The sequence below is a fragment of the Eretmochelys imbricata genome, chromosome 4, assembly GCF_965152235.1.
Source record: "Eretmochelys imbricata isolate rEreImb1 chromosome 4, rEreImb1.hap1, whole genome shotgun sequence".
Classification (NCBI taxonomy): Eukaryota; Metazoa; Chordata; order Testudines; family Cheloniidae; genus Eretmochelys; species Eretmochelys imbricata.
The window spans coordinates 143388591-143510486 of NC_135575.1; the positions used below are offsets into that span (position 1 = coordinate 143388591).

The window sequence follows — 121896 nt, forward strand, 5'->3', positions numbered from 1 at the left end:
ACAAATCTTTCTGAATCAGGTCTGCAAGCCTTCAGGACCTGGATCCTAGGATCCATCCGGAGGGCTGGGTCCGAGCCCAGGACCTGGTGGGACCAAGTACCATCAAGACCTGGGTCCAAGCCCCGTCATTTTGCAGTGTGATTGCAGCTCAAGTCTGCTCGTGTGCAGAAATTCCTCCAATGTCCCACAGTCCTCTGGGCCTGTGTAACTGAGCCCTTCTACCCCCAAACTTGCCATCTGATTCCCAGGAACCAGTCCAGAAGCAAGCGTACTTGGTTCAAATACAGTTGCTGTGCATTTAACTCTTCCTTTCCATGCTGACCCCCTCACCTGAAAATCCACTGATCAGTTCCCTGTGTCCATTATAGCCACTGACAGACAGATGCCCTACCCAAATGCACTGGTACCTGGCCGTAGGAACACAGCCAAATTCTGGTAAATCTGAGCATGAGACAAGCAAGACATCTGACTCTGGTAAGAGTGCAAGAAATGATTGTGTGTACAAAGAAATCTTTCAGGAGCTTTAGGCGTTGGGAAGCCACTGGGCCGCCCATCAGTGCAGAGAATGAGTCACACAGCTTGAAATAGACTATGGCACAGCCAGAGAGAGTAACTGCACCTCTGGGAACTCCCCTTCCACCTGCCTCTTCTATGAGCAATTTGACCTGGTTCTGGGGGCTTCAGCAAGCACGGAGCCCACCGCGGTGCATGAGAATCGGCTCAGCAGGGACAGCACCTTTATAACAGGAACCGCCAAAGGAAAGCCATCAGCCACCGCATGAAACTGGGGACGTGACCCTGGGGAAGTGACATGTTGTTATCCTTATTTTATGAGTAAAGGGGAGCAGAACTGCCCTTAGCCTGTCCTGATTGAGGGGGCCGCCCTCAACTGAAATGAATTCGCTGAGTAGGGGGCTTGGATGCCAGACCCCTGTGACAGGTAAGAGGCGGTGGAGACAGGTGTCCCTACCAGGAGGTGTGGGCTCTACCGAAGATTCCCGGGCACCGTTGAACCTTCCCCTCCCCACTGCTCAAAGGTAGAGCTAATTAAAGCTCTATGTTTTGCTAAGTGCTCAGGAGAGCTGAAATCACCTGTTGTGGGACAGCCTTTCCTCCCAGCCTGCTTCAGCAAAGAAGTTCCCCCACTCAGAGCTGACAATCGCTGAGAGCTGTGGGGGGGACCCCCAAGAGACGGACCCACCGAAGTCACAGTAGTGACCGTGTGCAGCGCAGCTGCTGGCAGGACGCCCAGCGGAGCAGAGCAGCAGCTGGTCAGCAGGGCGCTGACAGCAGAGCAAGTGCTCAGATGGAGGAACAAGCAAGGGGCCTCCCTCTCTCCCTCCCCCGGGTGGGAGGGGAACTCCCCCAGCGGCACCTCTGAACCCGGGGTCCTCGCTGACCCAGGACACCCACTGCGACTGGGCTGTGGGAAGGGAGCGGAGGGGGCAGAAAAGGAACTGTGGTTGTAGAACTCAAGAGCAGGAGGCGGAAGGCTCTGTCCCACGCACTCTGGGGTGGGCGGCCCGCTCACAGCTTTATAAATCCTGCGTGCGGCATTTCCCCTAATTAATGTTGGCTGACTTCCCTCCTTTCATTAGAAGTTTCTTTTCTACACTCAGACTCTGTGCTTGCGAGAGGGGAAGTATTGCCTCTCAGGGGTGGTGTGTACATTTCCCAGGTTACTGGGTGGGGGCTTGAGCTGGTTCTGTGTTGTACTGTTGAAAAGGAACTCCGAGATATTGAACCCGGCCGCCGGATCCACGTGGCAAAGGGGTGTGAGCAAGTCACCCCTTAACCTTCTTTTTTGTTGAGCAAAATGGACTGAGCTCTTTGCGTCTATCACTAGAAGGGATGGTTTCTAATACTCTCTCCAATTTATCAATGTCCTTCTTGAATTGTGGGCACCAGAACTGCACGCAGGATTCCAGCAGTGGTCACCCCAGTGCCAACAGAGAGGGAAAGTACCTCTCTGCTCCTACTGAGGATTCCCGTTTCTCCATCCAGGGCAGCCATAGGGTCAGCTCATGTTCGGCTCATTATCTGCCATGGCCTCCAACGCTTTTTCAGTCCCTGTTCCCCAGGATAGAGCCCCCCATCCTGTAAGTGAGGCCGTCAGTCTTTGTTCCCAGATGTAGACATTTACATTTAGTTATATTAAAATGCGTGTTGTTTGCTTGTGCCAATTTACGAAGCGATCCAGTCTAAATCAGTGACCACTTCTCTTATTTATTTCCCACTTCCCCAGTTTTTGTGTCATCTGCAAACTCTGTCAGTGATGATTTTATGTATTTTTTCCAAGTCCTTGATAAAAATGTTAAATAGCAAAGGGCCAAGAACTGATCCCTGAGGGACTCCACTGGAAACACACCTGAGAAATGACGATTCCCCATTTACAGTTACATTTTGAGACCAGCTTTTCATCCATTTCATGTGGGCCATGTTAACTTTATATTGGTCTAGTTTTTTAATCAAAATGTCATGCGGTAACAAGTCAAACCCCTTACAGAACTCTAAGTATGTGATGTGAACACCATTTTAGCGGGTGCTTAGCACCCACCAGCAGCCAGTTTCCCCTGCTCCCCACCAGCACCTCCAGCCCACTGTGATCAGCTGTTCCATGGCCTGCAGTAGGCACTGGGAGGGAGGAGGAGGAGTGGAGACGGGGTGCATTTGCGGGAGGGGTTGGGGTGGGGCCTAGGGGGGAGCAGGGGCTTGAGGGAAGGGGTGGAGTGGGGCGTGGCCTGAGGCTGAGCGGGGGGTGAGCACCCTCGCAGAAAGGAGGAAGCTGGTGCATGTGGTGAACACTATTACCTTTATCAACCAAACATAATCACATCTAAAAAAATATCAAGTTAGTCTGACAGGAGCTATTTGCCATAAACCCATGTTGGCCTGCATTAATTCTCTTACCCTCATTTCATTCTTTACTGACCAACTCCTGTAGCAGTCACTCCATTATCCTGCCCAGGATTGACATCAGGCCATCAGGTCTATAATTACCTGAGTCATCTCTATATCACTGGTCTGGACTTTATTCCGCTTGCACATTAGAAATGGGATCAAGTCATGATCACTTGTACCTAAGCTACTGTTCATTTTTAGTTCTGTGATCAGCTCCTCTTTACCTGTCAAGATGAGGTCTGATAAAGATTTTCCCTGGGTTGGCCGCAACACCTCTTCCTGCCCCTTAACATTTGGAATTTAATATTCAGGCAAAAGATGGGAAAGTACAGGGAGGCACCAAAGACAAAGCTGGCACAAGCTGGCTACTTACGTTGAAAGTAACAAAAACAGTGCTTTATAAATACCAGGTGGCTAGTTTAAGGGGGCCTTTGGGAAGCACACCCGGGTCAGGTGAAGGAAAGACGTGGGGAGACTTCTCTGCCTGGGAAGGGTTGGCGATGTCGCGGATTGTGGTTATTTGATTCTCTTAAACGTTCTTAATATCGAACTGCAAGTATGGTCAGTTAGTTGGCTGTGCCGTTTAATCGCCAAGAGGATGCTCGTGCTCATGGCAACGAGACTGGAGGCTCTAGCTGCCCCCGGCCTGCGCTGCCATGTCCTGCAGCCCACGCACCTGTCAGGGGCCTCAGACTCCTAGCACCTCGAGGAGCGCAGCCTGAGAGAGGCTGTCTGGTTGACTGCACCGCCTGATGGGCTGAAGGAGTCAGTGGGTCGATACTTAAGCTCAGTAGCAGCCGTGGTTCAGTGGCTGCTCAATGCTCTCTAGCCTGCAGCTGGGCCTGCGCCTGTCCTTGCCTCCACCAGCTCTAGCCTTGCTCGTGCTCCATCCTGCATCAGCCTGCACCTGCTCCAGTCCCCAGCTCCTTCCTGACCTCTGTCCCCCAGCTCTGACCCTCTGCTGAGCCTTCTGACTGCAAGTCCGCTTAACCCTTCGACTTAGGCCTGACTCTTGCTCCAACCACTGGGCCAGACCGTTGCTGACAGCACCCGTTGGGCAATACGGGGTTGGGTGGTCTGTGTCACAAGGAAAGAACAGAGTTGGAATTGCTAGCAGGCTCGCCTGGGTGGCCTCCAGGGTACAGGAGCACCCGGTTCCTCTTCCTAGACCCCTCTGGTCATGTTCTAGAGGGGACTTTTCCATCAGCAAAGAGGAAGTTCTGGGGAAAGGGAAACTAGTGAATGTACATGACAGGGCGGAGCCTGCCAGACGTGGAGGACCACGCCCGCTGCACCACAATGGAGCGACCGGCAGCTGTGATTCAAAGAGGTGTGAATTCCATCAAGGGGCTAAATCCCAGGAGCAAAGCTCCCATTCGTCTTCGGCTGCTGGGCTGCAACCCAGGGGTTGGGTTTCCTGGTGCAGATCCTGCAAGCACAGCTCTGCATGGGGAGTAGAACTGGTGCCTTGAATGCCATGCTTGGATCTAGGAGGCCTGAGTGCTGGTCCTTCCTCTGCCACTGATTTGCTAAGTAGCCCTGGGTAACTCACTTTGCTTCCTCATGCGCCTGTTTCTCCATCTGTAAAATGAGGATAGCAGCATTGCTAACCCCAAGTGCTCAAAATCATTAGTCAGTTCCCCACCCCACAAATCAGAAGACCGGCTTAAAATCACGAGGTTTAAAAAATGAGAGTTTGGGGGTCTATTTACCTTCAGGTTTCTGAGCCTTCAGGTGCACTTGGATCATGTTTTCAACCTTTGCTTCACAACTGGCAGGGCTAGGAAATTACTTTTCCTTTTATGGGGGAATCTCAGCTTTCATTGGACTCTCCTGATTCCAGGACCTGGGGCTTTAAGGAAAAAAAATCCCAGCAAAATACTGCGAGACTCATGATAGATTCATGCAAGTAGGCAAAGCAGGCATTGCCAGACTGGATCACACCCATGGTCCATCTACTCCAGTAGCCCCACACACAATGCTGCAGAGGAAGATGTAACAGGGTAATTAGTTACACTGGGGTAAAGCACCTTCAATGCTTGGAAAATACCAGACACTGAGATGAAACCAACAAACAAACCGTGATGCCATTTCTAGCCCGGTCATTAAACATGTGTTACCGCGTCATGTTGCCCAGGAATATTTGTGCCGGATTTTTTTATGCGTTGCAGGCTCTCTGTTGTCCAGTGGGCTTTGGATTCTGGGTCTGAGCAACATCTGGTGGCAGGTCTTTAGAGATGTGCCAAGGAAAGGTGGGCAGGCTGTGGTGGTGGGGCAGTGGAGGGAGCTGGTAGCCCCGAGTTACAGCCCCCGGTTCTAGCACTGGCTTGGCTGAGGTCCCACAGGGAGTCCTGGAGCCTCAGGGACCGGAGGAGAAAGAGACGGGCTCCAGTGATGCCATAGGGGGAGGGCTGGGTCGAATTAGCTCCCGGCGGAGTCGGCGTGTCTGTGTTTCGTTGAAGACGGCCAGCAGCACGTTACCTGCACTGGAGCCTGGGAAGCTGGGGTTTGGGGAAGCCAGAGAGAAAGTGGCTCAGATGCCATGATAAGCAGGGGGCCAGTACAGCGAACAGACCGGAGGTGCCGTGACAGTTCATGCAGGAGGACTCATGCAGCCCTTTAGGAGAAGATGCCATGGCTAGTGGAGACTCCCAGTCTGTTGCTGCAATAAGAGCAGTGGGGAGATGCGGCAAGGTGGCTGGGCAAGGGCTGCTGTCTGCTCCTTCCTGGCGGGCTTTGGAATGGTTTGCATTCCGCGGCGATAAGGGGCCTGGGCTCTGCAGAGGGGAGCGTCTCAGGAATTCAGGGGAGGGGATCTGTGCTGGAGAAGAGCAAGAATCAGCCAGAGCTTCCATCCTGCATGGCAGAAATGCACCTGGTCCCCTCCTTCCGTGGGAATTCTCTTCTGAAGAGAGAATAACCCTTAGCTTAGAAACCTGGCTCCTCTCGGGCGGGACACAAAGCCTCAGGCCCTGATCACTTACAGCAAAGGAGAATAATAACAATGACACTGTTTGGAGGCCACTCAGATGCCTTCACCTGAGGTGCTGTGTCTCCTTCCAGCCACCCTGTCTCAAAGAGCCAGCAGAGAAATAAAGGCAGTTTCGCGACCAGGGCTGAAAACGATTAGAGACCATTATTATTTACTGGGTGCAAACCCAGGATAAAAAGACAGTTTCTGCCCCTAAGAGCTCACAGTCTAATCGGGAGAGACTGGGCCCAGTTTGCTCTGGCTGGTCGGGAATTTTTCGGCAGAAAGTCTTTTCACTGAAAAAGACGATTCGTCAAAACTGGGACTTTGTGTGGAAACCCAGCGGTTTGGATGAAACTTTTGTTTCTCAGGTCCAGGATGGAGTCTCTGGTCAAAGCCAGCGAGGGAGAACAGGTTACCGAAGAATGGCCAATAGCCTGGTGGCTAGGGCATGTTTAGGGACTGTGGGAACTCAGGTTCAAATCCCTGCTTGGTCTGATTCTCTTTGCCTTGCCCAATTAATAGGTAATTATTCATACAAGGTGCAGCAGCTCCAGCAAGTGAAAATGACTAATAGATCAGTGTAGGGATGGGGGAATCCCCAGAATTTTTGCTTCCTGGACAGCCCTGCTGTTTACATCTGGCCTTGTCTACACTGAAAAGATTTGCTGTTTTTGCTATCCTGCTCTAGTTAAAGCAGCCACCCACCCTCCCCATACAGATACAGTTCTACTGGCAGTGGAGAGAGCTATCCCATAAAGTGAAGCGAGAGAGGCTATACGGTATGAAGAGCTGTGCCAGGGTGTACAGACCCCGCACCAGTCAGGAAGGGGCTAAGGAGTTGCTGTGGTCTGGAGTCATCGTGCCCTACTACAGCTGCAAGGCATGTTGGGACTGGAGGAAGGGTTCAAAAGGGGGAAGCCCAGCTCAGCAGGAGGTGGCTCGGGGAGGACTGACCCTTGGTTCTCCAGCTCCAGGGGAGAAGCCCAACAGAGCCTGCACCCGTGGCTATGGACTGTCCGAACCCGCTGAGAGAAAGGCAGGCCAGGCTATCAATGATTACCAAGCTGCTTTCTGGTGGGGGCCAGAGGAGTGGGGCTGGCCTGTGGCTTGCCGAAGGAAGAGAGGCTGATGGCTTGTTTGGGGCTGGTTGTTCTCTCCCTTGTCCTCTTGTTTCCTTGGAATCCCAGAAGGGTGGAACCCCAGAGACGCTGGTGACAGTGCAAGGGGACGCTGGTGAGGTTTCATTTACTGCTGCGAACTGCCTTTACTGGTTGATTTGTTGACGTGCCCCCTACTGAGTCAACGTGGGTGTGACACTTCCATTGCTCTCATGTTTTTCCTACATTAAGTAAAGGTGTCTGAATGCTAATCGAAGAGGACATGGGCTGTATATTGGTTCTAAGTGGTACTTTTGATTTAGACCCATTGCACAGATCAGCTCAGGTTTATTCCTCCCAGTGCGCAGGGCCCAGCCAGGTGGAGGGACCGCAAAGGTTAATTTCCTTTATAAAAGTAAAAGGACTGCGGCAGAAGGGTGGCTAGAGGAGTCCCACCTATCCAACGTCACCACTTGGATACTCTGGATCTCCTTCCCTGCCAACAACATCAGGCGCCAGGGCACACAGGTGAGCATTGCCTGCTCCCCAGTAACCCAGGAAGGAGGGGAAAGCGGGGCAGCGGGGTACATTTAGGGAATAAATCAGTATAAATTCTGTGTTGTTGATCTGAATAATAAGAGATGGGGCTGCAGCTGCACACTAAGGTCCTTTGGTGCCTTTCTCTTTTCTTTTCCTTTCTTTTTTTTTTTTTTTTTTTGCAAATAGGAAAAAATATATTAAATGTTGAAATTAGAAAGCATCGTATTGCTGTAGACAACGGGGATGTTTATATCCTTTGGGCTCAGAAATAGCGTGTAAATAGACCTGACCTGACTTTCTCAGGCAGATACAGAAGAAACACATATTTCTAGAGAAAAAGCTCAGAAAATCAACATCCAAATAATGTAGTTAACAGAGCACAGTATTATGGACCAACAGTAAGTTCAGGTATATATCCAAACTTTGAGTGGCAACAACACCAGACTCTTCAACAGTGCTTTGTCATCATATATAGAGTAAGTGCCATAACTGCACTCAAAACTAGCCATCCTACATAACATAAGAACGGCCAGACTGGGTCAGACCAAAGGTCCATCCAGCCCAGTCTCCTGTCTTCCGACAGCGGCCAATGCCAGGTGCCCCAGAGGGAATGAACAGAACAGGGAATTACCGTGTGATCCATCCCCTGTCATCCAGTCCCAGTTTCTGGCAAAGGGAAGCTATGAACCAGTATAAATAACTGAAACCGTTACAAGTGTATTCTTGGAAATGCTGGCCTAGCTCAAGTTTTTCCTCCTTTTCTTCCTCTTTCTTTGCTCATTCGGAGAGAAAATAGTTCACAGACTAGTTTCTTTCCAATTTTTCCCCAAATTTCCAATTTTTCAGGGCAGACAGACAGATCTACATAAAAGGTTGTTACAAGGAGGAGGGTGAAAAATTGTTCTACTTAACCTCTGAGGATAAGACCAGCAGCAAGGGGCTTAAATTGTATTAAGGACAGTTTATGTTGGACATTAGGAAAAACTTCCTAACTGTCAGGGTGGTGAAGCACTGGAATAAATTGCCCAGGGAGGCTGTGCAATCTCCATCACTGGAGATTTTTAAGAACAGGTTGGACAAATACCTGTCAGGGATGGTCTAGATCAGGGGTGGGGAAACTTTTTGGCCCGAGGACCACATCGGGGTTGCGCAACTATATGGAGGGCTGGTTAGGGAAGGCCTTGCCTCCCCAGACATCCTGGACCCCGCCCTCTATCCACCCCCTCCCACTTCCCGTCCCCCATCAGAACCCCCGACCCATCCAACCCCTCCTGCTCCTTGATCCCTGACTGCCCCCGCCCCTAACCGCCCCCTGGGACCCCACTCCCTATCCAACTCCCCCTGCTCCCCATCCCCTGACTGCCCCCCTGAACCTCCGCCCTATCCAACCACCCGCTGCTTCCTGTCCCCTGACTGCCCCTCATCCAATCCCCCAGCTCCCCGCCCCCTCACCATGCCGGAGCCAGCCACGCCGCCATACTGCCCGACGGGAGCAGCGGGCCAGAGCGCTGCCCGCACAGCGGAGTGGCTGCGGGGCAGAGGGAACAGTGCGGGAGGGGCCGGGGGCTAGCCTCCCCAGCTGGGAGCTCAGGGGCCGGGCAGGACAGTCCCACGGGCTGGATGTGGCCCGCGGGCCGTAGTTTGCCCACCTCTGGTCTAGATAATCCTTAGTCCTGCCCTGAGGAGACTGGACTGGACTAGATCAGTGGTTCTCCACGAGAGTAACGCATACCCCTGGGGGCAGGCAGAGCTCTTCCAGTGGGTACATCAGCTCATCTAGATATTTGCCTAGTTTTACAACAGGCCACATAAACAGCACTAGTGAAGTCAGTACAAACTAAAATTTTATACAATGACTTGTTTATCCTGCTCTATATAGGATACACTGACCTGTAAGTACAAGATTTATATTCCAAGTGATGTATTTTATAATTATATGGTAAAAATGAGAAAGTCAGCAATTTTTCAGTCACGGTGGGCTGGGACGCTTTGGTATTTTTATGTCTTGTTTTGAAGTGAGGTGAAACTTGAGGCTACACAAGACAAATCAGCTTCCTGAAAGAGGTACAGTCATCTGGAAAGGTTGAGAGCCGCTGGACTAGATGACCTCTCAAGGTCCTTTCCATTCCTACGGTTCTCTGTTTTTTCCCCTAAAGTGCTCTGCTATTTAAAGCCGTGTCACTGCACATCTGCTTTATCCAGGGATTCCCAAGCTCACCTGGGTGAGGCACCGGTTCAACACAAAACCAGCTGGAACTTGGTGGCTCTGAATCTTTCCTTTTGAGCTTTTCAAAGCTGAAACTCACAATGAAGCTGTAGGAATGTGACCTCCCCTCCACGCACACACGCCCGCCCCCGCAGGGGCTGGGAAGGGTAGCTCAGCCTGGAGAGCTCTGATGGTGGGTAAATATTTTTCTTGGCAGCCAAATGGATGGGAGCCCTCCCATGCACTCAGCAGAGGAACCCTGGGAGGTTTGCACACAGTACAGCTTTGGAGAGAGCAGAGGGTGTGCTTAATTTGGGGGGGAGGGATAGCTCAGTGGTTTGAGCATTGGCCTGCTAAACCCAGGGTTGTGAGTTCAATCCTTGAGGGGGCCAGTTAGGGATCTGGGGCAAAAATTGGGGATTGGTCCTGCTTTGAGCAGGGGGTTGACTAGATCATAGAATCATAGAATATCAGGGTTGGAAGGGACCCCTGAAGGTCATCTAGTCCAACCCCCTGCTCGAAGCAGGACCAATTCCCAGTTAAATCATCCCAGCCAGGGCTTTGTCAAGCCTGACCTTAAAAACTTCCAAGGAAGGAGATTCCACCACCTCCCTAGGCAACGCATTCCAGTGTTTCACCACCCTCTTAGTGAAAAAGTTTTTCCTAGATGCCCTCCTGAGTCCCTTCCAACCCTAATATTCTATGATTAATCGCAACCCTATGGGAGAAGATTGTGCTGTGAAATCAGGGCCCCTGGTGCACTGAGCCCAAGCCCAGCACATAATTCCCTCCTTATTGCAAAAGGCTTTTCACCACCTGTGTGTCTCTGGAATGGACCTGTGTCTCTGAACCTGCAGCCGATAGGAGAGGCTCTAGCCTTCCATCAGTGCACAGACCCCATAGGCTTTAGGGGCCCTGCAGCACACCACAGCCTGGCCCTGCTGCCCACTGTGGGTGCTGAGGAGACAGGAAGTGGGTAGATCCCTAGACAAAACCTACCTGTCTCGACAGCCCAGAAAAAGTGGTTCTTGAGGCCTGGGCAGAAGTGATGGCAGCTCTCCAGGCTCCAGGACAGGCGCAGTCTTTGTAGCAGGAGGGTTGTGGGATGGATTGAGGGGCATATGCAGAGGTGGGGTGTGGGGAGCCCAGGACTGGGATAGTGTGGGGTGGGAAGAGAAAACCAAGCTTGCAATGCTTTGCCAGAGCTGCACATAGGCAGAGCTTGCCCATTGCCCGGGCCTGACATACTCAGCTGTGAGTAACCACTCTGCGGGTGGCAGGCAACTCTCGCTGTCAGCTGGGCAGATCCCTGTCTCTGGGAGGCTGCCGAGCTGACCAAGCGTCGCTCAAGCTCATTGGTTAATTAGCTGAAGGGACAGGTGGGGCCTGGCCCCTGAGCAATGTGTCCAACACCCCTCTCCCCACCAAAACTGGGCCACCATCTGTGCAATCTCCTTCAGAGAACCAGTGAGACGATAGCATGCAAATTAGCTGTGCAGTAAGGGTGGGGATTGGTTGAGTTACCACAGATACCATAATCGTAGAATCATAGAACTGGAAGGGCCCTCGAGAGGTCATCTAGTCCCGTCCCCTGCACTCATGGCAGGACTAAGTATTATCTAGACCGTCCCTGACAGGTGTTTGTCTAACTTGTTCTTAAAAACCTTCAATGATGGAGATTCCACAACTTGCCTGGGCAATTTATTCCAGTGCTTCACCACCCTGACAGTTAGGAAGTTTTTTCCTAATATCCAATCTAAATGGCCCTTGCTGCAGTTTAAGCCCACTGCTTCTTGTCCTGTCCTCAGAGGTTAACGAGAATAATTCATCACCCTCCTCTTTGTAACAACCTTTTACATATTTGAAGACTGTTATGTCCACACTCACGTCTTCTCTTGTCCAGACTAAATAAACCCAATTTTTTCCATCTTTCCTCATAAACCTTTCCTGAAATGTGGCACCCAGAACTGGACCCAGTACTCCAGCTGAGGCCTAATCAGCGCGGAGCAGAGCGGAAGAATTACTTCTCGTGTCTTGCTTACAACACTCCTGCTAATACAGCCCAGAAGGATGCTCACTTTTTTTTTTTTTTTTGCAACAGCATTACATTTTTGACTCACATTTTGTTTATGATCCACTATGACCCCCAGATCTCTTTCAGCAGTACTCCTTCCTAGGCAGTCCTTTCCCATTCTGTGTGTGTGCAACTGATGGTTCCTTCCCAAGTGGAGAACTTTCCATTTGTCCTTATGGAATTTCATCCTATTCATTTCAGACAGTTCTCCAGTTTGTCCAGATCATTCTGAATTCTAATCCTATCCTCCAAAGCACTTGCAACCCCTTCCAGCTTGGTATTGCCCACAGACTTTATAAGTGTGCTCGCTATGCCGTTGTCCAAATCAGGTATCGAGACAGTGAATAGAACCGGGTCCAGGACAGATCCCTGCGGGACCCTACTCGATACGCCCTGCCAGCTCCATTGTGAACCGTTGTGAGCCCATGTCTATACGTCTAGTGCTGCAGATATGTGGTGAAGACACTCTATGCTGACGGGCGAGCGCTTTCCCCTTGGCAGAAATAAACCACCTCCCCGAGCAGCATAAAGCAATGTCAGCAAACGACGCTGTGCACACAAATGCTTATGTCGGGGTCACTTAAATGACCCAGGGGGGTTGAATGTTCACACCCCTGAGCGACACAAGTTTTGCTGAAATAGGCTGCAGTGTAGACATTGCCTTCACTACTTTCTGAGAACGCTTTTCCAACCAGTTCTGCACCCACCTTACAGTAGCTCCATCTAGGCTGCGTTTCCCTGGTTTGTTTATGCAAAGGTTGTGGAAGACAGTATCCAAAGCCATACTCAGGGGTTCTCAACCTTTCTCTTTCTGAGGCCCCCCCACCTCACCATGCTATAAAAATTCCACCGCCTGCCTCTGCCACAACAACTGTTTCTGCATATCCAGTGGATTAAGAGCCAGGGCTAGCATTCGGGGGTATTAGGCAGGGCCATTGCCCGAGGCCCGATGCCACAGGGGCCTGCAAAGTTAAGTTGTTCAAGCTTCAGCTTCAGCTCAGGGCGGTTGGGCTCGGGCTTCAGCTTCAGCCCCGGGCCCCAGTGAGTCTAACACCAGCCCTACTCTCTATTTCCCCATGCTAATTTTCCCCCTACTGTTACTCACACCTTCTTGTCAACTGTTTGAAATGGACCATCCTAATTATCACTACAAAAGTTTTTTTTCTCCTGCTGATAATAGCCCATCTTAATCAATTGGTCTCGTTAGAGCTGGTATGGCAACCCCCATTGTTTCATGTTCTCTGTATATATATATATATACCCACATACACACACACACACTCACACCCCTTCCTACTGTATTTTCCACTACATGCATCTGATGAAGTGGGCTTTAGCCCATGAAAGCTTATGCTCAGATAAATTTGTTAGACTCTAAGGTTTCAGAGTAGCATCCGTGTTAGTCTGTATTCGCAAAAAGAAAAGGAGGACTTGTGGCACCTTAGAGACTAACCAATTTATTTGAGCATGGATCCAGCAGACCCAGGTTCAATGCCTCACTTTGCCACAGACTTTCTGTGGGACCTTGGACAAGTCACTTAAACTCCCTGCCTCCATTCCCCATCTGTAAAAGGGGGATGAGACTGTTTCCTTTGCCTCTCTTGTCTATTTCAATTGTAAGCTCTTTGGGGCAGTGACTTGCCCCCTTCTGTCTGCGCAGCACCAAGAACACCAAGAATCCAGTCTGGGTTGGGACCACTAGAGACTGCTGTAATAATTACTAATAATCTAAAGAGCTATCAATAACATAGGAAAGAAAACTGATTAAACTGTTATCATTTCTTGGGCCTCTGTCGTTAAGGGTCTATACAGATTTCTTGTCTCCGCTCTCTTATGGCCCCTCAGACATTCTCCTTTTGTGCTGGAATTTGCCTGTTTTGTCTCAGTCCAAAGGGCAATTACTGGGAGTGAAATCCGTCCAGCTGTTCTTGAGTTACATGGTTTTTATCTTGACAGGGTCCCTTTAAAAGAAATAACACCAGAAGCGAGCACACTGCAGTCGAAGAGGAAATCTGCGGTTGGTTGGGTCTAGAGCGGAGCTGAGGATGAGAGAGGCCCGAAGGCTGAGGAATCTCAGGGAGTATAACAGTTACAGTAAGAATTTGACGGCTAAACATTCTGCTTCGAAGGAGGCGTCTGACCCAGGCTGAAATCCATCTCTCCTCCTCCACTGGAAAAATAAACGCTCTTCCAGACACGTTTGCCTTCGTTGGTGTTTGCTGCGTGGGGAACAGGAGCAAGCAGAGGGGAAGGGGAATAACTTCTAGGGGTCACAGGGCTGGGAAAAAGACGCACATCGGGGGAGTCTGGAGTGAATTCAGGGCTTGTGATCAAGCCTGGCTCTGGGATACATGCTCCCTCATTGGTCACGTGTAGTTTCAGAGCCAGATTTCCTCTTACCACCCTGAAATCCTGACCCAGAGGGCCACCTCTAATGGGGAAGGGGAGGGTTCAGTTTTTGGCATCCCTGGTAGAGCATCCCACAAGAAAGGCCAGTACGGGGGGTGGGGTTTTGCCACATGATCACCTTTTCCCTAGAAGACCCCCAATGTCCTCTTATCCAGAGCACCCAAGACCCGTCTGTGACACACCAGGGCACAATCCAGATACATGAGCAGCTGTCCTGCAACCTGGGCTGCCTTACCATGCCTTGCTGAGGTGGCTCCCACCTGGGACACTCACAAACGACCAAGCAGCCTGCAAATCGCAACCTGAGTGTTGTGAGCCAGCCACACTGGGGTTACACTCTGGCTCTCACCAGCCTTGGTTATACTGCAGAGTGACCCCTACACCTTCCCAGTCCCAGATTTCCCCCCAGAAATGTGTGCCCTGTACTGCCCAGCCCTCTCCTGGACAGTACAGAATATTTTAAGTCCATCATAACTTAAAGGGAATAATATGCCAGCTCATTAGCTCAAATAGAAATTCAGACACTTCAGTTTAAACACACTGGATTAGATAGAACAGTAAAACAAGTTTCTTAACTACAACGAGATGGATTTTAAGTCAGTATACGTAACGAGGCATAAACATCAGACATGGTTACAAGACAAATAAAGATAAGACGATTACTAATACCAAACGATATCAGATTCAAGCAACGATTCCCCCCACATGCCCTCAGCAGCTGACCAAACCCTGTAGGTCAGGACCGATCTCCCAGAGTCCAGTGAGTTCCTGCTTTTTCACATCAGGTGCAGTGAATGCGATGGGGGCACCTTGGGGTGTTTGTCTCTCCTTTTTAAGTTTCAGTCCCTCTCTTGAAAGACTTTTCCAGCTGGGCACTAGGAGACAAAGTCTATGGGGAAGGATGTTCCCTGCTGGCTTTTCTCACCTGTTTGAGCTTTCATTGCTTCCCTTCCTGCTTGATGACTATGTTTGCTGCTTAAATGCAAATGAAGCAGAGCACACATTCCTCTGTGTAGGACAGACCTGTTTGCTGACCACTGTTTGGGCAGGGCAGAGGGGCTTGGAACATGTGTTAATAACACCATACAGGGACATCTTACTGATTTGCATACAGTGTTACCACACACATTTTATCAGCAAATTATGAGTTTGCCAGTGATCACTTACAAGACATGCCTGGTACAACAATTATTACAGTAGTGTGCAGGGTGTGAACAAGGGGTCCATTCTGTCCCACCATCCTATTGCAAGGTCTTAGTAGATGGAAAAGACTGACCATGGTACATAAGGGTTGGGAGATCTTGGGATGGGAGACTGCCTGTCCTGGTATTATTAGATATTTGTATCACAGTAGCTCCTAGAGGGCCCCAGCCAAGATGCGGGGCCCACTGGGCTGAAAGACGGGCCCTGTGCTGAAGAGCTCTCAAATTAAAAGACACAAGCAGTTCGTGCAATACTGAAGGGATGGAGGACAAGGATAACTATACTGGCCAAGACTCTAGCTAGGAAGAGCAAGGTAGCCCTTGGGAACAGGCCAAGGGCGTTGAGTCAGAAAGCATGTGGTCTTGTCCCGTCTCTGTCTGGCCGGCTTCGGCTAACTGTGTCTATGTGCAGCATGTGTCTGAATGGGGCCCTGCCCAGATGATGGATGTGGGACAAGGGGCAGCCAGTCTGTTGGGAGTTGTGTAGCCTCAGTTGCCCCCCAGGACAGAGCCCTCTGTCACTTTCTAAGCTGGCTTGCTCCTCACATCACAAGGAACCTTTCCTGTGCTCTGGGGCCAACTTTTTCTGTGGAAATAGCACGATCCTGCTGGACTGTCTCTCTCCCAGCTAGCTGTGGGATCAGCACCATTACAGAGACTGAGCAAAAGGTGGTTTATTAAGAGAATTCATACTTTCTCCGAACAGGAAAATCTCCCTCCTGTCCCTTGTTTAAAGCCCCCGAGACCTCCCCCCCTTGCCAAAGCGCTTGGATGGGGGTTAAAGCATTTTCCATGTAATAAAGGCTCACAACTGGGCAAGCGCTCGGCTTCTGAAATGCAAACAACCCAGCTGAAACCTAATCCGCCTCCAGGAGGCTGTCAGCCCGGCTAATGTGTCTGCAATGGAGATTTCCAGGGCTAAAAGCTTTCTTGTCCGTGGCAGATTGATTACACCTGCACCTTGTTATTGCTCAAGTCGCTGCACTCCTGAAGGCCTGTAACAGTGCCAGAGACAGACATGGCCTGCTGCTCAGCAGGAACAAAGGAATGGAGAGGCGAGAGAGAGAAAAAGGGAGGGGGAGACACAGAGCAAGAGAATCAGAGCAAGACAGAAAGAGAAAGGAGACACCTTAGCTTCATTCCTCTCAGGCTAGCCCTTTCCAGGAAGCACAGAGCTGTTCCTAGCCCTAGCCCACTGGCTTTATCAACCCTTTAAAAGCAAGGCACCCTGGCAAACTCTTTGGAGGGCAGGGGGAAGGTTCTCTGGGGCCTGACCAGGAATTGCAGCCATTTAAAGGTGGGAGGTTTTAAAACCAGTTTCATTGTTGTGCAAGCCCTGTGTGGCTGCTCTGATTTGGGGTTAAAAGCAGCTCTTTTAAGATTAACTTAAACCTGATTCCACTCACCTTAAATGAAACCCAAATCAGCCTGATGTAAATGGAAATCAGAGCAGCCACACAGGGGTTTGCCACTCTGAGTGTAGACAAGGATTTGGAATGGGCTTTTGGCAGCTGGAAGCAAGGGTTATATTTGGCAGATGCTAAGCAGGTGGGGCCCATCTGTCTAGGTATTTATATTGTTGCCCTTTCCACTGATACCAGTGTCCTGTTCTCATACTAGGGTTGCTATGCTGGTAAGCAGTAGCAGATGTCCAGGGCCTTCCAGCTCAGCTGCCCAGCAGAGAAGAAATCAGTGAGGTGGAGTCTGGGTATGTTTTTTGCTTTGTTTACACACACACGTACACGTACACGTATACGTCTTGGCACAGAGGCAATCAAACAGCATGCAGGGCAATCCCTTCTCCTGGGAATCTCAGCTCAACATCTATTTCTCCAGGAGCAGCTCTGCCTCAAGAACTTACTATAATCAGAGCCCACAGCAGGTAGCAAATGCTCCTTTTGCTCACACAGCTCCCTTTTTCTCCAAACTGCCAGAATGTAGATATTTATATACCCCAAACTAACAATCACACAGCCTGTCTTCCCAGGCGTCAAAACTTGCTTGCATGCTAAGAAAAATAATTTGGAAGTTTGTGTGTAACAGTTCCACCTGATGACACATGTCATAACAATACCCTGCTCATTGTTGGGGTTATCTGAGTGCCTGACAAACACATACATATAATAATTCCCACCAGAAGGGATTCCCCAGGATCTCTAACTCCAGCCTACCTCTTTCTATCACTTGAGCTAAGGGAGTAACTCCATTAGCTGCTGGCAATAGTAGGGTGTTATCTTGTGGTGAATGGCCCACTAGAGGGGGACTGGACACACCTAGCCAGGGTGCTCCTGGATATATAAATTACACACGGTCAAAAGATTTTTTTTTCCAATGAAAAATGGCTTTTTAACTAACATGAGTGTTTTTGTAAAAAAAAAATGTTCCTTTTGGTCAAAATGTTCTGGGGTTTTTTGTTTATTTTTTTTCATTTTAGTAAAAGAAAAAAATCAACTTCTGACAGTGGCCAATGCCAGGTGCTTCACGGGGAATGAACAGAACAGGACAATTGCAGAGTGATCCATCCCCTGATGTCCACTCACGGGCAGGGAGGGGCTTTGAACCGCAGAGTGTTTTGGGCCAGCTGCTACAGCATTTCCTTACGTAGCCTGTACAGCAGGCTCTAGGGTGAATTCCAGGAGAGAAGATCATGGGGACCTGGTGGAGAGAGAGGATCAGGGAGCGACAGCTGGGGACAGTGGGCACCTAAGGCCTGTCCTGGATGGATGTGAGGGGCAAGGTGGGACTCCTGGCCAGAGCAAGAGCAGCCCCATTTGTCCACTGCTTGAAACAGTTCTTCTTTAGAGAGGCTAGTTATTGAGACTCACTCTGCCGGGGAGCTGGGTGTCGGGAGCTCGCTCTGCCGGGCCGGCCGCCGGGGAGCAGAGTGGCGGGGGCTCGCTTTGCCGGGCCGGCCGCCGGGGAGCAGAGTGGCGGGGGCTCGCTTTGCCGGGCTGGCCGCCGGGGAGCAGGGTGGCGGGGGCTCACTCTGCCGGGCCGGCCGCCAGGGAGCTGGGTGGTGGGGGCTCGCTCTGCCAGGCCGGCCGCCGGGGAGCTGGCTGGCGGGGGCTCGCTCTGCTGGGCCGGCCGCCGGGGAGCTGTGCCTCTGGGTTTCCCGTTTTGTTTCACTCTCAGGGAACTGAATTTCTTGGGGGTTTTCCTCTGCGTTTCACTCTGATCTTTTCATACAGCCCCAGCATTCAAGGCAAACTGAGGACAAATGAAAAGTGCCCAGGCTTTGCACAGGCCCACTCTGTTAGAAAATCCTCCCTGCTCTCCCTCCCTCCCTCCCTCTATCTGACTGCCCCTCCTGCTCCGGCTGATAGCTCAGAGTAACACGAAGGCTGAAGCGGAGTAAGTGAGAGGCTGCATGAGCTTGAACGAAGACACGAGAAGCACTCAGTGTTCATGATATTGTCAAAGAGCCTTGGTACAACATGAGCTGCCTTAATAGCTACACCACGTCCATTCATGCAGCTGGCAGAGCCAAGACACAGCAAACCAGGGACTTGTATTTCCCCGGCTCTCCAAGCCCCGGAGCCTAAACCTCTGTGACAGCGACACAAGGAGCAATAATTTATCCCTGCTCAGCTCAGTCTCATGGCATTTAGCCACCTCCATTTCTCCTCACCCAGGAGTGGCACAACTTCCGCAGGAGCACAGGGGATAATGTTCTGCCTAAAAGGAGCATAGTGTTTGCAAGCGCCATTGGAGGGCAGCTGTCAAGGCGACGAGCCAATGTCTCAGACACAGTTCTCGCCTTCTTTGCCTTGCTAATAGCGCCCAAGATTGCTAAGAAACCAAACAAATTCTAATAAATGTCCCATTCGCTCGGCTCCTGCTACAGCCAGTTCTCCGGGTCACTTGGCCTTGCACTTGCCTTTTGTTTTCAAAAAGATAGTATGTCTCTAGCTCCCCAGGGCACAGGATGCAGAGGCTCTGTGGATGAGGGGAAAGCAGTGGACGTGTTATTCCTTGACTTTAGCAAAGCTTTTGATACGGTCTCCCACAGTATTCTTGCCAGCAAGTTAAAGAAGTATGGGCTGGATGAATGGACTATAAGGTGGATAGAAAGCTGGCTAGATCGTTGGGCTCAACGGGTAGTGATCAATGGCTCCATGTCTAATTGGCAGCCGACATCAAGCGGAGTGCCCTGAGGGTCGGTCCTGGGGCCGGTTTTGTTCAATATCTTCATAAATGATCTGGAGGATGGCGTGGATTGCACCCTCAGCAAGTTTGCAGAGGACACTAAACTGGGAGGAGTGGTAGACACCCTGGAAGGTAGGGGTACGATACAGAGGGACCTAGACAAATTAGAGGATTGGGCCAAAAGAAATCTGGTGAAGTTCAACAATGGGGGGAGCGATAGCTCAGGGGTTTGAGCATTGGCCTGCTAAACCCAGGGTTGCAAGTTCAATCCTTGAGGGGGCCAGTTAGGGATCTGAGGCAAAAAAAATTGGGGATTGGTCCTGCTTTGAGAAGGGGGTTGGACTAGATGACCTCCTGAGGTCCCTTCCAACCCTGATATTCTATGATTCTAAGTCCTGCACTTAGGACGGAAGAATCCCATGCACCGCTACAGACTAGGGACCAAATGGCTTGGCAGCAGTTCTGCAGAAAAGGACCTAGGGGTTACAGTGGATGAGAAGCTGGATATGAGTCAGCAGTGTGCCCTTGTTGCCAAGAGGTCAATGGCATTTTGGGCAGTATAAGTAGGGGCATTGCCAGCAGATTGAGGGACGTAATCGTTCCCCTTTATTCGACACTGGTGAGGCCTCATCTGGAGTACTGTGTCCAGTTTGGGGCCCCACACTACAAGAAGGATGTGGAAAAATTGGAAAGAGTCCAGTGGAGGGCAACAAAAATGATTAGGGAACTGGAGCACGTGACTTATGAGGAGAGGCTGAGGGAACTGGGATTGTTTAGTCTGCGGAAGAGAAGAATGAGGGGGGATTTGATAACTGCTTGCAACTACCTGAAAGGGGGTTCCAAAGAGGATGGATCTAGACTGTTCTCAGTGGTAGCAGATGACAGAACGAGGAGTAATGGTCTCAAATTGCAGTGGGGGAGGTTTAGGTTGGATACTAGGAAAAACGTTTTCACTAGGAGGGTGGTGAAGCACTGGACTGGGTTACCTAGGGAGGTGGTGGAATCTCCTTCCTTTGAGGTTTTTAAGGCCTGGCTTGACAAAGCCCTGGCTGGGATGATTTAGTTGGGGATTGGTCCTGCTTTGGGCAGGGGGTTGGACTAGATGACCTCCTGAGGTCCCTTCCAACCCTGATATTCCATGATTCTATGAAGAGCTTGGAAACATGAACCTCCAAGGCTCCAGCACCAGGGGGCAGAGAAAAAGACTCTCTCCCCACATTGATCATCTTCCAAATCTTATAATTTTTAAGCAAGTCTTATGATTTCCAAGGGCCTGACTCATAAAGGGAAGGGCAATAGGTCAGTTTCACTGTCTCTGTCTTGTTCGTTTCACTTCTCTGTTCCTGCCCTCCAGCTAAACTTCCTCTCTGCGGAATTCGATTTTTATTGTTGTATAATTTTGACAGATCATATTGAGGTTCGTTTTTCAGCCTTTTTTCGCTATTTAAATTTTCACAGTTGCAGGAACTTATGGGGGAAGGGGAGACAATAATTTAATGAGTGTCGAGGTTGAGATTCCAAAAGTTAAAGCTTTGTGAACTGTTCAAACACCCATTGTAAATGTCGTAGGAGCAGCAGTGATCTATATGCTCTGTGTGGCTATGCTCTGTATAACCTATATGTTCAAAAGGTCTGTTACACCTTCCCCCTCCCCCGCCCGTTTTGTCTCCTCTCCCCCTTTGAATACCTGTGAAATGGCTTTCCCCCTCCCCCTCCCTCCTGGAACGCTTCGGGGATGGATGGGCTGCTTGAGCAGCGGGAAGATCAGAAAAGCTCCCAGGTGGACAAGGTGTCTGGGACTCTGATTAGGCAGCGCTCACACGCCCAGTGCGTGGACACTGGCCGAGGTGGAGTGTGGCCAACCAGACAAGGCCAAGTCATCTCTAGTCGCAGGCCGTGAGGAGCAGGTCCTTAAAAGGGGAAGGGGCCACGTGCTCAGGAGTGCACTCACAAGCTTGTACCTCCTGTGAAGGCCCTTCGCCCGGACCGCCTGGCCAGTGGTTCGCCGCCTTGCACTCCATCATGCCTCGGGATGACTGACCTCCATCGCCCCGCCCATCGCTGCGCTGTGGGACACTTACCTGGAAGGATCCTGACATCTCCAGTGCCGGGCCTGTCCTGGGAGCGTAAGTATGCGAGTGTGAGTGTGACCCCCCTCCCCCTTCTTTTGAGCTTAGCCATCAGTATAATAAACGTGCTGCTTTCTGCCAAACTCTGGTGGGTCATTAGTCCACCCTAAGCTTACTAGCTGGCCCAATTTCAGGTAATAGTAAACGGCACATGTAAAAGTAGGCAAAGTAAATATCTTTAAATCAACAATGACTCTTCCTTTGCGCGTCCATATGTCACAAGCCGAGCTGAGAAGTTGTAAATCACTGCATTGTGAGTCTAGCAAGTTTTCAAGCAGCATGTTTCTTACTTTGCCTATCTGCACATTTTGATTTATTATCAGTGGAATTTTTTTTGTCAGTTTTTGCGTGTACCATGAAATTGACGGTTACCAATGCAATTCTCATGCTTCTTAACCTGACTAAACTCTTGGATGCAATTCTTGGGGTAGCTGAGTAGAGCTGGTCAGGGGAGGTGACTTTAAGCCACCTCTGTACTCCATCAGTTCTGGATTGGCTGGGGCCTGCCTGGTGTAATTTAGAGCAGCCTACAGGGTTTTAGGACATAACCAGCACAGTGGTCTATATGGGACTGCAGCAGTCTCATACAGATCACTGTGCTGGCCAAGGATTGTGCACTGTCCTGCCTCTTCCTGCATCCTCCACGCCCTGTAGCCGAAGTGTGAGAAGGAGGTGGCTACCCAAGGAGTCCTCTGGCGGGGGGAATCCTGGTTGCCTCTTTAGGGAAGTTCAGTGCTGCTGAGGCTGGGGCCAAGCAGTTGGATCCACAGATTGAGACCATGTGTCTGTGTTTCTGCTGCTGCAGGGGAAGGGTTAAACTGGGGCCTTAAAACAAAACGAATAGCTTATTTCCTGGCTATTAAAACGTGTCTGAAAAGCTACTCCTGAGCTTACTATCTGAGTTATTAGTAGTGTTCCTTATGACATAGGCCCGGATTGTGCAATTGGATCCACATAGACAGATCCTTGCTCCACACTGGGACCAGGCCCCCCCCAGACCTGTCAGTTAAGGGTTGGGTAGGGCTGAAATGATCTTTTTGCATTGGGGGGCAGCGGAAAAAGGGGAGTGTGGAACAGCTCGGATGACCTGCATGAGACCATGATCAGTGACAAGGCCACGTGGCAGGGCATGGGGCCGGAGTACAGGGAACAGGCTGTGGGTCAAGCAATATACAGAGGCTTTGAGTGCTCTCAGAGATTTTTTTTAGGCACCTTACTCCCTTTGAAATCAATTCCTTTGGGGATCTGAGCCTGAGAGACTTGCCCAACGATCTTTGGCAGAGCAGAGAATTGAACTTCAATCTCCAAGCCAGGGCTGGAACGACGGGTACCTCCTTCCTTAACAGATCGCCAGGTAAGGGTAGTTGGTACAAGCTCTCTGCAAGCATTTGTTCCTGAGCAAGCAGGCTTGCGGCGAGCCCTGTTAATTTAAACTGGCAATCAATGAGTTAAAAACCCTAGGGTGGCCCTTCCCAAACCTGTGTGGGTGCAGCTGCTCCTGGGCAGGTACAAGGGGGGGGTCACCTGCCTGCAGTCACAGAAAGATAAATAATGACCCTGCTTTTTCCATCCTAGGATCTGGCTGTCTAACCTGGCTGGCAAGCGCAGGATCATTGCTTATCTTTCTGTGCCCATCTCATGGCTACAAGCTACAGGAGGTCAGACTAGAGAATCATAGAATATCAGGGTTGGAAGGGACCTCAGGAGGTCATCTAGTCCAACCCCCTGCTCAAAGCAGGACCAATCCCCAATTAAATCATCCCAGCCAGGGCTTTGTCAAGCCTGACCTTAAAAACCTCAAAGGAAGGAGATTCCACCACCTCCCTAGGTAACACATTGCAGTGCTTCACCACCCTCCTAGTGAAAAAGTTTTTCCTAATATCCAACCTAAAACTCCCCCACTGCAACATTACTCCTTGTTCTGTCATCTGCTAACACTGAGAACAGTCTAGATCCATCCTCTTTGGAACCCCCTTTCAGGTAGTTGAAAGCAGCTATCAAATCCCCCCTCATTCTTCTCTTCTGCAGACTGAACAATCCCAGTTCCCTCAGCCTCTCCTCATAAGTCATGTGCTCCAGTCCCCTAATCATTTTTCTTGCCCTCCGCTGGACACTTTCCAATTTTTCCACATCCTCCTTGTAGTGTGGGGCCCCAAACTGGACACAGTACTCCAGATGAGGCCTCACCAATGTCGAATAGAGGGGAACGATCACGTCCCTCGATCTGCTGGCAATGCCCCTACTTATACATCCCCAAAATGCCCTTAGCCTTCCTGGCAACAAGGGCACACTGCTGACTCATATCCAGCTGCTCGTCCACTGTAACCCCCTAGGTCCTTTTCTGCAGAACTGCTGCCTAGCCATTTGGTCCCTAGTCTGTAGCGGTGCATTGGATTCTTCCGTCCTTAGTGCAGGATTCAGCACTTGTCCTTGTTGAATCTCATCAGATTTCTTTTGGCCCAATCCGCTAATTTGTCTAGGTCCCTCTGTATCCTATCCCTATCCTTCAGCGTATCTACCTCTCCTCCCAATTTAGTGTCATCTGTAAACTTGCTGAGGGTGCAATCCATGCCATCCTCCATATCATTTATGAAGATATTGAACAAAACCGGCCCCAGGACCAACCCTTGGGGCACTCTGCTTGATACCGGCTGCCAACTAGACATGGAGCCATTGATCACTACCCGTTGAGCCCAACGATCTAGCCAGCTTTCTATCCACCTTATAGTCCATTCATCTAGCCCATACTTCTTTAACTTGCTGGCAAGAATACTGTGGGAGACCGTGTCAAGAGCTTTGCTAAAGTCAAGGAACAACACGTCCACTGCTTTCCCTTCATCCACAGAGCCAGTTATCTCGTCATAGAAGGCAATTAGATTAGTCAGGCATGACTTGCCCTTGGTGAATTCATGCTTGGTGAACCACAATGGTCCCTTCTGACATTGTCTGTTGTAATGATCAGTGTAGACTGCACCTCTACCAATAGATGGTGCCGTAGCTTTGTCTTCGAGTTAAGTTGTCTTGTATGTTATGTTAATATATTAAGGGCAGTTATAAAGCAGACAGTGATCAATTATTCTCCAAGTCCTCTGAAGGTAGGACAAGAAGTAATAGGCTTAATCTGCAGCAAGGGACGTTTAGGACAAACTTTCTAGCTCTAAAAAAAAACAGGAGGACTTGTGGCACCTTAGAGACTAACAAATTTATTAGAGTATAAGCTTTTGTGGCCTACAGCTCACTTCATCGGATGCACAGAATGGAACATATAGTAAGAAGATATATATATACATACAGAGAACGAGGAAGAATCCTTCTTTTTGTAGTGTTGGTAGGAAGGATTCTGTGGGTTAGTATATTGTTCAGAGGTGTGTTGGAAATAGTCTGAGTCGAAGACGTCGAAAGTAGGATTCTAGGTCTGTGGCAATTTTGCAACAGAAAAGCTTCAAAAACAGACTCTAAGGAGAAACTACTGAGCTTGAATTAATCTGCAAACAAGATCCCATTAAGCTGGGTTTGAAGAGAGACTGGGAGTGGCTGGGTCATTCCACATATTGAATCTATTTCCCCATGTTAAGTATCTTCACACCTTCTTGTCAGCTGTCTGAATGGGCCATCTTGATTCTTGAATCTTGATTCTTGAATCTTGGTCAGTTTGGACGAGCTATTACCAGCAGGAGAGTGAGTCTGTGTGTGTGTATGGGGGTGGGTTTTTGGAGGGGGGTGAGGGAGTGAGAGAACCTGGATTTGTGCAGGAAATGGCCTAACTTCATTATCATGCACATTGTGTAAAGAGTTGTCACTTTGGATGGGCTATCACCAGCAGGAGAGTGAATTTGTGTGGGGGGGTGGAGGGTGAGAAAACCTGGATTTGTGCTGGAAATGGCCTAACCTGACGATTACTTTAGATAAGCTATTACCAGCAGGACAGTGGGGTGGGAGGAGGTATTGTTTCATATTCTCTGTGTATATATAAAGTCTGCTGCAGTTTCCACAGTATGCATCTGATGAAGTGAGCTGTAGCTCACGAAAGCTCATGCTCAAATAAATTGGTTAGTCTCTAAGGTGCCACAAGTACTCCTTTTCTTTTTGCGAATACAGACTAACACGGCTGTTACTCTGAAACCTGTCACTACAAAAGTGTTTTTTCTCCTGCTGATAATTAATCTTAATGATTAAATTAATGATAATTAATCATCTTAATTAATCAGCCTCTTACAGTTCGTATGACAACTTCCTTGTTCTCTGTATGTATATATATATATCTTCTTATTATACATTCTATTCTATGCATCCGATGAAGTAGGCCGTAGCCCACGAAAACTTATGCTCTAATAAATTGGTTAGTCTCTAAGGTGCCACAAGTACTCCTTTTCTTTTTGCGAATACAGACTAACACGGCTGTTACTCTGAAACCTGTCACTACAAAAGTGTTTTTTCTCCTGCTGATAATTAATCTTAATGATTAAATTAATGATAATTAATCATCTTAATTAATCAGCCTCTTACAGTTCGTATGACAACTTCCTTGTTCTCTGTATGTATATATATATCTTCTTATTATACATTCTATTCTATGCATCCGATGAAGTAGGCCGTAGCCCACGAAAACTTATGCTCTAATAAATTGGTTAGTCTCTAAGGTGCCACAAGTCCTCCTGTTCTTTTTGCGGATACAGACTAACACGGCTGCTACTCTGAAACCTTTCTAGCTCTAAGGGTTGTTAAGCTCTGGACAAGGCTTCCAAAGGAGGTTGTGGAGTGTCTCCATCATTGGAAGTGTTTAAAAACAAGTTGGACAAGCACCTGTCAGGGATGATCTAGGTTTACTTGGTCCTGCCACAGTGCAGGGGGCTGGACTTGATGACTTCTCAGGGTGACTTCCAGCCCGGTATTTCTATGATTATGTGATGTTGTTGGTTGACCCAGCTCCTGGAGGAACCATGCACCGTGCAAGATCTTGCCAGGGCTACAGACTGGGCCATATCATGTGTTCAACACTGGAAAACCATGATAGTGGGAAAAGACACAAGAAGAAAACTCCACTAAGAAAAAACTGAGTAACAGTGCCATCTACTGACACCTGCCACATCAGTATAATAAACCCATGGAACTCACCCCTGCAGGACATTAGGCAGATATTTTATTAAGATTCAGACAAGGATTTGACATGTAAATAAAGAACAGCAGCTGCAGTAACTGGCTAAGGGAAAATATTACAAGGGCCATTGGCCCATGTTTCAGGACATAAACTAAGAACCAGCTGGGGTCAGGAAGGAAATGTTCTCTTCCCCTGTGGGAGAAGTGTTGCACTATTGTCCAGCTGCCTTTTTGAGCAGGGACATAGAAAGTGGCTTTGTACTTCATTCTAGAATGGGAAAAAAAGCCCTCGCTGAAGTCAGAGATAGGACACCAAGTTAAATAACAACCCCCCTGCATTTCTATAGCAGCTTCCAACTGAGAGCTCCCTGCACACCTGTGAGGTAGGACGTGCTATTAGCTCCATGATACAGACAGGGAAAGCCAGATACAGTGAGGCTGAGTGATTTGGCTGAGGTCACATGCCAAGACAACGAATCCAGGAGTCCTGATTCCCAGTCCCACAATCGAAAGCATCAGGCTGTACGTGTCTCGGACGTGAGAGCCATTCTGATGTTCCTAACCCATCTCTCCAACACTGTTCCTCTCCCTGGGTTTATTTTTGTTTCCAGAGAGAACTCCGGATGAACCAGTTCAGCAAATATTTACCGACCTGTCACTCAAGCCGCGGAGAACGAGGAGGGAACCGAGGTAGGTTTTAATGCAAACCCGGTTCTGTTTTTGAAGTCTCCGTGCTGGAGGGCAGAGCTCACATGATCTCTTCATTAATGTCTAATGCATAATGCCATCCGGATAATGCTTTCCAGACACGCAGCCTGATCTGGCTTGGAAATATGACAGGCAGAGTGTGCATGTAATATACCGCCACACACAAAAATGAGAGCGCTGATGTTAACCTTCTGCGGCAAACAGACCTCAGCTGCTCCCCCCAGCCTTTGTCACTGCAAAACTACCTTCAGTCCCTTCATGCAAGGCCTTACCGCCATGCCCGGGGGGAGGAGGGACAGCGGAAGAGCTGCTGTTTGTTTCAGGGTGACCTGCTTTGAGTTTGGCAGCCGATTTCCCCCTCCCGCAGGTTTGGTGGGAATGGAGTTGTTCTTCAAATTGTTTCCATCAGCATCTCCTAGGCCAGAAGGACCTTTGGCCAGTTCCAGATGTCTGGTTGCTAATCTGAGAGACAAGGTGGGGGAGGTCATCTCTTTTCACAGGTGCCGACTTCCCAATGTACCGGGGGGGCGGGCTCAACTCCTGGCTCTGCCTCAGGCCCTGCCCCCACTCCACCCCTTCCCCCAAGGCCCCACCCACCTCTTCCCACCCCCGCTTCGCCCCCGTCTCTTCCTGCCTCTGCTCCACCCCCTCCCAACCTCTTCCCACCCTGTTCTGCCCCCTTCCGCAAGCGTGCCACGTCCTCTCTCCTCCGCCCTCCCTCCCAGCCTCCTGCATGCCGCAAAACAGCTGATTGTGGCGGGCGGGAGGCGCAGGGAGGGAGGGGGAGGTTCTGATGGGGGGCTGCTGGTGGGTGCTCAGCACGGAGTTGGCACCTATGTATCTTTTGTTGGACCAACTTCTGTTGCTGAGCGAATCAAGCTTTCAAGCCACACGGTGTTCTTTTTCAGGTCTAGGAAAGGTACTCGGAGTGTCCCAGCTAAATGCAAGATCAAACAGTTTAGCATAAATAGTTAGCCTATATCCTAGGTTTCAGAGTAGCAGCCGTGTCAGTCTGTATCCACAAAAAGAAAAGGAAGCTTATGCTCAAATAAATGTGTTAGTCTCTAAGGTGCCACAAGTCCTCCTGTTCTTTTTGCATATATTCTAAGGGATCATTCAAGGTGAAGTGGTCAGGTAATGCTCCTGTTGTCATAGGACAAAAAAAGGGGGGTAGTGAGTTACAGATTGTTGTAATGAGCCATAAATCCAGTGTCTCTGGTCAGTCCGTGATTTTTAGTGTCTAGCAGAGTTATGAATTTAGCTCCCAGGCTCGTCTTTTGAAAGTGTTGTGCAGGTTTCCTTTTGCAGATGAGGACCGAGAGGTCAGATGTGGAGCGATCGCTTTGTGAAAAGTGTTCGCCCACAGGTGATGGGGTGTTTTTGTCTTTTATCATTTCCCTGTGTGAGTTCATTCAAGAGCACAGTGATTCTCTGGTTTCACCCACATAGATTCTACTGGGGCATTTAGTGCACTGGATGAGGTACGCCACATGTTGTGATGGGCATCTGTAGGACAGTCCCACGGATCTCGAAAGGTGTGTTGTGGAGGGTGTTGATCACTATAGCAGTGGAGATATGGCTGCAGGTTTTGCATCTGTTGTTCTGGCAGGGTCTGGTGCTGCTTTGAGTTGGTGTGTCCTGATCTGTGGGGAGCTTGCTTCAGATGACGAGACTTAGAGAGATTGGGGAGTTGTTTGAGGGCCAGAAGAGGGGGTTCAAGAAATATTTCTTTTGGGACGGGGTCCCCATCGAGTATGGGTTGTAGTTGTTGATACCCCTCTATGGGTTCCAGTATTGGGGGGTAGGAGATGGCTAGGGGTGCGCGGTCCGAGGGGGTTTTATTTCTGTATTGAAGCAGGTTCTCTCAGGGTATTTAGGTTGCCTGTTCCAAGATGTGATCTGCCTCTTTGGTGGAGTGTCCTTGTTTGGTGAAGGCGGTTTTGATTGCTAATCAGTTTCTTACACCAAAGGTTTAAGACCAGCTGGTGGCGATAGTGGCATGAAATGAGTTGGTGGATTCTCAGAGCATGGCTCAGTAGGCATGCATCCGTGCCATGAGACCCACCGCTGCCAGCCACACTCTTGGCAGTCTCAGGAGAGAGGCCAAGGATTGAATGGGTCTTAGAGGCTCATCTGCCCTCTAGAAAGGGGTCCCTTCAGGACAGGATTAAGATACCATGGCAAGGGGGTTGGGTTGGGAGGAGCTTGCCCTGCCCCTGGCCATGGTGTTCCTGTTCTTTTGTTCAAGAGAGGTCTCCAGGGTAATCAGTGCAGAGCTGTTTGGGAAATGCCTTTTTTTTTCTTTTCCCCGCTAAAAGTTAGGGGGTTTCCTTGAAACCCTGGAAGCCACCAAGACTTTCAATCTTTGGCAACGGCAACGTTTCACTTTGGGGGCCAAGAACGGCACTGGTTTCATTGGCTTGGCACAAGCCCCAGACTCTTTGAGAAAAATGAGATTGTTGTCAAAAAAAATTTGTTTAATCCAAAAAGGCCATTTTAAAAACCGTGTTTTAAGGGGAGGGTTTCAGCCGGCTCTGCTGCCGTCCTTGAGCTCAGTCATTAAAAATAAACCCAATAAGACTAAGGTTGTTGTATAGCCTCAATCATCTTCCTCTAACGTAGTGTTCAGTGTGCATTCCATGTCTCCCACTCTGTCTGATCCCCAGAGGAGAGGGGGCTACTAAAACAGGAAGCTAAGGAACTTCATCCTTTAGGTTGAGCTATACGGACTTATGCTTTAGCTTTGGAGGTCTCCGGTTCGATCCCTGGTGTTGACTGAGATAACTGTCAGTTGTTACCTTTTGTCTGCAGCGTTCTTGTAGCTGTATTGGTCCCAGAATAGGAGAGACAAGGGAGGGGAGGTTGTGCTGGGTTGGAGGTAATATATTGTACCAACTTCTGTTGGTGAAAGAGACAAGCTTTCAAGCTACCCAGATCTCTACAATGCCAGCCAATAACAAGGACGCTACTCTACAATGAGAGCAATTAACCACTGGTACCACTTACCATGGTGGATATGCCATCAGTAGAAGTCTGTCACTGATTCTATTGTCCTTCTGGGCTATGCATTCCCCCTCTCTTTACCATTAAGTAACAAGCAGCAACCAACAAAAAGCACACTTGATTAACTAAAACTTAACGTGGAAAGCGTATTCCAGCTAATCCCTACCCCCAAATTGTTACTTTCTTTGCACCTTAATAACAATCCAGATGTTAGTGTCTGGAATTGAGCTCTGATGAGGTCCAGCTACCACCACTACAGACTCATTAATCACTGGCTGTCAGTGGAACTCCCTAACGCCACCCGCCCACGCTGTGCTCTGTCCCCACAGTGCAACATTGGATCCAGTACCGCTGCGATGTTCGGCGCTGGTTGAAAAACAGGGGCGTGGGTTTGGACGTTTGTTTGCAGTATTGTTGCCAGTTTTGGGTTTTTTTAATTGAAATTGTCGCGGACCTTTTTCACGTGGTGCAAAGCAGGGTTTTCGGCTCAAAACTAGCCTTTCTGCAAACGAACGTTTTTTAAAAACTATTTTGATAAAAAATGTCAATTAAAATGTCATGGAAAATTTTGTGCAAAACAGAAACTTTGAAAAAGCCAACAAAGCCTCCGTACCCTAGGTAGTAGCAACATCTGTCTCTCTGCCCTTTGAATACCGGTAATCGCTGTTTTCTGAGGATACAAAAGCACTTTATAAACATTAAGCCTGTCATTGTCCTTGTCATGTAGTTCAATGCAGGATAAGTCCATTAATTGACAGGTGGGTAAACTGAGGTGCAGAGACGTTAAGTGCCTTGACCAAGGTGACACAGCAAGTGAGAGGCGAAGTTGGGAATAGAACCCAGCAGTCCTGATGTCCATGCCCCTGAGCTAACCACTGGACAACACTGTCTCCTATTTTAGAACTGTGACCAGTTCGGCTGCTCTATTTACATGTCTGTTCAGCTCTTCACAGCCTTGGGGAACACGGCTGAAGACAGACAAGTGTCTGTTCAGAGCCCTCCCTCGCTTGGATAAATGCCCAGCAATCCGCACTCATTGTTGCAGTGTTGGCTCGAGAGGGGAAGAGGTGAGGCCAGGGGAAGGAAGATGGCATCATGCTGCTGGTGCTGGGGACAATAGCACGCTCAGGGTGGCCAGGAGAGATTAAAGGTCCTGTGACTGAAGAAGAAGGCAGGTTAGCGGCGATTTCCTGGGGAAGTCAGGAGTGTGTGTGTGTGTGTCTGTGTGAGAGGGACATGGCCTGAGACAAAATGTTCTATGGGCTCTGGGCCTATGCAGTACATGAGCTGAGTGTGTGAATGTAAAAGGGTGACGTTTATGGGGATGTCCAGGGCTTGAATTATGTGGGGGGAAGCCAGGGCCCCCTGAATGTCAAGTATCCTGCTTTAATTTAAACCATGGGGAGAAGGACAGAGGCCAGCAGACAGACATGAGGGAGCCCCTAAAAGAGACCCAGCCACCTCTGGCCCCTCCCTCGTCAGAGCCCTGGGGATGTCCCAGGCTGCAGTTGGGAGCATGTCTCCCAGCCCAGGGAACCAGACAGACTTGAGCCAGCGGCACTCAACTCCCGCGCTAAAACTAGCGGTGTGGACATGGCTCAGGAAAGCAGCCGGAGTCTAAACCCAGCTGAGCGCACGTGGCCAGCCCCTGCCGCAGTGTCCAGGCCATTATTTGTCGCGGGCTAGATCGAGTGAGGCTAAAGCACTTGTCTTTGCCTGGGCTGGGACACGGGCTTCTAGCGAGTGTGGGCGTACACCCCCCGCAGTGGACACAGAGGGGAGGGGGGGTGACACAGAGAGAGAAGGGTTAGGAATGCACAGGCCAAAGAGCAAGCTGTCTCTCTGCCGGGGTAGCGTGCAGTGCATGGAGGACAGGGAGTGTATTGCACATGGGTGGGACCAAGTGGACAGCGTATGGACGGGTGCACACAGGAGCTTCTGCCGTAGGCACGTGGCTGAGTGTGCCCCGGGGGCTGCTTGGGGGGTGTGGCCCTGTTTGCAATGAGCGGGAGGGTCTCAAACTCCATCCTGTGTCCACGGCATAAAAATTGCCCCCATAGCTGAGCCTCCTCCTTCCACAGCCACCGGGGGAGCTAAATCCTGGACGGGCCACCGATAAAGACTATTTGCCATGAGGAAGAGTCATGGGGGCAGGCGGGAAGGTTGTCTGGGAGGGACGTACTGTGTGGAGAGAAGGCTTCAGTCCAGCACCAAACTTCAGAGATGAAAGTGAGCCCAGGACCATCCAAGGAGAACATGCTGGAGACGTGTGACCTGCCTGCTTCTTCTGTATCTGCCAAGGCTTTCTTCACCTGCTCGAAGGGGCCGCGTAGTACCAAACGGCCTTGCTCCCTAGATCGGCCGTTCTGTTCATTGGAACCTGGCGTGGGGACCTGGGGCGGCTGTAGACCGATTTCCCTGCGGTTCATGCCAGGGGCTAAGTACAGGACGCGTCTCTTAAATTCACCCACCTCTCCCGTCCAGGAGATCACACCTCTCCATGCTGTGTGCGATCCCATCAGGCAGACAGAGGACGTGTTCCCTGCCCCTCCCTGCCACTCAGTGGGACAAAGGAGCCTTGAACTAAACCATGGAGTCAAAAATAAAGTGATAGCAAGGCAGGACGCCCCGCCACCTAAAAGCATTCCTGAGCCTTTCGGAACTGCAGCGAACTCTTTGTCTATTACCATGCTGAGGAGAGGGGATGGAGCGGATCTGCAAGGAGGGAGGGGAGAGGAATGAGAGAACTAGAGCTAGCAGAAGAAGGATGAGTGGTGGAGAGACAAAGAAGAAATGATAGAGAGAGAGGAGACAGAGAGGGATAAATGGGAGATAGTGTGAGAGAAAGTAAGTCCTGTTATTCAGGCCTTTACGCAGGGAGGTTGGGGAAATTCTATCTGCCTGGAGGATAATAAGTATTAATAAACAGCCCTTCCAGGGCGCTTTTCACCCACTTTACAAAAGAGGGCAGTATCATAATCCGCATTTTCCAGATCAGGAAACTGAGGCACGGATGACTTTGCTGAAAGGAGGGCACAGACAGCATTTTAAAAGTCTTGGGCTAATCTTGCTCCTGCGTAGTGCCCGTCAGCCCCAATGTCCTTCCAGCCAGGTGGCGCTGATATGCAAACCAATCTCCAGGAGTGCTTTGTCTGCCACAGAAATGCAGCCACCTCTGGAGCAGAGCTTGGCAGCTGTTTAGCTGAATGCAGCAACACGACACAGAGGGACGGATCTAAATGAGAGCCAGGGGACTATTAGGGAAGTCCCATTACGCTCTCATGGCACGGCATAGACGGGCTTTCGCAGGACAGATAATCAGCCCCCCAGACTATTTGTAAAAGCACAATATTTGTCCAGTGGGGAGCAAAGTTCTAACGTGGCTGTGCACGAAACCAGCGTGGCCGAGGAGTCCTTACAAACAAAGGGAAGCTTTAAAAATGTGGCTCTAAAACTGTCCCCACCCACCGTGGTGACGGCGACCTTCTTATGCAAATGTCTGGCCTTGGTTGTTTGTCCGAGTTCAGCAGAAGTCCATTCGATGTGGATTATAAACACTCGGCTCTATTGTGAGACAGGAAGAGAGACAGCCCTGCCCAGGCTGGGTGCGTTCCAGGCTGCACTCTGTGTGCTGGCTTTGAAAAAGGCGGGAGACTGGCAAACAAAAATATCCGCTGTTGGGTAGGGCACCAGGCTGTCGATAAGCAGGGGGTTCCGGCCCGCTCGCATCTGGGCTCCGGATTCACGTACGCTGGCAGCGTGAGGTCCAGCACCGGTGCTCAGGGGGTCAGCGGTTGGAATTTACGGCCCATGTGGGCACTACTCCCACAGTCACTGCAGCGCTTCCCAGAAGCAGAGCCTACGTGATCTTCCAGCAGGGACCTGCCAGCCAGGTCAAGCACACTCTGCAGCTGACTCCCACCAGTCCCCTGGTGCTTCCAGCCCATGCAAACCTCCCTGCTCCTCTTGGCCTTTTTTTAAGATTTACAACACACGGTTTTAGCAGGGCAAAGAAAGGCGACAGGAGAGCTGCGACCGAGCGTGGAGCCGACGAGCGATTGAGACGGGCATTCGAGGCTGGGGAAATAGTGGGAAAAGGAAACTCTGTGGCTAGCAAACGAAACAGTGAGCGAGTCCCGGCCTTACCTAGAGCAGAGCCGTCACTCTGCTATCACGCAATGCTACCCCCTAAAGCTGCTATGCACGACAATCCCGCTGCCCCCCCCCCCAGGCCACTCAGTGCCGTGCTCCTACCAACGGCCACCCCAAAATGCAGCACAGCTGACCAAAGACCCTGAGAACTGCCGCCCTGCTGATCCGAGATGCCCTGGCTGTGGGTGGATTACAGACAGCTGCCCAGCATGGCAGAGCATGGTGGGTGAGGGCTTTCTTTATTGATTATTTGGTAAGAATGTTCCCAGAAAGCGAAAGCTCATGAATCCCCGTGCAGCGCTCACATAAGGTTTGTGAGTCAGGTGACAAAGCCCCCAGCACCGGCTACAAATAGTCAGCGATGGCGTTGAAATGTTTGCCACCAATCCGTAGGCTGGACAGTGTTTGCATGTGGAGGGAGGATGGTCCAGTGGTTGGTTAAGGCACTGGCACTGGTGAATTTCCTGCTCTGCCATGGATTTCCTGTGTGCCCATGGGCAAGTCCCTTAGTCTCGCTCTCTGCCTCAGTTTCCCCATTTGTACAATGGGGATGATAGCACTGCCCTGCCTCCCAGGCGTGTGCAGAGATCAAGACATTTAAAACAGGTTGTAAAGTGCTTTAATGTTGTCAGATGAAAAGCACTGTATGAGAAACAGACATGGGTTTTATTTTATTATTTATTTACTATTCCATTCCCCCTCCCCCCATGCAATTGCTCCACTATCTATCTCTCCATCATGTTGTCAGGGAGGAGCAGTACCCTTCGCCCAGCCCATGTTCAATAATGCACAAGTGGGTAGGTGCATCGTGGAGGATTTTGCCTTCCTTGGAAGTATCAGCTATTGGCTGCTGCTAGAAGGAGGAGGCTATGGGTCAATGGTCTGACCCAGAGTAGCAGCCCCATGCTCCCAAGGATACCTGCATTCTATCCCACCCCGGCTGCACTGGGGGTATGCAGCGATCTGGTGACAAGCGCTTAACACATGGGACTGGGGCAGAGGGGGGGTCAGTGCAAGGCTGTAGCGTCCCCGTGAGTGTCTGTGTGACAATGTTTGATTGGTTTTTAACTTTGCATACTTTGATATGAGCCTTCCAGGATGGCAATCCATGTTCACTCTTCAATTCTTCATTCTCCTTGTGCATTTCCTCTCTCACCAACTCATTTCTACAGGGCTTTCATCATCTCCTGGAAGATGCTACATCACGTCTTGACAAGACACCAGGCCAGAAAACATAGGCGTAATCTCCAGATGGAGGCCTCCCTCCGGCTCGGGGTCAGTGATACAATCACAGAGGAGAAACCTGGGAGTGGATGTGAAATCTCCCTGTCCTTAATGACCCCTCAGCTGTCCTAGAGCCACAGGTCATCCAAGCACTGCCCAGGTAACGGGACCCCGGATGGTGACCACAATCCTGCAGGTAAATTGAATCTCTAAGATCACCCCTGAACTTGATCCATCAAAGCCACACACCCTTCTTGGCTATGGTGGGGGTGTTTTTTTGTTTTTTTGTTTTTTTAAGTTCTATGTTGCAGTCCTAAGTAATGGAGCATAATCAGTGTGTGCACAAAACAGGTCATTTCCTAATCACAGGCACGTTCTGGAATCCATCCGAAAGTCTGGTCAATGCCTTGTGAACTTGCCAGAGCCTGAATTCTTAGCAAATTCCCCCGGCAGTCACTGGAATGCAAACCCCATTCCTCTCTAGTCCTCTCTCCCATCTCACTTGCAGCAGTGTCCTTTGCTCTGGGCCTCCAATAATGTAACCTTGCTTCCCTTGTAGCCACTCAGCAGGCTGCTGCAAAGACCATTTTCCTAGCCCATCACTTTGGCCACATCACCCCTCTGAGTCCCACCACTGGCTCCCCCTTCTCTGTCACATCCAAGGTAAGCTGCCCGTCTTCACATTCAAGGGCCTCCACATTCTATCCCCAGCTGACCTCCCATCTCTCATTCGCTATCAAGATGTCCACTCCTGCCTCCCATCGGCCCTTGTCTGCAGCCTCCATCACCCACTTGTTACATTTGCAAACAAGCCCCTTCAGGGTTTCTCCCCTGCTCCCCACAAACATCCACAAAACCACCTCGTTATCCTACTTCAAATCCCTCCTTAAAGCCCTGCTTTGCAGTGAGGTCTCCAAACCCCTTCGTCACAGCTGATGTGCTGGTGTGAAGAGACCACCGCCCGTCATGTTGACCGATATCGTTCCATATTTTCCCTGTGCTCCCCCATTGGTCTGTATCTATTTGTTGTCTCTTGTCTTATGCTGAAATTTCAAGCTCTCTGGGACAGGGAGCAGCACTATGTTCTGCCCAGCACTATGGGGTTCCGGTCCAGGACTCGGACTGCTCGGCGCTATGGGAATACAAATAATAATAGTCAACCAGCAGTAATCTCCACTGGAAACAATGGGATTCTGTTCTTATTGGTTCCCCCTGGGAGTCAGTCCGAGGCAGTCTTCAGCAAAGACGTGGTTCTTGTCAATTTCAACCACGGACCTTAGGCAGGGGCGAAGATGCCAGCGAGGAGACATGCCCATGCTGGCACTGAACCAAGTACAGAAGCATAGCCATGGCACTGCAAGGAGCAGGAGGGGCTAGCCCCCAAGGCCATCCAAGCCCCTAGCGCATGCTCAGGGTGGCCAGCCCCTCCCGCCACTCGCACTGCCATGGCTGCATGCTATTCTTAGCATGCTAGCTCGCTCGGAGCAAGCCTGGGGTAGGTCTCCTCGAGCTGGAATTCACACCTCGGGCGGGATGGGTCATTAGGAACTGTTGCTGGCTGTTCCTCGGAAGGCCTGGCGGGAAACCTGGGTTTCCGGCACAAGTTCACAAGGTTAGACAGCTGAAAGGCATCAGAGTGGAGCAGGTGGTGGTGTGCTAATGAAGCCCACAGACCACAGCCTTCTTCTCTAATCAGGTCAGGACTAAATGTCCCTTGTCAAGAGATTCCAGCCAGGTCATTCAGGAGCCAACCCCACCCAGGAGCGGAGCATCCTCAGCTCCGTTCCCATTGACTTCTAGCATCAAGAGGTGCTCAGCACCTTCCTGGATTGGGCCCTTGGTGATCCAATCAGACCACCATGTAAAATGCCACCAAAGTTCCTAACTTTGCTCTGCTACTATCTCCTAAGGTGGGCATTATCTTGGACCAGCCCTGTCTCTAGATCCTCACATCCAGGCAATGGCTAAATCTTCCCGATTAGTTCCTGCCTACCACCTCTAAGATCCAGCCTTTCCTCTCCATCCACATGGCTAAAACGGTCATCCACATGTAACCCTTCTGCCAGGCCAAGTTGATAGCAGCAAGGGCCGGGTTCAGTGCACAGGGGCTCCCTCTCATCAAAGCAAATGCAAAACTGGCTCGAGCCCCCACCCAGTGACCTGGGAAAATCTTACACACCCCCTGGGCGCCTCAAAGCGGCAATACTTCCCCTCTGGCAAGCACAGAGTCTTGGTGTAGTAGAGAATCTTTAATAACATGAGGTAAACGACATCAGCATTAAATTGGGGAAACACCACAACTAGTGTTCATTAACCAAACCATGAGCAAAGACCCACCCCAGAAAATTGGGCCACATCCTTTCCCTCGGGTTCTTGAGTCCCAGAACCCAAACGTCTCTCGAGTCCAGCAATCCACAAATCACCCAAAGTCCAAAAACGTCCAGCCCCAGAGTTCAAAAGTTCATCTGCAGAGTGTTACTCCCCAGTCTGGCTAAAATGTGCCTGTGTGGGGGGGGAAAGAGGCAAGGGGGCACCTTACGTGTCCTGAAGCTGACTGCCCCACAGGGCTCTGCTCTGCTACTCTGTCTCACGAACGGCTCTGCTCCACCACGACCGGCTCCGCTCTGCACAGCTCGCCGTCTCACGAACAGCTCTGCTCAGCTCGCCATCTCATGAACACACCGCTGTCTCACAACCGGCTCCACTCTACCACGACCGGCTCCGCTCACCTAACCATCTCACCAACAGCTCTGCTCACCTCGCCGTCTCACGAACACTCCACCAGCCTATCCACGAACAGCACCGCTGCACTCTAGATCTTCCGGCTCCCCACTGCTTGACACAGTGCTCAGTGATTCCAGCTCATAGTAGTGGGAGCCTTAGTCCTGGTGCACTGTAAGGCCAAAGTGAATGCAGCACAGTACCTGTAGCAAGACTCTTAATAGACCCAAAATTAGCTCTGACATTCCACAGTGGAGAGAGACAGAGGTGCAATGGGTGCTTCAGGCCCTCACAGAGGGGCCCACACCACCAGGTACTAATACCTGTCTCAAGTCACAGAGTTTTGGAACCCATGTCCCTTGCCTAGCGAGTGCTACACAGTTGATGGTGAGTCCCTCCATCATAACAAAAGGCCAAGTACAGTTCCAAGCACAGTTCCCATAATCAGGGTAATAACAATTTATTCTTCCTGACCCAATAACAGAGACACTGGGGATCCCACAACAGCCAAAGTGACCACTTGGGCAGTTATGGCCTCATTCTAGGCGGGGTGGGTGTGCCTATGCAAATGAGATCAGCCCCTGAAGTTCTTTTCCACAACTTGCCACACCTCACCACCAGATGTCAGGGTGGAGCCCATCCTGACTCTGCTTACACACACCCTCATCGTCTTGTGTCTGGAATATCTGCTCCAGAGACCCAATCTCACCACCACCACAAGAATCGGGGAACTTATGCTCACCAATGTCTATAAGCCGCCATGTTGCAACCGGCCCATGCTGGCTCTACCAAGTCACAGCAACCCTTCCATATGGGCTGGAGACGTCTATAGCCGTCAGACATCCTGGGGTTATGACAACAACGATACCACGGGCGAACAGCTCCTTGAATGGGCCTCGAATTAAGACAGCTCCCTGCTCTTGGATCCTATGCAGCCAGGCACTTTCCATTCCACAAGAGTGTCCCCGGACTTGTGTTCTGGGAACACGACATGAAGCACATGGCCTCTGGTGGTGAAATAAACTCACGGTGATGCTTTTCCACATAGCAACCCCGGCCTGTCGTCACAGAGCGTGGTCTCCAAGCCTACCTAACTACATCGCTCCCAAAGCCACGCTAGAGCTTTCGGAGAATGGCTGCCTGGAAACAGCGGTTTGCTGAACATCTACAGACATAACCAACTACAACGGGGCATCAGCCTCCTCAAAGTGGCCATGAAAAGGAGCATCCCCCGCGACTGCAGGAAAGCCCCAGCGCCCCCTGCTGGTTGGCACACAGGGCAATGCTGCTACTGGACTCCCATGAATAAAAGCTGTGCAGGGCCTAGATTTCTCCCACTCGAGCCGGAAGGCCTGGAGGCTTCTCCACAATCTGGGCGATGCTAACCCTTCCCAAAGCTGTATCGCTCCCTGTCCGACCTCCCAGCAACATCGAACCTATCGAAGCTGTTCACTAGAGAAGGCTCAGACAAGGCCAAAGGGTGCACCAACCTTGGCCAGGCTACAGGTGCAGCTGGCATCTTCCCAAAATTTCTGGAAAACCTAGGTCAGTTTATTGGCTGACCTGCTTCCTTACCAGTGTGCATGCCTTTGTCCAAATGGCCAAGATATGGGGCAACAGTCAAAAAACATCACTGTCCTGAAACCAGGGAAAGCAGCCAAGAATCAGAAAGACTCCCGGCTGATATCATTACTATGTGTAACGTATGCCTCTTGGAAAGGATGCTGCTCCAGAGACTTACATCCACCTCTGAGGACTACATCCCGAAAGAACAAGTTGGGTTTGAACTGGGACAATGCACCTGTGATTAGGTAATCAGACCGATGATCTACATCAAATCCGGCTACTAACCCAGGCTCAAAACAGCCGCTGCTTTTGTGGACCTGTCCTCGGAATAAGACACGGTTTGGCAAGATGGCCCGCTTCTGAAAATGTCAAAAATCGCACGTTGCAGAACATTGCACAGACTGACCGTTTTGCTCACCAGCTGTAAGTGTTGCAGACGTATAACGGAAGAGACCAACAGATCTCATCTACTGAGCAATAGACTTCCACAGGGATCAGCCTTGGTACCATCACTCTTCAATACTTGTATCAGCAACACGTGATCAACCCAGTCATGGAAAATTGTCTACGCAGGTGATCTTGCACTTGCCATCCAGTGAGCTCTTCCCCCCAAGCGGAACGCATCCTCCTAGAAAATCTGAAACCCCTGGAGAAATACTACTGGCTCTGACGACGCCAACCAGAGCCTCAAAAAACAGCTCTCTCCGCATTCCACCATGAGGCAAAGACATGCCCGACCACATACTCAGGCACAAGATTTTCCAAAATATCTTGGAATGGTTCTGGGTTGGAACCCTACATACCACCAATGTTTGGTGAAGACTGTTGCCCAGATAAAGGCTAGGAACAATATAATCCACAAACTAGCCAGGACCGGTTGGAGAGTAGATGCTCAGACTTCGCAGACAGCTACCTTGGCCATCATCATCTTAGTAGCCGAATATTGCAGGCCAGTATGGGTAGGTAGCATGTATAGAACACTTGTCAATGTGCAACTGAACTCTGCTGTCAGAAATGTCACGGGAGAGCTGGAGTCAGCACCTACCGCCCAGCTTCCCATTCTCGTGCATATCTTACCACCATGCCGCCCAAGAGAAGCAGAGATAATGCAAGAGTATGACTTCACGATAATGAACCCAAACTCACCCCTCTATGAAGATCTCCAAGGCCCCCCAAAATCCCACCTTAAGTCCAGGAAGCCCTTCTGGTTAGCAGCCAAAGCTCTCAAAACCTGTGGACTATCACCAAAAGAGAAGTGGTGGAGGCTGTGGGGAAATAGTGGGGCCGAGAATCAATACCTGATTACAGTTCCCACAAAGCAACCACCTGGCTTCACCATGCCACGTAAGATGTGGATCACAACAAACTGCATCAGAACCTCACACAGGCATTGCAATTCCCTACTACACAAATGGACAGTGAAGGACAGCCCAATATGTGAATGTGGAGAAGACCTCCAAACCATGGAACATCTAGTGAACTGCTGCCCTCTAAGATCCTTCTTTGGAGGGACAGCTTTGATTAATTCCATGTCACTGGAAGCCGTAGAGTGGATGGCAACCATGGACATCACCCTTTAATGTTGCTTTTCAAGATGCCATATGAAAGAAGAAGATTAGATACATAGACCAAAGGGACCATTCTGATCATCTAGTCTGACCTCCTGAATTACACAAGCCCTGGAACTTCCCTAAATTATTTGTGTTGGAAAGAGAGCATAGATTTTAGAAAATCGTGCAATCTTGGTTTAAAATCGTCAGTGATGGAGAATATACCACAACCCTCGGTAACTTGTTCCAATGGTTACTTACCCTCACTTGTCCAAAATTTGGGCCTTATTTTTAATCTGAATTTCTCTAGTGTCAACTTCCCATCCTTTGGATCTTGTTCTGCCATTGTCTGCTAGATTGACGCACCCTGTAGTATCAAATATCTGTTCCCCATGTCGGGACGTCTGGACTGTATTCAAGTTACCCTGAACCTTCTCTGTTACCCTCAACAGATTGTCCTTGAGCCTCTCACTATCGGGCAAGTTTTCTAATGCTGTAATCATTCTAGTGGCTCTTCTCTGACTCCTCTCCAATTTATCAGCATCCTTGAATTGTGGGCACGAGAACCGGACACCTTGTTCAAATAGTAGTCGCACCAGTGCCACACACAGACTAGGAGCAGAGAGGTTATTTTACCTCTAGGAGTCCCCTTTTTATACATCCCCGGGTTGCATGAAACCTTTTTGGCCACAGCATCGTACTGGGAGGTCAGGTTCAGCTGAGTCTCCACCATATCCCCAAATCTTTTTCAGCGTCACTGCTTCCCAGGATAGAATCCCCCTTCTGTAGGTCTGGCCTGCATGCTTTGTCCCTAATACATTTAGCCGTATTAAAATATGTATTGCTTGCTTATGACCAGTTTACCATCCAGATTGCTCTGAGTCAGTGACATGTTGTCGTCGTTATTTATCATTCCCGTGATTTTTGTGTCCTCTGCAAACTTTACCTGGGATGATGAGTCTATGTTTTGTGTTCAGGAGTACCGTTTTTATAGCTTCCTAGATTCCAAGGCCAGAAGGAACCACTGTGATCATCTAGTCTGACCTCCTGTACCACACAGGCCAGAGAACTGCCCCACAAAAATTCCTAGAGCAGATCTTTTAGAAAAACATCCAAACTTGATTTTAAAATTGGCAGTGATGGAGAATCTACCATGATCCTTGGCAAGTTGTTCCAATGGTTATTCACGCTCACTGTTAAAAAATGAAAAGGAGTACTTGTGGCACCTTAGAGACTAACCAATTTATTTGAGCATGAGCTTTCGTGAGCTACAGCTCACTTCATCAGATGCATACCGTGGAAACTGCAGCAGACTTTATATATACACAGAGAATATGAAACAATACCTCCTCCCACCCCACTGTCCTGCTGGTAATAGCTTATCTAAAGTAATCTTCAGGTTAGGCCATTTCCAGCACAAATCCAGGTTTTCTCACCCTCCACCCCCCCACACAAATTCACTCTCCTGCTGGTGATAGCCCATCCAAAGTGACAACTCTTTACACAATGTGCATGATAATGAAGTTAGGCCATTTCCTGCACAAATCCAGGTTCTCTCACTCCCTCACCCCCCTCCAAAAACCCACCCCCATACACACACAGACTCACTCTCCTGCTGGTAATAGCTCATCCAAACTGACCACTCTCCAAGTTTAAATCCAAGTTAAACCAGAACATCTGGGGGGGGGGGTAGGAAAAAACAAGAGGAAATAGGCTACCTTGCATAATGACTTAGCCACTCCCAGTCTCTATTTAAGCCTAAATTAATAGTATCCAATTTGCAAATGAATTCCAATTCAGCAGTTTCTCGCTGGAGTCTGGATTTGAAGTTTTTTTGTTTTAAGATAGCGACCTTCATGTCTGTGATTGCGTGACCAGAGAGATTGAAGCGTTCTCCGACTGGTTTATGAATGTTATAATTCTTGACATCTGATTTGTGTCCATTTATTCTTTTACGTAGAGACTGTCCAGTTTGACCAATGTACATGGCAGAGGGGCATTGCTGGCACATGATGGCATATATCAGATTGGTGGATGTGCAGGTGAACGAGCCTCTGATAGTGTGGCTGATGTTATTAGGCCCTGTGATGGTGTCCCCTGAATAGATATGTGGGCACAATTGGCAATGGGCTTTGTTGCAAGGATAAGTTCCTGGGTTAGTGGTTCTGTTGTGTGGTATGTGGTTGTTGGTGAGTATTTGCTTCAGGTTGCGGGGCTGTCTGTAGGCAAGGACTGGCCTGTCTCCCAAGATTTGTGAGAGTGTTGGGTCATCCTTTAGGATAGGTTGTAGATCCTTAATAATGCGTTGGAGGGGTTTTAGTTGGGGGCTGAAGGTGACGGCTAGTGGCGTTCTGTTATTTTCTTTGTTAGGCCTGTCCTGTAGTAGGTAACTTCTGGGAACTCTTCTGGCTCTATCAATCTGTTTCTTCACTTCCGCAGGTGGGTATTGTAGTTGTAAGAAAGCTTGACAGAGATCTTGTAGGTGTTTGTCTCTGTCTGAGGGGTTGGAGCAAATGCGGTTGTATCGCAGAGCTTGGCTGTAGACGATGGATCGTGTGGTGTGGTCAGGGTGAAAGCTGGAGGCATGCAGGTAGGAATAACGGTCAGTAGGTTTCCGGTATAGGGTGGTGTTTATGTGACCATTGTTTATTAGCACTGTAGTGTCCAGGAAGTGGATCTCTTGTGTGGACTGGACCAGGCTGAGGTTGGTGGTGGGATGGAAATTGTTGAAATCATGGTGGAATTCCTCAAGGGCTTCTTTTCCATGGGTCCAGATGATGAAGATGTCATCAATATAGCGCAAGTAGAGTAGGGGCTTTAGGGGACGAGAGCTGAGGAAGCGTTGTTCTAAATCAGCCATAAAAATGTTGGCATACTGTGGGGCCATGCGGGTACCCATAGCAGTGCCGCTGACAGTGGGGTGGGAGGAGGTATTGTTTCATATTCTCTGTGTATATATAAAGTCTGCTGCAGTTTCCACGGTATGCATCTGATGAAGTGAGCTGTAGCTCACGAAAGCTCATGCTCAAATAAATTGGTTAGTCTCTAAGGTGCCACAAGTACTCCTTTTCTTTTTGCGAATACAGACTAACACGGCTGTTACTCTGAAACCTGTTAAAAAATGCACGCCTTATTTCCGGTCTGAATTTGTCTAGCTGCAACTTCCAGCCATTGGCTCATATTAGACCTTTCTCTGCTAGATTGAAGAGCCCATTGTTAAATATTTGTTCCCCGTGTAGATACTTGTAGACTGTGATCAAGCCACCACATAATCTTCTCTGTTTAAACCAAACAGATTGAGCTCCTTGAGTCTCTCGCTATAAGGCAGGTTTGCTAATCCTTTAATTGTTATCGTGGCTCTTCTTTGACCCCTCTCTAATTTATCAACATCCTTCTTGAACTGTGGACACCAGAACTGGACCCACTATTCCAACAACGGTCACACCAGTGCCAAATACAGAGGTAAAATCACCTCTCCACTCCTACTCGAGAGTCCCTTGTTTATGCAGCCCAGGATCACATTAGCTCTTTTGGCCACCGCATCACACTGAGACCTCATGTTCAGCTGAGTATGCTCCCATGGGCAGAGTGTGAACCCCCCCTTTGGAGGGGCTAGACCCCAGCCCCATCCCTTTAGCCTGAGGTCCTGCCCCCCTCCCTGCTGGAGCCCCAAGCCCCCCACCGTGGCCAAAGAAGTCCCGCTCCAGCCAGCCTGAATCCCAGGCCAACCCACTGGCCCGGCCAGCCTGCCCCAGCTGGCCCACCCCAGCCCCGGAGCACTGGGCAGCCCAAGCCCCAGAGCGCCGGGTGGCCCCAGCCCCAGCCAGTTGGCTTGAGCACCAGCCCCAGCTACCCCAAGTCCCAGCCCGCAGGCCAGCCTGCCCCAGCCCCAGCCCCTACCCGCTTCTAGAGGCTGAACAAGGGCGGGAAAAGGAACAGCCTGAGCTGGGGCCATGGGAGAAGAGCGGGAAGCAAGAGGGGCCTCGGGGCAGAGCGTGGGCAGGGCCTCGCCTAGCTGTTTGGGGAGGCTTCGCCTCCCCTGCCCTGCGATACCTGCCGCCCATGTATACTCCACAACCCGCAAGTCCTCTTCAGAATCCCTAATTCCCAGGAGAGAGTCCACCATCCTGTAAGTGTGGCCCACACCATTTGTTCCTAGGTGGGTGACTTTCCATCTGGCTGCGTTGACCTGCAGATTGTTTGCTTGCTCCCGGTTTACCGAGCGACCGGGATCGCTCTGGGTCAGTGACCCGTCCCCTTCATTATTTCCCACTCCCCCAGTTTTTGGGTCATCTGCAAACTTTATCAGTGATGATTTTGTGTTTTCTTCCAGGTCATGGATAAGTGTTAACTAGCACGGGGCCAAGAATCAATCTCGGCGGGACCCCACCAAAAACACACTCACTGAGTGCTGATTCCCCATTGACGATGACATTTTGAGACTGATGTTAGCTAGTTCTTCGTCCATTTCATGTGTGCCATGTTGACTTTCGTATCACTCTATTTTCCTACTCAAAATGTCATGGGCTACCAAGTTAAACACCTGACAGAAATCTAGGTCGGTTGCATCCACACCGTCACCTGTACCAACCAAACTTGTCATCGAATTTCTTTAAAAAGGTATCGATTTGACTACTCAGCGCCCTCTCCCCTGGCCCTGACCAATGCAGTCTTGCCACACACATTTCCATTGAAAACGATGCAGCAAAGGTCATTTTCCTGGCACGTCGCTTGGTTCATGTCACCCCTCTCTTTGCATCCCTCCACTGGCTCCCCCTTTTCCATCCCATCTAACTACTTGCCTTCGCTTTCAAGGCCCTTCATGGCCTATCACCTCTCAGACGCTGTGTTGACTCCCGTCTTTGCTTTGCCTGCAATGCCAGTCTGCATCACCCCCTCGGGTTCCATTTTCAGGCAAGCACCTTTGTGCTTGTTGTTCCATGTTTGTGCAGCACCCGGCACAGTGCGGCCCTGGGGCCTGAGAGCGACCTCTAGATGCTATTGCCATACGAGAACAAATCCTATCTCGGCCCAGGCGTGACAGCCCGGTATAAATGGAGCCTGGTTTATTGCTCCTGTTGTGTTAAGGACACACTGGGATTCTTTCTAGGCTCTTAGCCTGGTCTTGAATCCAGTATGTGATGATTAGCGGTAAATAGGCCCAATGGCCTGTGATGGGACACCAGATAGGGGGGGATCTGAGTTATGACAGAGAATTCTTCCTGGGTGTCTGGCTGGTGAGTCTTGCCCACATGCTCAGGGTTCAGCTGATCGTCATATTTGGGGTCGGGAAGGAATTTTTCTCCAGGGCAGATTGGAAGAGGCCCTGGAGGTTTTTTTGCCTTCCTCTGCAGCGTGGGGCACGAGTCACTTGCTGGACGATTCTCTGCACCTTGAAGTCTTTAAACCACGAGCTGAGGACTTCAGTAGCTCAGACATAGGTTAAGGGTTTGTTGCAGGAGCGGGTGGGTGGGTGAGATTCTGCGGCCTGCGTTGTGCAGGAGGTCAGACTAGATGATCATAATGGTCCCTTTTGACCTTAAAGTCTATGAGTCTATGATTACCCTCCCCCACACACACCTCCGGCCCCCAGCCAAGGATCTCCACACACTTTGCCAGCACTGATGAATTCCATCTCATGACCTCCCTGGGAGGGCGGTATCATAATCCCCATTGTACAGGGGGGCGGGCGGGACACGGAGCTTAATTGACATGCTGAAGGCCACTGAACGAGTTAGCAGGAGAGCTGGAAACAGGACCCAGAAATCCTGATTCCCAGTCCAATGCCTTAACCGCAAGGTCACCCTCCCCCTGGGAAAATGCTGAGCAGGTATGGGCAGGCCTGGAGTCTGGCTGTCTGAGAGGGCAGAGTGCAAATCTTTACCCTGACCCCACCACACAGCATGCAGGGGGCAGAGCAGGTGGTTGTGTTAGACAGGGCAAGCCACTGCCACAGTGAGGGCCACAGGATGGATGGATGGAGAGATGGATAGAGGTGCGTTGGGATGAAGGGATAGAGAGATGGATGGATGGAGGTACATGGGGATGGATGGATAGAGAGGCGGATGATGGATAGAAGTGATCTGTGGATAGGTGCATGGGGATGAAGGGATAGAGAGATGGATGGATAGAGGTACGTGGGGATGAAGGGACAGAGAGAAGGATGAATGGAGGTACATGGGGATGGATGCATAGAGGTGGATGGATGGATAGAGGTGATCTAAGGATAGAAGTGCATGGGGATGGATGGACAGATGGATAGAGGTACATGGGGATGGATGGATGGAGGGATGGATAGAGGTGCAGGGGATGGAGGGATGGATAGAGGGATAGAGGGATGGATAGAGAGATGGACAGATGGAGGTACATGGGGATGGATGGATAGAGAGGTGGACAGATGGATAGAAGTGCTCTATGGATAGAGGTGCATGGGGATGGATGGACAGAGGGATGGATGGATAGAAGTGCATGAGGATGAAGGGATGGATGGATGGATAGAGGTGCATGGGGATGGACGAATACTTTGGACCCTCAGCCTCTTTATCCCTCCCTCAATTTCTAGCATACCCATCTCCATACTGCCCAGGCCCCACTGGTTGTGTTGGGAGCCTCTTATCACTGGCCGATCTCTTCCCCCCGCCCCCGCAGTCTTAGCAGGGCACAGCGCCCAGCGGATCCTTCAACAGGGAAGGAAAAAGGCTGTAAAGGGATCTGTGAGCCCTCACCGCCCGCCGCTGGCCTCCTGCAAACAGGGGCTGCGGGGAGGCCCTGGCGCGAGCCAAACTGGGAGTTTAGGTTTCAGTCCCTGTGGACGGCTAGCCCTGCCTCCTCCCCTCTCACATCTGCAGCTGGGATTGCAATTTGAAACACTGCCTGGGCTGGGCCAGGGCTAGGGGGTGGGAGGAAAGTACTTTGGGAAGCGAGAGGAAACCATAAAGAAAGGCAGAAGTGCAGCCGGGGTGGGCTGTCGGAGGAGAAGCACCAAGGCCAGGATTAGCCCTTCTTGGCATGACCGTCTGCTGGGAGAAAGGGGGGATCAGGAGACCGAGAGGAAAATCCTTGGGTGGGGGCTGAAGGCAGCTCGGAGGGTCTGTGGGCTGACAGGGAACAAGCTGAGTATGGAGGAGCTGCCCAGCTGGATCTAACGGCATCATCGGCTCAGACAGGCGGGATCAAAGCTTCTCTGTGCCGCACCTCAGAGGTGAGCATTTGCTGGGCCCTTTGGGAGACCCTGGGCCGGGGCTGACGCTGCTGGGGCGACCTGGGACAAGGCAGCTGGCAGTCACCTGGGCTGGAGCTGGGAAGGGACTCCTTGCCTGCCAGCGTGAAATGTGCATTGAGGCGCAGAGGGCATTAGACACAGGGGAGCGCTGGAGAGGGGGCAGAGGGTGGTCTGCAATGTGGGGAGGGGAGCATGCTCGGATGGGCTGTAACTCAGGATTCCTGGCTTCTACTGCTAGCTCTGGGAGGGAGAGTGGCCTGCAAACAAGGAATCTGCATTTCTGGGGTTCAGCCCTGGCTCTGCTGACCTGGGCCTTGGTGAACGGTGCCGATTACCTGCCCCCACAAAGAGTATTGAGTTCTGCCGATGCCAAGCACCGTATGCAGCCAGCCCTAAGTATTGTGAATTGTTCGTGTCGGGAGACCCCGCAGTCTATTCCCACTACACCTCGGCGTGGACTGCCGTCCTGCTCGCTTGCCTCTGCTGGATAAAGTCATTGCCAGCAGGAAAGCGACATGTTTTCAAACAAGTGGCCGATGAAAACCTGATTCCCTGGTTAATTTCACACTGGGGATTTGAGGCTTTTCTGTCCCAGCAGGGCAAAGACATTCTTGCTGACTGGGACAGGAGATCAAACACTTTAGACGGGCAAACTCTACAGCTGGATCTGAACTTCCGTAGGCCTCAAGGAGCTTCTCCACAATGAATACTTGGTAATTCCATAGTATTGGATCTGAGAGCAACGATCACGCACTGATTAATTGTGCCTTACGATGCCTCTCCTGCCAGTGCGATGGCTTTCGTTAGTGCATGAGGTGGCTCCTAATTCCCTGATTTATTCGGGAGCTCAGCCCAGCTGCCTCACCCTTCTGCCCCACCCAGCTCTGACTTCCTTTTCCCTCTCTGGTTTCCATGGAAGCAGAAATACTATAAAGCTCTAAGAAACGTTGCTTCTTAACTATTTGCAACCTGATCCAAAGCAGCAAGTGCTGGGAGGAGTGGGGATGCTCTTCTGAGGAGCCCCTCTTTCTGAGATTTCCAGAGCCGAAGGGCTGGGCTCATTCAGGGAAGGGGATGTCTTCCCTGCAGAGTTATCACATCCCAGGTTAACGGCACGGCAAAGCCCAACCCGAGTGACCATGCCCTCCCAGATTCTGCGCACCCCCATGTCCCCCGGTGCTTCGTGCTGGGCGGAGCCGAGCCGCTGTGTGAGGCCTGTGGGCACACGTCTGTGTGTGCGCTGGGCCGGGCAGGTGCGTAGAGGAGCTGGCGTGACTTGGGGGGGGGGGCAGGTGGGTACAGCTGCAGGCTGCGTGGAAGTGATGGTGGGTGGGGGTGCAGATAGATGGTGGGTGCGCGGTGAGGACTGTGCGAGGAGGTGTCTGTGTGTAGCTGATTGTGCGGAGGGGACAGTGTGCTTGTGCACAGGTGCGGTGGGAGGTTTTGTGTGTGTATTCACAGATGCACGTTGTATGGCATACAAGGGAACCCTCCCCAGTAAGGAGCTCGGTAGAGGACGGAGAGAAAACCCTCATTTACCCTCTAGACAGACCTTGAAAGAACACCTCACTCTTCCCCCCGTGAGGCTCCTGCCACGGAACCACCTCCCCGTCGCTGGGCGCACGGGGAACGACTGTACTTAGGGGCAGGGCTAGTGCTAGTTATCTGGGCCCCGGAACGAGCCATGCTTGCATCCAAAGCTGCTGGCAAGTGGGAGCGACTCTTCGTTAGTTGCAGTCTCTCCCTCCCCCTCTGGTCCCCGATCCCACAGCCTCCGCAAGTCTCTGCTCCAATAAGCAAGTCAGCCTCTGCCAGAGACATAAAACCAACCCGGGTGGAGAGAGGGCAGCAGATCAAGGAGGGACCCTGCAGAGTCCAAAGACACCACGTAGTTCCCAGCCTAGGGACAGGACTCGGTGCTCCACCCTCCTGCGGGTATTGATGGAGCGGTAACAACCACAGTGGGTTACAGGCAGCAACCTCTACCTTGCAAGACTGGGGGTCCCAGTTTGCTTTTGCTCCCAGGGAACCTGAGTTTTCGGGTCTCATCCGAGTCTGTCAATAGCGAGAAGCTTGGCCACCGGGTCCTCTCTGCCCGAGAGGAATTCGATGGTGGGCGAGAGGGGAGGGCCACGGGACCAGGGAGATGTGTGGGAGCCCAGGACTGGAGTTGGCTCTGCACTGTCAATGCCGAGGTGCATTCGCTGAACTGTAGCAAAGGGGAGCAGGGTTGGGGTAGCAGGGGGTGCGGGAGGTCTGGATTGAGGTACCCCAGCAGAGCAGGGAGGGGCAGTCCATGAGATGGTTATGGACCTTGGTTTCAGATCTCATCTCCCAGGGCCTTGCGTCTGCTACTGCCTCAGAGGAAAGCACCCGCCCTGATGAGAACTCAGTGTTGCATCTTGCAGCACCCTCGCGGCCCAGTGCGAACTAGCCCTGACCCTGCGGGTGTATTTCATGAGATCCAAGAGGATCACAGCCCATGTGGTGTGTCTGTGGTTTAGGGCCCTTCCTTCGGATGGCCAGCCTGGCACGACCGCTGTCTAGCAGCACCCGCTCTCAGTTACGGAGCTCCTGGAGCGAGAACGGAAGGGGAAAGGGAAAAGGGGACTTTAAATCCCCTTAGAGTAGCCCTGTGGCAGGGGACACAATCTTATGCAGGTGAATCCTTATGGCCTAGGAAGCAGAAAATATGCAGCGTGCAGAGAACTATGACATGCCGTCGCTCGGGGGCTGGGAGCAGGGCCATTATGCCAGTTCTGCACTGGCCCGGGAGCTCTTCCCAGGGGCCGCTTTCTCTCCCTTTGAGGCTCCTGCCGGAGCCGTGCGAAGAGGCCTCGGGATACCTGACAGTCAGGCCCGCTGGAGCTAACTTATCACTTCCCTGCTTATGCTGGGCCTCTGCCCCAGCAGCGTGGGAGAGCTCCCCACCTTGCTAGCCCGTCCTGTCACGCTACAATGCACAGGAGTAAATACAAAGTGTTTCCCTATCATCCGAATGAAAAGCTTCACTTTCAGGGAGGGGAAGCACCAGGAGAAAAAAATCAGCAGGAGTTGGGAACCTTGTGGAAATAGCAACCTTAGCTCCCGGACTTGCACCTTGAGCGATCCCTGCTGGCCAACCCAGAAGCAGCCGCAGTGAGCTCCGGAAAGAACTGCTTCACGCTCGGCCAATGGGAGAATGTTAGTGGCCAGCAGTGGTGTGGGGAGGGTGGGCTCAGAGGACTTCTCCATGAACCCGCTAAGCTGTATCGCTGTCCTGATCTTCTCTTTGCTTGTCCCTTCTGTAAGGGGGGAGAGTGAGTGTGGCTAAAGCCACGAGGAGCTATCGTTTTGACACCTCCCAGCACGGTACGTGTTAGACTAGCTCGCTCCAGTCCGTCGCCGTGCACGCTCTCCGTGGATGTGTGACGCAGGGGTTGCCAGAACAAACATCCATCAATAATTCGTGATAAGCTGCAGCAAGAGTATTGCTATTTGCCAAGTCTGGACGAGCCGTATCTTCCCAGAGGAACCTCGCGCTGAGCTTTCAGGATGCGATTCGCAGGCAGGCCTGTTGGAAAGGAGCTACTCAACTCCTGAGAAACAATCTTTTCACCAGAGTGTCCTGCAGTTTGCAGACCAGCTTTCTCTAAGCAGCTTACTGTAAGCTTTCAACAGGCAGCCCCTCTTTTACTGCTCATGGTTTATTCCCGGTGGCAGATTTAGATCCCTGGGCCGCATGGGGCTCATTACTTCCCCTCCTGCTTCATCAACCGTTTTATTTACAAGGCAACAGGGGCTGCCAGAGTGGAAATGCAGCTGCTTAGGGAACGGCTTGGTACCTGCCATTTTTAGCACAAGGCTTTTCCTCATGGGGCTGCTGGGACTTGGAAACTGGCTGCCTGAGTATCAGAGTGTGGGTGGGTTTGGCTTCGGACAAGGCCTCTTCCTAGAATAGCTAATCCCGGTTCTCGTGCCCAGGGTCAGGGCTTCAGGAGCGGGCACACATGCCAATCTGCAGGCCCGGTAGCCCCTGAGCCATCCAGCATGATTTGTTCTAATCTTCTGCAGAGCCTCAAGCCTGGATGTTATCCAGGAAAACGAAAGAGTTCAGCTGATCAATATTTTTCATGCAAAATATTCTTTGCATGAAAAATAGCTTTTACCAAAACCTGAAAACCAACAGTTTTTGGCTGACAAATGTTTGATTTTTTTTCCCCGACAAAAACGTGAAAACTTTTAAAGAGAAAACATGCAAGTTTGTGCCAAAAACCTGACAATCAAAAACTTTTCAGCCCAAACACTTTTCAGTTTCCCTCTCAAGCTCCACTCAGGAGTCCAGTGTGCCTTGACCAGGGAGACTGGCCCCTTTAAGAGGTAATGGGTCCAGCCCCATCTGTGATTCCTTCAGCTTCCTTCCCCAGGTATCACAATCACATGATAGGCAGGTCATATGGCCAGATCAGGCCTGAAGCGTACATAAGAGGGATGCCTCTAAAGAGGCCAGGAGGGGAGAGAGCAGACTGCTTGGGGCCCCTGACCCAAGAGGCTCCGTGACTCAGGACTGGAACTGGCTATTGGGGGAAGCCGGCCTAAGCCCAGCTCTGGTGCTCCAGGACGGCCCCCCTGCTATGTTCCTCATCCTCATTCGTTCCTCCCGTGAATATCTCTTCTTTGTCCACGGCTGGCACTTTCAAACTGCTGGAGAGAGGTGGCCCGCAAGGAATCCAGCCCAGGCATCACGGGAGACCTAGTGCAGTTTGCTGGGACGGGGCTGGCATGTTAGACAGATTGCCAGCCAGTTGGGATGGTCTCGAAGCAAAATAGCTCGGGGCTGTCAGAAATCCTGACCCGGCTCCCCCAGAGCGAACGTTCACAGACGTCCCCTATGTGAGGGGGTGACAAACAGCAGCTGGAGGGAGGTGGTGGGAATAGCACAACTGCAGAGAGGGGTCCTGAGCAGCCGTGGGGCAGAGCTCTGACGGGGAATGGAGGGTGGAGGGCGAGAGGTTAGCAAGGCAGGAGAAGTGCCAGGCCAGGAGCCTAGGGAAGATCCACAGGGCTGCAGCAGGGCTGCCTGGCCAGGAGAGGCAATGCAGCAGAGCCAACTCATGCCACGCACCCCACCACAGCCAATCAGTCGAGCAAAAATGTTAATAATACTTTTTAAAGTGCCGCCAATCAGAGCGGGGGCGGGTGGGGGAACACAGTGATACGGCGCCCCCTGGTGGTTGGCACCCAGGGTGATTGCTCTCCTCATCAGCCCCTAGGCCATGGGTGGGGTGGGGAGCGGGGTCAGGGTCTGCAGAGCAGGTGGTAGCCAGGCAAGGGCACGGCATGCCTTTCTGGCTGAGAGTAGCTATAGCCTTCTCTCGACGAGGGGGGTTGCACCGGTGTTACCAAAGCGACCTAGTCAGACCTGTGCGAAGCCCCACCGCGGGCGCCCGTAAAGCAGTGTCGCCCTTAGATCACTCTCCCTAGTGCTCATCACGGTCTAGTCAAACCACTGCAACTTTTCTAGTATAGACGAGTCCTAAGTGTCTTTGCTTCAGAAACACATGCCCCAGCACGCCCCTAGCCTGGTCCAGATGCCGGGTCAAACCCAGAAGGTCCTGAGATTTCCCATCTGATCACTAGAGGTTCTCTGCCCCTGTGGTGACTGGTCCATCACTAGTCAGTGCAATTGTAACAACCCGCATCCTCAGGTAGGACTTGAACGCAGGACTTTCAGCACCAAACCACATCCAGCTGAGCTAAAGGAGGAACTCCATTAGGTAGCAGTGGTAGTCGTCTGTTGTCCTCTTTGTGGAACAGCCACTAGTGGGGGATGCAGTGAACACTTCTCAAGGGCATCTCAGGAGCATGATGCACACAGGACACAATGCTTACCCTTGCATTCTTCTGAATTTGCAGCCAGGAAGGTATGTGAAGATGTCGACCTTCCTAGATCCTGGGATGCACACTCTCCAGATAGGTAAGACTTATTTGTGGGTTGGATACTATGGTACTCAGATGGGCTGGCGGTCAGGGTCATGTAACTACCTAGACTGGGTACCATCTGTCTTGGAAGGTTTAGACACAACAAATCCTGCATCTTGGCAGGGAATTAGTCTAGATGACCCTGACGTTTAACATTTTGATTGTAGGTTTCCCGGTAGTTAGATATGGTAGAGACAAGCATTAGTGGATGATACCTGGCATGCTGTTAGTTAAAGGAATTATTGGATGTGGAAAGAAACCTGGGAGCAAAGGGACAAAATTAAGAAAAGGAAAATTTAGTCTTAACCTCAGGGAAACCCCCCTGACAGCGAGATGTTCTGCTGGGCTGTGGAATCGTCGCCCACAGGAAGGGGTGGAGGCTTGAGAGCTCAGGGCTCTTCCCACAAGCCCGGTCAGAGCACCAAAATGTGCTGTGATCTAGTAGTTCTTTTCCAGCGCCTCGTAGATTATACCACCAGCTGGGACCAATGTGATCATCTAGCGTGACCTACTCTGTGACACACTTCATAGAACTGCCCTCGGATAATTCATGTCTGAATTAGGGAAACACCCACTCTTGATTTGAAAATGACCATGATGGCGAATCCACCACAACTTGTTCCAGTGGTTAATTACCTTCACTGTTAAATCTTTGCATCTTATTTCCAGTCTGAGTTTGTCTAGCTTCAACTCCCAGCCATTGGATCTTGTGGTACCAATGTCTGCTAGCCTGAAATGCCCTCAGTTATCAAATTTCTGGTCCCCATGTAGTATTTACACTGTGTGATCAAGTCCACCCCAGAACCTTCTCTTGGTTAAACTAAACAGATTGAGTTTATGTCTAAGATTCTTTGACATCACTGATGCAAGGATGGAGAGCGGAGCTTTACACATTCACTTTATTACAGTGCCTCCCACACACAGCCTTCTTCCGTTACAAAGCCATTGCTCTCTGAGCGGGGTGTGGTTCGAAAGAGAAAGCCAGAGATTGAGAACTCTAAAGATGGGGCTGAGCCAAACCAACCCAATATCCTGCAATAGGGTTTTATATACACTCACATTTTGCAGTTAGACTCAATTTCTAGACCTGGCCAAACCCAAGCCTTGGCTGCTGACAACTCTACATTTCGGTGGGGTTCAAACTTTTCTGCCAAGTTTCGCAGTCCTGGCTTAGTCTCTAGTTAATAAACAGCCTGAAGACAAGCCGGAAGAGCCTGTAGCCACCATAAGAAATGTTACCATAGGAAATATTTTATAGCTGCACTTGGCTTGTGGATCACCATGCCCCGCAGAGTCCTGCCTGCATGGAATATTTTGAGAACCTGGCAGGGAGTATGTGAGTAGGGAGAGAGGGGGGAAGATATGCAGAGAAAATGGCCCAGGAGAGGGATCTGCAGAGTGAAAGAGCTTGACAGCTACTTGCCTTCTGTAATGTAGCACATACTTGGGATGGCATCACTACCGTCTTATGGGCCAGCGAATCATAGAAGATTAGGGTCGGAAGAGACCTCAGGAGGTCATCTAGTCGAACTCCCTGCTCAAAGCAGGACCAACACCAACTAAATCATCCCAGCCAGGGCTTTGTCAAGCTGGGCCTTAAAAACCTCTAAGGATGGAGATTCCACCACCTGCTTAGGTAACCCATTCCAGTGTTTCACCACCCTCCTAGTGAAATAGTTTTTCCTAATATCCAACCTAGACCTCCCCCACTGCAACTTGAGACCATTGTTCCTTGTTCTGTCATCTGGTACCACTGAGAATAGCCGAGCTCCATCCTCTTTCAAACCCCCCTTCAGGTAGTTGAAGGCTGCTATCAAATCCCCCCTCACGCTTCTCTTCTGCAGACTAAACAATCCCAGTTCCCCCAGCCTCTTCTCGTAAGACATGTTCCCCAGCCCCCTAATCATTTTTGTTGCCCTCCGCTGGACTCTCTCCAATTTGTCCACATGCTTTCTGTAGTGGGGGGCCCAAAACTGGATGCAGTACTCCAGATGTGGCCTCACCAGTGCCGAATAGAGGGGAATAATCACTTCCCTCGATCTGCTGGCAATGCTCCTACTAATGCAGCCCAATATGCCGTTAGCCTTCTTGGCAACAAGGGCACACTGCTGACTCATATCCAACTTCTCGTCCACTGTAATCCCCACCTCCTTCTCTGCAGAACTGCTGCTTAGCTAGTCAATCCCCAGCCTATAGCAGTGTATTGGATTCTTCTGTCCTAAGTCCAGGACTCTGCACTTGTCCTTGTTGAACCTCATCAGATTTCGTTTGGCCCAATCCTCTAATTTGTCTAGGTCACTCTGGACCCTATCCCTACCCTCCAGTGTATCTACCTCTCCCCCCAGTTTAGTGTCATCTGCAAACTTGCTGAGGGTGCAATCCACACCATCCTCCAGATCATTAATGAAGAAGTTGAACAAAATCGGCCCCAGGACCGACCCTTGGGGCACTCCGATTGATACTGGCTGCCAACTAGACATCGAGCTGTTGATCACTACCTGTTGAGCCTGACAATCTAGCCAGCTTTTTAGCCACCTTATAGTCCATTCATCCAAGCCATACTTCTTTAACTTGCTGGCAAGAATACTGTGGGAGCCCATATCATGCTCTGCTAAAGTCAAGGTATATCATGTCCACCACTTTCCCCATATCCACAGAGCCAGTTATATCATCATATAAGGCAATTAGATTAGTCAGGCATGACTTGCCCTTGGTGAATCCATGCTGACTGTTCCTGATCACTTTCCTCTCCTCCAAGTGCTTCAGAATGGTTTCCTAGAGGATCTGCTCCATGATTTTTCCAGGGACTGAGGTGAGGCTGACTGATCTGTCCATTTTCCTTTTCCCCGGATTCTCCTTCCTCCCTTTTTTAAAGATGGGCATTAGCCTTTTTCCAGTCGGCCGGGACCTCCCCCCTATCGCCACGAGTTTTCGAAGATAATGGCCAATGGCTCTGCAATCACATCCGCCAACTCCCTCAGCACTCTCGGATGCAGCACATCCGGCCCCATGGACTTGTGAACGTCCAGCTTTTTGAAATAGTCCGTAACCTGTTCTTTCACCACTGAGGGCTGCTCACCTCCTCCCCATGCTGTGCTGCCCAGTGCAGCAGTCTGGGAGCTGACCTTGTCTGTGAAGACAGAGGCAAAAAAAGCATTGAGTATTTCAGCTTTTTCCACATCATCTGTCACTAGGTTGCCTCCCCCATTCAGTAAGGGGCCCGCGCTTTCCCTGACCTTCTTCTTGTTGCTAACATACCTGTAGAAACCCTTCTTGTTACCCTTCACATCCCTTGCTAGCTGCAACTCCAATTATGCTTTGGCCTTCCTGATTACACCCCTGCATACTCAAGCAATATTTTTATACTCCTTCCTAGTCATCTGTCCAAGTTTCCACTTCTTGTAAGCTTCCTTTTTGTGTTTAAGCTCACCGAAGATTTCTCTGTTAAGCCAAGCTGGTCGCCTGCCATATTTACTATTCTTTCTACGCATTGGGATGGTTTGTCCCTGTAACCTCAATAAGGCTTCTTTAAAATACAGCCAGCTCTCCTGGACTCCTTTCTGATTCATAATAGCCTCCCAGGGGATCCTGCCCATCAGTTCCCTCAGGGAGTCAAAGTCTGCTTTTCTGAAGTCCAGGGTCTGTATTCTGCTGCTCTCCTTTCTTCCTTTTGTCAGGATCCTGAACTCGACCATCTCATGGTCACTGCTGCCCAGGTTGCCACCCACTTCTACTTCCCTGTTTGTGAGCAGCAGATCAAGAGGAGCACGGCCCCTAGTTGGTTCCTCCAGCACTTGCACCAGGAAGCTGTCCCCAACACTCTCCAAAAACTTCCTGGATTGTCTGTGCATTTCTGTATTGCTCTCCCAGCAGATATCGTGGTGATTGAAGTCCTCCATGAGAACCAGGGCCTGTGATCTGGACACTTCTGTTGGTTGTCTGAAGAAAGCCTCATCTACCTCCTCCTCCAGGTCTGGTGGTCTATAGCAGACACCCACCACAACATCACCCTTGTTGCTCTTGCCTCTAAACTTAACCCAAAGACTCTCAACAGGCTTTTCTGCAGTCTCATACTTGAGCTCTGAGCAGTCATACTGCTCCCTTACATACAGTGCAACTTCCCCACCTTTTCTGCCCTTCCTGTCCTTCTGGAACAGTTTATACCCATGACGGTACTCCAGTCATGTGAGTTATCCCACCAGGTCTCTGTTATTCCAATCACATAATAATTCCTTGACTGTGCCAGAACTTCCAATTCTTCCTGCTTGTTTCCCAGGCTTCTTGCGTTCGTGTACAGGCTCCTAAGATAACTAGCCGATCACCCTACTTTCTCAGTATGAATCAGGAGACCTCCCCTGTTGCACCCTCCTCCCTGTTGTTCCTCCCGGTATTCCACTTCCCCATTTGCCTCCGGGAGTAGGTCTCCATCCCCCAGTGAACCTAGTTTAAAGCCCTCCTCTCTAGGTTAGCAAGCCTACCTGCGAAGATGCTCTTCTCTTTCTTCGTTAGGTAGATCCCAACTCTTCCTAGCAATCCTTCTTCCTGGAACAACATCCCATGATCAAAGACTCCAAAGCCCTCTCTCCACCACCACCTGCGTAACCACGCTTTTACCTCCACAATTCGATGGTCCCTACCTGGGCCTTTTCCAGTGAAGGGTTTTTTCATTCGGTACCACATGCTTCCCCCCCACCACCATGTTACTTGGAGCTGGTCATGGGACCCTTGTCTTGTTATTCTGGGCTGTCTTTCCAAACGCGCAGGGTCCCCCGTCCAGGAGGACATCTGTGTTCCAGCCAGAAGGTTGAGAAATGAACCATTTCTGCCATTCAGAGACCCTTGCACTGCTCGTTGAGAATCTGCCCATCGTCCGGGGGACCTACCTGTGTCCTGCTTGACATCAACTGGTCTCCCTCTGAACAGACGGAGGATCAACCTTGGGGAGGAAGTGTCGGGGTCGGGTCGGTTCTGAAAATGACTCGACATTCGGATCAGGTTCAGGTTGACTGTGTTTGGCTGCGATCTGGGTCAGTCTGTAACATTAGGCTAGTTCCTCTCCCACTAGCCTGGGCCAAGAGCAGGGTTTGAAGCTGCGGCTGCTAGTTCTAAAAGCCACTGGAGCTACCGGAGCAGCTCCTTGAGCTGGCTCCTTTACTAGACTCCTATCTTCTCATGCCTTATGGCAGACACAAACACCAGCTAATGCGCCACTAGGAATTTAAAAAACATTTGCTACCATGGCCAAAACCCCAGCGAACAGGAATGACGAGAGCATGAGAGAGCAGATCTCATGCAATATTTAACCTTGTCCCTGCCAGCCCCCCAGGAGCCATGTTCCTTGCCCATTGCCCGCTGTCATGTCTTCCTCCAGCCTACCGTGGTGTTTGATTGTTGGCGTGTTGGGCTCTGAGCCCCCCAGCCTGCCACATCCACCAGAGCTTGTGGGAGCTGCAGGTACTTGGCTCTGTCCAGCCAGCAATAAAAGGAAAGGGAGTTTTGTGGTTGAAGCGCTAGTGTAGGACTCTGGAGAGTTGGGTTCCAATCCCGGCTCGGGCATAGATGCCCTGTGTAACCTTGGCCTTCCTCTTCCTGTGCCTTCCCCTCCACTTGTAAAATGGGGGAGATCTTTCCTTTGCCTCTTTAGATTGCAAGCTGCTTGGGGAAGAGACTGTCTCCCACACTGGGCCTGTGCAGAGCCCAGCATGGTGGGGCCATGATCTCAGTTGTGCCCTCTCTGTGCTACTGTGTTCCAAACAGTCAGACATTCTCCAGTGTCCAGCCCACCTCCTCCCATGCACAGAGAAGCAGAGCTCCAGACTCCTGTCCTTACCACCTTAGCGGGCTGCCTCCTCCTTTCAGAATCCAACAGGAAGCTGCCCACCTTTCCAAAAACCCACCTGCTCCATCCTGCTCCACCATCCTCTTTGTCCTCCCTTCCCTGCTCTCTCGGCCAGAACCAACCTCTTCTCCGTCCCCATCACACAATCTCACCCCCTCTTGGAGCAAGAATCTTCTTCTCTGCAGCTCCCCCAACCTCTGGACCCTTTACTGAGTCCCATCTCACTGCAGACACTCCACTCTCTCCCTTGACATGTCTCTCCACCCACCGGGATGACGTCTTATTTAGCTCTGCAATTGGGTTATTTACAATAACCCCGCACAGCGCTTTGCCACGCGGTTTGTTTGGAGAGACACCGCACCAGACAAAATTGTTTCATGGTGTCTCTAGCTCTCAAAGCAACGGTTCATCCCTGACCCCCTGCACAGTTCCCACCGGGCTGGTCTGTTTCCATTAAGTTAAAAAGTCCTGACTGACTTTCCTTTTTGTTTAAAATCAAATATTAATGCCCCGGACACTGGCAACAGTGAAACCCACTTAGAGAACAGGCACAAATGGAATGAAGCGGTGTCTGGTCAGGCAGTGATTCGAGGCCCAGCCGGTAGCGAGTGTCTGTAACGAATCCCAGAAGGAGTCGAGAGCAATGTTCAGAAAAGTACAAAATCTGCTTCTGCAGCTGCTCTGCTGATTAACCTGGGCGAGGCACGACACCTGTCAGCTCGCGGTACGAATACATGCAGTGAGCTCAGCTCTCAGCCCGCAGCCTTTACGGAGACTGAACCTTTACGGTCCAGCCAGCAGGGCACTACTGTAAAACTTGGCAAAGCTTGATTCAGTTCCGTGCTCTTTGGCGAGGCATTTATGCTCCCTGGGCCACAATTCCCCATGGATGAAAGAAGGGAACCAGCACCGCCCTGCCTTATAGAGGTGTTCTACGTCACAGAAGCACTCATTCTATGGCAATGTGTGGCCACAGAAGTACAGTAGATTCAACGCTCCCCCAAAATGCAACCGCTGTTTGTGTCTGACTGCGTCAGGCAGTTCCCAAAGGCTTGCCGTTTTCCTTGGCACTTTTATTTGTTGTTCGCTTATTTCTGCCCGGGGACACTTGAGTCAGATCTGGTTTCAGGTGCAGGGAAAGGGGTGTCAGCGTCTTCCCCAGGGACACGAGGCTCATGGGCAGTCTCTGACAACGCTTAAAGAACTTTTCCAAACTTGAATGTGTTGAGCCTCACCACAGAGGTTGTATTACAGGTGGGGAAACTGAGACACAGAGCAGGGGCATGACTTGCACAAACCGAATCAGTGTCACAAAGCTAGGATGACCGCGCAGGAGACCGCAGCCTGCAGTTCTACCCACTACGACGAACTGCCTCTCTATGGCCAGTGGAAGGAGGTGGAGCTAAGCTCATGTGATTCAGTGAGCAAAAAATAAATCTTTTCCTTCCTCGGAACCAAAACTTCTGCTGATCCCAAGCCGGCGTCACTGGTTGGATGGGTTCTAAGCTCCTGGAACTTGACGTTTTTGCCGTCCTGACTCCCAGATAAGCTTCCTACAGTCTGATCCGCAGCCAGGCCTAGCGGTGCTGAGATGGGCATAGCCCGAGCTGTTCCCTTCCCCCAGCAGGGTGAGAGCAGTTGGAGACGCATCCTAGGCTTGCCAGTTTTGGTTGGATGTATTCCTAGAGGTTTCCTGGAGGTTTCATCACATGACATAATCTTTAATTAAAGATTAGTCTTTAATTCCCGGAGAGTCCAGTACAATCCTGGAGGGTTGGCAACCCTAACACATCCAGACGTTGGTCTTGTTTTGTATACATCATGGTCTACAGATCTCTGAGGATCCCCCCATCGCTAGGTGGAGCTCGGGTTGCCAGGTGTCCGGTTTGCAACCAGAATGTCCCGTTGAAAAGGGACCCTGGCAGCTCTGGTTGGCACCACTGACCGGGCTGTTAGAAGTCCGGTCGGCGGCACAGTGGGGGTCACGCTCCCTGCCTGCCCTAGCTCCGCACAGCTCCTGGAAGCAGCCGCCAGGTCCCTGCGGCCCTTAGGCACTGGGTAGGCCAGGGACTGGGAGGCTCTGCATGCTGTCCCAGCCCCAGTACCTGCTCTGCAGCTTCCATTGGCTGGGAACTGTGACCAATGGGAGCTGTGGGGGGGCGGGCAGTGCCTGCAGGTGTGAAGTCACCACGCACCGTGCAGAGCCGCCTGGAAACCCATGCATCTAGAGGCTGCAGGGACCTGGCAGCCGCTTTCTCGGAGGCAGGGTAAGCGCCACCGGGACCCCACACCCCATCCCCCTGGCCCAGCCTGGAGTCCCCTCCCTCACCCCAAACCCCTCATCCCCAGTCCAACCCCCAGCTGGAACTCTCACCCTCCCACACACCCTAGTCCAGCCTGGAATCCCCTCTTGCACCCCAAACCCCTCATCCCAGGCCCCACCCCAGAGCCCATCCCCCAGCCAGAGCCCTCACCCCCCTGCACTCCAATCCCCTGCCCCAGCCCGCAGCCCCCTGCTCACCTCGAACCCCTCATCCCCACCCCCACCCCAGAGCTTGCAACCCCAGCCCAGAGCCCTCGTCCCCTCCCACACCTCAACCCTCTGCCCCAGCCCAGTGAAAGTGAGTGATGGTGGGGAAGAGTGAGCGGTGGAAGGAGGGGGATGGAGCAAGCAGGAGGCGGGGCCTCAGAGAAGGGACGGGGCATGGGCGGGGCCTCCGAGAAGGGGCGGGGCAGCGATGTTAGGTTTTGCGTGATTGGAAAGTTGGCAACCCTAGATGGAGCCAGGCAGCAACGGGACAGAACCCGAGATGCAAACACTCTCAGCCTAGTTGGATCAGGAGAGCCATAGGTCAGGATACTCTTCACCTTGCAGGGTGGGAATCAGACCGAGGCGCATCTCCTGGCTCCGATTTGCCATCACGCTTCAAGGTTGTAGATACCCAGGGTGCCAACCGCCCCGTTTTATAGCCATTCGGCTCCAAACTCTGTGGCTGCCTTTCCCCAGCCCAGCCGCTGCTGAGTCCGGATCCAGCTGTGTACTCTGCCGCCCGGGCCAGTGGCCAGACAAAGCCTGGGGCTGTTACGGCTCTTGGCTGAGTGCAGCCCCGGACCCCGTTGGCAGGGGCGGCTGCCAAGTGGCAAAGTGAAAGCCAGCCCCGCCCCCTCCCCTGGTCTCCCCGGGCTGACAGCTGGAGAATGTCAGTCAGCAAGTACTCTCCCAGGCAGGATGATTAACTCCCACTCCTAATTGGAACCATGCGCCCGGAGCAATGTAGAGGGGCAGGCAGGGGCAGGGCGTGGCTGGTCACTCTGCAGGGGCGAGGGCCAGCTTCCAGAATACAGAGCTTACGGGGGCTCCCACCATCCCTGGATCTCACTGTGTTGGAGGTTAGCCGTATCCTATGGGCAAAAGCAGCACATCACCTACCTCCGCACAAGGGACGGGCTGGGGGGGTCAGGGGTCAGAAATAGCAGCAAACCCCCTAGGGCTGGCATAGCCCATCTGCACGGACTCCGTGCTGAGACGGGTGGCTTGGAGTTGATGGCGGACAAACAAACCGGCCAGTTCTGCAGAGACCAGTCATTATTCTTTCTTTAACCATCAACTCCTGCGTTGAGGGAGACAAATATTAGCTACTAACGAGTAGCTGGTGAGCTAGATACCGGAGATGGAGGAATGGATAGAGCAGCCTGTACTTGCAAAGATGGGCATGTTTCCAGGCTTTTCCTTCCACCTTAGAGCATGAAAACGGGGTCATAATAACCAGAGATGGCCTCAAGCTGCCAAATCTCCATCGGGCTCCAAATACTTCCAAGTTTTGGGTATGTGTGTGGGGCGTTGCATCGATTTCAATTACAACAGAGCTCCTATTTTGCAAACCCGTTGGGGCTTGAGGAATTCACAACATCGGCAGCTCATAAAGCTGAACATCTCCAATCACGGTGGGCCGAGCGCATACCCTGCACACAGCATCACTCTCTTCTTGGTCCTCAACGCACGGCCAAGCCATATCAAGGCACCGACGGCATCGGGATGCGAAGGGATGTCAGCTTGTCCTGCATCGACGTCACTTTTGTTGCGTGGCTTTTTCTTTTCCGTCTGGAAACGTGACCGTCGAACTGGTCATCCGTAGGACGGGGGCTCCTAAAATTGCAGTTTTACTGTCACAGATTTTAAGACCAGAAGTCGCCATTCGATCATCTAATCTGACGGTCAGTATCGCACGGGCCAGAGAGGTTCCTCCAGGTACCCTGCATTGAGACTAAAAACTAAAGCTTCTTCAAGAAAGACATTCAGTCTGGATCTGAAGACTCCAAAAGATGGAGAACCCCCCACTTCCCTTAGTAGTTTGTTCCTAGGGGCAGCGGGGATTGTAGGCTGGGGCAGCTAAGCCTCTCCAAACAGGCAGGCGTGGCCTTGCCAACGCTCTGCCTCGAGGCCCTGCTTCTGTGGCCCACTCTTCCCCCGGGACCCTGCCCACGCTGCTCCTCTTCCCGCCCTCACTCAGTCTCTCCCACAAAGCCCGTGGGGACTGGGGCTGGGGCTAGGGCCAGTGGGTTGGCAGCCTGGGGCTAGGGCTGGCCAGAGCAGCTGGGGCAGGCCCGCCGGGGCAGGCTGGGGCAGCTGGCAGGCCGGGACTTGGGGCAGCTGGGGCGGGGGTCCTCCATCCACCGTGGGGAGCTCAGGGCTCTGGTGGGGGAAGGGGCAGGGTAGGGGTGTGGCTCAGTCAGAAGAGGCGGGGGCTAGCCTCCCCGAACGGGGGTTTCATGTGCCACCCATGTTTGTTCCAATGGTTAATCACCCGCACTGTTAAAAAACGATGCCTTATTTCTGATTTGAATCCGTCTGGCTTTACCGTCCAGCCATTGGTTCTTGTTCTGCTTTCCTCCGCGAGAGTCTAGAGCCCTTTAATACCTGGTCATTTCCCCCAAAGAAGGTCCTTATAGACTAGAATCAAGTCACCCCTCAGTCTTCTTTTTTATAAACTAAGCAGGTTGATCAATTGAAATCACCCACTCTAAGGCATTTTCTCCAGCGTTTGCATCGTTTCTCTGGCTCTTTTCTGCACCCTCTGCAACTTTCAACCCCCCTTTCCCAATGTGGACACCAGAACTGGAGGCAGTATTCCACTATCAGTCTCCACAACGACATGTGCGGAGGTAAAATCACCTCCCTGCTCCTACTGCCCACTCCCCCATGTATCCATCCAAGGATTGCATTAGCCCTTTGGGATTCAATATTCCCCTGGAAGCTCCCATTGATTTGTTTGTCCACTCTGACCCGGACTCCCTCTCAGAGTCACTGTGGTCCAGAATACAGTCCCCCATGCTGGAGGGGTAGCCTGCATCCTTTATTTCTAGATGTATGACCTTGCATTTGGCTATATTAAAACACATTTTGTTCGCACGAGTTTAGGTTACCAAATGATCCAGATCGCTGTGTACATCTGCCCTGTCCTCATCGTTAATTACCACTTCTCTGATCTTTGCGTCACCTGCAAATTTTATCAGCAGTGACTTTCTACTTACTTCCAGGTCATTGATAAAAATGTTGAACAACATTGGGCCTAGCACCAATCTCTGTGGAACCCTACAAGAAACACCCCCATTTGATGATGCTTCCTCATTGGACAATTACTTTTTGACATCTGTCAGTTAGCCGGATGTTAATCTATTTACACTTGTGCTTGCTGATGTTGTATAGTGCTCATTTTTTAATTAGAATGTTGTGTGGTACTAAGTGAAATACCTTACAAAAGCCTGGGTATATTACATCTGAACAAAAAGAACAGGAGGACTTGTGGCACCTTGGAGACTAACAAATGTATTAGAGCATAAGCTTTCGTGAGCGACAGCCCACTTCATCGGATACAGACTAACACGGCTGCTACTCTGAAACCTCTCAAAATACATCTGAGCAGTTATCTTTATCAACAAAACTTATCTTACCAAAAATGAGATCGCGTTTGTTTGACAGGACCTATGTTCCCGAAAGCCATTTTGACTGGCATTCATTGTATTGCCATCCTTTCATTTTTATTAATTGAATCCAGTATCAACTGTTCATTATTTTGTCTGGGATTGATGTCAGGCTAACTGGCCTATAATTGCCTGAGTCATCCCACTTGTCCTTTTTGAATATTGGCACCACATTTGCACTTTTCCGGGTGTGCGGAATTGCCCCAGTATTCCAAGATTTATTTAAAATGAACAGAAATGGGTCAGAGATCGCCTCCGCCCACTCTTATAGGACTCTTGGGTGCAAGTTAGCTGGGCCTGCTGATTTTTAAACATTCATCCATAGTAGATGCTCTTTAACATCCTCCTTAGTTACTAATGGACTGGAAAGTACTTCATCCTAATATAATAGTACACCATCCTGCTTCTTGCTAAATAGAGAATGGAAATATTTATTGAACACATCTGCCTCTTCTGTGTCAGTATTAACAATTTTACCATTCCCATCTAGCAATGAGGTTGTACCATTGCTAGAATTCATTTTTTGCCTGATATGCTTTAAAAAAAACTTTCTTATTGTCCTTAGCCCTGCCTCCCATGGATTTTTTCCTGTTGTCTTTAGCTTCCCTTATCAATTTTATACACTTTGTATCCTTTAATTTATATAATAATTACTATCTACTTCCCCTTTTTTCCATTTGTTATTATTTCTAATTGCTGTCTTAACTTCCCCTCTTAACCAAGTTTGGCTTTTACCCAAAGTTATGGAATCATGGCTTTTTGGCAATCTAGTAAACTCTTCTTAAATGATTCCTGGATTTCATCTGTCTGAATTTTTCCTCCCAGTCAATTTCACTGGTCCCATTTGTTAGGGGGCTTATTCCTTCACCCACTTACTTCCCTGGTCCTTCTCGCATGAACAGAGAGCAACAATACCCGAAGTCCAAAGGTGCAAACAATTCGATGTTTATTGGGGTGAACTTCCAGCAAGCATGATTCCAGTTTCCTTCCTTAGTATCCTCCTTCCCAGCTCTGACACCACAGAGCCTTACACCTGTGTCCCTGTTCCCATTCCTACCCTTAGCCAAACATGATTCCAACTTCCTTACTCCCATTCCCTGTTCCCATTTCCCCCTTTAGCAAAACATGATTCCAATTTTTTTACCCCCATTCCCTGTTCCCATCTCCCTCACCCACATGCCCATGCCCACCCCCACCCACACCCAGTCACTTCCTCATTGACTACAGATTATATAGTAAAACTTGAGTTCTGCTTAGCTATACCTTAACCAATCATTTTACTGAAATTTATCTAACCAATCCTAACGTATTGTAACATGATTATGTAACCAATTATATCCCACCACCTTAATTAGTTTACACCCAGTAAAATTAATTATACTGCAGACAGGAACAATCACAGAACCAGACAGAGATTATACAGACAAACAATAGCAAAGTGGGAACTACAATGACAAGACAACACAGAAGTGAGGATTTCACATCCCAGCTATTGATAAGTGAGTTCTTGCCAGACAGGATGCTATCAAACTAAGTTTCCTTTTACATTTTCTAGGCACTTCCCTTTCTCTGGAGGTGATACGAATTATCAGGACAGGATTGTATTCCTAACAGCCGAATAGCACCTTATTTCAGTGTGACTAGTTTGGAATGTGAGGATGTGACTGTTTGCTTCCCAGCTTATGGCTGCCTCTGCTGCTTAGCCAAAGGCCTTAGCCTAAGAACAGGGCCTCAGACTGTCACAGTAAGAGAAGGCCCTTACACCAGCAGACAGTGATTTTGATTCTTTCTTTTATACCTCTATCACTAGCCAAGTGATAAGAATACACCTAAATTCTTAGAGTATAGGCCTTTACAGACAGGCCTGAATATCTATATCCTAACACTCCACCCCTTTTTTTTTCTTTTTCTTTTGGGATCCTCCTGCCCAGGTATCCCTGGAAAAGCATAGGACATATGGCGACACATTTCCTGATAGGGCCAGGCATCAAGGTGGAAGGTGTCGATATTCCATTTGTCCCACTGCCCCTTGTGTAGTATAGTGCCCTGCACCTTCTCTCGTACGGGCATACCACACCTATTCCAATTAGTGTTCCAGACTTCCCATTAGAGTGGGCCTGAGAAGGTTGGGTCCGGGTTGTCTAGTACACTGTAGGGTTTGGAGGGCTTATTACATTACTTATAGGTTATCTCCCTATGCAACGTAACACAAGTACAGTTAACAATACAAAATCCACAGCAACACCAAGTCCTGACCACTGCAGTATGGTCCAACATCCACGACACCCCCAGAACACTTCCTCTCCTCCTTCGACGGGGTCACGATCTTGTGTCCAGTTGCTGGCAGTTGCAACAAGCTGCCCCTGCAGGTTTTGCTTGCTTTTGTCCATATCACAAGTCCATTGAATGTTCACAGAGAAATGGGATATTGTCCAAACCAGCTTGACCACTTGGTATGGAATCAGGCAGTAAGCCCTGGCTTATTCACAGCAATAAGATTCACAGATCCATTTGTGCACCAAAGTCCATATAGCAGCATGTAGATGGGTGTAGTTTGGTTATGGGCTGGTGTAATTGCGCCCCCAGTAATATGTACATTCCCAGCAAAACACCTTAGACACAGTACACCCAATTGTCCACCCCTTGCATAGGCCATTGATCCCGCTCCTCTATAGTCATAGGAGAGGGGCACATCCAAACATCTTCTATTAATTTACACTATTTTACACACACACCCATTGATTTCCAGTGAGCTCCTCCCCTTCTCATTATTTCCATAGGGCTTGTGGGGGTCACCTTAGTTGCCATTCCATTTCCAGGTACCACGGTAGCTATTACACAGGTGCTGGCCTCCTAGTTGAGAATTTGCATTCCCATACACATCTTCCCCCAGGGTCAGCCTTTTGAAGCCATCCCCCACCCATGTCATGAGGTTTTCTGTTTATTAAAACACAACAATGCTAGCAACAAGACAAACACCACAGACAAACAACACAAAACATAGATCCATGGTATTCTGAGTTATTCTTCCGCTGGCGCCAGCTTGCTTGTAGAGTGTCTGAAAAACAAAAGAAACAATTTCCACCCCCCTGGTGGGGACAGATTATTGCTTAATAATAATACCACTTTCTTTTACAAATGTCCTTGCTACTTGCAGGAAAAACAGAAGAATTACCTCCAGGCTGTCCTTATTTTGTTCTATAGTCAGGCTAGTGAATTACCTCACTCACTGGTCATTTATGAAATTCATGAGATGGTGTACCTCAGTTTCCCCTCTTGTACAACAGGCCAAGTTTGCAATAGTTTCTCTGCTGTACCAAGCTTTAAGTTTATTCTCAGGTAATAGCTGAGACACAGATTCAGATTTTAGCACTGTACACACACACACCCCTCTTAAGGTTAACCTGTCCCCATTATTTTCAGGCTTGAATTGTTTTTTCAGCTTCCTTTCCTGAAGGGCCATAATCTGAGTCTTCTAGTAGCTTGTTTGCTGACCGGATGTATTCATTATTTGCAGCTCCTTTGTGCCCATCAGCTAGGTAATTTGCATTTACACACAGAGGCTTACTAGCTTGCTTCTGGATCCAAAGCTGTTAGCAGCTCAGACACTGTCTTAAAAGGGAAACATTTTACTTCCACCAGAGTTCTGATTACTTTCCACTTTCATCTCCTGCTCCAAAACACACAGATCTGAAAAAGAAAGCACAACCTATTGTGGCTCCTTTTGGAGCCCTATTAGGATTTTAATGAAGTACCATGTTTTATTTGCATTTCTTTTACTCCTTCTCCAACATACACTGCACATGTCCTGGGAAAATGCAAATTCCTTCCGTATAGTTTAACCTCCATAACATCATATTAGCCAAATTAATTTTACACAAGGTATAACTGCCTTCCCCATGCCCACAGAGTTTTCATGCACACCCACTAAAGCAACAATCTGATCCCCCAGAGCCATCCCAAGGCTCAGTGTTCCCATCATTCCTCCCCTTTTCCTTTTCTTTTACTTGTGCACACACACACAAAATTCTGTTTTGCCTAACATCCCTTGCACTGTAATTACTCTTTTTACACAACTGTACCCCGATTACACTTCCATCTTGTACAACTAGACACAACCAGGGGCAGCCAAGTTAAGTTCCAAAAGAAACCCCTTCCATCCTTTAGTGATTTTGATTACATTACCCAAAAGTCAAATAATTTTGATCAGATTCTCTCTCTGCCTGCAGCAGTCCCTTATAGACCATTTCTGTGGGAAAAGGGCCCATTTTCCCTCAGAATAGCCGTAAAGGTTTCTGTGGACAGAAGCATAGTGGTGGTAGTAGCCTCTCTACCTGACCCCCTTGGATAATTTAATTACCAAGCTTCCATCCAATGTGACTGCACAGAGTTGCACATACAGTTACATGTATATAACTGTGTTTTATCATTAAACAAAAACTTCCTTCTTGACATCTCACATAAGTATCCAAAGTACCCTCCATTAAAACTTCAGAAAAACAAAAGAGTGTGGAAAGGCAGGTTGCACTTTGAAACTTTTTTTTTTCTCCACTCCCCCAGGACCAAGTCTCAGATCCAGTCTCTAAAGGTAGTCTGTTAACTCTGCTTTTGACTTTAAACCCTTTTGTGCCAAATCATCTTTCACTATCCCTAACTAATTTACAACCCTTCAGCAGCCCTTGCTGAAGCAGCACCAAACTTGAAAGATTACTGGCAGCTTCCCATAATGCTGCCCTTACTTCAAACCTCTCAAGCAGACTGAAGTGCCTCTTTTCCCTGAGAGGCATTCAGTCCCCATGGGCAGGGACCTTCTTCCCTTACCCATATACCAAGGAGGGTGGGCTCCTCAGCCACCCCCCATACCTCTGGGTCCCCTAACACTTCCTCCATTTCCTTTTTAATCTTATCCCAGGTTGACCCCTGTACCTGGTATGGGCCCTGGTCCTCCCTTATCCATTCATCCAAAAAATCCTTTACCCTGGCTTGCCAGAACCCGCAACTACCATCACGAGAGTTCGCGATACCCCCTCCAAGCAGCTGTGCGGACTGTTGGGGAGGGGGACTTACAGGCTGCCACTCACCTATCCAATGCGATGCATCCGAGTCACTGGCACCAAGATGTTAGGGGGCTTATTCCTTCACCCACTTACTTCCCTGGTCCTTCTCGCATGAACAGAGAGCAACAATACCCGAAGTCCAAAGGTGCAAACAATTCGATGTTTATTGGGGTGAACTTCCAGCAAGCATGATTCCAGTTTCCTTCCTTAGTATCCTCCTTCCCAGCTCTGACACCACAGAGCCTTACACCTGTGTCCCTGTTCCCATTCCTACCCTTAGCCAAACATGATTCCAACTTCCTTACTCCCATTCCCTGTTCCCATTTCCCCCTTTAGCAAAACATGATTCCAATTTTTTTACCCCCATTCCCTGTTCCCATCTCCCTCACCCACATGCCCATGCCCACCCCCACCCACACCCAGTCACTTCCTCATTGACTACAGATTATATAGTAAAACTTGAGTTCTGCTTTGCTATACCTTAACCAATCATTTTACTGAAATTTAACTAACCAATCCTAACGTATTGTAACATGATTATGTAACCAATTATATCCCACCACCTTAATTAGTTTACACCCAGCAAAATTAATTATACAGCAGACAGGAACAATCACAGAACCAGACAGAGATTATACAGACAAACAATAGCAAAGTGGGAACTATAATGACAAGACAACACAGAAGTGAGGATTTCACATCCCAGCTATTGATAAGTGAGTTCTTGCCAGACAGGATGCTATCAAACTAAGTTTCCTTTTACATTTTCTAGGCACTTCCCTTTCTCTGGAGGTGATACGAATTATCAGGACAGGATTGTATTCCTAACAGCCGAATAGCACCTTATTTCAATGTGACTAGTTTGGGATGTGAGGAGGTGACCAGTCGCTTCCCAGCTTATGGCTGCCTCTGCTGCTTAGCCAAAGGCCTTAGCCTAAGAACAGGGCCTCAGACTGTCACAGTAAGAGAAGGCCCTTACACCAGCAGACAGTGATTTTGATTCTTTCTTTTATACCTCTATCACTAGCCAAGTGATAAGAATACACCTAAATTCTTAGAGTATAGGCCTTTACAGACAGGCCTGAATATCTATATCCTAACACCATTGGCATTAGAACCCAGGCCCTGCTTTAATTCAGTCTGGAACCTGCCCGCTTTGCAGCACAAATGCAGGCAAAAATCACTGGAGTGCCGATAGTCCTCAATTGCCTTCCCACAGTTCCCCCCAAAGGAGAGACAAGTTCTTCTGGGAAAGAATCTTCGAGCGTCTGAGCACAAAGAATTGTGGGATATGCCCCCAAACACACACAGGCAAGCGCAGAAATGGTGAGGGCACAGTAACGTGGGTAGGATTTCGTAGCGACATGCGCGCGCCCAGGTGAGGTGCCCAGACCCGGTGCCAATCACCTGGGCTCACTGTGCCGTGAAGACTGCCCCGGAATGCGGTCGGGGCACTGACAGGGGATGGAGAGCCACGGTGAGCAAGCGCATTCCCAGGGCCATTGTTCTCCCCAGGGCGGGTGGGGAGGCGGGGAGACAGAGCAGTAAACGATGTCATGTCAGAGTCACTGGCAGCGCCTGATGCCTTCGCCGTGGTGCCGGCGGTTCACAGGATTGGATCCAGTGCTGTTCTAATCGTTATTCTGTTCGTTTGCCAGGTACAAACGGCGAGAGCTCTCAGACGCCATCCCCACCCCGTTCCCCAGGGATGCTCAATGAGAGCTGCAGCATTGCGCCACTCACGCCCTCCCAGTCCCCGGTAAGCCACAGAACCCGCCCCCCCCCCCCGCCGGGTCATCTGGGGTGCAGCTCCCTGAGAGCGGCCGTCGAATTGTTCTTTGCTCCACCCCTTCTCTGGCCCTGTTCTGCCACCATCCACGGCCTCCTTGAATTGGTCCAGCTCCCAAACTACTGGCTGTAGGGCATGGTCTGGTCAGCCCCACTGCACACTGCGGGCCAGTTCTGCGATGAAGTGGCCAGACAAGAAGTGGCGTATGCCGGCCCAGTGTCAGAGGATGGGCGGGAGGTCGTGACATCTCCTGAGCCTGGCAAAGATCCTGGAGGTGTGGGGCAGGGAGAGGGGTGCACAGCAAGGCCCTTTCAGTATCTCCCCATAGGTGCCTACCAGCAAACACTGACTGCTTTGACAGAGGAGATCAGACACCTGATACAAGGGCTACCAATCCTCATCCTCAGGGCATAACGTGGCCATTAGCTGGCGTCAGGAAGGACCTGTGCCTGCCCAGGGCAGTCTGGCACAGTCGCCTGCATTGGGGGTCTCTCATACCTTCCTCTGAAGACCTGGCAATGGCTCTTGTTGGAGACAGAATACTGTACAAGATGGTCTTTTTGTCGGGGTGCAGCAGTCAGGCAAATGCTAAATTGTTTATGAAGCTTCAATGGCAACATAAAGACATCAACAATATCTTCCGTTATTCAATGGGAGAAAGGGTCAGTTGCGGTAGGGTGTCCCGCAGGGGAGAGACGTCTTTACGTATCTGAGGTCACTGAAGATGAGTTTGACCAACAAAGTTCACATCTGGGTCCAAACTCTTCCAAAGTTTGGGAGGGTTCAGTTTTAGGGGGTTTGGTTCAGGCTCTCCTCTGATAATAAACACGACAGACCCTCTAGTCAGCTCCAACTGGAGGTACAGAGAGTTAGGGAGTGTAGACGGTTCCTCTTTCTCCAGCCCTATCCACAGTCCCCTGTTTACCTTTCAAAGTTAGCATGTGGAACTCATTGCCACAAGATCCTAGTGAAACCCAGATCTTAGTTACTTTTTTTTTTTTAGAAGGGGAGGGAGGTTGGACATTTGTATGGCTAATGAGAACATCCAGAGTTATATTTGTGAAGAGTGACAACCCCAAGGGTTTTGACAGAATATAAACCCCCATAGTTCAGGGCATAAACCAACCTGCAACTTTTGGGACTCAGTAGGAAACTTTCCCCATGAGCAGGTTACCCCGTAACTACGTACTGTGGGATTTCTTGCACTTTCCTCTGAAGCAGCTGGCACTGGCCAGTGCTCACAAGGTCCAGGATTAGATGGACCCTGTGCTGATCCAGTCTGGCTGCTCCTAATGATCCTTGTGGTGTTTCAGAGGAACGAAGCCCGGGCACAGCGACCCACTTCCTTCTCCGTGGTAGTGGCCATTGACTTTGGCACGACCTCCAGCGGCTATGCCTTCAGCTTCTCCAACGACCCCGAGGCCATTCACATGATGAGGTAACTTGTCCCTCTGCGGGATGATGGCTTGGGGGCTACAGTGGGCGGACATCCGGCCTTTCTCTGCATCCACTGTCTTTTAACAGGGGCACCAAAGCAGCTAGGGAACAGGACATGCTCTTAGTCTGTCCACCCTGTTAACCCTGTCCTGTTGGATGGTTTCCCCTTCTCCCTATCACTGAATCATCCCTCCCGCAGACCCAGTGCTGAGCATCCTCCCCCAGCATCCCGAGGACCGGAGAGAAGCTGGGACCAGGATGGGGATAACTGGGAATAATGGGACAATATTAAGCAAAGGAAAATACCTACTAGATGAGGTGTGTGTAAGGCTGGGATCAGTACCAGGGTGTGAGTCAGCGCCCTGCAGAATAAACTTTAGGGATCAATCCTGCACTGGCCATGGAGGATGGTCCCTTGTGTGCCTTTTTTCGTCTCGATGGGTGGAATCGTCTCTTGCTTTCTGCATATTTTATTGAGGAGCCAAGCACCATGGTTAGCTTGTCTTAGGCTGCAAGCGTCCTGCCAGGACAGATTCACGATCAGGGCTCTAACGTGGTGGTGCTTTCAGTCCCATCTTCATTCTATGTTAGACCCTTATCTGGCCCTCACCGCAGTATCTGGGCACCTCCAGCCCCACTGTGAGGCAGGGTAGTGCTGTCATCCCTGGCGTACGGCTGGAGTCTCGGAGACTTGTCCCAGGTCTCATAAGAAACCTATTGCAAAGCAGAGAGGTCTCCTGATCCCAGGTTAGGGCCCCAACCACCAGGCAAACCTTCCTCTGTCTGCTTCCAACCCCCTGCCAATATTAGAGACCGAAAGTCACTAGCTCTGAACTTCGCTGGAGTCCCAGAGGCTCTGGAAGCTGGACCCTAATTTAATAATGAGCCCTAATGGGCTAAACCCAACAACCCCTGACTCTGGGGTGTCCGACACCCAGATCCAAGGCCCCACGTTATGGCTTGGGCTTCTCTCTAGCCGATACGCCATTTCCTCCTCTCTCTGCTGGGTTTTGCCATCTTCTGAGCTCCAGGAGGGTGGAGGCCGAGGTCAGGAAGGTGCACGTTGGGCCTGAGGAGTTGGGGATGCTGTAAAATGAGAGTTCAAGGCTGCAGTATTGAGGGTGGGGGGATGCAGTCACTGCACGAGAACTCAGTACTTCTGTCTGTGAACTGAACCAGAGCAGGTTAGCCCCAGTGTAGCTAGTCACCAGGCCCTGCTATGACGGGCTCCCCCGCACAGAGTAATTTATTTACTCAGGACAACTCAATTAAGACCCGGCGTCTGGTTCACAATCAGGTTTCTTGTACTCCCCCACCCAGCCATCCCTGGATGTCCTCTGCCCATGTATTTATCAATACCTCCTTCAGCTAGTTGCCAAAAGCAATCAACAGGCCTTTGGCCAAGACAATGCTGCTACACAGAGACACCACTTTAACTATCCACTTGCATGGCCCTCACCACTGTAGGGTTGACTAGATGGGGAAACCGAGGCACAGAGACATTAAGTGACTTGTCCAAGTTCACGAAGAGGGTCTGTGACAGAACTGGGACCCAGATCTCTAAAGTCACGGTACAGTGCTTCAACCACAAGGCCATCCTTCCTTTGGGAGCTAGATCCTAGCTCAGGTTTCTAAGCAATTAGGACCTCTTGCTTTGAATGATCCAAGAAGTCCTGACAGCAGCAGCAGAAGCCCTTGACCCCCAGAGAGGCAGATGGTGTGTGAGGTCCCTTCAGTTGTGGAGTAGCGAGAGGGGTGGACAAACAGGGGACTTTTCCGCATCTCACCAGAGGTGCCTATCCCCAAACAGTGACTGCTTTGACAGAGCCGGTCAGGCCCCTGGTCTGAGGGCAGCCAACCTGCAGATATGCACAAGGGACATACTTTGACAATGAGCCAGGCTTGGAGGTTGGTCAGATAGATTCACCTGGGACCATGGGGCCACCCGTGGCAGAGGACAGGACCACCGGAAGCCAGAAGCGTCGGCTCCTTGTTTAGGAGGAGTTTTACAAGGCCTATTATCATTGTTAATTGAAGCCAGAGAGCAGATGAGCTTGGCTGGGGAGGGCGGCCCTGAGGGACACCCCCGGAGAGCGGGAGTGGCTGAGGGAGCCGTCTTGGAGGCAGGACAGGAGCCGCTCCACCACAAAACCCTGAGGGGAGGGAGTCCCGGAGACCGGCGTGGTGGAGGGAACTGAAGGCAATAGCCAGACGGAGACAAGGCCCTCGGGCTGGGACATTAGTGAGGACAAGCTGGGTGGCGTGAGTGGAAGCCAGAGGATTTGGAGGCGAGGAAGCAGAGGCATGAGGCTCTGGGGGCACGGAGGAGGGGAAGAGGGGTACGGTGGATGCAGACCCAGGGCAGGGAGACAGTTGGGTGCTGGAAGGCTGAGGGAAAGGAGCTGGAGGGGACGTCTACATTGCGACCCAGGCTCCAAGACTCGGTGCTGCGGGTTTTTTATTGTGGCGTAGACATACCCAGAGAGGTTGTAAGGCAGGAGATGGCTCGCGAACATGTGGGCAGGGCGGAAGAGGCTAACGGAGGGGCAGTCAGCCTGGCAGAGGCTGGAGGAGGGGGCTGGGGTGGGAGACGGCTCCCTCCAGCACTCTGCGTGGGTGGGAAGACAGCCACTTGGCCGGAGCGCCGGGCTGGTGCCCCAGGGACTAGCAAGTAATAAATAAACTGACTGGTGCATTTGAAGACTCGTACCCCTGCCCCTAACCCTTCCTGTCCATGGCTCGCGGCCCCGTTAGCTCCAGACAGGGAGGGGTCCGGGCTGCTATGGCTGCAGAGAGTCCATTCATTGAGGGCTGACCTCGGAGCATGGGGTTACTGCTCATTCCCTCCCTCCAGCCGGCTGGTAGTTCACCCAGCAGCTCCCCTCGTCAGGGGCCATGAGCAACCCAGCCATCTCCCACCCTGCCACCTTCTTCCCTCTGGCCACAAGCTGGACCCCGCTGGCTCTCTCGCTGGGTAATTACTAAGGAACTTTTTCAAATCAGTAGGGTTCTGACTGGGCTCGGTGGCACCCCAAATATGACAGAGAACTTTGCTCACAATTATTGAGCCGAGCAGTCGAAAAGTGCTAACGGAGGTCATTTAAGTAGGGCCTAGTAATTTGAGCAAAGGTGCCTGGGTTCTAATCCTGGTCCCGGCTGGTTGAAGACCCCGACTTGGCCAGACGGTGGCTTTTGTGTATCCATAGATAATACAGAATACTGTTGGTGAAGGAGGCCATGTTGATAGTCTCTATGTCCTCTTTCGATCCCCAGGACAGGCCGTGATAAGGCAAGATTCCCCCATGCTGCCCTGTCCTAACACATCCAGTTCATTCCGTCTTTGGCCTGTTCTGCTGAGACTACCAGCCAGGTGCCCAATTAGTGCCAGATTTGTGATGGGGGCATCTGTCCCGACCAAAACCCAAGGAGGAGTCTCTGACTGATTTGGGACATGGGCCACTGAACAGCTGTCAGGCAGCCCTGGCTTTTGGCCTTCTTCCAACCTGGGCCAGAATTGAACCATTCCCTGTTCCCAATTGTAACAAACATATGCTCCTTGTCATCACTGTCAGGGCCCTTTTTGACCTATCCCCACCCACCCGTCATCTCTCCTTCGCTCTCGAGCTGTCGAGGCTTGCCTCCGACCGGCCCATGGTGCCAGCCTCCATCACCTACTTGTTAAATTCTTAAACATGCCCCTTTCTGTGTTCTCCCTGGCTGCCCCTCATGCTTGGGAGGAACTCCCCATCAACTTCCACAAAGCTACCTCAAATCCCCCTTCCAAACTCTCCTTTGCCGTGAGGCCCACAAAACAGTTAAGCTGGCCAATATTGTCCCATAGTTTCCTCACACTCCCCTGTTGTCTCTTGTCATATATATAGATTGTAAGTTCTTTGGGGCAGGGACTAGAGGTCAAGTGTGGAGGTGACATGCAGGGTCACGTGCCCCCCCCCCATTTCTGCCAGGGTTTGCCAGCTGGGCTGTGCAGCAGCTCCTGGATCTGGCGAGGTGCAAGCCGCAGCCGTGGGAAGAGGCAGCAGCAAACAGCTGGGAGCTGCAGGAAAGGGCCACTGAGGGCAAGGGGGGGGGCCTGCTGGGGGGGGGGGGCATGACTCAAGATGTTCAGGGGAGGTGAATCTTTAAATTGTGCTTCCCCCTTCCCCCCCTGCCCCCCCACTATCAGCAGGTAGCAGTTGTCTTTGGCAGGGATTGTCTTTTGTTCCGTATTTGTACAGTGCCTAGCACAGTGGGATCCTGGTCCAAGCCTAGTAATACCGTGGTAATATGAATAACTAATCATAATAGAGAACCTCTGTACCCTATTACCAACCAATCCCACCTTGAGCCTCTGGCTGGGTTTTCTAGCCACTCCCACCAGGCGTTCAGAGGAAGTCTTAGCTATTATAAATGGTGCCTGTCACCTTTAAGAGGTGGGACATTAAATCTGATCTGGTTCCTCATTGCAGGAAATGGGAGGGAGGTGATCCTGGAGTGGCCAATCAGAAAACCCCCACCAGCCTCTTGCTGACCCCAGAGGGCGCCTTTCACAGTTTCGGATACACAGCAAGGGATTATTACCACGATCTCGATCCGGAGGAAGCCCGGGATTGGCTCTACTTTGAGAAGTTTAAGATGAAGATTCACAGCACGAGTGTAAGTTAACCCTTTCTGTCCAGTCACCCTGAACACAGGGGAGGGGCTGGGGGCCAATGAGATGGGGTGGGGTGGGCTAACTCACTTTCACTTTAAAAAATATTCCCGTATTAAAGTAAAAATGTATGTATTGCAGTAATATTGTCAATATTTTTCCTTTTTTCCCAGTGTGAAATTTCACAGATTTGTTTAAAATTAAATTTCACAAATTTGCTGTCCTTCTGGGGGGCTGTGAATTTGCAGAGTTGTTTAGCAAATTCTGTAACCAATTTATTATGCAAAGGGCAGGGAAGGGTGATTTAAATAACCCCCTAAGGCTAAGGTTGGTTGAAAAACAAGGGGGCGAGGAGAGGGAGTGTTTTCAAACTTCTCTGTTGGCTGTAATTTTTTTCATTAAAATTCAAAATGTCAAAATTCAGTAACAAATTCACCCAGCTCTCTAGATTGTATAATAATAATAATAATAAAAAATTATGGGGAAGTGGAGAATTCAACAAAATGTCATGATTTTTTGGTCCAACTTTTATAATTGAACAAATGTTGACTGATTCCAGTGGGGGCTGTTGACAGGAGTATGTGCCCCACTTCCCTCTACTGGGTGGGAGCAGAACCGATCAAGTCTATGTCATAGACCCTCTGTAGCTCTCGGATCCCCCTTTAGCTAAAGTACTAGGGACCTGTGGGTTTGGGAGCAGGAGGAGCTAGGTTCTAGCCCCCACAACTGTAGATTTATCACTCTGCAGGGGAGGGCAGATCTCAACCTGCTATTTCCCATGATGCCGAATTCGAACACTTCTGAGTGCAGTGATGTGGCATCACGGAATTTTTTTGCACCAACTCCCGTAGCACGTCCAATGGGTGGAGCTCCCTCCCTCCTCATTCCTGCCTGCACTCCCCAGCCTTTCCCCCCACCCTCACCTCCACATCGGGAGGTAACTCCATGTAGCTCTTCCCCCTCATCCTTGCAGAGGAAGGACCAGTGGGTTGGGCACCTCGGCACCTTCCAGGTAATGGCTGTTTGGTTTCCTCTCTGCTGATTGGGTGGGCTCGCCGTTCCACTTGCTCCAGCTCCGAGCGGACGAAGAAGGTAGCCGCATGGCCGAACACTGCGCTCGATCCTGCTCTTGCTGAGGTCAATTGGGAGGCCTAAGTGACTGCCCCCCCCAGAGGATGAGAACTTCTAGCAACAGCTCATGGGCTCACAGCACCCAGCTCCTTGTCAGCGCTCCAGGTGCTGGATTGGGCACAGTCCCTCTGTCACCGTTCAGGGCAACTGCACCTGCATTTCCCCTCTGTTGCCTCGATAAGGCGTCGGGCCCCCCAGCCATCACCTCTCTTGGGCGGAGACCCGCATCTCTCTCCCTCCTGCCCGGGGTATTTCCAGGCTGCACAGTTCCCTGCCTCCACTGTGCTGTTCTCACACGCCTAACCAGGCCAGCATCTGCACTTCGCTATCTCTCCACAGGCTACAGACCGTGACATTGCCCACAGCTAGATGTTACCACCCAGCTCTTCCTGAGCAAGCACATTGATTCTGACGGTAAAAGCGTCACGGAGAAACCATACGAAACACAATAAAAGCCCTGATGCACATGCGAATAAGCTTCCTACTGATCACCCCGCCTCCAGCAAGCACTGTCGCAGGAGTCAGCCCTTCAGGCCCCACCAAGGGGTTTTTCTGTGGGTACAAGTTCATAACAGCCTCCATCCACAACAAGCAGCCCCATGCATAGGTTAGTCTTTCCTTTATCCAGCCTGGGCCATTGTTCTTCAGAGTCAGGGAACAGATAATCCATAAACATTAGTCCCTTCCTCAGCTTCAAAAGGCTGGGGTTTGCATAACAGGGGCAGGGAGGAATTTGCATTCACACCGTGCCCCCCGATGTTTTCCAGGAAATGCGCTTCACATACATTGTCCCAGAAGACCATTCATGTCTGCCACATGGTTCCGTACAGTCCTTTGATCGCCCAGGCCCACAGTCACACAGATCCTTCACATTTAATGCAATGGCCTCCGAGGATACTTCACTTCATTCAGTAATGTTTTTCAAGGACATTGCTGGAAATTTCCACATCTGTCACACCCTCCACTGGAGAACCCAGTGCACTCCTCACTGCTCTGTGCCGGGCATGCTCCGAGGGGCAGGCCAGGGCTCAGGCCGTGACCATCTCGGGCTGTTTGTCTTGCTTTGCTAGGACCTCACCATGAAAACCGAATTAGAAGCCGTGAACGGGAAGAAGGTCCAGGCGCTGGAGGTGTTCGCACACGCCCTTCGCTTCTTCAAGCAGCACGCCGTGCAGGTAGTCCAGCTCCCCGGGGTGTGGCGGGGGAAGGCCTGGGAGTCAGCTGCAAATACTGGGGAATTTCCCAGTGGAATCCCTGCCAGTTGGGGATAAACCCCAGCAGAGCTGGCATGGGCCAGGGAAACCACCCTCCTGTGGATTTGGCTGCAAGCACTGAGGGGGTGGCAGGACTTTGTCCTGGGACTAGCTAGCTCAGAAGGGGGTCTGCTTTTCCCTCTTTTGTGTGAACTTAGTGTGGGTGAAAGGCGCCAGCTCACAGAGGAGATGCAACAGAGGCAATGTCAGGGCAAGCATCCCGCACCCAACACAGCCTTTACCCTGAGCTCCAGAACTCAGCAGGGAGTTCTTTCCATGACCCATTCATTCCATTAGCCTCCCTGTCTGACTAGGAATGCTGCTGTCCGGGGCCAATAACTCACCTGTCTCTCAATAATGCATCCATCCAGTGGCACAATGGCATCCGGGGGGTATCCTTCCTGACCCGCCCATAGGCCATTATTGTATGCCCTGAAGCATGGGGTTTGGCTATCAGTTTCTGCTTCTTTTACAACAGGAGCTCAAGGACCAGTGTCCCTCTTTGCAAGAGAAAGAGGCCATCCGCTGGGTGATTACAGTGCCTGCCATCTGGAAACAGCCAGCCAAGCAGTTCATGAGGGAAGCAGCATACAAGGTCAGGTGTCTCGTGTTGGTTCCCTTCTTGGCTTTGTGGGGTTTTCCAAGGATTTGTAGGATCATTGTAGCCAGAGATTTATTAGGTCCCATCTTTCCCGTCCCCCATTCCTGGGCCAGGGCAGGTGTTACTTTGCAATGTCCAATCTCCTCTAACCTGTCTGGGTATTTTTAAAGTTTATGTTCTCCAGAGTGCTGTTCGCGTTGGTTTTGAATGACCCAAGTGGCAGGGGACTAAAGCCATAAGTAGTGTACAGTCCATTCTCCAAGCCTTTGTCCAACCCAGCTCAAATTAATGGAGTTACTCCTTTACTTGAAGAAGGAGCGGCTGGTGCTTGTAGTGCTGAAGATTCCGGGGTCAAACCCTCCTGATGGCCCACGTGGGGGCAGGTTGCAAAAGTAGCACCTGGAGTGGAACTTGAACGCCTGCTCTCAGATGCTTGGGACGAGCTGCGTCTCATGCTAGCAGAGTAGAGTCTTTGATGCCTCTAGCATCTAGGGGATAACAGTCTACTATAGCTGCCAGCTAGGGGAGTTACTGCTTTACCTCAAGCAGTGGTGTTCATGCGTTTAGTGGTGTAGCCCCCAAGTTCAACAGTCGCTGTCGAGCCAGGCAGGATTGTTACCCTTGCCCTGTCCACACGCTTGTAGGCTATTATCATATTCCCCCCATTAGTCATCACTCAGCCCAGCGAGACAGTTACAATCTGTCCTTCTCCGCCAATCCTTGGTAGCGTTTGTCACTTCTTTCTGAACCCCCGTGTCTCTAGAGCTGCCCAGGACTGATGGCCGTAACCCAGCTGTGACTACATGCCCTCATACCGGCTGGGGGATGGACTGCATGCCCTAATTCAGTCTGTGTTCTCCATACCCCTGGAGTGCTGATCCTGGGCCAGCTGTAGGGACAGGCGGACAGGGTGATTGCCTTGGGCACCACTTGTCAGAGGTGCCACATGGCTCAGCTGGGTTGTTGGTTTTATTCTCATCTGCTTGGGGGCACCAAAAACATTTTCTGCCGTGGGCAGCAAAACACCTAGGGCTGGCCCTGGACTGATCCAGGAGTGCTTTTCAGGGACCCCGCCTGCTGGTGAACACATGGGCATTTCTGCTGGAACTGGGCGAAAACACCATGCCCTGGGCGTCCCTAACCTCTGCTTGCCAGAAGCTGGGAGTGGACGACAGGAGATGGATCACTCGATAATTGCGCTGTTCTGTTCATTCCCTCTTACGCTCTTGCCACTGACCATTGTCGGAAGACAGGATACTGGGCTAGATGGACCTTTGGTCTGACCCAGTGTAGCCGTTCTTATGTTATGTAAAACTAGAACAGGCATCCCATTAACCCAGTGGCTCTCAAACTTTGGTGCTGGTGACTCCTTTCACATAGCAAGCCTCTGAGTGCGACCCCCCCTTATAAATTAAAAACATATTTTAATATATTTAACACCATTATAAATGTTGGAGGCAAAGGCGGGTTTGGGGTGGAGGCTGACAGCTGGCGACCCCCCATGTAATAACCTTGCAACCCGCTGAGGGGTCCCGACCCCCAGTTTGAGAAACCTTGCATTAACCGCTCCCCTCCCAGCAATTGATCCCTCATTGAGAACCCGTCATTGAGTAAATCAGATCCGACAGTTTGGTTCTGCTGGCTCTTTGGTCACCTCGCAGGCTGATCTATAGGCTCTCCGCAGGGCTCATGCAGCCACTTCTGGGGTGGAACGTAGCAACGCACTGCAGTGCTGCACGACCGTTTAGTCCAGTGGATGAAGGACGCTGGTCGAAACTGTTGGAGTAATCTAGGGAGGCAGAATGGGCTAGGGCCAGGGACTAACAACCCTGTTTTGTTGGTCTCTTTAAGGACCTCCAGTGACCAAGACTTTGATTCCCCGGCTCTTCCGAAAGAGAGCCCAGGGTCCTCTAGCATGGTGCTGGAACATTCGTTTGGTACTGACCCGCAAAGCCAGGGGCTAGCACTTCCCAGGGCCATTCCAGCCCATCCTTGTGCGTTTCCTTCTCCCGCAGGAGATAATGTCCTTTCAGAGGCTTGTGGAGGATTTGATTCTGGGGCCCACCGAGCTGCTTGTGGTGTGCTCCAAGCTGCTGCTTCAGCTGACCACGTCTTGGCTCCTGGCGAGCAGATGAGAACATGGGTCTGTGCGGGGGCCAGAACAGTCCCCTCCCCGGCAGATCGGTTCTGCCCCCCGCCCCGCTGTATTGTTTCACAGCCACATCAACAGAGGACGTGAAGGGTGGAGGGGAGATCTGCTCGCAGAGAGAGCAAGGGCGGAAGGGGAGGGGAAAGGAGGGGGAGCTGCAGGAAGGAGAGGGCGACAGACCGCAGGTGATTAGGGGTTGGGCGTCTCTCGGGTTTATTAGCTGGCTCCAGCAGGGTATAATTGAGGCTGAATAAAGCAGCGTTGGACTCCGCCAGGCTGGCATCCAGGATGCAGCGGGGTCAGGAGGAACGACGCCTGCTCTCAGAGAGGAGCCGGGGCCACGGCAGTGGTTTGCCTGGCTTGGCAGCTCTGGGCTCCTCTTTGTCCCACACGGGGAAGGGCAGGAACACAAACCTGACTGCTGGGTACAGTGTCTGACAGGAGTCAGACCCCAGGATCTGCCCCACGGCACTGCCCCTGCTGCTCGTCATGGGATCCTCCCCACGACAATCCCTAGCAGCCCATCCCTGGGGCCTGCCCCACGGCTCTTCCCCCACCACTCGTCATGGGACCTGGCCCACAGCACCTCCCCAGCAACCCATCCGTGGGGCCAGCCCCACAGCACTCCTCCAGCGGCTGGTCATGGGACCTGCTCCATGGCACTGCCCCTGCTGCTCGTCATGGGACCTGCCCCATGGCAAAATCCTAGCAGCCCATCCCTGACCCACGGCTCTCGTCATGGGACCTGGTCCACAGCATCTCCCTAGCAGCCCATCCCTGGGACTTGCCCCATGGCACTCCTCCAGCGGCTGGTCATGGGGCCTGCCCCACGGCAATCCCTAGCAGCCCATCAAAGGGGCCTGCCCCATGGCACTCCCCCAGTGGCCGGTCATGGGACCTGTCCCACAGCCATCCCCACAGCACTCCCCTACCAGCCCATCCCTGGGGCCTGCCCCATGGCACTCCAGTGGCTGGTCATGGGGCCATCCCCACAGCACCCGCCCTAGCACCACATCCTTGGGGCCTGTCCCACAGCACTCCCCCAACAGCTGGTCATGGGACCTGCCCCACAGCAATCCCCCAGCAGTCCATCCAAGGGGCCTGCCCCACGGCAATCCCCCAGCAGTCCATCCAAGGGGCCTGCCCCACGGCAATCCCCCAGCAGTCCATCCAAGGGGCCTGCCCCACGGCAATCCCCCAGCAGTCCATCCAAGGGGCGTGCCTAACAGCACTTCCCAGCAGCTGGTCACAGGCCCACCCCCCTCTTCCCCCAGCAGCCTGTCCACAGGGCCGGTCGCGTGGCAACCCCCCCAGCCATTCCTGTAGCCCAGAATCCTATCTCCTCAAGCAGCCAGTGGCCGGGGCTTCAAAAGAGGGTGCAAAACCCCAGAGTGCAATGGGTGCTGTAGCCTCTGCACCCCGGGCCAGCCTGGGATGAGCCTGGGACCTTCAGCACTGAAGGGCTAGATAGGGCAAGAGGGGGTATAAAGCTTCCGGCTTCAGGGCTTCAGCCTGTGTCTAGGTATTAGGAGTTAGAATGAGACCCTCCTGGGGGCAGATTTCCCCACATCTCCCTGCTGTGGGGTTCTTGCTCCTTCCTCCGAAGCAGCTAGTGCTGCCCATAGGAGACAGGGAACTGGGCTAGATGGATCCTGGACTGATCTAGTCAAGTGATTTCCATGTTCTTTACAGCATGGGCCTCTACTGTTTGAGGTAAAGGGGTAACTCCATTAGCTGGTAGCAGCAGTGGGCTCTTATCCTCTTTGGCAGACCAGCTACTAGAGGGGAGCATTTAATACACACGCTTAAACGGTGGGCTACACAATACTGTCCCGTGGGGAAGGTAACTCCTGGCTGCAGCTGCATGCATGAGGACTGGTAGGCCTTGGTTTGTTGTATTCTGTATAGATGCAGATCTTATTCCTGTCAGTGGCTAATCCTTGTTTTTAGAAAATGTACCACCTTATTTGCTTTGCCCTCGAGCCTGTCCTGCAGCAGTGAGTTCCGCAGGTCAGTGATAGGATCTGAAACCCACAGTGAGGTGGGAGACATTAGCTGCCCTGGGGCCCACAGGGGCAGGGAGGGAAAGGGGCACAACCCTGGGAAAGCAGGAGGGTTCTTTGATTCACAGCCTGAGTCCAGAAGCCTTCAGATCGGCTCAGTGATTCACCACCTGAGAGCACATGCTGATGCCGCAAGGCGGGGCCCTGCAGGGAGCATACACCCATGGATCCCCAGTGGGTCAGATAACCAAGCCAATCATCTCTGCCATCACATTGAGCTGGCAGCGTGACCTCCTTATCAGCCTCTTTCCCTTTGCCTATCCTTGTAACCGCCTTTGTCCCTTGCCTTCCTACGCTCCACAGGCCGGCTTGGTTCCCCCCGCAAACCCGGAGCAGCTGTTGATCGCGCTGGAGCCGGAAGCAGCCTCCATCTATTGCAGGAAGCTCCGCCTCAATCAGCTGATTGACTTGAGCTGCAAACCTCTAGCCAATGGCCTCGCACCAGAGCTCTCCATCGACTCCAGCTTCAGGCAGGGTAAGCGACTGCTGTACTATGGACACCTTGTCTGGGGATCTGGGGACAGCTGAGCCGTGGGGTGGGCCACAAGCGGAATTAGCTCGCTGGCCCCAGCCCGATCCCGACAGACTGTGTGTCTGCGTTGTACAATTCAGCACAACTGGCCATCTCTGCTCAAGAAAGTCCCCCGGGGGGAGACTAGCAGGGTGCTGCCGGTCCCGGCAGAGGGTGATGGCCAAATTGTGGGGAACAGCAGGTGGGCCTGCAGCTCCGGGCTGTGATGTGGTAACAGAGTGGTGGAGAACCAGCTGCCACGTCCTGGGTTGTTTCCTCTGCACTGTTGCAGCAGGGCTAGGCCAGAGAGCTTTGTCCCAGGCCAGCCTGCTGGGGGCTGCTCAGCATTGGCAGGGGCTGGTTTGGGACTCCTGGGCAGAACCAGTCTCTCTTTCTCAGAAAACATCCCTAGGCTTTCCCAGCCTGCACCTCTCCACTTAATATAGCCCCCTCAGCACCACCAGCCGTGCCGCTCGGTTCATCTCTTCTCTCAGTCCCGGCTCCCTGCTGCTTCTACGCTAGGACCAGTTGCAGATTGCCAAAACAAAACCCTTTCCCCATTCAAATCCTTGCTGAAGATTTTCTTCTACCACCAGGGAAGCCCTGGGTTCCCGCCACCCTGGGCTTTCCCAAGGCACTCCTCTTCTCTGTGCTCATCTGTTAGACTGCCAGCTCTTTCCACTGTCTCATTCTGTGGCTTGTGCAATGCCAGATACATCATAAATGATCTGGGAAAAGGGGTAAACAGTGAGGTGGCAAAATTTGCAGATGATACAAAACTACTCAAGATCGTTACGTCCCAGGCAGACTGCGAAGAGCTACAAAAGGATCTCACAAAACTAGGTGACTGGGCAACAAAATGGCAGATGAAATTCAATGTTGATAAATGCAAAGTAATGCACATTGGAAAGCATAATCCCTACTGTACCTATAAAAAAATGGGGTCTAAATTAGCTGTTACTACTCAAGAAAGAAATCTTGGAGTCATTGACTTCAGTTCTCTGAAAAAATCCACTCAATGTGCAGCGGCAGTCAAAAAATAGAACACAATGTTGGGAATCATTAAGAAAGGGATCTATCTCTCTTAGATAATAGGACAGAAAATATCATCTTGCCTCTATATAAATCCATGGTACACCCACACCTTGAATACTGCGTGCAGATCTGGTCGTCCCATCTCAAAAAAGATATATTGGAATTGGAAAAGGTTCAGAAATCGGCAACAAAAATGATTAGGGATATGGAACGGCTTCCATATGAGGAGAGATTAATAAGACTGGGACTTTTCACCTTGGAAAAGAGACAACTAAGGGGAGATATGACTAAGGTCTATAAAGTCGTGAATGGTGTGGAGAAAGTAAATAAGGAAGTGTTATTTACTTCTTCTCATAACACAAGAACTAGGGATCACCAAATAAAATTAATAGGCATCAGGTTTAAAACAAACAAAAGGAAGTGTTTCTTCACACAACACACAGTCAACCTGTGGAACTCTTTGCCAGAGGATGTTGTGAAGGCCAAGTCTATAACAGGGTTAAAAAGAACTAGATAAGTTCATGGAGGATAGGTCCATCAACGGCTATTAACCAGGATGGGCAGGGATAGTGTCCCTCGCCTCTTGTTTGCCAGAAGCTGGGAATGAGCGACATGGAAAGGATCACTTGATGATTACCTGTTATGTTCATTCCCTCTGAGGCACCTGGCATTGGCCACTGTCGGAAGACAGGAGACTAGGCTAGATGGATGTTTGGTTTGAACAGCGGCTACTAAAGTTAGATATTTTTAAATCAGCTGGTCCAAATAACTTGCAACCAAGAATTTTAAAAGAGTTGGCCAAGGAGTTTGCTGGTCAGTTAATGCTGATTTTCAACAAGTCTTGAAACACTGGGGAATTTCCAAGGAACTGTAAGAAAGCTAATGTTGTGCCAGTATTTAAAAAGGGTGAACAGGACAACGCAGATATTTATAGGCCTGTCAGCCCGACATCAATGCCAGCCAAAAGGACAGAAGGGGTCATAAGGGACTTGATTAATAGAGTTAAAGGAGGGTAATGTAATTAATGTCAGTCAATATGGGTTTATGGAAAATAGATCCTGTCAGACTAACTTGATGTCTTTTTGATGAGATTACCAGTTTGGTTGATAAAGGTAACAGTGTTGGTGTAATAGACTTAGACCTTGTAAGATGTTTGACTTGGTACCACAGGACATTTTGATTAAGAGACTAGAATGATACAAAATCAACCTGCCATACATTATTTGGCTTAAAAACTGCCTAATTGATAGGTCTCAATGTGTAACTGTAAATAGGGAATCGTCATCGATTGGGTGTGTTTCTAGTGGGGTTGGTTCTTGTCCCTGCACTATTTAACAGTTTTATCAATGACCTGGAAGAAAACATAAAATCATCGCTGATAAAGTTTGCAGATGATATAATGTTGGGGATGTGGTAACTAATGAATAGGTCAGGTCAGTGATACAGAGAGATCTGGTTTAGGTTTGCAAATTGGGAGCAAGGAAACAGTATGCGTTTTAATATGGCCATGTGTAAAGTCATAGATGTAGGGAAACGAGAAGGAAGGCCATACTTACAGGATGGGGGATGTATCCTAGGAAGCTGTGACTCTGAAAAAAATGGGGGGGTCATGCTGAATAATCAGCTGAACATGAGCTCCCAGCATGATGCTCTGGCTGAAAGGGCTCCTGCAATCATTTGATGCATAAAGAGAGAATAGTGAGTAGGAGCAGAGAGGTTATTTGACCTCTGTATTTGCCACTGGTGTGACTGCGGCTGGAATCCTGGGTCCAGGTCTGGTGCCCACAATTCAGAAAGGCTGTTGATAACTTGGAAAGGGCTCAAAGAAGAGCCACGAGAGTGATTGACAGATTGGAAAACCTGCCTTACAGTGAGAAACAAACCGGTTACGTTTAGCAGAAAGAAGGTTAAGGGGTGATTTGATCACAGTCTATAGGTACCTATAGGGAAACAGAAATTTGATGTGGAGGGCTCTTCAAAATAGCAGCGAAAGGTCTAACAAGACCCAATGGCTAGAAGTTGGAGCTAGACCAATTCAGACTGGAAATAAGGTACATATTTTTAACAGTGCGGGTAATTAACCATTGGAACAGCTCACCGGGGGTTGTGACGGATTCTCTATCACTGACAATTTTAAAATCAACATTGGATGATTTTCTGAAAGATCTGTTGCAGTTCAAACAGGCATTAATTCAGGGCCTGTGTTAGACAGGAGAGCAGACGAGATGATCACAATGGACCCGTCTGGTTTTGTTCTCTATAATCTATGAACTGCCAGCTCCAGACAAATCAGAAGTGATGCTAATTCTGGATGTTACACCCGACAGTGCATGGGACCTGCTGGAGATAGAATCCCCACCCCCTCGACTGACTCTGAGCTCTGGTAATGGGAGATGTGTCATTATTTTCACTGGTTTTAGCACCCAGAGACTCCAACCGAGATCAAGACCCAGGTGTGCTAGGTGCTGTACAGACACAGAGGTAGGCTCACTCCCGACCCTGAAAAGTCAAAGGCCAGACACAGCAACAGAGTGTAACCAACACATGGGGGAAGGGGGATCATGGAGGTCCTGATAAGAAGGTTATGTGGAGCTCAACAGGCCAGACCTGGCCTCAGTTCAGTCAGATATTTTAGCACATGTGTAGCTATAAACATGTGTAGTCCCTGTGAAATCAAAGGGGCCGCTCGTGCTGAAGTACCATTCGGAATTGGGACCTGGGTAGGCAATGTGGTGGCTAGGAATCATTTGTGTGTGTGTGTGAGAGCGAGAGAGTGTGTGTGATATAAGAACATAAGAGCGGCCGTATTGGCTCAGACCAAAGGTCCATCCAGCCCAGTCTCCTGTGTTCCAACAGTGGCCACTGCCAGGTGCCCCAGGGGGAGCGAACAGAGCAGAGCAATGATTGAGTGATCCATTCCCTGTCGCCCATTCCCAGCGTCTGTCTACGTCTATACGGGTGGGGCATTCGTGTGTCTGCGTGTATGTAACACGTCCGAGTTGTACGTGGCCAGGTGTAGATATGGGGGCGGTGAGTGTATGCGTTATATTGGGTCCCCGCAACGTTCATGTCTGAACCCTCTCTCGCCGGTGGCCCCCCAGCCTCGCCCCCCGCCTGGCTGAGTCCTTACTGTGCCCCAGCGGATGGGGGCCGGAGGCGTTGGGTCACAGGGTCTGGGGAGGAGCAGGTGCTGGAGGTGGCCTAGTGACAGGGCAGGGACGATAAGAGCGGGTACGCCGGGCAGGGCAGAGCCATGAAGGGCCCTGAGGGGGCAGATGCGAAGCTCCAAAGGTGGGGGGTGGGGCAAGAAGAGGTTAGGAGCTCCCCTATTCCCATGGCATGATGGGCCTGATCCTGAATGGCGCTGAGCGCCCACACTGGCTGCGGCTGCTGAGGATCAGACCCGGGGTTCACAAACCACGTCCCCGTGTCTGTTTCCCGTCAAGCTCCATGTTGCTCTTAAGGCTTCTGCCCTTTCTCGTCTCCGTCCTGCTAGCCCCAGAGACCCTCCCTCCGTCATCAGGCCTCATGGCCCTGGCACCAGAGGGCCAGTCGCTGGCGAAACAATGAGGCCCGTGCGTGTGTGTGCGTCTGTGTGGGCGTGTGCGCATGTGTGTGTGAGTGCGTGCACAGGTGTGCACGTGCGGGTGTGAGTGCGTGCACGGGTGTGCACGTGTGGGTGTGTGTGAATGCACATGTGTGGGTGTGGGTGTGTGTGCACGTGCGGGTGTGAGTGTGCACGTGTGGGTGTGTGTGAATGCACATGTGTGGGTGTGTGCACGTGCGGGTGTGAGTGTGCACGGGTGTGCATGTGCAGGTGTGAGTGTGCACGTGTGGGTGTGTGTGAATGCACATGTGTGGGTGTGTGTGTGCACGTGCGGGTGTGAGTGTGCATGTGTGGGTGGGTGTGAATGCACATGTGTGGGTGTGGGTGTGTGTGCACGTGCGGGTGTGAGTGTGCACGGGTGTGCACGTGCGGGTGTGAGTGTGCACGTGTGGGTGTGTGTGAATGCACATGTGTGGGTGTGTGTGCACGTGCGGGTGTGAGTGTGCACGCGTGGGTGGGTGTGAATGCACATGTGTGGGTGTGTGTGTGCACGTGCGGGTGTGAGTGTGCACGTGTGGGTGGGTGTGAATGCACATGTGTGGGTGTGGGTGTGTATGCACGTGCGGGTGTGAGTGTGCACGAGTGTGCACGTGTGGGTGTGGGTGTGAGTGCACATGCGGGTGTGAGTGTGCACGGGTGTGCACGTGTGGGTGTGAGTGCACGTGCAGGTGTGAGTGTGCACAGGTGTGCACGTGTGGGTGTGGGTGTGAGTGCACGTGTGGGTGTGGGTGTGAGTGCATACTGGGGTGTGCGCGTGCATTTGTGTGTGTGTGTGTGAATGCACATGTGTGGGTGTGGGTGTGGGTGTGTTTGAAAGGCAAAAGCTTTCAGAGCCCCCTGTGGCTGCAGGGAAAGTGTCTCTCCAAAGCAGCAAGTGGCCCCTCTGGGAAATTAGCCACGGAACCAGCCCTGTTTCCTGAGCTCACTGAGGCCAGGTCAGAGGGTTCCCGTATCAAAACAAAAAATAATCCGAATAATGTCAGTGTGAGAGGGGGAAGGCAGCCCCATCTGGTCTGCATTATGGGTACTTGGCTGGCGCTCGGCTGCTCTGCTTACAGAAATCCCACAGCTCAGTTCCTTTCTGACTGTCTGGGCTGATTTCAGGGCTCTTATTTGGGAATGACCCCCTCCCACCCCTTCACTTGGGACTTCATTTAGGTTATGCTGTCTGGTTCGGATTCCTGGACGTCCTTTGCAGTTTCCTGGATGTTCAAAGTCAGATCCACTATCCTGAACTCCGAGCAAGCTGGAGTGCGCCTGGCCTTTCAGGTCCAGCTGGCCAGATCCAATCAGTGTAAATCCCCAGTCGCTCCATCACGTCGCTATCCTAGAGATGAGCCTGGGTCAGGTTTAGCATTAGAGAGACGCACACTGAAGTCAGCAGGGTGAGTCTGGATTTACACTAGAGTTACGGAGATCAGAATCTGGCTCCAACCCCGTGGCAGTCAGTACGTGATTCTGGATTTACCCCAAGATAACTGGAAACCGAATCCAGCCCTGGTTCCTCTGCAGTTCTGTGTAGCTGAGAACAGAATCTAGTCTGTCCTCAGGAACTGCGGTAGGGCCAGACACTGAGGTCGCCAATCACATGGAGCTCTGCAATTTGGGCCACCCCTTCCTTCCCCTAGTGCAGCTTACAGAAAAGCAGAGAACACCTGCCCCCGTCTGCCCTGCATCCTGCAGGGCCTCTCCCTCATCACCTGCCAAGAGATGCAAGCTGGATGTGTGCATCACGGCTACGGTAGAGCTCTGCTGTGGAACACGCACCAGCCTCAGCCCAGGGCCCGTAGGCCAAGCGTCTACAGTCCTAACTGGCCCCCTTGCTGGCCGTCCCAACAGAGAGGCATGGGCTTACGAGGCTCTTCCCACTCCCGGAGGCTGCCTCTCCAGGTCAGGCAGAAGGTGGCATGTGAGGAAGGGACCCTGCCCTGCCACTGGCCTGCTGTGTCTTCTCTGTGGGTAAACAGAGTCACCCAGGGCTGTCCTCTTTGCTCCGAGAAAGCAACGCTGTGGCCGTCTGCGACGGAGGCTGCGCTCCATTCCAGGCCTGTCTGGGGCCTGGGTTAGTCCAGCGCTGATGCCGTGCGAGCCACAGGGTCTGTCTGTGTCCTGGGTGCCATTTGTGGGCTTCAGTATAAACCAGCCAGACACAGGCCACTGGCCTGACCAGAAGGTGTCATCTGACACAGGGCACCAGGGTCCATCGCGTGATGGAGGAGTTTGTCCAGAGCTGTCCGGTCCGTCACGCCTTCTGTGACGCAACACGGAGCTACCCAGCAGCTCTGCCAGGCTCCTTCTCATCTGTAGCAGGAGTTCGTAGTAATGTCTCTCTCTCGCAGGTGAGCTCAGAGCACGTTAGAATATTGCTCTGCTTGTCTGCCCAGCCTCACTGGGGCGGGATGGTCACGTGGTGGAGGTACTGGCCTGCGACTTGGGAGACCTTGAGACTTGGGAGAGTTGAGTCTTGGCTCTGCCCCAAACTCCCTGTATGACCTTGGGCAAGTCACTTAATCTCTCTGGGCCTCAGGTTCCTTGTCTGTAAAATGGGGATCATGGTACCGCCCTCCTTTGAGATCTACCGATGAATAGCGCTAGATAAGAGCCGGGCTGTGGTGTTAGCTGTAAAATGGGAACAATAATTCTTACCTACTGTTGTAATGCCTGTGAGATGCTATAGTCATGGTGGCCAGCTAAACAGCTAGAATTGTCCTCCTTCTACCAATGGGGAAACAGAGGCACAGAACAGTGGTGCTACCTGCCCAAGGTCGCACAGCTGGCCGGTTTTGTGTCTTAACCACAAGATTTCCCCTCTTGTTGTACAATCTCCAGCTCATCTATTCGCCCAACTTCTGCCTTCCTTCTGTTTGGTTCATTTCCTCCGAAGAGCCTCTGACTGGCTGTTTGACAAACTGCATTACAGAAGCAAATATCCTGCCTTGCTTTAATATCTCCAGACACCTGGTCGGCTTTGGGCAGACAATAGATGTTTTCCTAGTCAAGATCTGAGTAATTAAAGTCTCCCATGGTCATAACCCTCTTTTCTTACAGGTCTCTCATCTGTAAAAACACCTCTTGCTCTCCTTCCAATCTGCCCCGGGCGTCCCCAAATCCCCCCCTTACTTTCCTGGCCTTAAATTTCCAGTTTAAACTGTCTCTGTCTCAGCTAAGCCTTTGGTTTCCCTGTGCTTGCTTGTGTTTGTCCCTCTCCCTCTTGTCCCTTGGCTTTCATTTTGCCCGTCCTCTTGTTAAACTCAGAGCCGCTGAGCTTTCAACCTGTTTTTCAGGCGCAGTCACACCACAAGACATTAGAGCAAATCCTGAACTGTCTAGGAGTGTCAGAGTAGACACCATGGCCACTGAGAACTTCCTCACAATACCAGGGGCAGAACCCAGGTTCCTTGCTTTAAAAGCCCTGGTTAAAGCTACTTGAGCTAAAGGAGAATCTCCACTAAGTATAGAAGATCTGACACACAGCTAAGCAGCTCTGGTTCTCTCCAGCAGAGGGCGGTGCTGCTTAAACACAGCTCATTGCCCTAGTTTCCACTGCAGGCTCTGTAATATTTACCTCCTGAGAAAGTACCCTAGCTTAGGGTGACCAGGTAGCGAGTGTGAAAAACCAGAACACTTTTTTTTTTCCCCGGGGGAGAGGGGGGCGTATAGTTGCATATATAAGACAACGCCCCTAATATCAGGATGTCTGGTATCCCTACCCTAGCTGTACCCCAGCGGTAGAATCATTGCCCAGGACATTGTGGACAAAGCAGGCGTAAATGGTGAATACAAGGCGAGAGCTTTAACAGGTGTAGATCCGTCTTGCACCACTGAAGCTGATTTACACTAGCTGAGCTTCTGGCCTCTAGACTGTACGATCTTGGAGGCAGGGACCTGTCTGTGCTCAGTGAACGGTGCTCAGCATGCTGCTGGGAGGCAATGGCATTCATACCGGAATAATAATAATGAATGAATAGCAGTAAATGTACCGCAGAGAGCTGTGGGCTCAGTCCGACCCCATAGGCCTGTTTCTTCCCCATGATCCGTGTCTGCGTTTTACAGAGCGAGAGGTTTTGTGGGGCGGGAGCATTTAGTGACATGCCTCTTGTTTGTTGTTACATCCTTGGGCAAAAGCTGATGAGCTAACAGGGAAAAGCACGTCCCAGTGAGCCGAAAATAGACCCCTGGACAGGCAGCCCCACCCTCTCCACACATCTCCCCGCCCTTCCTGGCTTCGCTGACCAAACACATCTTGGCCAGCCCTGCTTTTTATCTGGCATCTTTGTGTTTCCTCCCTGCCCCAGCGTAATGAGAGCTTCGGAGGCGGGGGGCGAAACTCCACCCCAAAGTTACAATCAACCCAGGAACAACATGGGAGCCACAGCGCCATCCTGTCCACTCCTCTCCCGGGGGGTGGGGAAGGAGGTGAGGTCAGCGCAAACCAGACGGGAGTTACAAGCCAGCAGTGGCTCAGCTGCTGGTCTTGTCAGATCTACAGCTGAGCAGCATGAAGCTAGTTATTGCTTGGCTGGGAGGAAATGCGGGGGGCTGGTAACTAGGGGGGCCATATCCCTCTGTCAGTTTTGAGCCAGTCAGTACCTCACCAAGAGGCTAGGGGGTGCTCCGCTCTCTGAGTGGATATTGAAGCAAGGCCCCAGTGTGGCGCGTGGGGCTCTGTGTTGCTCGGTCATTCAGAAGAGAAGCTCTGGTTGCCCTGTGTTCATCGATGGGGCAGTAACTCCCGTGTCCTGGCCAAACTCCAGCTCAGGGAGTTGCACTGTGAATCCCATCCCGCCCTGCCAGTATTCTCCTTCCTCGTATTGTTGCTGTGCGCTGCGGAACAGCAGCCGAGCCCCACCCCAGAGGTGACTGCATTGTGGGGGTTAAGTGATCCCTGGGCACCCTTTGGGTGCAATGGCTGCTAAGTGCTTTGGAACAATGGGGGCGGACGTATCACACTGTTACAAAGATGCTGCCCTGCATCTCCCAGCAGCTCGGCCCATGGTTCGCTAGCAGCCCGTTGCACGTCCAGACATCCGCACCAAGGCCAGCTGCTGCCAACCCACTGCGGGGTGGAGCCCTGCCCCGCCCAGCTGCGCTGCTCCTGGAGGGTTCTCCGGTGGGCTGGCTGAGCTGGCCGAGAGCCGTCTCCCACTCGTCTCCCACTCCAGCTTGACAGGCCAGGAACTCGGGCCCCTGATGCGTGGGCAGCAGCCTTGTCACCGCCGCCTGACAGATCACGCTGTAGCGTCTCCGAGTTCTGGGTGACGCCTGCACAGGGCAGCTTTGATTTCGCTCTCCCAAGAAAACACAATGGGTAATTTGGTGCAGGTTTTAATCTGGCAATTTCGGGGTGATTTTAAGGCCATAAAAATGAAAGATGATTAGCATCAATTGAGGCAGACACGATGCAGGCAAGATATAGGGAAACCTCCCCCGCACAGCTCTGCTGATGCCCCTCAATCCCAGCCCTCCAGCCCCCCGTTATTCCAGTCCTGGGCTTCCCACATACAGCAGAGCTGAGGCCCCCCTTTCTCAGCCCAGGCCCCCCATTATTCTAGTCTTAGGGTCCCCACACACAGCACCTTCAATGCTCCTCAATCCCAACCCACCGCTCCCCCATCAGTCCAGTCCTGAGGTTCCCCCCCGCAATCTCGACTCAGCCGTTCTGCTAGCCCAGCCCTGGGTTCGCCCCCAGTTCGGCCATGCCCTGCAGCACTGCTTGCTCTTCTGGTCTGACTCCCCGAACTCCACTGAGAGGTGGTTTGAATGACAGTCAAGGTCAGACCTCCACACAGCCTGTCCGGCTCACAGCCACCCCCCGTGGCCCCGTGGCCCTCTCACACCCGATCCCTTTGCTTTCTCCTTGCAGCCAGAGAGCAGCTCCGGCGTTCCCGGCACAGCAGGACCTTCCTGGTGGAGTCGGGGGTAGGCGAGCTGTGGTCCGAAATGCAGGCAGGTAGGAGGGGCCGTTTGTTCATGAACGGGAAGTGGGTGGGGCCCTCGTAATGAGGCGAAAGCAGAGCCCACCATCTCGGGGGACGGGATCCGCTTCCAGGACCCCCGTGAGCGCAGCCTCCACACCCTGGCCACAGGACCAAACACAGCCACAAATAACCCCCCTTAGGATTGAATGCCGCTGTTAACTGACTGCAACTCTCTGGCTAAGGCGTCCATGGCTTGCATCACCGTAGTATCTGGGCGCATCCCAATCTTTACTGGACTTACCCTCACACGCCTCTGTGAGGCAGGGCCGTGTGATTATCTCCACTGCACAGGTGGGGAAACTGAGGCACAGAGCCACTAAGTGACTGGCCCCAGGTCACACAGGGAGTCTGTGGTAGAGGAGGGAATTGAACTCAAATCTCCCACGTCCCAGGCCAGCCCCCTAGCAAACAGATCCACCCGCTCCCCCTCCCCCCCCCCACACACAGAGGAAGGTGTCAGCCTTGCGCCAAGGAAAGACCTTGAGAGGTGAGACAGACATACGGAGTGGCCCGGGCTCTTCCCAAGTGTCTCTGAAGCCAGTGGCCTGACACCGGCGGGGCTCGTCTACACAGGACGTCAGAGCGCAGCGAGCCGGGGTGTGACTCCCCAGTGCCCCCCCTGGCAGCGCAGGAATGTCTGCAGGGTGCTTTGCCGTACCCCGGGTGAGGGCGCTGCAGCTGGGGGGGTCTAGGTGCTGTACAGACGTCCCCTGCAGGAGGCGGTGATGGGACGACCTGCCCTGAGGGGAAGCTTCCCTGTTTCTCTAGACACAGCTGCTCTTCAGCTCCCCCATTGCCAGGGTGCAGAGGGACAAAGAAAGGCAGGTGGGAGCCACTTTCCCTTCCCAGGAGGGAGAGCCCTGCCAACGCCCACGAGACCTCTGGAGAGGGAAAATCCCTGGGCACTAATCAGCAACCTCCCCCGCTGGCCCTGGCTCTCTCCAGTCGCCCGCACAAAGCTGATCTTAAGCTGCAGCTAAATAAATCCAGCTGGTGCCTGCCCCAGGCCGGGAGCCAGCTTTGTGCTATACTTAGCAAGGGGAATATCCCTCTGCAGTCGGTCCAGAGGCCCTGGCCCCAACTCTGCTGCCACGCGGGCCCAGCCCACTGCAGAATCTGTGGCATGGGTGGCAATCAGCTGGGGGGCAGGGGAGCGGGCTGGGGTGATTTCATCTCACTGGCGCAGTCCGGCAGCCCCCAGACCCAGGCAGACGTGAAAGAGCCGGTACACGGCCCAACGTACCGGCTTCCCCAGACCGGCAATTTAGAGGGCCCGGGGCTCCTCTGCGGTAGAGGTGGCTGGGAGCCCCGGGCCCTTTAAATCATGGTTGGAGCTCCTGGGCTCCCGGACACCTCCGCAGCTGGTAGCTCCAGCGGTGATTTAAAGGGCCTGGGGCTCCCAGCCGCTGCTTCCGCAGCCAGAGCCCCAGGCCCTTTAAATCTGGCTTTAAAGGCCCCGCCTCTTCTGGTTGAGGCCACGCCCCCTGCTCAGGACTCCGGCATCCCGGTAAGTCCTTTATGTTACTTTCACCCCCAGGCCCAGGACACTGCACCGTCGCCTGGCACGGCCTGTAATGCGGTCAGCAGTGCCTTCCTGGACTACAGAGCCCAGGTCAGGGCTTAGGGGATACCCTGTGTGATGACACTAGGCTGGAGGAGAGAGAGCCACCAGGCCGGCAGCCTGAAGACAGAATCCCCTTGATATTAGCCCACTCCTGTCTCTTCTCTGCTGCAAACCAATGCTGCAGTTCACCAGAGCTCTTTCTACGCAGCCACGAGCTAGCGTCTGCGAGGGCGGCGGTGTTCTCCCCATTTTACAGCTGGGGAAACTGAGGCACGGAGTAGGGACGTGACTGGCCCAGGGTCACCTCATGGGCTCAGGGCGAGAGCCCTTTCCTAGGCCTGTGTTCTACCCACTGGGAACAGCTAGCCCAGAAGATGAGATGGACCGGAGCTGCTGGCAGCCACACGAAGCGACCCGAGCCGCAGCGCCTTCATCCCTAGCGGCTCAACCGTGCTCAGTAATTAACGATCCCTAACACTCCTCAGCCAGGGACCGTGGCGCGCTCGGCAGCGGAAGGTGCATGAGGTCCCGCCTGACGGCCGCGGAAGCAGGAGCAGGGCGGCGAGAAGCGTTGATATAGCAAACACTGCAGATGCGAACGCCCCCTGAATCGCCATTTTAAAACGCCAGGTTTAGGGGCCTAACTAAATGGCTTGATTTTCTGCTGCGAGCCCATCAGCTGCCGTGAGAGTCATTAGGACTGATGCGCTCAGCACCTGCCAGCCAGGTCCCTGCCTCCCAAAGGAACGGGCAGACGCTGGGACCCCCGTGCCAAGCAGAGCCGATGGGACGCCCTCGTCGCCGGGCTAGCTGGACTTTCCCCAGCAGCTGGGGTACAGCTAGATCCAGGGCAGTAAGCCTGGGCAGCACAGGGCAGGTGCTGGCAGGGGCTCAACCGTTCCTCCCAGCGTCACCCGTGTCTTAGCAGAGCAAGGGCGCAGCCAGCCAGCTCAGCCGCGCTTCGGTCTCTGAGCAGGGGATGATACGCACCTGCTGCTGGAACCTGGGGCCGCCTCGCTGAAACTCCCAGCCACCCCATATGTACAGCCAGCAGGAGGCTGGCCAGAGCACAGCCTCAGGGAACCCCCTGGGTGGGGGAGTCCTTGGGGCAGAGGGGCAGTGGCATGGGGAAGCAAGGAGCCAAGCCACTTGGGAGAGGCACCATCTCCCTCTGCTAGGGGGTGCCGGCAGGCCAGCGATGCCTCATGCTCAGCAGCAGCTGGCAGAGAACCATCTTCACACACCACCCGGCAGCGACGGTCAGGGCCCAGGGCGCTCTGCGTACCGTGGATAGGCCGGCTGGGGGGCGAGGGGGCAGGAAGACCCCCCCTGTTGCCTGAGCTGCTCCACCAGAATCTGACCCTCTTACAGGGACAGCTGGAGAGAGGGTGACAAGGGGCGAGATCTTTAGTCTGGAGCAGGAGAGAGGCACTTGCCCAGGAACCTAACGGAAGCCGGCATGCTCCTGTCCCGCTGGGCAGCGACAGCATGGACCGAACTTCCAGGGGTAGCCCCGTTTCTCAACTAGCACCCGGCGCTGGTTGAAAACCAAGCAGAGGATTCTGGCCCCAAACCGTTGTGGGGTGGAATCATAGAGTCATAGAATATCAGGGTTGGAAGGGACCCCTGAAGGTCATCTAGTCCAACCCCCTGCTCGAAGCAGGACCAATCCCCAATTAAATCATCCCAGCCAGGGCTTTGTCAAGCCTGATCTTAAAAACTTCTAAGGAAGGAGATTCTACCACCTCCCTAGGTAACGCATTCCAGTGTTTCACCACCCTCCTAGTGAAAAAGTTTTTCCTAATATCCAACCTAAACCTCGCCCACTGCAACCTGAGACCATTACTCCTTGTCCTGTCCTCTTCTACCACTGAGAATAGTCTAGAACCATCCTCTCTGGAACCACCTCTCAGGTAGTTGAAAGCAGCTATCAAATCCCCCCTCATTCTTCTCTTCCGCAGACTAAACAATCCCAGCTCCCTCAGCCTCTCCTCATAAGTCATGTGTTCCAGACCCCTAATCATTTTTGTTGCCCTTCGCTGGACTCTCTCCAATTTATCCACATCCTTCTTGTAGTGTGGGGCCCAAAACTGGACACAGTACTCCAGATGAGGCCTCACCAATGTCGAATAGAGGGGGACGATCACGTCCCTCGATCTGCTCGCTATGCCCCTACTTATACAGCCCAAAATGCCATTGGCCTTCTTGGCAACAAGGGCACACTGCTGACTCATATCCAGCTTCTCATCCACTGTCACCCCTAGATCCTTTTCCGCAGAACTGCTGCCTAGCCATTCGGCCCCTAGTCTGTAGCTGTGCATTGGGTTCTTCCGTCCTAAGTGCAGGACCCTGCACTTATCCTTATTGAACCTCATCAGATTTCTCTTGGCCCAATCCTCCAATTTGTCTAGGTCCCTCTGTATCCTATCCCTGCCCTCCAGCGTATCTACCACTCCTCCCAGTTTAGTATCATCCGCAAATTTGCTGAGAGTGCAATCCACACCATCCTCCAGATCATTTATGAAGATATTGAACAAAACCGGCACCAGGACCGACCCTTGGGGCACTCCACTTGAGACCGGCTGCCAACTAGACATGGAGCCATTGATCACTACCCGTTGAGCCCGACAATCTAGCCAGCTTTCTACCCACCTTATAGTGCATTCATCCAGCCCGTACTTCCTTAACTTGCTGACAAGAATACTGTGGGAGACCGTGTCAAAAGCTTTGCTAAAGTCAAGAAACAATACATCCACTGCTTTCCCTTCATCCACAGAACCAGTAATCTCATCATAGAAGGCGATTAGATTAGTCAGGCATGACCTTCCCTTGGTGAATCCATGCTGGCTGTTCCTGATCACTTTCCTCTCATGTAAGTGCTTCAGGATTGATTCTTTGAGGACCTGCTCCATGATTTTTCCGGGGACTGAAGTGAGGCTTACTGGCCTGTAGTTCCCAAGGTCCTCCTTCTTCCCTTTTTTAAAGATTGGCACTACATTAGCCTTTTTCCAGTCATCCGGGACTTCCCCGGTTCGCCATGAGTTTTCAAAGATAATGGCCAATGGCTCTGCAATCACAGCTGCCAATTCCTTCAGCACTCTCGGATGCAACTCATCCGGCCCCGTGGACTTGTGCATGTCCAGCTTTTCTAAATAGTCCCTAACCACCTCTATCTCCACAGAGGGCTGGCCATCTACTCCCCATTTTGTGATGCCCAGCGCAGCAGTCTGGGAGCTGACCTTGTTAGTGAAAACAGAGGCAAAAAAAGCATTGAGTACATTAGCTTTTTCCACATCCTCTGTCACTAGGTTGCCTCCCTCGTTCAGTAAGGGGCCCACACTTTCCTTGGCTTTCTTCTTGTTGCCAACATACCTGAAAAAACCCTTCTTGTTACTCTTAACATCTCTCGCTAGCTGCAGCTCCAGGTGCGATTTGGCCCTCCTGATTTCATTCCTACATGCCCGAGCAATATTTTTATACTCTTCCCTGGTCATATGTCCAACCTTCCACTTCTTGTAAGCTTCTTTTTTATGTTTAAGATCCGCTAGGATTTCACCATTAAGCCAAGCTGGTCGCCTGCCATATTTACTATTCTTTCGACTCATTGGGATGGTTTGTCTCTGTAACCTCAACAGGGATTCCTTGAAATACAGCCAGCTCTCCTGGACTCCTTTCCCCTTCATGTTAGTCCCCCAGGGGATCCTAACCATCCGTTCCCTGAGGGAGTCGAAGTCTGCTTTCCTGAAGTCCAGGGTCCGTATCCTGCTGCTTACCTTTCTTCCCTGTGTCAGGATCCTGGACTCAACCAACTCATGGTCACTGCCTCCCAGATTCCCATCCACTTTTGCTTCCCCCACTAATTCTTCCCGGTTTGTGAGCAGCAGGTCAAGAAAAGCTCCCCCCTAGTTGGCTCCTCCAGCACTTGCAGCAGGAAATTGTCCCCTGCGCTTTCCAAGGAGTTGGGAGCCTCCTTCGCTCCAGGCATACAGGAAACCGCAGGAAGATCTGAGACCCCACCAGGTGTCATGCTTGCAATTGCACCGCTCTGCTCTTCTGCAGCGCACTTTCCAAACCCCAGATTGCAACTGGGGAAACCGAGGCACAATGCAGGGTGGCAGCTTGCCCAGGGTCACAGAGAGAGGCAGAGCTGGGAACCCACACCTGCTAATATCCTATGCTCTGGTTTAGCCACCAGGCTCCTCGTCTCTCTCAGGGCGGGGAAGTCCCTGGACATGTGGCCTTGCGACCCACGGGCTTCTGAAAGGCTCTTACCGGCAGCACTGCCTGTTGGCTCCATTGTGAAGCTCCCTGCCTGAGCGGTGCCCACCAAGCCCATATTAGGCCTGTTCTGTGGGAAGCCTGGCGCCTTCAGTGGACTTTCCAGAGTCGGGACGGGAGTGTGGTCTAGTGGTCAGAACACGCGGCCGGTAATCAGACTAGCACTGCAGATGACTCAGTGTATGTCCTCTGTGAATCATTTCACTGCTCTTGGCCTCAGTTTCCCCATCTGTACAGTGCGGATAACAGCCCTGCCTTGCCTCCCATGGGGGTCGGGAGCTAAATCCATCAAAGGCTGTGAGGTGTTCAGCTATTACCGTACTGGGTGCCGTATAAAGACCTTGGATAGATTTGCCCTTGATCCCACAGTGGGTCCGCAGCAGAGCTGGGGTCAGAACCCAGTGTCCAGACTCGCATTCCAGTGCCCCGTCCGCATGCTTCTTTCCCTTCCGTGCCCCTAGGAAAGTGGGGGGGGGGGGGGCATATTCAGCATTCAGCTCGCGCTGGGCTGTCCCCGGCTTCCCGGGGCAATCGGTGGCAGCTGTGTGGTTGGCTTCAGTGAGAGCGGGACCGGGGCCGTCATGTTCTGTGTTGGAAGGTTTTAACCTGCGGCAGCTGCCACCGGTAGCATGGGGGGCTCCCAGGCATTGCACTCGACACCTGCTGTCCGCTACATCGCTGCGAGACCTACCACTGAGTCAGCGCCCCACCCCACCCTGAGCACCCAGGCAGGCCCAAGGAATGAGGACACGGCCCCAGGTGACCCCTTGGTGCCAGTTACCAACAGGAATGGACCAGATCCTCCCCGAAGCCTGCTCTCTTCAACAGCCTTCCTGCCTGGCAGATTGCAGGGGCTGCACCCTGGAGTGGACAAGCTGCTGTTCAGGGGCGTAGCGATTTCCCTTGCTCCGGAGGAATTCGGAAGGAAGGGCTGAGGTCAGCTCCCTGCTGGCAGGAAATCGCTCCTTACCGTGCATCTGGCTGGCTCACAGAACGCTGACATCGCTCAGGAGGGAGTGCTGGATTCAGTGAGGATTGACCATGGAGGGCCAGGGGGGGAGCAGTCACTGGATGGTGGGAAAAGTGCTCTGTGCTTCCACGGCCCCTTCCACGCTCCCTGCAAACACCAGTCCAGCCCCGCCTGGCCTGTGCGCAGGGAAGGGCCGCAGGGTCAGGCTGAGAAGCGGCCCACGGAGGGAGCATGGGGGGAAGCCCCTGGCTTGGAGGGAGCTGTCTCCAGAGGTGTCCATCCCGTCTGGGGCTCCGCAGCATAAGTTACAAGCAGCAGCCCGGTGGACGTAACTGACGAGCTCGGAGCCTCGCGCAGCCGGCGGGAAAGTCCTGTAGGCATGAGTCCTGTCCCCGTGTGACCTGCCCCATCTGCATTGGGGTCTCCCTACTGTCAGGGAGAATCAGGCCCATTGGCTGGGCAAGGTCCCCAGGATCAGGCTCTAATGCAGCAAACGGCTCAACCTGGAGGGAGCAAAGCAACTCTGGCAGTTGCTTAGACCACCCGGGGCAGGCGCTTTGCTCCGGGTCACAGGGTGGCTCTTAGCAGTAATTAGCAGGGCCGACAGTGGCCCCTACAGGCTCTGATCAAGGCCCCCTTGTTAGGGCCCTACCAAATTCACGGCCCATTTTGGTAAATTTCACAGTCAGAGGATTTTTAAAATCTTATATTTCATGGTTTCAGATATTTAAATCCCAAATGTCCCGGTGTTGTCCCCGTGGGGGTCCCGGCCTCCGGGGAGGAGGGGCTGCAAGGCGGTTGTGGAGGGGGGTGGGGGGGTCACGGTATTGCCACCCTTACCTCGCACGGCTGCTGGCGGCGACGCTGCCTTCAGAGCTGGGCGGCAGGGGAGTGGCGGCTGCTGGCCGGGAGCCCCGCTCCGAAGGCAGCGCAGAAGTAAGGGTGGCAATACCGTGACCCAGCTCTCATGGGGGAAGCCAGATTTCATGGCCCATGAGGCATTTTTCATGCTCATGAAGTTGGTAGGGCCCCACCCATTGTGCTAGGTGCTGCATAAACCGCAGAGACGTGCCCTGCTCCCAAAAGCTTAGGGTTTAAGGGCCTGATCCAGAGCCTATGGATATCAGTGGGAATCTAATCTTCCCACTAACCTCAGCTGGCTCATCGGCTGGGGTCAGTCAGTGGCTTGGACTCTGCAGGGCTGGAAAGGGAGGTCAAAGCCAGGCTCCAGGATGCCAGGGTTCTCGTCCGGCTCTGACACTTACTGGGGGGCAGATTGTGCTCCCCTGCTTGTGAGGGGAGGATCTGAGAAGCCCCCTCCTGCACTTGGCACCTCTCAGGTGTAGATGGGTATGGTGGCAATCTGGGATGCAAGGTGCCCCAAAGGGGATGGGACCATGGTGCACCAGTGCCAGGAAGAATAAGCTGGAGGGGTGTAGTAGTGGGTGGGCTCCCCTGGCATGCCTGGCAGCTCTCTGATGTGAGGCTGTGCTTGAACAGCATGAATGATAGAGCCCTGCTGGTCCTATGCAAGTGCCCGCCCTGCTCAGTGCCTCAATTTCCCCTCCTGTAAAATGGGGTTCATGGTAATGAGCCACCTTGGTAAAAATGCTTTGAGATCTTTGAACAAGTGGTGCTGTGGTGCCTCAAACTGGGTTTCAAGGGCCTGATTTGACATCCGTGGCAAAGCTCCCATTTGCTTCACTGGCCCAGAATTGGGCCCACCGGGGTGTATTGAGCCACGACGAGGGGCAGAGCTGTGGGTGGGCCACGCCCTTCCTTCTGGGACCAACAGGGGAGCCCGAGCCAGCTGCAACGTTCCCAGACCCTCTCAAACGCCTCTTGTACCACCCGGCAAAGCCACCACCCAACCCAGGGTGTCCTGTGTCTCAGGTCTCATAGACTTTCCCTCCCTCCTGCACTCCTGAGAATGGCGAGCTCGCCGCTCCAGGCAGCGGTTCCCTGGGCTCCCCTCTCGGCCCAGCGGCGGTGGCCCAGCCTGCTTAATGAAACGCCAAAGGATTATTGACTCAGCCAGCCGGCTGGGCCGCAGCCCGACTCCCCTCGTGCAGAGTTAAACACCTCTGGTGCAAAGGATGTGAAACACCCCCAGGCTCCAGGGTTAGAGCCTGTCAGCCAGTCAAGGAGCCAACGCCGCTTCACTGCAAATAGAAAAGCACCGAGTGTCTGCTCAGGCTGTTTGCTCCTCAGAAGCCCACTAGATGCTGGTGAAAAGATCTGTGCCTCCCCCAGACGTCCCACCTTTCAGCGTCACGACCTCCAGGCCCCAGCTCACCAAGAGGGATTGAACCGGGGTCGCAGCGCAGACTTGAGCTGAGAGTGCAGCACTAGTAGGTTGTTATTCTGTTTGCGAACTAGTTTTTAGCTGGAGACCCACCAAACCCTTTACACTTTACAAAAGTGATCCTCCCTCCTTCCCCCTGCATTTTGGCCAAAATTGGTTAGGTTTCTGTAGCAAACGGTTTGGATTGGGTTGGTTTTCAATGAACCACCCAAAAGGTGAAGCTGAAATTGGCATTTTTGGAAATGTTGCCATGCTGGTGGAAAAGGCCATTCCATTGGGGAAATCGGCTTTGTGAGAAATTTCGGGCCAGCTCCATCCTTTGGCGGAAAGGCCGGTCTTTGCTTTCAGTCATCCAATAAGGAGGGGAGAGAATGACATGTGACTTAGCCGAACAAGGCTCTTCCCGCTTCTGGCCAGGAGCTCCACCCTCCCTTCCTTCCCCTTTCTGCTCCCCCATCACTGGGGGACGCAGGTGTCTTAGGGCATCTCTGATGCGGAGTCTCCATGGTTAAGCAGTAACTGACCCCCACCCCAGAGGAAGTTTAAGGAGACAGGGAGTAATTGTCCCAGCTGGCCATAGGGATAAGAGCATCTGTTTGAGATCCCACGTGGCCAGGACCTCAGTTTAATGCCTGATCCCAAAGAAGGGTTCCTCTGGCAGCACAGCGCCCCCTACCATCGTGCTGGGGGACAGACTCATTCCTGACACACAGCGAAGAACTCCTGCCTCTAGTGACCCCCTGCGTTACGCTGGGTTCTCCTCCCGGCCGCATCCTGCCCTGCTCTGGCCCTCAGGCCCGAGCTTTGCAACGCGCGTTTCCAGCTATGGAGAGGCAGAGAGTGAGGGGCGTGGGCGAGGGACGGGGGACGAGCACGTGGCTGCATCAGGGCTGCCCCCCCCATGTCACATGGCAGAAAGGAGGAGGCAGGGTCTCAGGACTCAGTGTCTGTACGACCACAGTTCTCCTGCCTCACTGGTCTGCGACTCAGGGCACCTGAGTTCTGTGCCTGGCTCTCCTGCTGGGCTACTTGGTGACCTTGGGCGGGTCTCTTAGAATCATAGAATCATAGAATATCAGGGTTGGAAGGGACCCCTGAAGGTCATCTAGTCCAACCCCCTGCTCGAAGCAGGACCAATTCCCAGTTAAATCATCCCAGCCAGGGCTTTGTCAAGCCTGACCTTAAAAACTTCCAAGGAAGGAGATTCCACCACCTCCCTAGGTAACGCATTCCAGTGTTTCACCACCCTCTTAGTGAAAAAGTTTTTCCTAATATCCAACCTAAACCTCCCCCACTGCAACTTGAGACCATTACTCCTCGTTCTGTCATCTGCTACCATTGAGAACAGTCTAGAGCCATCCTCTTTGGAACCCCCTTTCAGGTAGTTGAAAGCAGCTATCAAATCCCCCCTCATTCTTCTCTTCTGCAGACTAAACAATCCCAGCTCCCTCAGCCTCTCCTCATAAGTCATGTGTTCTAGACCCCTAATCATTTTTGTTGCCCTTCGCTGGACTCTCTCCAATTTATCCACATCCTTCTTGTAGTGTGGGGCCCAAAACTGGACACAGTACTCCAGATGAGGCCTCACCAATGTCGAATAGAGGGGAACGATCACGTCCCTCGATCTGCTCGCTATGCCCCTACGTATACATCCCAAAATGCCATTGGCCTTCTTGGCAACAAGGGCACACTGCTGACTCATATCCAGCTTCTCGTCCACTGTCACCCCTAGGTCCTTTTCCGCAGAACTGCTGCCTAGCCATTCGGTCCCTAGTCTGTAGCGGTGCATTGGATTCTTCCGTCCTAAGTGCAGGACCCCGCACTTGTCCTTATTGAACCTCATCAGATTTCTTTTGGCCCAATCCTCCAATTTGTCTAGGTCCTTCTGTATCCTATCCCTCCCCTCCAGCGTATCTACCACTCCTCCCAGTTTAGTATCGTCTGCAAATTTGCTGAGAGTGCAATCCACACCATCCTCCAGATCTTCCACACTCTGTGCCTCAGTTTCCCCACCGGCAAAAAGGGGGGCCATGAGACCAGCCTGTGTTGAGAGCCATGGATGATGAGAGCTAGGGGAGGTTGTTGTTATTTTCTTCCAGGTGACCGTTACATCGTGGCTGACTGCGGCGGCGGGACAGTGGATCTGACCGTCCACCAGATCGAGCAGCCGCAAGGGACGCTCAAAGAGCTCTACAAAGCCTCAGGTGGGATGGCGACCCCCGGGAGCCATGTGCCAAGGGCCTGATCCAGTGCCTGTTGGAGCCAGTGGAAAGACTCCCATGGCCTTTGGATCAGACCCCCAAATGCTTCCCCCCTCCCTCCCCAGCTAGCGGCTGACCCTCTGTATTGGGTGGAAGGATTGGAGCATCCATCTGTCACTGCTCCTGAGGGAAAAGCCTGTGGAGCAAAGTGCCCCGGGGCTGCCTCTCATCGGCCAGCATGGTGCCATGGGCCTTGGGGCACGGGTGTGTCTGGAGAGGGGCTCGGAGGAGGGGATGGTGGTGGCTGTACGGATCGGGTCAGGGAGGGTGGCCCATGCGGGATGAAAGGTGGTGATGGCTGGGGCCTGGAGGGCCTAGCTTAGGAGAGGTGCCTGGAAGAGCTTGGCTAGCAAGCAGGTCGAGTGGGCATCTGACTGCGCTCTGTAAATACATTGGGGGTGTGGGGGGGGACACACCGGAGAGGGTGAAGAGCTTTTAAACTAAAGGACGATATGGTCACAAGAGCTAATGGGGATAAACTGGCCACGAACAAATTCAGGCTATGGCTGAGAAGGTGTCTCACCATCGGAAGGGCGAGGTGCTGGGTCAGTCCCCCCCCACACACACACACAGACTCACGTGCTGGGGGTTGTGAGGCAAAGAACGGGATTAGTTCGGAGAGCGAGCTGGACAAAGGCGAGTGTGATTGTATGCAGGTTGCTCGTGATGGCGGCATGCAGGGCTCAGCGGCCCTGGGGCTCACGTCCGGCTGACGTTCTATGTTCCCAAAACTCATGCGTCAGCACTTCAGCTGGCCACAGGCTGGGGTCAGGAAGGGATTTCTCTCCCTACCACCAAGTATATTCCGGGAGGGTTTTTTTTTTTTAATCTCCTTCCTCTGGAACATCAGGGATGGCCACGGCGGGAGATGGGACATGGGCTAGGCTGGGCCAAGGTGCCCAGTTGGCACCGAACATCTTGCTCGCTCAGCTGCTTGGCTGGCTGGTTCATACTCAAGTGCTCGGGGTCTTACTGATCACCACGTGTAGGGCTGGGAAGGAATTTCCCCCCAGGTCAGAGGGGGCAGTGGTTCGGGGGGGGGGGTCACCTTCCTCTGCTGCAGCTGGATGTGAGTCACTTGCCAGGCTCAGCTGGGCCTGTCTCGCCTAATCAGTTCGCTGCCATAGCGGGGCCCTCGGGCGCTGGTGCCGCTCGGTGCGTGGGCTCCTGCAGGCTGTCACACCTGGGGTAACTCCGGTTGCTGGGTCAGTGCGCGGGGGCTGGGTGGGGTCAGTGGCCCGGGCTATATAGCAGGGCAGACGGGATGCTCCGGTGGTCCCTTCTGGCCTTGCCCCCTCTGACGCTGTGGGTGATGGAGGCCGGTGTTGTGAGTAAAGGCGGCGGGGACGGGGGGGGGGGGGCGATGACCCGATGGGGTGTGATTAGCAGGGACGAGCTGGAGCAGAGCTGGAGCAGCAGTGGCCGTAGCTGGGTCTAAATTTCAGGCCTGGGGGAGGGGCTCGGGCGCAGCCTTGGACTGAGGTAGTGTGACATGTCCAAGGAGCCATCCCACTCCCGCCCCCTAGTAGCCAGTGCAGGACTGTTCCCGTGACTGTGTCCTGCCCGCTGGGCGTCCCCACTGACGGGAGCGTTCCCGAGCCGTAGAAGGAAAGGCGATTGTCCAGAATGAGTCTATGTCTACACGGCAAAGATAAGTCGACCTATGTTAGGTCGACTTACAGCCACTGCATACCGCATTAACTACTGTGGTGGCTGATGTCCAGATTACTCTCCTTCTGGTGGTGCACGTCCTCAGCAGGAGCACGTCCACCGACTGACGAGGGGCCGTGTGGGGCGCTGAGAGCCAGGGCTCGCTGATCCATGCAGATCCCTCCGGGAGCCCATCTGCCCCTGCTCCCCTGGTCTTCTCTCCTCCCCACTCCCAGCCAGGAGCAGCGGGGCAGCTGCCCAGGGCTTCTCACCTCTGCACTCCCAGCCAGGAGCAGAGGGAGCCACCTGGGGCTTCTCGCCTCCTGCGGGGAGATCCGCACCAGGAGTCCGGTCGGCTGCCATGCTCCCAGGGGGGAGCAGGGAGCTGGGGCCCTGGACCCCAGGAGGCAGCAGGGCTCCCTGTGGGGAGCCCGGGCGGCAACCCGGCTTGGAGTGGAGGCCCAGCTCCAGAGTGGGAGCTGGCTTTCTTGTCAAGTTCAGGGCTCCAGAGGAGCCATGAAATAGACAAGAATGAGAGCCAACAGCTGATGTAAGGAAAACGGTGTCTACACAGACATGGCGTGGCCCTAACTCCAGTGACATAAGCCCTACGCTGCTCGGGGGGGCAGTGGGGGGGGTGTTATTATGTCAGAGTAAAACTGTGTAGTGTAGACAAGGCCTAAAACCCTGCGTCCCACTGTCAGGAGCTACCGGTTCAGCTGGAGAGACAGCTTCTCCCAGGGACAGTTCCCCAGTGCCCCCCAGCATGCAGCTCCAGTCCCGCTCCCAGGCCCAGCTGCTCAGTGAAGTGAGGGGTTGTGGCACCATCTGGTGTCCAGAGGGAAACTAGCTATAGACTTCCGACTGGAGGATTGCTGGGGGCCTGCAGAGGTCCCCTCCATGGGCAGCGATGCTGAGGAAGTGCAATGGCCTGGAGTCACGTTAAGCCACTTAAGAGAAGGGTGAGAGACAGCGCTGGGTTTCTATGGTAAAGTTTCCCAGTCACATGGCAGAAGGGTTCTGTGCAGTGAGGTTATTGAGAGGGGAGGGCCCGGGAGCATAGAAAAGACCCCCCCCCCCCGCCAGAATACAGGCCAAGCCTGGGGTGTCACACACCTGATCATGCTGAGGGGAAGGAGGTCATCAGTAGCAGCTTTGCGTTCTGAGGGTTTTGCAAGCCCCTGCAAAAGCAGCGACCGAGTGATGCCAGAAAGCGCCAGACGAGCCCCAGGTGACCAGGGTTTATTGCGCCTACCGCGGCCCGATACGATGCAACCTAGGTTTGCATCCGATGAAGTGAGCTGTAGCTCACGAAAGCTCACGCTCAAATAAATTGGTTAGTCTCTAAGGTGCCGTCCTCCTTTGCTTTTTGCGGATACAGACTAACACGGCTGTTACTCTGCAACCTAGGTTTGAGCACCATCTGCTGGCGCTTTGGCTAGTGGCTATTTCCAGCCTTGGCCATGAGGCCGGGCTGATCCCTGCTGTCTAGTCCCAGGTCTAGCTCATTGCCATCGCCTCGAGCAAGAAGGCTGTGGCAAGGACAGGGCCCCAGCACTGCTTTCACTGCAAATGAAGCCCTGGCTGCCGCACCTCCCGAGAGGCAGGGTCCAGCAGGCTGCATGTGTGGACTGTGAGCTGGGGAGTGCCTGGATCTAGCCGCAGCCCTGTTTTCTGTCTGCAGTGGATAGGCGCCACTGTGTGCCTCAGTTTCCCCCTGTGTGTGATGGGGAGTGATAATACTGACCCGTCTCCGTGAGCGTGGGGGGCAGATGATCATGAACTGGCATTGGCAGAGGGCTGGGGAGAAGGGGCTCAGCTCCCACCATGCTAGGGGCAGCATACAACTGCCAGAGGGATGGACACGCAGAGCATTGGTCGGCCAGGTTCACCAGTTGGCAGCAGGTCCCCTGTCCTGCTGCAGGGGCAGAAGGGGAATGTGGTGGGGCGACCAGCCATTGCTTGAACTGTTGTTATTGGACTCCAGCTGGGCTCTAGGTCCTAGGGGCTCTTGGAGGGGAGGCCTGGGGCGCAGGTGAGGTGGGCTCGCTCCCCTGGGGAGGGGATATCTGTAGCCACGACGTGTCCAGCCTGGGGAGAGGCGGTTCCCGGAGAGGGCCATCGCTGTGGGAGACGCTCTCTGCCAGTGGCGGGTTACACGGCTCCATGCAGGAACGGCTGGCTGTGATGCCCTGCGCGGCCGTGCACATCGGCCGAGGCCATCAGCATGGGCGGCTTCCTGGCCCTATTGAGACCAGTGGGCACGTGGCCATAGACTTGGATGGAGCCCGGACGAGTGTGGGAAAGCCCCAGCAAAGAGGGGGCTGTGTGGGCTGTCTCCAAGGCTGGGGGGGCAGCTACACTGCAGACTAAGCGGGCTGCCACTCAGCTGTGAGCCCGCGCCCCTGCTCCGTCCACACCCAAATCAGTCCGACTCGGGTTAGCAAGCGCTCAGGCCCAGGGGCCAAGAACCCTGCAGGGCAGGGGCGGCTCAGGGCCCGAGTCCTGCCGTGACACAGGCCCAAGCCCCATTGGTTTGCAGTGTGGCCGCGTTATCACGGCTGGGAGACCTGGGACCCCCCACTTGTAAACCCAGGGGTACAACACAGAGTAGCCGCTCGAGCGCAGGCTTGGAAACCCCACGACCCAAAGAGCCAGGCTTCGTGTGCAGCGGAGCCAGCCCCGTACTGTGGGGCAGGGTGTGTAGGGCGTCCCCCCGGGGCCAGGGCCGGGGCAGTTGGACGAAAAGGGAACGTTCGCTGAGCTGTGATGTGCAGCGTAGCTGACTCCCGTGCCTGTTGGGAGGGGAGCTGGGACCGACCCCCTCCCCAAGGGCTGTGCGCAGTGGACTGGGGCCGGGGGGGCACCCTGAGGCAAACAGCAGCTGCCTACCCTGCAGCATGGGGGTTTCCTGCAGTGGGTCCCCACCGGCCGCTTTGGCCCCCTGGGTTTCCTTCCTCCCCAATCTCCTGCCCACCCACGTGCCCCCGACTCAGCGGGGAGCCATTTCCCTCCACTGAGCCCTGACCACTGCCCCTTCCCACGGAAACCAGCCCTGGATGCTGCGCCATGGGGGGACGGCTCCTTGCGGAGAGTTTCCCCTTCAGCCTTCCCCAGGATGGGGGGCTGAACCCTACCCACAAGCCCATGGAGCCCCAAGAGCTGGGTGAATGTGGGAGGCACCAGAGGTCCTGTGCATCTGGAGTGGACCCACGTACCACTTCTGGCTCCTTAGCCACATGGCTCCAATGGGTGCCCCGGGCTGGGCTAGCAGGGCAGCTCTGTGGGTTGGCTCTGAGGGGTTCCAGCAGAGCTGGGGCTGGGGTACCCTAGGACCGCGATAGCAGGGGGGCTGTGAGTCAGGACCGAGGGGCACCGGCAGAGCTGTGGGGGGCCAGAGCTGGGAGCAGGCTGGAGGACCAGGGCAGGCTGTATGTCAGAACTAGCAGAGCTTGGCCAGCCCCTGCCCCTGCTATAAGCTGGCTCCCCCCAGGGCTATTAACACCTCAGTCCCATAAGCAGAAAATGCCTTCACCCAGACAAGCTCAGCCTCCAGCTGCCGCTTTGGGGAGCCCCGCCCTGCCCCCGTCCCAGCAGGGTGTCCATCACTCCCGGGGGCCTGTCCCTGCCCTGGCTCTGCCCGCACCCCATAACTCCGCAGTGGCTGTGCATTGCAGGCGGCCCCTATGGGGCGGTGGGGGTGGACCTGGCCTTCGAGAGGCTGCTGGGCCAGATCTTCGGGGAGGATTTCATCGCCACCTTCAAGGCCAAGCGCCCGGCAGCCTGGGTGGACCTGACCATCGCCTTCGAGGCCCGCAAGAGGGCCGCAGCACCCTTCCGCTCCAACCCCCTCAACGTCTCGCTGCCCTTCTCCTTCATCGACTTCTACCGCAGGCACCGGGGCCAGAACGTGGAGACGGCACTCAAGCGGAGCAGGTGAGGCAGGGGGCTGGGCGGGGCTGAGGTGTGCTTGGAACGCGCCCCCCGCCCCCAGTTGTGCCGGGAGGGGGGCCAGGAGCTTCGGATGAGATCTTGTGTCACATCCCCCCTAGTGGCTAGTTCACATGGAAGACAACAGCCTACTACTGGTACCTGCTGATGGGATCATGCCCTTCCCGCTAATGACAGAGGGCCATGCCTCTGGGCCCGGCCTGGGGGCTCAGCAACTAGGAAGTTAGGCTGGTGGGGCATTTGGAAGGGGTGTGAACACCTTTCTTGGTCTCCCCCACCTGGCTGTTTGTGGGCACAAGGGCAGGAGATGGTGAGGGGTCGGACATGGCCCAGGGGCAGGAGGCAGAGGGTGCGGAGGCTGGCCCATCAGAGCCAGTGCCGGGGGGGAGGCCAGGGTGGAGGCAGAGGTGCACCACGGCAGGGCCAAGTAGCACTGAGGTGGTGGGCCACGTGGGGGACTGATTCTGGGCTTTTAGGGGCAGGACACCCACAGCCCCCATGGGTGCAATGGGGAGAGGGGGCAGGAGGACACAGCCCCCTCCCCGTTGCTCTCTGCAGCAGGCATGAGAGCGGGCAGCCCTGGCCAGCAGCCCCTGGGGGGCCGGGCACCACTTGGCCCTGCCTATGGGAGCCCAGGAGAGTCACTCCCCTCTGCTCTTGTGCCCCCAGTGTGAACTTTGTGAAGTGGTCCTCGCAGGGGATGCTGCGAATGTCGTCGGAGGCCATGAACGACCTCTTCCAGCCGACCGTCAGCCAGATCATCCAGCACATCGGTAGGGCTGAGCGAAGGGACCCTGGCTGCTACTTCCCTAACCGCGGGGCCTGATCCAGCCTGGGGAGAGAGGAGCTCCCCCCCCCCTCCCACCCCGGCTGCCCAAGGCCCTGCTGAGCGAGGGGCAGAGCTGGGAACCTCGGCTCCCTTGTTCCAGCCTTTCCCAGCTAGCTGTGCTCCAGCCCGAGTCCACACGCCAGCGTCATCTCCTGGGCTCCGACCAGGGCTATTCCCCTCGCTGGAGGCGGTGAGCCCCGAGGAGGGTCAGCGCTAGGGGAGGGGGGCAGTACCTAGGCAGGTCCTTGACTCCAGTTCCCTGGGTCCATCCCGTGCCCGGTGCAGAGCCGCTCTCTGCAACGTGGGCCAGTGGGTTCAGACGCTTGCCACTGGCTCGGGTGATTACTTGGAGACTGTTCCAGAGCCTGACCAGGGCTCAGTTCCCAATTCTGCCACAGACTCCCTGGGTGACCTTTGGCTGCTCAGCTCTCTGTGCCTCAGTTTCCCAATCTATAAAACAGGGGGTGGTGATATACCTACCTCACCGGGGTGAGGCGAAATTTGCTAACATTTGTGAGATGCTCAGACACTGCAGCATGGAGGGGAGGGGGCCATAGGGGTACCTAGAGAGACTGTGTCCCACTATATACCTGGTACCACTCCTGGTTGCCTGGTCTGTTCCTCACCTGCACCAGTTCCAGAGATCTAACTCCTAGATGGATCCCTCCTAGGCCCTGAGCGTTTCAGCTGCTCATCTCTGACCAGCCCCCACTGCGTCAATATCTGACAATGTTGCTGCAGGACTGTGGGAAAGGGACTTTCCTCTCCCTGTCACCAGTTTCAGGGTTGACAAGTGTGAAGTAATGTGCCCTAGAACCCATAATCCCAACTAGTCATTCCCTGAAACATCTGGCATTGGCCACTGTCGGCAGACAGGACACTGAGCTAGATGGACCTTTGGTCTGACCCAGGTTGGCTGTTTCTTATGCTTCTCCAGCCCAGAATTGCACTAGCCTTTGTGCCCTCCCAGGGACCTGATCTAACGTGCACAGGAGTCTCCGCTTCACAGATTTCAGCTCATTGCAAACTCCCACCTAAATTTGCTGCCCACTCTCCCTGCTGCGTCTTTGCCTCGCTGCTTATCCAGCCCCCATCAGGGTCTGAGAGCTTCACCGTCTAATGGATTTGGCTGTAGGGCAGAGCTCTTATCCCCCCTGAACAGAGGACAAACTGAGGCACAGAGAGACACTGACCAACCCAAGGTCTTGCCCGCAGGACAATTTCCCCAGGGTTGTGGTTGAGATTCTTCACTGGGGCAATTTTTAACTCCAGCCAGGGTGATTTTCTGCCCACGGTGCTCCGGTTCCAGCAGGTATTAATTCAGGACAGGTCTCTGGCTGGGGTTATGTGGGAGGTCAAACTCTATGTGCACCATGGTCCCTTCTGGCCTATGAGTGAGACCAGGGAATTGAACCCTGAAGTCCTGGTCCTAGACTAGGGCCCAGTCCATCCTTCCCTTCAACCCCTGCAGTGCCCCCTCCCCCCCCGAATAGCTTTGTTTTGGGTCATGACCCCCACCCCCACTCCATGGATTCACTGGGACTTTCCCCACCTAAATCCTATTGGATCAGCTCCTTTTGAGTCACTCTCCCCCCTCCCCAACTCCTCTATCATGGTCCCTCACGGGCCACTCCCCTGCTCTTCCCAGGGGTTAATGAAAATGTTATAGCAGCCGGCCACCCACCCAAACCCAGTCAGGAGCAGGGCCAGGTTCACTGTTTAACCCTCTTTTCCAGATGACCTCCTGAAGAAGCCAGATGTCAAAGGCATCAAGTTCCTCTTCCTGGTAGGGGGCTTTGCCGAGTCAGCGATGCTCCAGCACGCCGTCCAATCGGCCTTCGGCAGCCTGTGTCGCGTCATCATCCCCCAGGACGTCGGGCTGACTATCCTCAAAGGGGCGGTGCTCTTCGGCCTCGACCCCACCATTGTCAGGGTCAGGCGCTCGCCCCTGACCTACGGCGTGGGGGTACTCAACAAATTTGTGGACGGGAAGCACCCCAAGGAGAAGCTGCTGGTGAAGGAGGGGAAGAACTGGTGCACAGACATCTTTGAGAAGTTTGTCTCCGTGGACCAGTCGGTGGCTCTGGGCGAGGTGGTGCAGAGAAGCTACTGCCCGGCCAGGGTAGGGCAGCGGAAGATCATCATCAACATCTACTGCTGCGCCTCGGATGACGTGGTCTACATCACCGACCCGGGGGTGAGGAAGTGCGGCACCATCAGCCTGGAGCTGGACGAGCTGGACGAGCCGAGCTGCCTCAAGAGCCGCCGGCGGGAGATCCGGGCCAGCATGCAGTTCGGGGACACGGAGCTCAAGGTGGCAGCTATGGATGTCAGGACCTCCAAGACAGTCAGGGCTGCCATCGATTTCCTGTCCAATTGAGCCCCAAAGGAAGGGACAGCTCAGAGGCTGCGGGGGCGTGGGGCATGTCTTCCACAACCATCTGCCCCTCTCCCCTGACAGCACATGCCTCGGTGCTCACGTCCATGCGCGTTTCACACCACGAGATGCAGTCGCTTTGTATCCTCAGCAACAGCGATACCGGACTTGGAGGAGCTTTACGTTACTAGGGAACAATGGTTCATTGACTCACAAACCTAATCAAGCCACGGGGAACCCATGGTCCTCGCTGGGACCCTGCCAGAGGTTGCGGTCAAGGTCCCTGCGCCAGACACACTCCATCAGAGGAGTCCTGAATTCACCTCAGGGCCGACGTGGCGTTGCTGTGTCACAAGGCTACCCTCCGCCACAGCAGGGTGATGAAGAAAATCTATCCTACGGGGACACGCCAAGGCAGCAGTGACCCTAAGAACATAAGAGCGGCCATGCTGGGTCAGACCACTGGTCCATCTAGCCCAGTATCCTGCCTTCCAATGCCAAGTGCTTCAGAAGGAATGAACAGAACAGGTAATCATCAAGTGATCCACCTCCTAACTGAGTTTCCATGAGCTCTAAGCCAGTAGCTACTTCACTTGAGCTGGACAATGTTGCCGGCAGCCTCTTTGAAGGGGGAGAAGGACCCTCTGTGTTCACAGAATCACAAGCCCTCTGCTCCTGTAGGAAGAATGCTACAAGAGAAGGCCTCCTCCGGCTGCAAACCCTTCTTCCTCTTACTCAGAAACCGGATTTGGTTTTGGCTTGTTTTATCTTGGGGAAGTTCCCCCTGGAGTGCGAGGCTCAAGCCAGTCAGACTCACAGTTCGGGTCTCAAAGGCCTCTCAAGAGTGCTCCTTAGCAGGATCTTCAGCAGGATGTCAGCCCAGCACCCAGGCACACGTGCATGTCTTGACCAAGTAAACACAAAGCCAAGCTAGCAGCAAACGCAGCCTGGTGGCCAGCAGGAGGTGACGTGATAAAGTGGCTCTGTCTCCATGATGTCGGCATCAGTGCCTGGACGGTTTGCTGGCATGAAGTTCAGAGAGCTCCCCGGCGGATGCTCTCCCAGTGACCTCTGCATGCAATGCAGCAAGCGGCACTCGCTCCTCCAGGGACTGAACCCAGTGGGAGCGCTCTGCCCTGGCATTCTGTGGGGTCACGCTCAGTCCAGGAGTACATCCAGCTCACCTGCGCTCGCCTCGCTGCTCCTGCACTTGCCACCGGGCACAGAGCCGCAGGATTGGAGCTCTGGCCCCAGCTTTGGACAGTCTCCAGGAGGAATCCTTCTGTGCCAGACCCCCTAAGGATCTCATTCTTCCTCCAGGGTGAGCCATGCTTCACCGCCTCCGTAGGCTGGACCTCCAGGACCCCTCCTTCACCCCGTGAGCTCCACTCCGCGAGTCCCACTGAGACAGGCCCCCAGGGAGACTTGTACGATCTTAGGGAGCGACGCAGGGACACTCACAGAGCATGGGGATGCAGTGGGGTTTATTAGGTGACTGGAGAAGACATCCTGGGTTAGCATAAGGAAAAGAAAGTTGTAGCCCACTCCATTCTAGTCAGCTCAGAGCCTGGAGCCCTGACCCTCTGACCTCGCGTTGTCCCAGCTCAGGGGGGCCCCATCTCCTGCAGCAGCCAACATTCAACTACCCCCCTGCACTCCTCCCGTCCTTTGTTCCCCAGCTGGGCAAACACTGTGTGGCTTCCTGCCGAGGGATGGGCCCTACTGGTCCTTGGTTGCCATTGTCTTCTCAGATGCTACACTGATATGGGCCCTAAGGCCCCAGACAACTAGGAGCCATCCACATCCATAACCTCTGCAAAGAGCAAGCAGACCTGTTCCCCCCACAGGTAACAATGCAGCATACAGGAGAAACTGAGGCACGCTGTGGCTTTCTAAAAATATTACAAAAATTCCCACTTCGCCACACCACCGGCCCCAGCTGACTAGCTTTGCTGGCTCGTTTGGCACCCGGGAGCTGCCTTAGTTGGCTAATGAATATTCTACTGGCCAGCTAGTCCCTACCCAGGAGTTAAAGGTCAGGAACCTTTTTCCTGGCCCTGCTCAGCCGAAGTGACCACAGACAGATCCCGTCAGGGCAGAAGAAGGGGGAGTTGCCGTGGTTGATACCAGTTGATCTGTAGATTACTGGCAGGCTGTGTGGCTGGGGACAAAGCAATGGTGACCGGTGACAAAGGCTCCTTTCGATAAATATATGTATCTTTTTGTAAACCCAAATTTTTATTTTTACATATCACGTGTAAACCCCCCCCAGGTGTAAGAGGCAAGCACTATGGCTGGATCTGTGGCACTAGTGAGGCAAGCGTGCGGCCTTTATCCGGTGTTTAAGAGAAGTATGCTACGTGATGGAAATCAAAATAAACGATTATACTCTTCTGCAGCCAGGGGAGGGGGAAAATGCTTTTGAGGGGGGGAACGGCGTTAAAGCAGTGGCGAGAGCAGGTCTGCTTTCACCCTTGTGCCATGTTAGAAGAACTAAGTTGCCGTCTTCAAGCTGGAGCAGGTGTTCTTAACATGGGGGCTCACCAGCGGGTGTGAAGGAATCACACCCACACCACTCTTCCCACGCTGCAGAAGGGAAGGTGGGGCCCAGCTGAAGAAGAGAAGGATCATGTGGGGGAGGGAGTGGAGGCTCATTGTTTTAAGTTGGAATAAATGGGCCCAAAGGATCTCGGCACTAAAGTTTTAAACAAGGTTCGGGGTGGGGTGAAGAGAGACTTCAGCCCCTTGTCTGACAGGCTCCTAGGTGGGACCAAAGATGATGCTACCCCTCCGCTTGGGGAACAGAGAGGACATTAGCTGAGATGGGCTGGAGCAGTCACTGTTGTGGTTGTTGTTAAAGACCGAGCCGATTTGCTAAAAGACAAATACGTCCCCAGAGAGAAAAGAGCAGCCGAGAGAAAACACGGCTTATGCCTCCGGTGCTGCCTTTCACTGGCGAGCTCACTGCTTGCGCAACCCAGGCCCAGCCCATGGTCTCATCAGCCACTGCGAGCCCTGGCAAACTCGTAGCAGCATCAGGCTAGCTAGGGACCTGCTTTTACTGCCTTTCTGGTCACAGGCTCACAGCTATGTTGCAAAATATAATCTTGGCCAGCTAAACCAAGCTCTGATTAGACAGAAGGAAACAGGAGAGGGATAGGAAATAAGGTGGGGAAAGAAAAAACACACCCGGGAGATGAGAGGAAGGGGGTTTGACAAAGTCTGACATCCCAGGTGGTGTTTGGGATTCAGACGGAGCCAGGGGAGGTGGTGGGGCCCTCTGGGTCCCGCACTTGGTCTGGTCAGGACGACGACACACAATGGTGAACCAGCGGGTCCTGGCTGTGCCACCATGATAGTAAAGCTCACGCCTTCCCATTCACCTGTCTCCTGGCCAGCAGTTGTCAGACAGCTGCTGCTTGATTTTTCTCCCACAAATGTGTTCCTTTCAGGTTCCCACACGGCCCTGATGGCAGGAGAGCCCGTCCCTTCATTATTTTGTCCAGCAATGAGGCCTAATTTCCCACACACCAATTTTGCTCCACTGATTTCCGGTCCCCAGTGTCTCTTGCATATGAGCCATAACGTTAACACAGTCCTTGAGTTACATCAGTGGGCCTTTTTGTCAGGACTAATTCACTTCTCCTGGCTCCCTTTTGTACCTTTTCCATTGGCATTTATTGGTCTAGGTCAGTGGTTCTCAACCCGCGGTCCAATCAGCACACAGCTGCGGCCCATGTGACCTCCTC

At 52.5% G+C, this 121896-nt stretch overlaps 1 protein-coding gene across 1 annotated transcript; it reads left to right on the forward strand.

Annotated features, from left to right (window-relative positions):
- Positions 1 to 21284: 21284 nt before the first annotated feature.
- On the forward strand, positions 21285 to 118150 carry HSPA12B (heat shock protein family A (Hsp70) member 12B). The gene is made up of 12 exons (XM_077816193.1): positions 21285 to 21396; positions 73419 to 73519; positions 74863 to 74987; positions 79453 to 79639; positions 81836 to 81940; positions 82497 to 82613; positions 87135 to 87306; positions 97848 to 97934; positions 109179 to 109283; positions 114668 to 114926; positions 115611 to 115714; positions 117507 to 118150. Exons 1-12 carry the CDS (start codon positions 21285 to 21287, stop codon positions 118148 to 118150), a joined length of 2118 nt encoding a protein of 705 aa, XP_077672319.1.
- Positions 118151 to 121896: the final 3746 nt, after the last annotated feature.

What these genes read in the sequence shown, in the direction of transcription:
- HSPA12B (XM_077816193.1), top strand. Translation starts at nt 21,285, where the DNA reads ATGGATGGGCTGCTTGAGCAGCGGGAAGATCAGAAAAGCTCCCAGGTG. An exon ending in GTGCGTGGACACTGGCCGAG is followed by an intron (nt 21,397 to 73,418) that starts GTGGAGTGTGGC and finishes TTCGTTTGCCAG; the next exon opens with GTACAAACGGCGAGAGCTCT. An exon ending in TCAAGCAGCACGCCGTGCAG is followed by an intron (nt 81,941 to 82,496) that starts GTAGTCCAGCTC and finishes CTTTTACAACAG; the next exon opens with GAGCTCAAGGACCAGTGTCC.